Source organism: Ornithorhynchus anatinus, chromosome 14 (genome assembly GCF_004115215.2).
Source record: "Ornithorhynchus anatinus isolate Pmale09 chromosome 14, mOrnAna1.pri.v4, whole genome shotgun sequence".
NCBI lineage: Eukaryota > Metazoa > Chordata > Mammalia > Monotremata > Ornithorhynchidae > Ornithorhynchus > Ornithorhynchus anatinus.
The window spans coordinates 51,329,450-51,459,174 of NC_041741.1; the positions used below are offsets into that span (position 1 = coordinate 51,329,450).

Here is a 129,725-nt window from a genome sequence, read left to right on the forward strand (position 1 = left end):
CAGGGACTGCTGACGGAGGAGGCGCCTACCCCAGCCCGGAGGCCCAGGAGCCCCAAGACCCTCACTCACACCCCGTCCTGCGAAGGCACGTGGTTTCCGCTCTACGTCACGGCTACAGCCTGGGTTTCCGCTCCCCATTCCGTCTGGGGCCTGTGCTTCCGCTCCTCATCCCGGCTAGAGGGTAGGTTTCCGCTCCGCGTCACGGCTAGAGACCGTGCTTCCTCTCCGCGGCATGGCCAGAGCATGTTTCTCCTCCCCACGCCATAGCTAGATCACGTCTCACCACTCCGCATCGCGGCTCTAACCTCTACCGCGCTTTCCCAAGTGGTCCGTACAATGGTCCGAACGCAGTAGACCGGAAGCTCCTTGAGAGCGGGGGCCATGTCTAGTAACTCTACTGGACTCTCTCAAGTGCTCAGGACGGTGTGACTTTGGGCGAGTGACTTCATTTCTCTGTGCCTCAGTTTCCTCATCTGTAAAATGGGGATTACGTCGATGAACCCCGCGTGGGACAATCCGATTACCTTGTATCCACCCCAGTGCTTAGAACAGTGCCTGGCACAGAGTAAGAGCCCATCATTATTATTATTATTATTATTATTACTACTTTTGTTGCTACTGTTACTGCTATCAATAATAATGACAGTATTTGTTAAGCGCCTACCGTGTGCCACGGACCGATCTAAGCACCGGGGTAGATACGAGGCAGTCGGGTCGGACACAGTCTCTCCCCCACACGGAGCTCACCGTCTCTATCCCCGTTTTCCAGATGAGATCACTGGGGCCCAGAGTAGTGACTTGTCCGAGGTCACACCGCAGACAGGCGGCGGAGCCGGGATTAGAACCCGGGACCTTCCGACTCCCAGGCCCGGGCTCTACCGGCCACGCCGCTGCTACTTCTTTACGACTACTCTGAGTGGGCGACATCCATTCAGTCGGTCGTAGTGATTGAGCGTTTACTGTGTGCGGAGCACCTTGCTGAGCGCTTGGGAAAGTACGATACAACAGCGAACAGTGACATTCCCCGCCCGCAACGAGCTCACGGTCCGTCCAAGGCAGGTCGCATGTACTGAGAGGGAGACCAATCCGTGCTGTCCGTGGAATACAAAACGGACGGGCGCACAGGGAGTGGGGCGGTGTGAAGGAGCACCCCCCCCCCCGCCCCCCCCAGCCCCGCGCACCCCACCGCAGCCCCTGTCGTGGAAAGCTTCCGATGTCCGGCTGGTTGTGGGGGAGGAACGGGCCTCCTCTATTCAGTCCGCTGACGCTTTTACGCTTTCTTCCTGCGTGTGAAAAGCATAACAGTGAGCTACCAGAGCAGAAGTAAGAGGGATTTTGTTAGGTGTCTGTAGCCCTCGGGTCCGGAACTCAATCGGTCCCTGATATTATCCCTGGGAGAGCCAAATGGAATTCATTTGGTTTCCTGCAAACATTTAACATTAAAAAAAAAAATACCAGATAGAAAAACAGACTTTGCCGTCTGCATACCTTCTCGCAAAGCTGGCATTGTCCGAGTGTCAAAATCATTAGCGCACGGGCAGATGTTGTGCAAACTCAAGCTTCTTCTTTCATTCTCCCCGCGAGGGACCCGGGTCGGCCTTAACGACCGGAGGACGGGGATGGGCTTTCTGGGCCTGGCCGCGTCCGTGCTCCAAAGTGAGCCAAATTTCCTGTGGGGCGTTGGGGTCCTGCCTACGACGGGGCAGGAGACGGGATGGCCGGGGTTGGCTTCCCCCACCCCGGTGCCTCAGGATTTGGAAAATAGCCATCTCGGAATCCAGTGGGACATCCGGGCCCTAACCTTCTACCGACGGCAGCATCTTTAATGCCTTTTACTCACCGTCATCCCCACCGAAGCAGCGTGGTCTAGTGGATAAGGCCCGGGCCCGGGAGTCAGAAGGACCTGGGTTCTAGTCCCGGCTCTGCCACTTATCTGCTGTGTGACCTCGATCAAGTTAGTTCACTTCTCTGGGCCTCAGTTCCCTCATCTGTTAAATGGGGATTAAGACCGCGAGCCCCGCGCGGGGCGGGGACCTTGTCCGGTATCCACCCCGGCACTTAGTACAGTGCCCGGAACACCTTCTTCTTCAAGTGCCGTCGAGTCATCCCTGACCCGTAGTGACTCCGTGACCGCACCCTCTCCAGAACACCCCACCTTCTTCCATAAAGTCATTCTGGTATGTGTATCTATGGAGTTTTCTCACTGGAAATACGGATGTGGTTTACCACTGCCATCTTCTGCGCAGTAAAACCTCGAGTCTCTGCCGTTTTCCTTAAGCGGCATTTGGTTCACTCGATGATCCGCCTTTGACCCTTCCCCGTGCCGGTGCTGCCCAGCACGGGGGAATCGACTCTTTCCGACGCTTCGGCCTAGACCTTTCCGTCACCTAACCCTATACGGAAAAGCTCCGAGCTTCGTCAACGCCCGTAAACTCCCGCCACGATAAGGTGTTGATTCGTAGGAGAATGGTGCACAGTACTATTAAATGGCACCTAGTAAGCACTTAAATACTAAAATTATTAGTATCATGATTATCACCGTCCTCCCGCACTGACCTTGCCAACAGCTGGATCGACGGGAATGGAAACGAAGCCCAGCCGGGGGGCAGGAGTCCACTGGGGCGGTCTCGGCGGGGAGGTGGACCCCTCGGCCCACAGATGGGGAGGTCTTCCCGGCGCCGGCCTGGGGCCGATGCCCGGGACCGATGATGCCCGCTCTCGGCCGGAGCCGTTCCCGACCGAGTAGGTGCCTCTCGGCGACCGGAGACCTGAGGACCTGCCAATAATAATGATGATGATGATGATGATAATCATGATGACATTTGTTAAGTGCTGACTATGTGCCAGGCACTGTACTAAGTGATGGGGGGGGGGGTGCAAGCAAATTGAGTTGGACACAGTCCTTGTCCCATGTGGGGCTCAGAGTCTCAATCCCCATTTTACAGATGAGGTAACCGAGGCTCAGAGAAAGGAAGCGACTTGCCCAAGGTCACAGAGTGGACAAGGGTCGGAGCCAGGACCAGAACCCATGACTCTCTGACTCCCAGGCTAGGGCTCTATTTACTAGGCCGTGCTGCTTCTCACCCAGCTCCCCACCCACCGTTTCCATCAGTGCTTCTGAGAGGGGTCCGCTGGGTGGGTGGCCTCGGATCGCGTCTACTATCTCTATTCGTCTGCTCTCAAGTGCTCAGTACAGTGCTCACAGAAGACCGTAAGCACCTCGAAGGCGGGGATCGCATCTCCTGTACTGCACTCTCCCAAGGACTCCGTATAGTGCCTTGCACATAGTAGACGGGAAGCTACTCGAAGCGGGCAGGGCTGGGGAGAGGGAGGAAGAGGAGGAGGAGGAAGGGAAGGGGCAGAAGGGGAGGAGGAAGAGGAGACGAGGAAGCGGCGAACAGCTCCAGAGCGGCAGGGCGGAGCCCCTTCTGTTCCGCTGCTCCGCCTCGAAAACCCCCGTCTTTGTGCAGAGCTACCGGAAAGGTGTTCTCGTCAGGCCTGACCGGGCCCCGACCCTGAGCCCCGACCCTGAACCCGGACCCCAAGCCGTGACCCTGAACTCCGACCCCGAGCCCCGACCCTGAGCCTGGACCCCAAGCCCTGACCCTGGGCTCCAACCCCGAGCCCCAACCCCGAACCCCATCCCTGAACTCCGACCCCGACCTCTGACCCGGACCACCGACCCTGAATCCAGACGTTGAGCCCCGACCTTTAGCCCACACCTCGAGCCCTGACCCCGAGCCTCAATCTGAGCTCTAAACCTGAGCTCCGACCCTAAACCCCAACCCCGAACCCCGACCGTGAGCTCCGATCCGAGGCCCAGACCTGAACCCCGACCCCGAACCCCGAGCCCCGACCCTGAGCGAACGTGGGTCCCGGCCACAGATGCCTCCTCCTCGCCCTGCGTGACCCCGGGACAGCGATCACTCCCCTAGGCCGCCGCTCCGCTCGACTCTTTCTCTTGTTAAAAGCGTGCCAGGCGCCGTAATGAACGCTGGGGTAGATCCAAGCTAATCAGGTTGGACACAGTCCCGGTCCCACGTGGGGCTCACGGTCTTCATCCCCATTTTACAGATGGGGTCGCCGAGGCCCAGAGAAGTGAAGCGACTTACCCCAGGTCACACAGCGGACTCTGCCGAAGTCCACGGATTCGGGGCTCGAAGTCCATTGTCCTCTCTCTTCCGCTGTGGGGTCGGTGGCCCGGTAAGCTCGTTGTGGGCGGGGAGGGTGTCTGTTATTGTTCTAGCGTCCTCTCCCAAGGGCTCGGTACAGTGCTCTGCACACAGTAAGCACTCAATAAATAGGATTGAATGAACTGACCTGCTCCGTCCAGGCTGCAGCCTGGTGGACTCCGGTGGAGCTGCACGACGCCCTTTTCCAGGGGCTGCAGCCCCTCTGATCTGCCCCTCGACCTCACCCCAGTGATGTCATCCAGGGCACCCCTTTATTCATGCACCCCTTGTGCAGCCCCACAGCACTTATGTCCGTATATTTATTTCTATTAATCTCTATTTCTATTTATCTCTGTTTATTTATTTCAATTAATGCCTGCCTCCCCCTCTAGACTGTAAGCTCGTTGTAGACAGGGAAGGTATCTGTTTACAAGCGCTTGGGGCCCTGGACCGAGGACGCTCTCGAGACCCCACACTTCCTCCCCGGTGATAATCAGAACGGGTCCGGATCGCCCAGTTCTGTGCCGAGCGTCCGTGCGGAGACGGTGAGCTCGTTGCGGGCAGGGAATGTGTCTGTTTATTGTTCTATTGGACTCACCCAAGTGCTTAGTACAGTGCTCTACACACAGTGAGCGCTCAATCAATACAACTGACCGAACGAGACGGGCTGCACACCCCCTCTGGCCCACAGAGGCCTCCCAGTCTCCGGGGGAGGAGAGAGCAGAGAACTGATCCCCATTTCACAGGTGAGGAAGCTGAGGCCAGGAGAGGCTACCAACTTGGTCCAAGTCCCACGGCAGGCCAGGGGAGGAGTAAAATTAAAACCCGGGGCTCCACCCGGCCACGCTGCCCGCCCAACCTCTGCTCGCAGTTCCCGGCGAAGCGTCGTCTCACAAGGGCCGCCACCCGACCGAGCCGCACGGCCGGGCTCCAACGGGGCCGCCGCCCGGATGATCCGCTCGGCCGACCGTCAAGCGGGGCCGTTGTCCAGCAGATCCATTCGGCCAGTCGAGAAGGGGGACCGCCTCCCGGCCGATCCGCTCTATCGTTTGGCAAGCAGGTCCGCCATTCCGCCGGTCCACTGGGCCGCTCATCGGGCAGGGCCGCCATTCCGCTGACCCACTGGGCCAAGCATCAAGCAGGGCCACCGGCCGGCTGATTCACTCAGCCAGTCTCCTCGGAGGGCTCTGCCAGGCTGATCGACTCCTCCGGCCTTCAAGGAGGACCGCCATCTGGCCGATCCATTTGGCGAGTCGTCGAGCAGGACCACCGCCCGACCGGTCCACCGGGCCAGTGGTCAAGCAGGGGCACCGACCTACCCCTCGGACCTCCGCCGCGGCTCAGCTGAGGAGTCCGGGTCCCACCTTCCCCGGGCAAAAACTCCCAAGACCGTTTGTGGCTCCCCTTATTGACAACGATAATAATAATAATATTCAATCATGGTATTTGTTAAGCTCTTACTATCTGCCGGGCTGGGGTAGATACAAGTCCCCGTCCCATGGAGGGCTCACGGCCTTGATCCCCATTTTCCAGATGAGGGAACTGAGGCCCAGAGAAGTGAAGTGATTTGCCCAAGGTCACAGAGCAGACAAGGGCCAGGTGGCAGTCAGGCACGGCGACAGGACGCCGAGACCACCCCGGTCCGCCCAAGAGGCTCCGACCCCCGGAGACTCCCGCCCCGACAGCGCGTCGCGCAAGACGGGGAGACGCGGCTGCCCTCCGCCGGCCGAGGCAGCGATGCACCTTTTGTGCGGCCTTAATCCCGTAATAATTCTCTAATTCCTTTCATACTCCTGTCACTAGCACTTAAGTCAAAACTTGGCACGGCTCCCTTCCCGCATAAACCCAGCGTGGCCCAACCGGCCCAGGGGAGACCTGCCGCCACCACGGAACACGCTGGCTTATTTTTAGCGTTGAAAAAAACCGAACATTTATTTTAACTGTTAAAAGGCTCACCTGGGCGGGCTGGGGTGCTTAGAGGACACGACGGATTAGATGACCAGATAGTAATAATAATAATAATAATAATTACGGTACCTGTTAAGCACTTACTACGTGCCACGCGCCGTTCTAAGCACTGGGGTCGATCCAAGTTAATCAGTTCGAACAAAGTCCCTGTCCCACATGGGGCTCACGATCTTAATCCCCATTTTGCAGGTGAGATCACCGAGGTCCTGCCAAGTTAGGCTAAGGTCACACGGCAGACAAATGGCGGAGCCGGAATTAGAACCCAGATCTTTCTGACTCCCAGGCCGGGGCTGTACCCCCCAAAACCATACTGCTTCTCACATCTGATAGGTAGGGTGTCGGCGGGAGTGACCTGATGATAGCCAGGGCCCCCGTGACCGGAAAGAAGCTTTCCCGCCTTTGGTCCCGGTATCCTTACTCAGTGCCCTGGAACTGGGAAGGGTTAGGCTGGGAGTTCATCTTTTCTTGTTTCTCAGGTTGGATGGGACATCGATCTTTTTTGCTGTTGTTGTTTCTCAGGCTAAAGGGTAGGGTGCCAGTACATTTCTGGGTACTCGGGATGGGGGGGTGGAATGCTAATCATTTTCTTCGCTCAGGATAGGTGGGTTGCTAATTATTTTCACTTTCTCAGGAAGGATGAGGGCTTATCATTTAGTTTCTCAGGATGGGTGAGGTAAGGCACTAATCATTCAATCGTATTTATTCAATCGTATCTACTGAGCGCTTACTGTGTGCAGAGCACCGTACTAAGTGCTAGGGAGAGTACAAGACGACAGTGAATAGACGTTCTCTGACCATAAGGAACTTACTTTTTGGGTTCTCGGGAAAGGTGGGTGCTAATCATTTTCCGTTTCTCGGAATGAGTGGGGACGAGTGCCAACGGGTTTTGGTTTTGTGGGATTGGGTGTAGCGGGTTCCTAATTGGTTTTCATTCATTCATTCATTTAATCGTATTTATTGAGCACTTACTGTGTGCAGAGTACTGTACTGAGCGCTTGGGAGAGTACAAGACAATAATAAGAAGACACATTCCCCGGCCACAAAGAGTTTACAATCCAGACCAGTTTTTGATTTCTCGGTATGGACGGATTGTTAATCATTTCTGGTCTCTTGGGATGGGCTGGGTGCCAATCGTTTTTGGTTTCTCAGGATGGGTGGGGTGGAGATGTTAATCATTGCTGATTTCTTGGGACAGGTGGGGAGGGATGCTGATCTTTTTTGGTTCCCCGGGATGGGCGGGGTGGTGCGCATCATTTTTTTTTATTTCTCAGGATGGGAGGAGTACTAGCCGTTTTGGAGGGCGGGCATCGAGTCTACTGACTCGATTGTCCTCTCCCAAGCGTTCAGTACAACACTCTGCCACACGGATGACCCTAAGCTCCTCGAGGGCAGGTGTCATATCCCTAATTCTGCCGATTCTATTGAACTCTTCCAGATGTTCCATACAGTATTCTGCCCACAGGAGATGGGCAGTAAATACTGCTGGTGGACTGATCGGTTAGAACAAAAGGAGAGGGGAATAAGTGGTAAAGCAGGGGCACGAGTAGCAGATCGTGAAGAGGGGAGTGATGATGGGGGGGGGGGGGGGCTGATAAGGAGACTCAACTTTTCACTCGTCAGCCAAACCGCATAGAAAACAGCGTGGTGCAGTGGATAAAAATAAAAAAAAAGGTGGTATTTGTTAAGCGCTTACTATGTGCAAAGCGCTGTTCTAAGGGCTGGGGGAGCCCCACGTGGGGCTCACAGTTTTCATCCCCATTTTACAGATGAGGTAACTGAGGCACAGAGAAGTTAAGTGACTTGTCCGAAGTCACACAGCCGGCAAGCGGCGGAGCCGGGATTAGAACCCACGACCTCTGACTCCCTAGCCCGGGCTCTTTCCACTGAGCCTCACTGGATAGAGCCCAGGCCCGGGAGTCAGAAGGTCATGAGTTCTAAACTCGGCTCTGCCGCTTGTCTGCTGTGTGGTATTAACACATACCACAATTATTATTATTTTTATTATCATCATCATTATTATTACAGTATAACAACATAACAGACACATTCCCTGGCCACATCAAGCTTAGGGTCGATTGCTCCGTCACCCGCTTTGAAGAAATTCTCGGGCAGGCTGCATCTTAGTCTACACCCTGAAGCACAGCTGTGTGCAGTGTGAAGGGAGCAAGTCCCTTCACTTCTCTAAGTAAGTTACTAAGTAAGTAAGTAAGCGCTTAACAAACAAATACCAACATTATTATTCTCTGGGCCTCAGTTACCTCCTCTGTCAAATGGCGATTGAAACCGGGAGCCCCGCGGGGGACAGAGACCGTGTCCAACCCCCTCTGCCGGTGTCCACCCCAGAGCTCGGCAAAGGGCCCGGCACATAGTAAGCACTTAACAGATACCGCAGCGATCACTATGATGATTATTTTATCCTTCGAAGGCCAGGTGGAGAAGAGGCCACCGGGGAAGCGGCGTGGCTCAGTGGAAAGAGCCCGGGCTTGGGAGTCAGAGGTCATGGGTTCGGATCCCGGCTCCGCCACTTGTCGGCTGTGTGACTGCGGGCGAGTCGCTTCACTTCTCTGGGCCTCGGTGACCTCATCTGGAAAATGGGGATGAAGACTGTGAGCCTCACGTGGGACGACCCGTTGACCCTGGATCTGCCCCAGCGCTGAGAACGGCGCTCTGCACATAGTAAGCGCTTAACAAATACCAACATTATCATTATTATTATTATCATTAGTGAAACCGAGGAGCCAAGGGCCCACGTTCAACCTAGGCCAATGTAATATGGGAGGCCGTCATTAGATGGCGATGTGGTTTTTATAAGGATCTTGGGCAGTGGAGGAATCTCTAGGACCGAGGGGAAGAGAAAGTCCATTGATCGTGGATGGGCCGATCGATTGATCGGTGATTAATTGCCAGGGGATTGCAGCTGGCATCGACGCTTCAGGCCGAGCATCATGATGCAGCCTGCCCCAGAGTTTCTGCAAAGCGAGCGATGGACCGGAAGCTCGATGTGGCCAGGGAACGTGTCTGTCGCGTCGTTATACCGTAACGATGAATAACGATGATATAAACGATGATGACTGTGGTATCTGTCAAGCGCTCACTATGAGCGGAGGGGACGGGGGAGACCTCGTCTTCAAACGGCCGGTCTCTCTCCCCTCCGGCTGTTAACGGGTGATCGTTTCCGCGGTCAGGGCGGTCGTAACACAATGGGAAACGATCCGGTATCGAGGCCGAGTTAACTCGAGGCCGAGTTAATATCGTCGGTCCATCGGGTAGGAATAAACCCGCCGCCTCCCAAGGGACCTGAAGGTTGCGACCCCAAGAGCGAGGTCATTCCTGGGGCGGACCCACACTCCGGAGGCCGCTCTCTCCTGGTTCATTCATTCCCCCGATGTACTCAGCGAGCGCTTCCTGCTTGCAGAGCACCGTACTGACTGTTCTCCTGGACCCTGTCCTCAGGGCGAGGGGCGACCACTTAATCCCTCTGACTCCTCTTTGGCCTTGATTGTCCCCCAGTGAGCCAGCTCGGACCACCCCACGCCCCGACCTTCCCCTCTCCACCCCCCGGCTCGCCCCCGGTGACCCACCAGAGACCTCCCTTTCTGACCTCTCTGGGACCCGCTGATCTGTTCGACGGTAGTTTCCGGTGGAAACATTCCCCGCGATCATCTGTTTCTTAGGATGCTCCCGTATCTACTACCACCCGAAGGTCACCGCTTGGTACCCAGGAGGCACTTAACACCTATTAACTTGCATTTTAAGTGATCCCATTGTCTGTGGTTTGTTGTCTTTTAACTTTTTCCTCTTTTCTAAGAGCATGCCCCCCTCTCGACCTAGATTATGAGGGCCCTCTGTGGGACAAAAAACATATCTGAATTCGCTTCTTTGGCATTCACCCGAGTACCCGGCACAGTGCTCGGCACCGAACGAGCGCTCGGTTTCATACCTTTACTCCGAGTGCTTCATACGTCGTGCTCACCCGCCGCCGGGCGGACGCCCCGACCCCTCCCACGCGAGTCCCCCCCCCGAATCCCTCAGTTCCCGAGGCCGTCTCCTCTCCTCCCCCTGGGCTCGGCCCCCCATTCCCTCCGACCCTCTGCCCTCTGACCCCTCTAGACCGGAAGCTCGCCGTGGGCGGGGAACGTGACTATCAATTCTGCCGCGCCGGACTCTTCGGAGCGCTTAGGAAAGTGCCCCGCACTCAGGAACCGCTCGGCGAACACCACCGACTGATCGAACCCACCTTAGCAAACACTTTTCGCACTCAGCCCCTACTCTGGCAAGCCGGGCCGTAGCTGAGGCCCTGTTTCCATGGTAACCAGCCATCTTCACAAAGGGGGGCATGGAGAGAGACAGACACCACACACACACACGCCTGTAAACTCATCCTCTAGACGGTAAGTTCGTCTGGGCAGGGAATGTGTCTATTTATGGTTATATTATATTCTCCCAAGCGCTTAATACAGTGCTCTGCACACAGTAAGCACTCCATAAATACAATTGGCACACACGTACACACACACATCCTCCCCCCCCAAATTGAAGGTGCTTGCCCCCCCGCCTCAGTGGATATTTGGGGGAGGGGAGGGTTATCAGAAAGGGCAATCCACAAGCCAGCTGTCTGACCTTTCTTAGGCGTGTGGTTGAGTCCAGTCACTTCTCTGTGTCTCTAGAACATATCTAGTCTCCCGCTGGACTGTAAGCTCGTCGTTGAGTAGGCAAAGCGTCTACCGACTCTGTTATGCTGGACTCTCCCAAATACTTAGTTCAGTGCTCTGGACAGAGTAAACGCTCAATAGAATCGATTGATGGATTGATTATATCCATCCCATATTGACATTCAAATAGCCCCACTTTTTCCCATTATCTTTGCCACTCCAAAGACTGGGGTGGGGCTATTACGCCGGGAATGAAGTTTAGCGATAAGGGAAACGGAGAAAAAATAAGGAGGAATAAAGGAGGGTGAAAGTGTTGAGAAGCAGCGTGGCTCAGTGGAAAGAGCCTGGGCTCCGGAGTCAGAGGTCGTGGGTTCGAACCCCGGCTCTGCCACCTGTCAGCTGTGTGACTGTGGGCAAGTCACTTCACTTCTCTGGGCCTCAGTTACCTCATCTGTAAAATGGGGATTGACTGTGAGCCTCATATGAGACAACCTGATTACTCTGTATCTACCCCAGCACTTAGAACAGTGCTCTGCACGTAGTAAGCGCTTAACAAATATCAACAGTATTATTATTATTAAAAGAAGAGGGAGGTAAGAAGGAGTTTGGAACTGAATTTCTGACTTTTATCATCTTGTCAGTGAATTACTGTTATTCCTCGCTTCCTTCTCCTCTTCCTACCCAGGCTCGTGGTTATGCCTCCTTAGAAAAATAATCTTTTATTTCCACCTCAAAATTAGGGAAAGAAAATTATATGAGTAAATACAGAATTCCTTGAACAACTCAAGTTCTTCCCTCGGGGCTTCCATTTCTTCTCCTGAGGAATAATATTTCTCAGAAACCCAAATGGGTTATTTATGACCAGAGCAAGAACAGAAACGGGGAGGGAGAGCAGAAAGCCAAGCTGAGACAAGGAAGAGACTGGTGAAAAATGACTTCGAGAAGCTGGAGGTCTCTTAGAGGGAAGGCAGACTCACGAGCTGCTACAGAAGAAGCTCGGGCTTGGGAGTCAGAGGTCGTGGGTTCTAATCCTGGCTCTGCCACTTGTCAGCTCTGTGACTCTGGGCAAGTCGCTTCACTTCTCTGTGCCTCAGTTCCCTCATCTGTAAAATGGGGATTAAGATTGTGAGCCCCACGGGGGACAACCTGATTACCTTGTATCTACCCCAGCGCTTAGAACAGTGCTTGGCACATAGTAAGCGCTTAACAAATACCATCATCACTGTTATGAGAAGAAGAAACACACTGACTCGTGTTCATATTACCTCTTTTCCTTCTTCCTTCTGCCTGAAAATGATTTCAGCGCTTGTCTCCCCCACCAGATGGTAAAACTCCACGAGGGCAGGGATCAGTAGAGCTCGTAAACATGATCCCTGCTCTCCAGAAATGTACAATCTACGGTGTGCAGAGCACTGCGCTGGACACTTGGGTAGAGTACGGCTCGTACCCGCCGAATTGCTTAGTACACAGTAAGCAACCCGTGCCATCGGAATCGTTCGATCGGTCAATCAATCCATGAGCACGTACTAAGCGCAGAGCGCTATATTGAGTCGGTCAGTTCTATTTATTGACCGCTTACTATGTACAGAACACTGTACTAAGCACTTGGGAGAGTAGAGCCTAACAATATGACAGATACGTTCCCTGCCCAAAGCGAGCTTTCAGTTAGAGAGACGGACCTAAATATAAAAAATAAATGACAGATATAGATTAGACCGTGAGCCCGTCATCGGGCGGGGATCGTCTCTGTCTGTTGCCCAGTTGTACATTCCAAGCGCTTAGTACAGTGCTCTGCACATAGTAAGCGCTCAATAAATGCTGTTGAATGAACGAATGAATGTAATTGCCGTGGGGCTGGGAGGGGGATGAATAAGGGGAGCAGGTCAGGGCGATACAGAAGGGAGTGGGAGAAGGAAAGGAGGGCTTAGTCAGGGAAGGCCTCTTGGAGGAGATGGGCTTTCAAATAAGGCTTTGGAAGGTGGGGAGAGGAATCTTCTGTCAGATATGAGGACGGACGGCGTTCCAGGCCAGAGGGGGGATGCGGGCGAGAGGCCGATGGCGAGATAGACGAGAGGGAGGTGCGGCTGGAAGGTTAGGGACCGAGCGCTTGGGAGAGTCGATACACCAGTTAGACATGTTCCCTGCCCACAGTGAGCTCACAGTCTAGAGGAGACGGAGAAGGACAGACCAAGGCGCTCAAATTCTAAAAGGCCCAGGTGGGATCTCGGGCGGAGACGCTGAAAATGGGTGTCGGGCAGGGAGGTGGACGGGCAAGCGGGCGCGGGGTTCCGGGAGGTCTCCCGTTGCCCTCCGAGCGTCCCAGAGGCGGAAGTCGGCGGCGTGACCGGGGCTGATTCCTCCGCGGTCCTTCGAACCCCTCCTGGCCTTCCTGCAAACTGCTTACAATTTCCTGTTGGGTTGGAATCGGTTTGTATTTTTCCTGGCTCTGCGCTCATCTGAAAATATGAGGCTATTTCAGGAAGAAGCATTTTTTCATTTACCCGAGGCCACACCCTGGCAGTCCTCCTCCTCCTCCTCCTCCTTCTCCCTCGGCTTTGCTTTCAGGCTCTGCCAGGACCCCCCGTTCTGCCTGCCCCATCCGCGAGAAATCACCGTGTGCTTCTGGGATGGGGCCCACCTCCCCCCCCCCCCCCCCATCCTCCTGGCCGCCGGCCACCTGGAAATCAGACGGGCACTCTGAGAGGTCTTCCCCGCGTTGAGGAGCCCACGGTGACCGGCCGGCCGCGGGGCCTTCCGGATCGGGCGTGTCGGGGGGAATCCAACACGCTCTTGGAAGGCGCTTCCGGCCCTCTGCCCACCTGAAATGCCCTCCCCCCGCCCCTCCGGGGCGCGTCCGGCCGGCTCCGGACAGATACCGTCGGACAGGGTGACGGGATTGGCGGGAGCCTGTGATTTTGAAACCCCTACTGGGAAAGGGACTATGGCCCAGTGCCACCCTTGCTCTGCCACCCAAATTGAGAGCACTCTCTCTGTGTCTCTCTCTGTCTCTGTCTCTCTCTCTCTGCATTAGACGGAAAGGTCTCTGAGGGCAGGGACCCAATCTCTCGCGCTCACAGCCTGAGAGAAGCAGCGCGGCCTAGTGGATGGAGCCCAAGCCCGGGAGTCAGAAGGACCTGGGTTCTAATCTCGGCTCTGCCGCTTCTCTGCTGTGTGACCTTGGGCGAATCACTTCACTTCTCTGGGCCTCGGTTATCTCATCTGTAAAATGGGGATTAAGACCGGGAGTCCGATACGGGGCAGGAACCGTGTCCAACCGATTACCCCGTATCTCCCCCAGTGCTTAGTACGGTTCTCGACACAGAGTAAGCGCTTAACAAATACCGCGATTATTATTGATTATTATCGGATCATCTCATCTCCCCCCCCCAGTGCTTAGCCCAGTGCTTGGCCTACAGTAAGTGCTTGACAAATACCACGATCATTAGTATTCCTTGCCAGACCAGGGCTTGACCACATTCCCTAAGGCCAACCTACTCACGTACCTAGTGCTCGTCTATCTCACCGCCCACCCCTTGAGAAGCAGCGTGGCGCGAGAAGCAGCGTGGCGCAGTGGAAAGAGCACGGGCTTTGGAGTCAGGGCTCATGAGTTCGAATCCCAGCTCTGCTACTTGTCAGCTGTGTGACTGTGGGCAAGTCACTTAACTTCTCTGTGCCTCAGTTCCCTCATCTGTAAAATGGGGATTAAGACTGTGAGCCCCGCGTGGGACAACCTGATTCCCCTGTGTTTACCCCAGCGCTTAGAACGGTGCTCTGCACATAGTAAGCGCTTAACAAATACCAACAAAAAAAAAGTGCTCCGCACCCAGTAAAGACTCGAGAAATAGAATTGATCGATTTCCCCAGCACCTTTCTTGCCAGGGTTGGTTTTAAATAGATTTTTCCCCCTGTGCAATTTTCACTCAGTCAGGAGTATCTTGCCCAGGAGGGCCAGTGTGGCCAGTGAGGTGGAAGAAGTGGGGGGCAGAGGGCTGCGGGCCGAAGGCAGGGGGAGGGGGCCGAGAGGAAAGGGAAAACACTGAGAAGGTGTGTGGGGAGCCGTAATCAAACTCATCTTGGGTTACATCGGCAGTTTTCTCAGGCGCAACTAAGCATCGCCGTCCCAACCTCCGTCTGAACCGGAATAACCGGTTAGAGATATGAATTTGCAAAATACCAAGAGTTTCTCTTTCCTCTTTTCCTGAGCTGCCCAGGGCCCGTGTAAGCTTGGGGTTAAATATAGCCGACGGATGTAGACCCTTTCCCAAATTCCCCCTTCCTCGCATGAAGGAGAAGAAGTGTTTCTTCCCGAATCCTCAGAATCCTGAGATCTTCTCTTTCCACCCACCCACCTATCCATTCATCCTGCTACCCACCCAATCATCCATCCATCCATCCATCCATCCATCCATCCATCCATCCATCCATCCATCCATCCATCCAACCATTCAGCCTGACCTAGTGGATAGAGCAAGGGCCTGGGAGTCAGAAGGACATAGGTGCTAATCCCAGCTCCAGTACTTGTCTGCTGTGGGATCTTGGGCAAGTCACTTCACTTCTCTGTGCCCCAGTCCCTGTAAAATGGGGATTAAGACTGTGAGCCCCATGTGGGACAGGGACTGTCTCCAACCTGATTAGCCTGTTTCTACCCCAGTGCTTAGAACAGTACTTGACACGTGGTAAGCAGTGAAGAAATACCGTTATTATTATTATTAGTGTTATCCATCCATCCATCCATTCATCCATCCAACATTTCGCTGAGAGCCTACTGTGGGCAGGGCACTGAACTGGCCACCTTGTGCGTGAAGAGTGTTGCCCTGGGCCCCTACTTATGCAGAGTACCGTGATAAGCACTTGGGAGAGTCCCACAGAACAAAAACATGGTCCCTGCCCCCAAGGGGAATTACAATCTAATGGGGGAGGCAGAGATTGGGAGCGGGAGGAAGAGAAGGGATCCAACTGGCAGAGAAGCCCGGTCACGTCAGGATGAAATCTCCGGACGGATCACGGCGCTGAAGGCTGTGCCGCAGCATGGCTTAGCGGAAAGAGCACGGGCCCGGGAGTCAGAAGGACCCGGGTTCTAATTTCGGCTCCACCACGACGTCTGCCGTGTGACCTTAGGCAAGTCGCTTCCCTTCTTTGAGCCTCAGTTCCCTCATCTGCAAAATGGGAACGAGCGTGCGATCCCCCCCCCCACCCAAAAGGGGACGGGGACCGTGTCCAACCTGCTTATCTATCCCAGTGCTTAGAATGATGCTTGGCATATAGTAAGCGCTTAACAAGTCCCACTATTATTCCATGAGCCACAGCTCCTTGTGCCAGAGGCAGGAAGAAGCCGCCTTGAAATTGGGGGAGCTCTGGGGCTCTGCCCCTTTGGACCCCCCCGGCCCCCCTCCGGGTCCTCACCTCGTCTTCCGAGGCAGGTGGGCAGACCAGGCGGGCCGGGCGGACGGCCGCCCCCCGGGCCGGGCCGGGCCGGGCCCCTCCCAGCCCGCCTCTCCCTCGCCGCCGACTCCACACATGTCGCTGCTTGAAACGGCGTTGACTCAGCCCGGCCAGAGTTTCCCCCCAAACGGAGGGAATTTAGGTCGGCCCGCCGTGCCGGCCCCACCCGGCCCGCCCGCCCCACCCCGCCCGCCCGGTCCGGTCCGCCTGCCCGATCCCACCCGCCCCGCCGGCCCACCCCACCCACTCCCACCCACCGGTCCGGCCCCTGGCTCGGGGTAATAACGATATAATAAAAATCATCATCATAATAGTAATTGTGGCCTTTGTTAAGGGCTTACTATGTGCCAGACACCGTACTGAGGCCGGGGTGGATACAAGAAAATCGAGTTGGACACAGTCCACGTACCACATGGGGCTCACGGTCTCAATGCCCGTTTTCCAGATGAGGGAACTGAGGCCCAGAAAAGTGACGTGACTCGCTCAAGGTCGCACAGCAGACATGTGGCGAAGCCGGGATGAGAACCCACGTCCCCCGACTCCCGGGCCCGGGCTCTTCCCGCTGGGCCACGACCCGGTCCTCGCTTGCCGGCCCCGCGCCGGGATGCCTCCCCACCGGGTGTCCCCCGCCGGCGGCGCCGACGCGTGGCTTGCCCGCCCCCGTCCCCTCGGCCCCCGGCCCCGACGCGCTCACCCACCCGACGGTCCTCTCGGCCATTTCATCCGGACGCGGTTGGGCCCACCTTGTCAGGTGCCCGCGCTTCCTCCCGCTCCCGCATTCGTCACCCACTCGCCACTGCCAAGCGCCGCCGCTGAGACAAGAGGATCTGCTCTTCTTCACACACTTGGCTCCTGCAATGCCAACCTTCGCGCCGTGCCTCCGTCTCACCCGTCCGGCCGCCGACCCCTCGCCCACGTCCCGCCTCTGGCCCGGAACGCCCTCCCTCCTCACATCTGCCGAACTAGCTCTCTTCCCCCCTTCAAAGCCCTAGTGAGAGCTCACCTCCTCCAGGAGGCCTTCCCACACCGAGCCCCCTTTTCCTCCGCTCCTCCTCCCCTCCCCATCACCCCTACTCCCTCCCTCTGCTCTACCCCCTTCCCCGCCCCACGGCACTTGTGTATATTTGAACATAATTATTACTCTATTTATTTCATTAATGATGCGTACATATCCGTAATTCTTTTTATCTACTCCGATGCTACTGATGCCTGTCTATTTGTTTCGTTTCGCCGTCTGTCTCCCCCTTCTAGACTGCGGGTCCGTCGTTGGGTGGGGATCGTCCCTATCTCTTGCCGAGTCGTACTTTCCGAGCGCTTAGGACGGTGCTCTGCACACAGTAGGCACTCGTTAAATACGACTGAATGAACGAATGACACCGGTTGGCTGGCCGGTCGGGTTTCGGTCGATCGGTCGACCGGCCGACCGACCGGTTGGTTGGGTGGTTGGCCGGGTGACTGTCCGGCCGGTCGGCCGGTCGGCCGGTCGGCCGGTCGGTCGGTCGGCCGGTCGGTCGGTCGGCCGGTCGGCTGGCCCCTCTCAACTCCTCTGGCCCGATGGAGCGGGTCCGCACTGGGCCACGCTGGGGCGGGAGGGGACGGATTTGTTCCGGAGCCCCGGGAGCCCCCGGGAGACTCCTTCCACGGATCCGGGAGGGGCCGCCCGGTTGGGGGTGCGAGAGCCCGGCGGCCGTCCACCTGAGCAGGGCAGGGGTAGCTCGGGGGAGTTGGCCTGGGCTCAGCCTTGCCCACAGGTGCCCACCAGACCAGCTCAGCCAACTCTCTGACCCGTCTTAAGCTTTCTCCGTCAGGAGAGAAACAACCCAAAATGGCTCTCTGAAGCATCCCGTACGGTGCACTGTACCGAGGGGGGCTCAATAAATGCTACTACTGCTATCCCAGTAGCAGTCGGCCAGGTCAGTCGGCCGATCGTATTCACCGAGCACTTACTATGTGCGGAGCGCTGTACTAAGCGCTTGGAAGAGTACGATAGAACAATAAACAGACACGATCCTTGCCCACGACGAGCTTACAATTAAATAATAATAATAATAATCTTGGTATTTGTTAAGCGCTCACTATGTGCCGAGCACTGTTCTAAGCGCTGGGATAGATACAGGGTAATCAGGTTGTCCCACTTGAGGCTCACAGTCTTCATCCCCATTTTACAGACGAGTGAACTGAGGCATCGAGAAGTTAAGTGACTCGCCCAAGACGATAATAATAACAGTAATAATAACGCTGGTATCTGTTAAGCGCTTACTACGTGCAGATCGCCGTTCTAAGCGCTGGGGTAGAGACAGGGTAATCGGGCCGTCCCACGTGAGGCTCACAGTTAATCCCCATTTTCCAGATGAGGGGACTGAGAAGGTAAGTGACTTGCCCACGGTCCCCCGGCTGACGAGTGGCGGAGCCGGGATTCAAAACCGTGACCTCCGACTCCCAAGCCTGTGCTCTTTCCGCTGAGCCACGCTGGCGGAGCCGGGATTAGAACCCACGACCTCTGACTCCTAAGCCGACGCTCTTTCCGCTGAGCCACGCTGCCTCTCTAGTTCAGAGGGAGAGAACAGTTAAGACAGGGAGACCCGGTTGAAAAAACTTAAGCCTGGAAGTCAGGAGACCTAGGTTCTGATCCGGGCTCCGCCGCTTGCCTGCTGTGGGACCTTGGGCGAGTTACTTCACTTCTCCGGGCCTCGGTTTCCTCATCTGTAAAAAGGGGATTCGCTACCTGTTCTCCGTCCCGCCTAAGACCCTTAAGCCGTGCGGGACAGGGACCGTGTCTGACCTCAATATCTTGTATCTATTTCAGCACTCCGCACAGCGCTTGGCACCTAGTAGGCACTTGTAACAGATGCTCCGATTATCGTTATCATTATTACTAGCGTATTCCATACACTGTGCACGAGGTCATAAGAGTAACGACGAATAATTATTGCGCTGGGTAAGCGCTCACCGGGTGCCGGGCACCGTACTAAGCGCCGAGGCACTGTACCAATCGGGCAGGACACGGTCCCTGTCCCACATGGGGCTCCCAGTCTTAGGGGGAGGGAGAGAGTGCTCAGTACAGTGGTTGGTGAGTGTGCTGTGCACATGGTAATCGCTCAGTAGAGATCACCGATTGGCGAGTGGTGAATCCCCATTCTACAGAGGAGAAACTGAGGCACTTCCGTATATATCTGTCCTTAACATTAACGCCTAGACCGTAGACTGTAAGCTCGTCGCGGGCGGGGAACGTGTCTGCCTATCGTCGTACCGCACTCTCCCAGGCGCCGGGTACGGTGTTCCGTACACGGTAAGCTCTCGACAAGTACCACCGACTGCCGGGGAGGCCCAGAGGTTAGGTGACTCGCCCAAGGTGGCACGGAGGAGCGGAGAGCGGAAGACGGGTCCTCCGACTGCCAGCCCCGGGTCCCGGGTTCCCTCCGCTCGGCCACGCCGCCTCCCCCGGCCCCCCCCCCGACCCCGAGACGCTCCGAGGACTCGCCCCGGCCAGGCCGCGTCCCAGACCTCGCGTCAAAAGGAACGCGGAGTGTGACGGCCCCCCGGGGAAGGGGAGGGAGGGGTGTCGGCAGAGGTCTTTTCCGCGTTTTTTCCGGCCCAACGGCGAACCCGCCGCCCGTGCGGGTCACGGCCCCGAGGGCCATTGTGAGGGCCAGAGAGGGCCGGGGGTGGAGACAAAAGGGGAGCTTACCGGGGCCATTTTCCCGGCCGACCCGAGCCGGAGGCCAGAGGGGAAAGCCCGGAGCAGCTGTCTCCGCAAGACCCCGGATTAGCGCCCGGCACTGTGCTCGTGGGAAAGGCGCTCGGCTGGGGAGAGTGGGTCAGAGCCACCCCGCTCCCCCTCGGCCCCCACGGAGAGACGCCCGGTACCGACGGTCCGGTCCGTCACCCCGCCTCGACCCGCTCTCCGTCCTCTCCCGGTTCTGCCTTCCGCTCCCCTCGTCCAGGTCCGCCCGTCTCCTCCGTTCGGTTGGAATCGCCCCCCCGGGCGGGGACACGGGCTTTCCCGCTCTGCCCCCAGCAGCCGTCCGACGGAGGCCACCGCCGGCTTGGTTAGGCGGAGGGTCGGCCGGTTAGCGGCGGCCGGCGGGTTGGCCGATTGAGCGTCTGGTGGCTTCGCCGGTGGACCGGCCGGCCGGCCGGACGTCCGGCCGGCTGGGTGGCTCGGCGGAGAGGGCACGGGCTCGGGAGTCGGAGGTCACGGGTCCGAATCCCGGCTCCGCCACTCGTCAGCCGGGGGACCGTGGGCGGGGTCGCTTACCTTCTCTGGGCCTCGGTCCCCTCATCTGGAAAACGGGGATCGAGACTGTGAGCCTCACGGGGGACGACCCGATGACCCCGCATCTCCCCCAGCGCTCAGAACGGCGCTCTGCACATAGTAAGCGCTTAACGGATACCGACATTATCATTATTACTAGGTGACGGTGGTAGAGGACAAAGAGGACCCAGGACACCATTCCCCCCGGGGAGCCCCCAACAACCTTCTCCCCACCACCACCGGCCCCGGCACGGCCCTTCCGCCCCCCCCCCCCGCAACCCCGAGCCCCCCCGGGGCCAGAGGCCGGCCACGCTCCTCCCTCTCCCCCACCCTGTGACTTCGGAAGAGGATCGTCCTGCTTTTCCCACTTCCGACGACGACGACGACGTCCTCTCGCCCGGCTTACTTTGGCTCAGAGCGGGAGGGGACGCGTCAGGACGTCGGAGTGTTTCCGTGGGGCGGGATGGGCGGACGGGGCCCCGGAGGGAGCCGGGGCCCGAAGGGTAGGGGGCAGGCGGGGGGCGGAGGGGCGGAGGTTCAAAAGGCTCGGGGAGCCAGCGGTTTCCAAAGCATCAGCCCTCACGTCCCCGGACCCGAAACCCCAGGAAGCAAAAATACCTCCCTCTGTCCTCCCTTCTTCCTCCTCCCCCGTCCGTCGTCCCCCCATCCGTCCATCCCCACCCCTCTCTCCTTCCACCCGGCCATCCGTCCCCCACCCCCCCCCCCCGCCTGACCCCAAGGCCTCCCCGGATGGGCTCGGCGTCCGGGTCCCACCGTCGCCGAACGCGTCCGAGGACGCCGCGGCGACCGCGGGAGCGGAGCGGCCGGCGGGGCCTCCCTCCGGCCACGGGCCGGCCCCCTCCTCGTCCCTCCACCCGCCAGGGCCCCGGCTCCCCCCCCCGGGCCCCCGCCCCGGGGCCCCCCCGTCCCCACAGGACGGCCCGATGTTCCCCGGGACCCCGCGGGCCCGGGGGCCAAGCCGACGACTGGTCCCCACCCACTCGCCTCGGGGGCCGCGGGGGGCTCGGACGCTCTCCCGTCTCTCCCCTCAGAGGAGGGGACTCCGTCTGCGGAGAAGGCAGGCCGGCCTCGCGGGAAAGACCGCGGGTCCGGCCATCTGGAGCCCTGGCTCGTGGTCCCGGCCGGACGCCCGGCCTGCTGTGTCGCCGTTCGTTTTACGGTATTTGTTAAGCACTCACTACGCGCAAGGCACCGTACTGAGTGTCGGGGTGGATACGAGCGACTTGGTGTCCCACGTGGGGCTCACCATCTCAAACCCCCATTTTACAGACGAGGTCGCTGAGGCCCAGAGAGGTGAAGTGACTTGCCCAAGGTCACGCAGTCGACACGTGGTGGTGCTGGGATTAGAACCCGTGTCTGTAATATCTGTGATTTATTTATTTACATTCACGTCTGTCTCCCGAGACTGTAAGCTCTCTGTGGGCAGGGGATGTCTCTGTTTTCATTCCTCTATCGACGCTCCCAAGCGCTTAGCGCAGTGCCGCGCACACCGCAGACGCTCAGTAGATACAGCCGACCGACTGACCCCGTGCTGGAGCGGATAGTCCGTTCCGCTCCGCTCCTCTTGCCTCTGCTCCATTTGGTTCCGCTCGGCTCCGCTCAGCTCCGTTCGATCCCGCCCCGCTTGGCTCCGCCGACCGATCGATCCATCGATGGTATGTACTGAACGCCTACTATCTGCGGCGCGCTGGACTAAGCGGTTGGGAGCGTCCACCGTAAGAGGGTTGGCAGATAGATACATTCTCTCGCCCACAGTGAGCTTACAGCCTAGAGAGGGAGGCAGACATTACTACGAGTCAATAAACGACGGGTAAGGACATCAGAGAAGCAGCGTGGCTTAGCGGAAAGAGCCCGGGCTTGGGAGTCGGAGGGCTTGGGTTCCAATCTCGGCTCCGCCACTTGTCTGCTGTGTGGCCTCGGGCAGGTCACTTAACTTCTCTGCGCCTCAGCTCCCTCGTCCGTAGAACGGGGATTAAGACTGTGAGCCCCAACCTGATCACCTCGCATCGATCTCAGTGCTCCGAACAGTGCTTCGCTCATAGCAAGAGCGTAACAAATACCACCATCATCAAGGGCCATGGGGCCGAGGGAGGGGTGAGTCAAGGGGGCAGATTCAAGTGCAGAGGCTTGGCTCGGTTTGGTTCTGCTCCGCTCCGCTGGGCTCCACCGGGTTCCCTTCCGCTTTCCTTGCCTCCCCTCGGTTTCTCTTTGCTGCGTTCCGCGCGGCTTGACTCGGTTTGATCCTGCCCCGCTCTTAGGTTCGGTTCCGTTCGGCTCCGATCCCCTCTGCCGCCCTCTGCTCGGCTCCACTCAGTCTGGTCCCGCTTCGCCGGGCTCCGCTCGGATCGGTTCCACTGCGCTCATCCGGGTTCCGCTCCGCTCCAGCCGGATGCTCTCGGGGACCTTGCGAGGGTCCTTCCCCCCTCGGCGGTCCCGGCCGGCTGCTCTGGGATCTCCGAGAGGGAGCTGGTCGGCGAGGGCGGGTGCTCACGACCCCCCGCTCCTCCCAGGACGAATCCCTCCACCGGAGCGGAAGCGAATGGGGCCTTCCCAGCTGGAAGCGTGCAGGTTCTCGCTTTGGATCCGCCGGGACTCAAGTCTCCGGAAATACCGAGTCAGTCTATCCATCGAGCGCTGACTGCGTGGAGAGCGCTGTACTAAGCAGTTGGGAGAGTCCCATATAACAACATACAGATCCGTTCCCCGCCCGCAATGTGCCGACAGTCTAGAGGGGGGAGAGAGACGCAAACACAGATACGTCAACGAAGATGAGTACGCGAGCGTTGTGGGGCTGGGAGGGGGAATGAATAAAGGGAGCAAGTCAGGGCGATGCGGAACAAGGTGGAAGAGAAGGAAAAGAGGGCTTAGTGAGGGAAGGCCTCTCGGAGGAGATGCGCCTTCAGTAAAACTTCGAAGAGGGGGAAAGTCATTGTCAGATAGGAGAAGGACAGGGACATTCCAGGCCAGAGGCAGGATGTGGGCAAGAGGTCGGTGGTGAGATCGGTGAGGTGGAGGTACGGTGAGAAGGTTGGCACGGGAGCTGGTTGCGGGCAGGGATTGTCACTCTCTACTGTTGTATTTGCCCCAGAGCTTTGTACAGTGCTCCGCACACAGTAGATGCTTGATAAATACCATCGAACGAACGAAAGGAGCAAAGCGTACGGGCCGGTCAAAGGAGAGCAGCGCCGCGAGGTAGGGCGATTCGATTGCAAGTCGATTGCTTAAAGCTGACGGTGAAGAGTTTCGGTTCGATGCAGAAACCCCCTCCTCTCCTCCATCTCCCTCTCCTCTTATCCTTTCTTCCCGTTTCCCGCCCCATCTTGATCTTCCTCCTCCGTCTCCCTCCTACCCCACCTCCCTCTTCTGTTTCTCCCCCTCCTTCCTCGCTCCATCCTTCTCCCTCCACTCCCGCTTCCCTCCTCCTCCATCTCCCTTCCCGCCCCTCTGCCCATCTCCCCCCTCGGGCCTATCGTGCCACCGGGCCACCGCGAGGAAGCCGAATTCTCCCTTCTAGACCCCCGGAGGAGAGGAGCTTCCGGGACCCGCGGGAGCGGGAGGAGAAAGCGGCCGAGGTCTGAGGTCTGAGCTGAGGCCGCTCCTCGGCCGGCCGGCCCGGTGCCAGGGGAGGAGTTGAAATCCGAGTCTCTCTCCGGGAAGGACCGGGGTGGGCCATTAGGCCGACTAGCAATTTGTATCGGGAGGTTGATTTACGACCGGATGGAGATTATTTTGAGCAGAAGGGGATCGTTTTCAGCTCATCTCTGCACTGTCATTCTGCGGTTAGAATAATCCCGAGTTTGCCGTCCGCGCTCGGTAATTCTTTAAACCTTGGAACTGAAGCTCCCGAATGCGTGTTGCGTTTGGCTTTCGTTTTTGAAATCATCCGCCGGGGGAGGGGGCGGATGGCTATTTAAGCTGATAACCGATAACCCGTCAAGGGCCAAGGGCACGTCGGAGACGGGGCTCGATGTTTCCGCTCAGTCGGTCAATCGACGGCATTCTCCGAGCCCCCGTCGTGGACGTGGTACTCTCCCGGGAACCTACTGTATGCAGAGCACTGTTCCGGGGGGGGGGGCCTGCGGTTTGCAGAGCACTGTACTGGGCACTAACTGGGTGCCGAGCTCTATGCTGGACACCGCCATTGGGTGTAGACCACTGTACTGGAAGCCCACCGAGTGCAGAGCGCTGTATTGTGCACCTACTGCGTGCAGAGTACCGTTGTGGGCACCACCCGTGCGCATGCAGAACGTTGTACTGGGTCCCGACTGTGTGCAAAAATAAGTCAATATTTCCTTTTTTAATAATGTATTTGTATCCGCTAAGCGCTTGCCACGTGCAGAGCGCCGTTCTAAGCGCTGGGGGAGATACAGGGTAATCAGGTTGTCCCACGAGGGGCTCACAGAGAAGTGAAGTGACTCGCCCACAGTCACACAGCGGATGAGCGGCGGAGCCGGGATTCAGACCCACGACCTCTGACTCCCAAGCCCGGGCTCTTTCCACTGGGTGACCGTGGGCGAGTCGCTTCGCTTCTCTGTGCCTCGGTGACCTCCTCTGGAAAACGGGGATGAAGACCGGGAGCCTCACGCGGGACAACCTGATCGCCCCGTATCCACCCCGGCGCTCGGAACGCCGCTCGGCACACGGGAAGCGCTCAACGGCCGCCGCCGTCCTCATCGTTACCCGCCCCCCCGGGGGGGGGGGGGAAATTGGGAGCCGCGGGGCCCGGGTGGGGACGCAGGGGGCGAGGAGGTCCGGCGAGTGGCCAGGAGGACGAGAGGCGCGGCCGGGGCCGGGGAGGGCCCGGACGCCCAACGGTCCGTCTTCCGTTCTCTCTGGCCCCAGCGGGACCCCGACGCCTGGATCGCCAGGAGGGTCCTGGAGCAAGGAGATCCCTCCCTCCCACCCGACCCCCGACCCTTCCGAGTCGCCTTATGTGGGGCGTCCGCCCTCTGCCCCCCGCCCCCGCATCCGGCCAGACGGCCTTGCCTCTCCTCCTGCCCCGAGGGTCCGGCTCCGCTCCGCTCGGTCGCCTGTCCCGGAGACGCCCCCCGCCCCCAAAGCCCCCAGCCGGGGGCCCGGCTCCCAGAGCCTCGGGTTTCCGAACCCTGACGGGGGGCGGAGGGGACGCCGGGGAGGGGGCACCCGGGTAGTCGGGGGGGAGAGGGGAGGAGAGGCCCCCCGCAAAGGGGAAGGGGGCCGAGGGGGCTGCAGGAGAGGAGCGGGAGGGAGCGGGGAACGGGGGAGGTAAGGGAGCCCGGGTGCCCTCGCCCGAGGGATCCCATCCTAGGCCGGGAGCAGGGCGCGAGGCAGTGTGGGCGACCCCCATCGGGTGCCCCGGGACCTCTCCGGCCGGCTTCGGCCCCCCTCCCGCTCCCCCTCCCCTCGCCCGCCGGCTCGGTGGAAAGAGCACGGGCTTTGGAGTCCGAGGTCGCGCGTTCGAAGCCCGGCCCGGCCACCCGTCAGCCGCGTGACTTGGGGCGGGTCGCTTCGCTTCTCGGTGCCCCGGTGACCTCCTCTGTAAGACGGGGATCGAGAGAGCGTGAGCCCCGAGGGGGACGACCCGATTCCCCCCGTGTCCGCCCCGGCGCTCGGGACGGTGCTCGGCCCACGGCGGGCGCTGAACGGACGCCGACGTTACCGTCGTCGTTATTGTTCCCAGGGCGCTGACGAGCCACCGTTCAAGGAGCTCAGCCGAGGGTCGGCCGCCGGGCGTCCGTCGGGTGGCCGGCTTGAGCGGGGCGGAGGCGGAAGGCGGGGCCCCAGGATGAGCCTCCTCCGCACCCCAAGCCCACCCGTCGGGCCGCCGGGGCCCGCTCGGGACCCCCTGCTCCAGGACCGACGGTTGGGGACCACCTCCCCCGACTCTCGACGGGTGCCCCAAGTCCGTCCCGAGCCGGGAGCCGAGCCCGCCCCGGCCGGCCGTGGGCCGGGCTCACCCCTCCACACGCCACCCTCGTCCCCGGCTGAGCCCGAGCCCGGGGGGCCGGCGACGGACGTAGAGGCAGCGGCGCTCGGCGTCCGGGTCGGCGCTCCGCACGCGGTAGGCGCTCAGCGAGTACCGCCGACGGCCGGGTGGATCGGTCGATCGACGGAGCACGGTCCGACGCCTCGCGAGGGCGAAGGAAAAGCGGTCGCGGTCCATCATGATCGTCGTCGTCGTTTTTACCCGCTCGCGACGTGTCGGGGGCCACGCTAAGGTGCCGGGGGGCCAGGCCGGGCACGCGGCGCTCGCGGTCTTAACCCCCCCTTTTACAGAACGAGGTGACCGGGGCACAGAGAATTGAAGCGACTTGCCCAAGTTCACACAGCAGGCACCCGGAGGAGCCGGGATTAGGACCGAGGCCCTTCCGACTCCCGGGCTCGCGCTCGATCCGCTAGGCCGCGCCGCTTCTCGAGACGTGAGACGCAACCGGTAACCGGCGAGAGTCCGGAGAGACGGAGCGAACGAGTAATCGGAGGTCAGTCGGCCGGGGCCTCGCTCAGCCCCGCGCCCCGTACCCGGGCGGGGCCCGGCAGAGGCCTCGGCTCGGCGGGGTTGGGGCTGGGGGGGGGGGGGATGAGAGAGGAGGCCGGAGACCCCCCGGTTGCCCTCTTTCCATTCTGGAAAGGGCCGTGAGAACGTACAGCGCGAGGCGGCGGGGTTGGGGGTCCGACGACGACCCCGGGGCAACCCCTAGGGCGGGCCCGGCCCCGTCCCGTGCGGCCCACGGCTCGAGGCCCCGTCGACGTGACCCCGGGGAAGCGGGCGGGATGGCGTCGGAGTCGACCAAAGCCGGGCCCTCTCCTCACCCCTGGAAATCTCCCCCATCCCTTTCTCCCGTGCCGTTCCCAGTGGCTCCATCCCCCAGAGGGCGGTGCAGGACGGACGGCCCCTGCCCGGCCCTTTCCCCTTCTAGCCGGGGTCCCGACGGCTTGCCTCGGGAGAGAGTCATTCCTCAATTTTCCGGGACCGAGAGGGGATGGGAATCCCACTCCGGAGCAGTGCCTTCCGGGGGCCCGGACCAAACGGCTGGCCCTGCGCCCAGTCGCCCGGCCCTCCTCCTCCTCCCGTCGGCCTCGGTGTGCCTTCTCCCCCTCCCCTGAACGTCATTTACCCCGGTGAAGTCCGTGAGGCCACGGAGTCCTCGTCTTGCCACCCGAAGCCTCCGCTCCGTCCGCCTCTCCTCAGCGGAGCGGCAGCCCCGCCTGGATTATTTTGGGAGAGGGATCTTCCCCGTCAGGATAGGTGGAGAAGCCACGGTGAGGAGCAGGCGGCCCAGTGGAAGGAGCCTGAACCCGGGAGTCGGAGGACCTGGGTTCTCATCCCGGCTTTGTCGCTTGTCCGCTGCGGGACCTCGGCGAGTCGCTTCACTTCTCCGGGCTTAGTTACGTCACCTTTAGAATGAGGGACGAGGACCGCGAGCTCCGTGGGGGGGACGGGGACCGTATCCAACCTGATCGGCTTCTATCCACCCCAGCGCTTAGATCAGTGCCCGACACCAACTCAACGCTTAACGGATACCGCCATCGTCATCGTGAGACACTTTCCCCGCCCTCCAGAAGCCTCGACTCGAATGGGAGAAAACAGAGCTAAAATAACTCCCAAGCCCCCCCGGAGGCTCCAGCTTCTTCCAGACAGCGGTTTCTAGATGGCCAGGGCCCAAGGAGGGTCTTTAGAAAGAGAAACGCTTATTTCCCCGTCGGGTTCCGCTCCCACCCGGCATCCTGGACCCCGTCGGGAAGGCAGTGGTCCGGTGGCTCCGGTTCATGGGCCACTGGTCTCTGCTGGGTGGCGCTGGGCGAGTCGTCTATCTGTTGCCGACTTGTACATTCCGAGCGCTCAGTCGTGCAGTGCCCTGCACGTAGAAAGCGCTCAATAGGTACCGTTGAACGAACGGACGGAAGTAACATCTCTGGGCCTCATCCGTAAAACGGGCTAAGGACTCCTGCTCCGAATCCACGGTGTTTACGGAGCTCTTGCTGCGTGCAGAGCACCGCACCCGGGAGAGCGCTACTCGTTCCCTGTCTTCGGAGAGCTTATAACGATAGCGGCAACAACAGTAACCGTAATAATAGTATCCTGAAAGCGCTCACTCTGTGCCAAGCACTGGATTAAGCACCGGGGTAGATACACAGTAATCAGATTCCACGCGGGGCTCACGGTCTAAATAGGAGGGAGAACAGGCATCGGATCCCCATTCTGCAGATGAGGGAACTGAAGCCCGGAGAAGGGAAACGACTTGCCCGCGGTCACGCGGCGGACGAGTGGCGGAGCCGGGATTCGGACCCAGGTCTTCCGACTCCCAGGCCCTGGCTCTTTCCACTAAGCCACACCGCTTCTCACTCCACATCTACAGGGGAGCCTCTTCGGCTGGTAGTCCCGTCTGGGCCAGGACTGGCTCCGATCTGATTATTCACTGAATCGTATTTACTGAGCGCTCACTGTGTGCAGAGCACCGGACCACGCGATTATCCTGGACCGACCGCAGGGCCGGGCACAGAGTGAGTTCTCGATAGTTATTCATTCGTTCGATCCTATTTATCGAGCTCATACTGCGTGCAAAGCAAGCACTGTACTGAAAGTGCTCGGGACAGTACGGTGTAACAGTAAACAGACGCGTCAAGCGCCTAGTACAGTGCTTAGCACGTAGTAAGCGCTCAATAAATACTATCGAATTCCCTGCCCACAACAAGCTTCTAGCCTGGAGGGAGAGCCAGACGTTAACAGAAATAATAATAAATAGGGAAGCAGCATGGCTCAGCGGAAAGAGCACGGGCTTGGGAGTCAGAGGTCAGGGGTCCGAATCCCGGCTCGGCAGCTGTGTGACCGTGGGCGAGTCACTTCACTTCTCTGGGCCTCGGCGACCTGACCCGTAAAATGGGGATTAAGACCGTGAGCCTCACGTGGGGCAATCGGATTAGCCTGTAGGTGCCCCGGCGCTCAGAACGGCGCTCCGCATCTAGTAAGCGCTTAACAAATACCGCCGTTATTATAAACGAATGAATTACGGATACGGACCTCAGCGCCGTGGGGCTGGGAGAGGGGATGAATAAAGGGAGCAGGTCAGGGCGACGCAGAAGGGAGGGGGGAGGAGAGGAAAGGGGGGGGGGGGCCCAGTCAGGGAAGGCCTCTTGGAGGAGACGGGCCTTCCACGGAGCCGTGCCGTTGGGAGGAGGGTCACGGTGTGGCGGATGAGAGGGAGGGCGTCCCAGGCCAGAGGCCCGACTTGGGTGAGGGGCTGATGGCCAGACGGATGAGATGGAAGGCCGCTGAGAGAGAGAACGGGTGCGGGATGATTCCGAAGGCGTTATCGGTTCATCGCCGCCCGGCGGGGGCCGGGGGAGCGTGCGCGTGTGTGTGGTGGGGGCCGGGGCGGGGGCTGAGAGGCAGCTTCGGGCGCCTCCGCGGATTCTCCGCCTGCCCGTAACCACGGTGGAGGCAGACGATGAGGGAGGGAGCCCGGACACTCTCTCCTTCCCTCCAGCTCCCCACAGCGGGGTCCCCCTCCCCCCCCCCCCCCCCAAACAGACAAAAAGGGAACGGATCAAGTTCGCCGAAGCTATTCAAAGCCTCCTGCGAATTTACGAAAGGTCCGGTTCCACAGGTGCTTTGTGTGCGGTGGCAATTCTCTGCACGCCGCCTACCTCTGCCCCTTCCGGGTTACGAAGCGGACCGCGTCGCCGACGGGTCCGAGCTGGTAGGCCGGGATCTACCACAGCGCTCGGCGCGGGGCTTGGCGCGGATAAGAGCTTCGTAAGCACGGTCGCCGTGCATCGGATGACTTATTCTGTCCGTTTCTCCGGCGGCTGGAAACGAGACTACGGCCGTTAAATTCTTTTTCCTCGTTTGCGACGCACTCGCCGGGTGCCGGGCGTCGTCTTAAGCGCCGGGGTAAACACGAGCCAATGAGCAAACCCGACTCGCTTGCATCCACCCCAGCGCTCAGTACGGTGCCCGGCGCGTGGTAAGCGCTTAAAAACCACCACGATGATCACGACCGCTTTTACGAGCGAATCGGGTCGGACCGTCCCCGTCCCACGTGGGGCTCCCGGTCTTCGTCCCCATTTGACAGATGAGGGAACTGGGGCCCCGGGAAGCGAAGTGACTTGCCCGGGGTCACACAGTCGGATTTAGAACCCACGGCCTTCTGACTCCCGGGCCCGTGCACTATCCACTACACCGTGCTGCCATTTGCTGGGTGACCTCGGGTGAGCCGCCCAACTTCCCTGTGCCTCAGTTACTTCACGGGTAAAATGGGGATGAAGACCGCGGGCCCCGACCGGGACGGGGACTCTTTCCAACCCGGTTAACTGGTATCTACTCCAGTGTTCAGTACAACGCCTGGCCTGCAGTAAGTGCTAAACGAATACCATAAGCCAAAAAAACCCCCTAAAACGAACAAAAAACTCCTCGGAAACAGCGCGGCGAGATCGAAGCGGCACGTCGTACCTACGACGTCTCGTTCAGGGAGAAAACACCCCGACCAGATTCTCCCGTCGTTTCATCCCGAGAGGACCGCGGTTCAGAACTAAAATCGTTCGCGCTGCCGACCTGCGCCCGTCAACTCCGGAGTAACTGACTCATTCCTTCTGTCACCTGCTGGTTTGGAGTCTTTCGACGGGACGCTTTCTTCGTGACCTTCGCTAAGCCCGGTGTCCCTCTCCCCACAACCCCAGAAGACTAAGCTTTGTTAAAATGGTCTCGGGCAGCTTTTACGATTCCAAACAAATGAAAGGAAACCCTTCTCTGCCCAGAGGGTGGGAAGTGTATTGAACTGGTTACCGGGAGAAGTCGCGCAGGCAGAAAATATCAGCGGGATCCAGAAGGGGGTGGGGACGTTCACGGATGAGCGATTCACAATGGGTTAACAGAGGCAGGGTCAGGGAAGGAGGCGAGAGAGTCGGGGGTTTGCCGGACGGTCCGCGCCGGGTCGCCGCGGGGAGGGTCCGGGGTATTGGACGGTCTGAGCGGGGTCGCCTGCCTGGGGGAAGTCAGGGTGTTGGACGGTCCGTGCCGGCCCACTGGGAGTCGGGAACGGAGAAGAGAGAGTCGGGGGGGGGGGCGGCGGTTGGATGGTTCGCGCTGGGTCACCGGGGGAGAGGCGGGGGGTGTAGGATCGTCCGAGTCGGGTCCCCGAAGGAGTCGGAGATGGAAAGGGAAGAATCGGAGGCGTCGGACGGTCGCCGATGGGTTCCTGGGGAAGAGACGGGGTGTCGGATGTCCGTTCTGGGTCGCCCGGGGAGAGTCGGGGGTCTGGGATGGTCCCTGCCGGGTCACGGGCTGAGAGGGACGGAGAGGAAAGGGTCAGGGGTGTCGGATGGCCCGTTCTTAGGGAAGAGGATGGGGGTCCGGGGGCCCCGCTGCAGACCGAGTGCCGGGCCCGGTGGACCGCGGACCTGAGCGAGGAGTGGCGCCACTTATGTTCTCCTCTTGACCAGCTCACGGCAGATCCGAACGATCGCGTCGCTGACTCGCGATCCGCTGCGGGCGCACGGATATCGTCCAAGGGACGGCCCTCCCCGACGCCGGTGCCGCCGGCCTCGTCTCACTTTCTTCCTCGTGCCGAGGACGAACAAAGAGGTGGATCGTTTCCGGCCGACGGAGGTGCGGGTAGAGTGCCGGCCACCGGGTCCGACGGGGCTCGGCTCAAAATTCAATTTCCGCCTAGATCTCCAGCGAGACCAAGTCCAGAAACCCGTAAAGGTGACCGGTCCCCGATTCCGCGGTTGTTGCGCTAACGCCCCGATCGACATTTCGGAGTAACGTCTGGGCAACGGCCCACCCTGCGGGATCGCACCGACGCGATGGACGCGTCAGTCCGGGCGCCCGTCGAGGCCACCCGTCGAGTCGGTGGCGGGAGGATTTTCCCTTCGTCCCAGATCTTTCCAAATCCGCCTGCCTCCTCGGCATCATCGGTGGCATTTGTGGAGCGCTCACCCTGTGCGGAGCCCTGTACTAAGCGCTTGGGAGAGTCATTCTTCAATCGTATTTACCGAGCGCTTACTCCGCGCAGAGCACCTCACTACGCGCTTGGGAAAGTCCCACACGGCGGCTGGCGGAGCCACCCCCCCACCCACGACGCGGTGAGGTTAAGTGGAGAGAGGTCGGGCCCGGGGGTCGGAAGGCCCTGAGTTCTAATCCCGACCCCACCACACGCCTGCTGTGACCTCGGGCAAGTCATTTCCCTCTGGGCCTCGATCCCCTCAGCCGTAAAACGGGGATTAAGACCGGGAACCCCACGTGGGGACGCCACGCGTCCAACCCGACCGACGGGTATCCACTCCGGGGCTCGGACCGGTGCTCGGCACACGACGAGTGCTTTACGAGCACCGTTATCATCAACAGGCTCGCCGTCGAGAGATTCTCCTTGCCCCGGGAGGCCAAATCCAGAGGGCCGGCATGAACGGGGAAGGTGGGGGGCGGAGGCGGGGGGAGACTCCGGTCCTCCAAGCCCGAGGACGCGGACAGGAAGACACTCGAGGCTCCCGGTGCAAATAATACCACATCCCTTTGTGGTTTCCAAGAGAACGGTGCGGGCCGCACCGTCAGAACCCTGGACAGCAGTCGGAGGGCCAGGTGCCGATTAGGTTTTCTCCGGGAGGACCGAGCACGGGCCCCCGGTCTCCTCGCAATGGCCTCCCCCGACCCCGACGACCACTCACGACCCGAACAGGCTTTGGCGGGGGGAGGTGCGCGCCCGGGCCGCCGAACAAATAGTCATCTTAACGGGAGCTCTTCGAAGGCTGTCTCGATCAGCCTCGGGGACGCGCCGACGGGGCCGAGGCGTAGAGACGGGCGGCAGGGCCCGAGGACCGCGCCTCGAGAACCCCTTCTCCGAACACACCCACTCATCACGCTGAAGAACCACACGCCGCGCTCGCCGGTCGCTTTGAGGATGGGGCGGACAAAAACCCAATCCGAGGGCTTTGTCTGTGAATCCTTGAAAGCGATAAAATGGTCGCCGGACTTGAGGCAGCCTCTTTACAAATTCAATGATGCCGGCTCTTTTTTTCTTTCTCCCCCCCCCCCTCGCTGATTAGGGCGCTGTTTTAATCCGCTGGCACGTAAAGCAAGTTTCCCGGACGCTGGTGGGGGTGGGAGGGGTGCGGGGCGGGGGGGGGGAGAGACAGGGGAGCTGTTGCGTCTCCCAAGGATTAATCTATCAGGGAGAATCAAAGCCAGACACAATACGGTAATCGGCGTGTTTTCACGGTGGAGGTCCCGCGTGTCGTATTTAGAAAACACAGAACGATGACTCCCTTCTGATTTTCCACAAAACTCCCTTCTCTCGATCTGTGTTTGTTATTATACGGCCTTTGCTTCTGTGTGAGCGTCTGTATGCGTGCGAGTGTGTGTGCGTGTGTGTGTGTGTGTGTATTCCATTGGTGAGCTCGCAACCACCGAAGGGGAAAAAAGTGTCTATTTCAAACTCGTTAATAGGAAAAGAAGTCCTCCCCCACGCTGGGTTTTCTTCAACCCCACTCTGACCTGGGCTGGTTATGGGCGGGGGGTGGATTTTTAACTCTCTGTGTCCCAGGCGCGAGAGGCGATTCTTGGCCTTTTCATGTTTTTGCCAGAAGCGGAAGAATTCCCGGAAACGTTTTTTAAAAAAAATGTTAGCGCCGTGCACCCTCAGCAACAGGGGACCCCGGGGGGGGGGGGGGGGGGGGGGGGGCCTGGGCGGTTGCGGTTTACGCATCCGCCTTCACATTCCGAAGCCCTTCTCTCTTGCCCAAGGATATTCCTAAATGGAATCGAAGCGGGGCTCTGACTTCACGGCGGGAAGGGGTTCCTTCTCGTCCCTTAAAGCCTTCCTTCCAGATCCTTTTCAAATCAGGGCCCGCCTTTGGTGGGGCAAGTTATTCAGACAAGACACTTGGGGTTCAGACTACTTGGGCGCGCTTGGCTTTCTTCTCGACAGAATCGAATGGGCAAGAGTGAATATTGTAGGGTTCCGGTGTTCATAAAATCTCACCGCGTTCTTCCTCACTAAATTCCTCACCTCCTCCTTCATCCGTTAAGTCGGCTTCACGACCGCCGTCGTTCTGGACCCGGCTTATTTCGGGAAACCTTTGGGTTCCAGTGTCCCGATTCTCGCCTGCTGATTCCGTCGCTGTCAGCAGATAGATCAATGGCATTTACCGAGCGCCTACCGTTTGCGGAGGGCCGTACCGAGCGCTCGGGAGAGTACAACAGCTGGCGGACGGGTGCACCGCTCACTACGTGCTTATAACCCGCTGCCGTCCACTAATTCCGTCGGGTCGCGTTCTCCCAAGCCCTCCGGAGAGCGCTCCGCACGCTCATTCGTTGGATGGCATTTACTGAGCACTCACTGTGTGCAAAGCTCCGTATCGAGTGCTTGGGAGAGCAGTACAGTGCCTGGCACGCAGTAGGCACCTAACAGATGCCATCATCATTATTATTAATGAAAAAGTGCTCAATTGAGATGGATTTTCCTGAGGCCGAAATTCAGGTCAGGAGTTCAGGATTCGGGGGAATCCCGTGTGTCTTGTCCATTTGCCCACCCCTGCTCTGCGTGCCGAGTGTGGCTGAGGGCTGTTCGGTTCTGGAGTCTGGGAGTCCAGGGGACCCTCCTCCCAAGGACTGGCAGAAGCGCCCCAGACGGTCACAGAGAAACCCTCCGATCGAGGCGGAACCGGATTCCTCCTGGGGATACGTGTCAGTCGGCCAGTCGCATCTACCGAGCGCTTACAGTGGGCGGATGAGGGTACAAAGCGCCGGGGAGAGTACAAAAGGACGACAGACAGACACACTCCCCGCCCACAACGAGGGGGACGCCGACATCGATATAAATGAATACGATTACGGATACGGACAGAAGAGCCGTGGGGTCGAAAGGGGGACGAACAAAGGGAGCAAGTCAGGGCGGCGCAGAAGGGAGCGGGAGAAGAGGCAAGGAGGGCCTGGTCAGGGAAGGCCTCTCGGAGGAGATGGGTCTCCGATAAGGCTTTGAAGGGGGAAGAGTGATCGCCCGTCGGATACGAGGAGGGAGGGCGTTCCGGGCCAGAGGCGGGACGTGGGTCAGGGGTCGGCAGCGAGAACCCCCCCCCGGGGAGACCACGGGGCCTTCCCGGGGGTAGGCAAACCTGGGGATGAGTCCGATGAGGGGAGGCCACCTGCTGACTCCCCCGCCGAGAGGCTGGGGCCGGCTCCTACTCTATAAGCTGGCTCCGGAGGAGGAAGGGTTACTCGCATCCTCGCATCCGACAGACGACGACTCTCTCCACCTTCCGAGCCTCACTGGAAGTCCATCTCCCCCAAGAGACCTTCCCCGACTAAGCCCTCATCTCCTCTTCTCCCTCTTTCTTCTGCATCACCCTGACTGGCTCCCTTTATTCATCCCCCCTCCCAGACCCGCAGCACTCGTGTCCCTCATCGTACCTTATTTATTTTTATTCTTGTCCGTCTCCCCCTCTAGACCGTAAGCCCACTGCGGGCAGGGAAAGCGTCCGTCGACTGTTCTACTGTCCTCCCCCTAGCCGCTCGGTCCAGTGCTCCGCACACAGTAAGCGCTCAATGAACAGACTAACTGAAGACACCTGCCGACTCTCCCGCCCAGAGGCTCCGCAAGCCGGTCCGGGCCGGGGAAGGGTTTCCTCGGGCCGGACCGGGAGGAGACGGGCCGGTTTTCCCCGGGCCCCCGCCTCCCTCCCGGGGAGTGGGGCTCCGCGACCCTCGCGCCCGGCACCCCCCGGACGGAGAGGCGAGGCCACCTCCTCTTTCACCTCTCTCCGGTTCACTGACCGGACTCGAGTTCGGTCAATGCTTCGGAAAGGCAGAGAGGCCGAAGAGCAACGGCTTGAATTAACCACAGTGAGAAAGTGCTTCTCCAACCGCACGCCGGGCTTCTGAATCCCCCCGCCCCCGTTCCCCCAACCCCGGCCGAGGAAGAAAGGAAAGGGGGCCGAGGCGCGGTCCGGAGGGACCACGACGGAGACCCGGCCCTTCCACGGAAGACTTTACTCTCGCCGGCCGCGACGGCCGCGGCGCCCCGTCTCCGTTCACCGTCTGCCCGGAGAGGACGCTGCAGGACCCGGATTGGTAAGAGACTTTTAATCTGTGGAAGAAGGGACTCTCGAGCCCCTCCCGTCCCGCTCGTTCCATCTGGGTTTGGCTTTATCTCACCGGAGAACAAACGCCCGTGAATCTGAATTGGGGGGAGATCTCTGAATGCATCCCGCGGCCGCCGCTGCGCCTCTCCAAACCGGCGTCTCATTCCAGCTGTGTTCGGGGGTTTCCGTTCACTGAAATGACAACCGCCCCCCCCCACAACCGAAGAAAACCAGTTACCGCCATCGAGGCAGGTCTGCATCGATCCCGTCGATCGACGGCACTTACTGAGCACCGACTACGGGCAGAGCGCTGTACTAAAGCGCTTGGGCGAGACCGTCGCGACGGAATCGGCGGGCTCGTTCACTGCCCGTAACCAGCTTACGGTCTGGAGGGGGAGACAGGCGCTAACATAAATCAGAATACGCAATTTAATCTGAAATACCGTTAGCATTATGGCATCCGTTGATCGCTTACTATGTGCGGAGCGCTGCATTAAGTGCTCGGGAGACTATGACGACGACAGACGACAAGCTTACGGTTTAGAGGGGGAGAAAGACATCGATAAAAAACCAAATACTATAGACCATACAATTCGATTCGAAATATCACTCTTAGTATCACTGTGGCATTTGTTAGACTCTTACTTTGCGCTGAGCACCGTTCTAAGAGCCGGGGTAGGTACCGGTTAATCAAGTTGGACACAGTCCCTGTCCTGCATGGGGCTCACAGTCGAAGTAGGAGGGGGAAGGGATATTTAATCCCCATTTTACAGATGAGGGAACTGAGACGCAGAGAAGTGACGTGACTTGCCCTAGGTGACCCGGCGGATACGCGGCGGAGTCGGAATTAGAACGCAGTTCCCCGGGCTCTCGGGCCTGCGGCCTTTCCACGAGGCCACGCCGCTTCATCTCTGGCAACTAAGCTGAACGACACGTTGGCTTAGCGGACAGGGCACGGGCCTAGGGGGTCAGACGGACCTGGGTTTTGATCCCAGCTCTGCCGCTTGCCTGCTGGGCGAGTCACTTCCCTTCCCTGTACCTCGGTTCCCCCACCTGCATAATGGGAATTAAAACTGTGAGCCCCAAGGGGGACGGGTATCTACCCCAGAGCTTACTACAGTACCTGGCACAGAGTAAGTGCTTAACAAATACCTTAAAGAGAGGGGGGCAATCAAACCGAGGCCCGATGCAGAATCACTCCGGGGTGGGATCATTTTTTCCTTCCCAAAAGTAACTTCTCTTTCTTGGGATCCAGCTAACCCTGAAAAACTGTACATTCCATTAAGCATCTTGGATATTCCGCTTAATATTTTTATTTGCCCCCCCCTTGAAGAGTGTAAGTTCCTTGTGGGCAGGGGATACGCTGCTTCTCTGCTCTGAATTCTCAAGCAGTCAGTACGGTGCACTGCATCAGAAGGCTACTCAACAAACCCTATTATTCGTTCAGTCGCATTTATCGAGCGCTTACTATGTGCGGAGCACTGTACTAAGCGCTTGGAACGTACAGTCCGGCAACAGATGGAGACGCTCCCTGCCCAATGACTGCTACTTCTGTTACTCAGCCTCCTTGGCCTTTCTAACACCTCTGATTTTTCTCTCTCATCCAGGATTGTTAAAAAGCCACGCAATTTACAGTCAGTTTGTTCTCGACGTTATGGCTTCCACAGAGAAACCCTCAGGACGAACAGGGAGATGCCTAATCGTAATCGCGATAATCACGACATTTACTAAGCAAGTGCTACGTGCTAGAGACAAGGAGACTGGATAGCGTCCCACATGAGGTTCGTGACCTATCCTATCCCTGTTCCATGCATGAGGAAGGGGAGGCCCAGAGAGGTTAGGTGACTCGCTCGAGATCACACGGTAAGCCCGTGGTGGAGCTGGCACTCGAACCTGGGTCTCTTGACTCCCAGTCTTCTGCTCTTTTCACTAGGCAACACCGTGAAGGCCCACCTCCTCTCCGACCGAGCCCTCCTTTCTTCTTCTCTCACTCCCTTCTGCGTCACCCTGACTCGCTTCCCTTACTCGTCGCCCCTCCCGGCCCCTCAGCGTTTACGTCCAGCGTGGCTCGGTGGAAAGAGCCCGGGCGCGGGAGTCAGGCGGCGTGGGTTCTAATCCCGACTCTGCCACTTTGGGCAAGTCACTTCTCTGTGCCTCGGCGACCTCATCTGTGAAACGGGGATCAAGACTGCGAGCCCCAAGTGGGACGACCCGATAACCCTGTAGCTCGGCACACAGTAAGCACTTAAATACCACGGTTATTATCATGTCCAGATCTGTCATTTATTTACGTTGATATCTGTCCACCCCTCTGGACCGTAAGCTCGTCGTGGCCAGGGAATGTGTCCGTTTACCGTTACGCCGTACTTTCCCAAGCCCTCAGCACAGTGCTCGCAGGAAACGCTCAGTACGTTCAGTCGACTGACCGACCCCCCCACAGGCCTCCGTACAAGCCACTTCTTTTGGAAACGAGGGGAACGACCTCGACCGGCGCTACGTGTTCTGAGCGCTGCGTGTGGAGCACCGTCCCGACAGCACGGGACAGCCCACGGTGAGTAAGCGGACCCGCCCCCTGCCCCGGGGGAGCTGACGGTCAAGTGTCCCACCGCGGCCGCCGGCCCCCGGCTCCTCACCGGTTCGGGGGTCCCCGTCCCGTGCGGTGCTCCGCAGTGTCAGTCTGCCGTCTCGTTCCTCCACGCTCAGCCCCGCGCTCCTGAGCAGGGCCGGGTCGGCCAAGCCCCGCCGCTCCATTCTGGCTATGAACTCCTGGTTTCGACCGTTGCGCTCCGTCAGATTTCGGATGGCGAAGATGGCCCACTGGCTCAGGACTGGCAGGCAGAGTTAAGGGAGTTCCCGCAAAGGGATCGTTCCACGAGAGAAAGTCGAAAGACGGGAAATTTCGGGAAGGATGAGGGGTCGGGGGCACGCGGCGGGGATGCGTATACGTGGAGAACGTGTTCCGGGATCGGTGGGAAGGTCCGCTGACCGGGGCAGCGGGGAGGGTTGGGATGGGGCTGGCTCCGGCTTAGGGAATAACAATCACCGTGGTTTTCGTTAAGAGCTCACTACGTGCCAAACCCCCGAACTGAAGGCCGGGGTAGATACGCGTTCGTCGGGACCTACACGCGGCTCACACGCCATCACGGTCAAGTAGACGGAGGTCGGGTATTGAATACCCGCTCTGCAGATGAGGGAGCTGAGGTTCAGAAACCTTAAATGACTTGGCCCGAAGTCACGCGTCGGGCAGAGCCGGGCTCAGAACCCAGGTCCTCTGACTCCCAGGCCCGGCCTCCTTCCCCTAAGACACGCGGCCACCCCAGGCGGTGGGGAGAATTTGAACGGGGCTGCCTCTGGTTTACGGCAGGGAGGGCCGAGAGGAAGTGTAAGAGAAGGCCTAGTGGAAGGAGCACTGTCCTGCGAGTCAGAAGGACCTGGGCTCCAATCCCGGCTCTGCCACTTGTCTGTTGTGGGTCCTGGGCCAAGTCTCTTCACTTCTCTGGGTTCCCGTTACCTCATCTGTAAAATGAAGATTGAGACTGTGAGCCCCGTGTGGGACGGGGACTGTGTCCAACCTGATTAGCCTGCGCCTACTCCAGCGCTCAGTACAGCGCCCGCCACGCAGTGAGCGCTTCGCAAATACCGCGACAAGAAGTCACTGAACTGCTCTGTGCCCGTTTCTTCATTTGCAGAACGGGGATCGACTCCTCCTCCGCCCGTGAGCCCCAGGTGGGACGGGGTCCGTGTCCGCCCCGACGATCTCCTATCTACCCCCGAGCTTAGTATGGGGCTTGGCTCCGAGTAAGTACTTACGGCACAAAGAAACAAACGACCCGAGCGCATGTGAATAAGCAAGGGTTCGAGAGGGTTGAAAGAGGATAGGGATAAATTCCCGAGGGCTCGGGAGACCAGAACGGTGTCCAAATTGCTCATCTCTACCCGACCCGGTGCTTAGCCCAGGGTAGGTAAAAGCTTCTTCTGAGCAGCGGACGCGTCCACCGGCTCCGTTCTATCGAACTCTCCCAAACGCTCAGTTCAGTGCTCCGCACGCAGTAACGTTAAATAAATACCACTGACTGACCGATTGGATTCATCTACATTAACGTCCGTCTCCCCGCCTAGACCGTGAGCACCCTGTGGGCAGAGAACACGTCTGCCGACTGATATATCGGCCTCTCCCAAGCGCTCAGTACGGTGCTCCGCACGTAGCAGGCGCTCAGGAACTGTCCCGATCGATCGGTGAGTGGAGCCGAAGCGATTCGGCTCAAGGGTTGGGGGTGGGTGGGGGCGGGCCGGGGTCCCTATCGGTGTTGCCGAGAATCGATCCGGTCGGCGGAGAGGGCGTTTCCGCCTCCCCGCCGCCGCCGCCGTCGGGACCAACGGCTTTTTAACCGGAACACGATTCCCGACTCCGAGAAGACCCCGACGTCGACAGGATCCCTCCGAGCCCTCCGCCGGCACGGCGCGAAGAGACGGATTCCAAATTGCGTCTCCTGCCGGCCGGCGGCCCTCCGGGCGCCGCCTATTTGCCGCATGTCATTTCACGTCTGGAAGAACCTCCCCTAACCTCCCCCGGTTTTTAGGTGGGACCCGGGCAGGGCGGGACCCGGGATCCCGGGGGGCAGGGGCTGGGGAGGCGGGGGAGGGGAGGGAGAGTTGCTGCAAGCGCGAGAGGGCAAGGCCTCGTGGAAGCGGGCAGACCGGCCGGGGTCCCCGGCCTCACCATCCGCCGGCGTCGAGCTGGGGCTCCGACCGCCGGCGAGGGGGACGAGGGGGTCGTTCGGAGAGGTTTTATTCCGGCTGACGCCTCTGGCCCAGGGAAACATCCGGGGATTCGAACCGCGATCCCGATCCCCTCTTCCTGCGGAATCGGAGGCTCGTTCGTGCTGGATCGATCGATCCATCAACCAAGATTGAGTTTGGCCCCGTGAGACCCGTCGGGGCGGCGCGCCGGACGGAACGATAATAGTAAAGATAACGACTGAGGTGTCCGTTGAGCACCCGCTATGTGCCGGGCACCGTACCAAGTGCTGGGATAGACATAAGTAAATCGGGTCGGACGCAGTCCCCGTCCCACGTGAGGGGCTCACAGTCTTGATCTATCTTTAAATTACATACTATCAGCTACTTAGTCATATTAATGTCTGTCTCCCCCTCTAGACCGCGAGCTCGTTACGGGCAGGGGACGCGTCTTCTAATTCTGGTGAATCTGTACTCTCCCAAGCACCTGGTACGGAGCTCCGCCCACGGTAAGCGCTCGATAATTACGACCGATCCATCGATCCCCATTTTACAGATGAGGGGACCGAGGCACGGCGAAGCGAAGTGACCTCCCCGAGGTCACACAGCAGGCGAGCGGCAGAGCCGGGATCGGGATCCCGGTCCCTCTGGCTGCCAGGCCCGGGCTCTACCCGCTAGGCCACGCCGCCGCCCTAACGAATGCCGCGGTTCGGGCGGCTCGAGGCGGAGAGCGGAGAGACGCGACTCGGGCCGGCAGCGTGGAAGTGGGGGGGATTCTCCCCTTCCGGCCTCGCCCCCGCCCCGAAGACCATCGGCTCCTCGCAGGCGGGGGACGGGCCGACCGACTCTGTCCAACCGTCCTCTCCCCGGCACGTAATACGGCGCTCCGCGCACGTTCGGCCCTCCGCAAATGCCACCTATCGACGGACCGACTGATTCCGCATCTCGGTGGGCAGAGGCGGGCTTGAGCGTCACGGGAGATGAAAGTGAGAGCCGGCCGACATCCGCCTTGCCCTCCTGTCCTCTCTCTAAAGAGACAGAGAGAGGGAAAGGGGCTGAGCCAGAGAGAAAATTAAACATGTTCTAAAGTCTCTAATCCTCCCAACACTTGAAGTACCTTATTGTATCCCGGGCTTTAGAAAGCGAGCTTCTAAAGTTGCCATAGAGACCGCAGAGAGAGGCGAGAGCCTTCTGCGTTGAAAGGAGACGGCGGGCCTCGGCGGGGGGGGGGGGGGGGAGACAGATGGGATTTGGCCAGAGGACCTCCCCACCCAACGGCCCCGGTCGAACGAACCAGCGTTATGTGCTGAAATGCAAAGGGAGACCGGGTCGCTGTGCCCCTGTGCGTCCACGTCCCGGGGTGCGAAAGGGAATAAAGGTCGTGGCCTCCGTTGGGCGCTCACTATGTGTCAAGCACCGTGCCGGGCGCCGGGGTAGACAGAAACCGGTCGGGGGACGCTCGGTCCCCGCCGGGCCCCCCCGTCATCCCCGAGCATTTCCCGGAGCGAGTACGGGCGGCCGGAAGGCCGTTCCGAAGGGGTCGGCTCCGCCGGGCCCGAGACGCGGCCCTGTCGGCCGGCGCCGTTCCGGGGACCCGAGCGGAATTTTTATAAAGAACTTCGGGGCCGGGTCGACTTCACAAAGAGCGCTGTGGCAGCTCGTCGCGGGTAAGGAAACAATAACGGTATTCATCGGTGACGAGAAGCAGCGCGGCCTAGCGGGAAGGGCCCGGGCCTGGGGAGCCGGAGGACCCGGCTACTCATCCCAGCTCCGCCACCTGTCTGCTGTGGGACTCGGGACGGTCGGTCGGTCGGTCGATCGTGAGCCCGTCACCGGGCGGGGATGGTCTCCATCTGTTGCCGAACTGTACTTCCCGAGCGCTTGGTACAGTGCTCCGCACCTAGTAAGCGCTCGGTAAATACTACCGAACGGACACATCGGTGGTGTTCACCGAGCGCTTACTAGGTGCGGAGCACTGTACTCGGCGCTGGGCGAGGACAATCGAACAGTATGACAGACGACAATCCCTGCTGACAACGAGCTCGGAGTCTAGACTTCACTTCTCCGGGCCTCTGCTTCCTCCTCTGTAAAATGGGGATTCCACCATACTCTCTACCTGGACCGGGCGCCCCATGAGGAACGGGGACTATGATCCTGCTCCGGTGCGTAGAACAGTGCTTGGTACGTAGTGAAGTGCTTAACAGACGCCATTTAAAAAAAAAAAAAAAAAAGAGATCCCGAGCTCCCGCGTGACAGAGAGACCGAGGCTTAGAGACGCGAAGCGACTTGCCCGAGGCCAGGCGGCAGGCTCGGCGGCGGAGCCAGGATCGGAACCCAAGGCCTCTGACTCCCGGGGCCGGCATCCTTCCGTCAGGCCGCGCCGCTTCCCGTCAGCCTCCTCTCTCCCAACCGAGTCTCGCGGGCCACCGGCCGGGTCCGATTCCCAATCCATCGAGCAGGACGTCGGCCCGTGGGCCGAGAGAGTGTCCCCCCCCGGAGCCGTTCCGGATGGCGCCGGGGGCCGATGGGCTCCGAACTCCCGCGGGCGGCTTCTCTTCCGGCCCTCGCTCCTCCGAATCGCCAGTTTACCTGGATCTGATTTCCTTCTGCCTTCGGGAGGGTCTGGGGTTTGAAGGTCACCCCGGGCTCCTGCTGTTATTTTGCCGCTTCCTTCTGTCCGGAACGGAACGTTGGCGGAAACGAAAACCGACCGCCGGCCCCCTGGCTTCCCCCCGGTGATTGTGTCTCACCCGACCGCCTCCGCTCACGAGAGGATTTGGAAAGGAAAGGGAAGGTGGTGGTGAAGCAGAGAAGCAGCGTGTCCTAGTGGAAAGAGCCCGGGCCCGGCGCTCGGAGGACCTGGATTCTGCTCCCGGCTCCGCCGTCCGTCTGCGGTGTGACCTTGGATGAGTCACATTTCTCGATGTGACCTTGGGCACGTCACTTCATTTCTCAGTGCCCGATTCCTCTTTCCCCTTCTACTTGGACTGTGAGCCCCAGGCGGGCAGAGCCTTTTTTTTTTTAAAAAAGAATAACGTCGGCATTTGTTAAGCGCTTACTCTGTGCAGAGCACCGTTCTAAGCGCCGGGGTAGATACGGGGTCCTCGGGTCGCCCCACGCGAGGCTCACGGTTAACCCCCATTTTACAGATGAGGTCACTGAGGCACAGAGAAGTCAAGCGACTCGCCCACGGTCACGCAGCCGACAAGCGGCAGGGCCGGCAGTCGAACCCGTGACCCGTGACTCCCAAGCCCGGGCTCCTTCCACTGAGCCACGCTGCTTACTACGTCCCGGGCACCGCACTCGAGTGCCGGGGTGGATACAGGCTAATCAGGTTGGCCACAGTCCACGTCCCACATGGAGCTCACGGTCTTCATCCCCAATTCACGGATGAAGCAGATGAGGCAAAGGAGTGAGGTGACTTGTCCAAAGTCACAGAGCAGACGAGTGGTGGATCCGGGATTAGAACCCGGGTCCTTCCGACTCCCGGGCCCTTGCTCTCTCCACTAGGCCGCCAGGCCGCTTCTCTCTACCTTGTATCGACGGCAGCGTTGAATCCAGCGCCCGTGGCCGCTGGGCAGGCTTGGAAAGCGGAGGGCCAAGCTGCGCTCACAGAGAAGCCCTCGCGGGTCGCCCTTTCTCCACACGGAGCTCCTAGTCGAAAGGGGAGAGGGAACAGCGAATCCCCATTTTACAGAGGAGAAGACTGGGGAAGCGACTCGCCCGCGGCCCGCCGCGGGCAAGTTGGCAGAGCCGGGGGTTAGAATCCGGGCTCTGCTCGCTCCCAATCGATCGATCAATCAACGGTATTTACTGAACACTTAGTGCAGAGCACTGTACTAAGGGCTCGGGAGAGTACGTTACGGCCTCGAGCCCTTCCCACTAGGCCACGTTGCTTCGGTGGCCCTGTACTAAGCGCTTGGGAGATACCAACGGAAGCACGAAACCGGCTCCCGGCCCTTAAGGAGTTTCCGTTTTCTAAATGATCACTATTAGTCCTGTTACCGCGACTGTGGTATCTGTCGAGCACTTACTGCGCTCTAAGCGCTGGAGTAGAGGCAATTACGCCAGACACAGTTCCTCTCCCACGTGGGGTTCCCAGTCTAAGTAGGAGGGGGAGAAACACGAATTGAATCCTCATTTTGGACAGCTGAGGAAACCGAGGCGCCGAGAAGCGGAGCGACTCGGCCAAGATCACTCGGCAAGAAAATGGCGGAGCCGGGATCGGAACCCAGAATCCCGGGGTCTTTCCCCTTGGCCACGCCTGAGACGGGGATCGTGTCTAACCCGATCGTCCTGCATCAAACCCGATGCTCGGTACAGTGCTCGGCGCATCCCGAGTGCATGAGAAGTTACAGTTACTACTATCGTCGTTATTATCATCGGCTAAGATGGCGGCAGGAGCCAGAGCCAGACGGAGAGTCAGAGAGAAGCGATGTAAGGTGGCAGGTTTCCGAGTCCGAACCGGAGGAGAAGTTAAGGGGGGGAAACGAGTTTCTTGAAGGGCTCTCGGAAGGCCAGAGGAAGGTGGCGACCGCTTGCTCGCTCCACGCGCCGGAACGTTTGCGGAGCACTTCGGAGCTCCTTGGCGGGAAGGAAAGAAAGAAGGAACCACTGTGGTATCTGTTAAGCGCCTACTACGTGCCCAGCACCGTTCTAAGCGCCGGGGTGGCTACGAGGAAACCGGTCCGTCCCACTTGGGGCTCGCGGTCTTAATCCCCATTTTACAGATGAGGTCACTGAGGCCCAGAGAAGCTAGGCGACTCGCCCAAGGTCACGCAGCAGACAAGCGGCGGAGCGGGGATCGGATGGTCAAAAGCAAAGGAAGCCCTAAGGGGCAGGGCGGCATTTTTTTTTTTTTAAGCTGGTATGTGTAAAGCTTTTACTACGCGTCGGGTCCCGTACTAACCGCTGGGGTAGATAGGAGCTAAGAAGGTTAAAAACAGTCCCTGTCCCCCATGGGACTGGCCATTTCTTATCTCCACCGGTAGGTGTGGGGGCCGGATCCGGGCTCCGCCTCCCCAAATCCCCGAACCTCAACAGTGACGATAATCACAACAGCCGGGGGGCTTCCGAGCGGGTACGAAAAAGACCCCGGATCGATTCCGACCAGTCGGCAACGATTTCTAGGACGTCCGTGAAACGCTCGCTGTGTGCCAGGCACCGTACCAAGCGCCGGGGCGGACCCCAGCTAATCGGGGCAGACGGAGTCCCCGTCCCACACGGGGCTCACGGTCTCGATCCCCATCTGACCGGTAAGGGAACCGAAGCCCGGAGAACAGACCGAGGCTAAGAGGCGGTGCGGTCGCTTGGGGAGGTGACTTGCCCGAGGTCACCCGGCAGGCGAGCGGCGGAGCCCGGATGAGAACCCGGGTCCTTCTGACTCCCGGGCCTAGGCTCTATCCCCTAGACCGCACCACTTCTTAGCCTTGGCCCGTGGGTGGATTTAGAGAGTCTCTTTTCCCTCGCCCGCAGGCTGAATGCCAGCTTCTCCTTGGCACGAGTCACCCTTGGGGCTCTCGGGGTGCCGATTTCCCAATCACGACTCCCTCTTCGACGGAAACCCCTAAATTCGGGAGCGGCTCCGATCCCACTCTGTCGAAAATCGAAGCGGTCGCCCTCTCCGTCCACCGGAACCCTGATAGCTCTCGGCGGCCCGCTCCGCGGGTTTTCGAGCCCCGGGGCCCCCCGTTTGGAGGCCCCCCGCCAACCGAAACAAAATCGCTCGTCGCAGAGAACTAGGCCCACCCGCCCACCTGGCCATTCAACCGGACAAGCCCAGGAGCCAGCTCCCCGGAGAACAGTTCTCTCCGGCCGCTGCTCCTGCAAGAGGAGGAGTACTTTTGAAGTGCTTAATGTATGCGGAGCACTGGACTGGGCGCTTGAGAGGGTACGAGAGACCAATGAACGGACACATTCGCCGTCACCGACGACGGTATATTCTAGAGGGGGAGGCATATGTGAATAGAAAGAAACGAGTGTGCCGCGGGGCTGGGAAGGGGGATGAATAAAGGGAGTCCGTCAGGGCGACGGAGAGGGGAGTGGCCGGGGAGCGGGGAGGAGGAGGCGCCGCCCTCGGCCTTTGGGAGGTGCGAAATGGAGAAGCGGTGACTTCCCCGCCCGCGCCGTAGCCGGGGAGACGGGCGGAAGGATATTGGCCGAGGATTCGCAGGACGTAGGACCGAGTAAAGCGCCGGGGCCGGGAAGGGGTGCGTTCCCAGGGGCGGGGGGCGGCCGGTCCGTCTGGACGACTCGGGGTGCCGTCCGGGCTAGAACGGGAGCGGCCCGAGGACCCGCTGACCTCATCGCGCCGGGTCTTTTCCGAGTGGCCGGTCCCCACGCCACCCCCACGCCCGCCCCCGCTCACGGTGGGCGGCCCGGGGCCAGCGGGCCCGACCGACGGGGCCACGGAGCGGAGGACGGCCGGAACGCCGCGCCCGTCGGCCCGTGGACCCCGACGCGGTCCGGCCGAGGGGCCCTTCCGAGACTCGAGTCTCCGGCCGCGCAGTCGACCAGGTGGCCCGGGCCCAGGCCGCGCAAGGGTCGGGACGGCGCGTGTGCACAGATGACGCCCGGGCTTAGACCACTCGGGGGAACGGGCCGTACACGTGCCCGGACCGCGTACGCGCACAGACCGCCCGCGGGCACGGGCCGCACGGTGAAGAGACGCCCCAGTGACGGGCGTTCACGGGGCGCACGCCCGCAGGCTACTCGTGCGCACACAGAGACCGACGTGAGCAAAGACGATGCACGTCTGCAGACCGCATGGGCACAAGCCACCCACGTGCACGGGCACGTATGCTGTACTATACCGTACTCCCCCAAGTGCTCAGCACGGTACTCTGCACACAGTGAGCGCTACATACGACCGAGTGAACGCACGTGCCCAGACCACCCAGCGCGCACGCACCCATCGACCGTACACACGCGCGGGGCGCTCCCACGTGCAGGCCGGCCACGCACGTGCACAGACGGCCCTCGGTGGTGGTGAATTCAGCGTGACCTAGTGAAAAGAGCCGGGGCCCGGGAGTCGGAAGGACCCGGGTTCTGATCCCGGCTCCGCCGCCCGCCCGTTGCGTGACCTTGGCCGAGTGAGTTCACCTCTCTGCTCCTCCAGTTCCCTCAGCTGCAAAATGGGGATTAAAACCCTCTCCTTCTGACTCGGTCTGCGAGCCCCCCGTGGGACGGAGACCGTGTCCAACCTGATTACCTCGTATCCACTCCAGCGAAATACAGTGGCCGCTTGACAGACGCCACAGACGTTACAAAGGAGGAGGAAAGGTACCTCCCGGGCCCCGAGGCCCCCTCCCCAGATGGCCGCATCCGCCGTGGCGCGGATCGGGGCCCTCCCCGCTCTCGGGGTCGGAGGCGGACGGGGCTCCGGCCCATCCTCGGCCTGAAGGAAAGACTCACTCAGTTCCCCCGCGATGCCCAAGACGAGGCGGAACAAAAAAACCCACATCGAGGATGATGTCCAAAACAGTGATCCGGGGGAAAAAAAAAAAGAGAGAGAAAGAAAGGGGGAGAGGAAGAAAAACATGGAAAATAAAGTTCAGCTGTTTCTGTTTGGAAACGACGACGACGACGACGACAAAGGTCCCTCTTGCCACAGTCAACGGGACAGATAAGAAACTGACCCCGTGGATCGGGGATTCTCCTCTGGCGACTCCTCCCCTGCCCTCATCGTGACCGACGTCGCTTCTCGATCTCGAGGGGGACGGTAGCGTGAGGGGGCGGGGGGATCGGGAGGGTGTCCCCTTCCCGGTCTACACCCCCCAGGCGGCACGATGGGAAAAACTCCCCCCGGATGACGCCCCCCTCCGAGTCCCCCATCGCTGCCGCCGGCCGTGTGATGACGGACTCTGCCCTGGAGCCGACCCCCCCCGGTCGGGTGACCGGGCCACCCGCCGGGCAGGTGCCGGTGGCCCCCCCGAGGGGCAGGCCCGTCTCCGGCCGCCCCCCCCCCCCCCCCCCCCCGCCCCCCGGCCGGCCTCCAATTCCCGGTCCCCAGGGTCCGGGGCCGTGCGGCCTAGCGGAGAGAGCCTGTGCCGGGGAGCCAGGAGAGCGGGGTCCTCTCCCGGCTCCGCCCCGGGCCCGCCGTCGGGGCGGCCCCGGCCGCGTAGGGGCTGAGGTGGCTCGGAGGCGGAGGGGAGAGAGTCCGATCCGGGAAGGCCTCTCAGAGAGGGCGGGGCGTCACGGGGGACCGGAGGCCGGGAAGGGCCGCGGTCCGGCGGATTTGCGCGGAGGGAGTTCCGGGCGGGGGAGTCACGATCATAATGCCGGGGGCATTCATTATACGCCAGGCGCTGTACTACGCGCTGGGGGAGATACAGGATCACTGGGTCCCATGAGGGAGCTCAAAGAGTAGGAAGGAGAGAAACGGGGTTCGAATCCCCAAGGTCGCGCAGCAGACAAACGGAAGAGCCGGGTCGAGAACCCGGGTCCTCTGACTCTCGGGCCCGGCTCCTTTCGCGAGACGGAGTCGCTTCCCGCGTGGGGGTAAGGGGAGGGGGAGTGTGAGAGCGAGGCCGGTGGCCCGGGGCACCCGAGGCTCGTCCAGCTCGCCGCCACCGACCTCTCGCCCACGTCCCGTCTCCAGGCCCGGAACGCCCTCCCTCCTCTCAGCCGACAGACGCTTCCTCTCCCCACCTTTCGAAGCCTTACCGAAGGCCCATCTCCTCCAAGAAGCCTTCCCTGACTGAGCCTTCCTTCCCTCTTCTCCCACTCTTTTCTGCGTCCCCCAATCCGCTCCCTTCATTCCTCCCCGGTCCCAGCCTCACAGCACTCGTGTCCATATCCGTGGGGGTTTTTTTTTAATATCGATGTCTACCTCCCGCTCCAGACCGTGAGCTCACCGCGGGCGGGGAACGTGTCTGTCTACTGGTCTGCCGTCCCGCCCCGTACTAAGTGCTCAACAGACACGAGCGACTGAATGAGCGAGGAGGGCGTCGGGGGCAGCGGGTGAGAGGTCGATCCACCTTCCGGTGGGGAGGCGAAACGGGGAAACCGAAGTGGCCTTCCCGGAGGGGGGACGTTTCCCGGATGACCCGGGAAGGAACCGCACCTCACCCGGAGCGCCGCCTCGGGGAGGAGGGACGGGCCGCGTGACCGGGGCGGACGGGTCCGGGCCCCCGACCGGGTCACGGCCGCTGTCCCCCTCCGCCGGCCAGAGGGAGGCGTCGCCGGCCGGGACCCCGGGGCCGAAGGATACGGGGGTCGTGGTCATCCACGCGGCAGTGGTCCAGGATTAACGGGATCCCGTCCAGCCGGCGGACCTGAAACGACAGAAAGGGAGGTTGGAGCCTTAAAAAGAGGACTCGGACGTACGCGTCAGAGAGGCGGCGCGGCCCAGCGGCTAGATCCCGACCCGGGAGCCGGAGCGCCCGGGTTCTCGGCCCCGCTTTGCCGTGCGTCTGCTGGGTGACCCTTGGGCGGGCCCCTTAACGTCTCTAGCCCTCGGTTCCCTCATCTGCAAAATGGGGATTCGATCCTACTCCCCCCTACTCGGGCCGTGGGCCCCGTGGGGGACGAGGACCGTGTCCGACCTCGACGACTCGTGTCCGCCTCGGCGCCCGGCGCGCGCGCGCGCCTAACAAGTACCAGTACGACGACGGCAATGCCTTTAGATCATAGATTGGAGATCGCTACTCATATCAACGTCCGTCTCCCCCTCTAGACCGTACGCCCGCGGCGGGCCGGGAACCCGTCCGCCGACTCCCTCGTGCCGTGCTCTCCCGGGCGCTCGGTACGGTGCTCTGCACGTAGTAAGCACTCAGAAACTACCACCGATCGATGGATTTGAAAAGAATCCCCTCTCTGCAGTTCTCTGAAGAGTAACGATGACGATAACAACTGTGGCATCTGTTAAGCTCTTCCTACGTGCTAGATAATACGCGCCGTAACAGTGATATGTAATAGCGGCAATGATATTATAGTGAAACCTAACGGTAGACGCCAAACGGTAATAAATACCGTACTAAGCGCTGGGGCAGATATGAGCTCGTCGGGTCCCACCCGGGGCTCACAGTCTGAGCGGGAGGGGGGGACCGGGGATCGAATCGCAGGTGAGGGAACTGAGGTCCGGAGAAGTGAAGTGACTCGCCCGAGGTCACACGGCAGACATCCGGCGGAGTCGGGGTTAGAACCCACGACCTCCCGATTTTCAGGCCCCGGCTCTATCCACCACGCCCCACGGCTTTCTCCCGAGTACAGAGCTCCTCACGCGGGGAGCGTTCGATAAATACCACTGATCCGTCGATTCGCGCACCGGTAACTAAGGGCTTGCCTTCCCCGGGGCATCTACGTACCGAGTCACAAGTCGGAACCGCTCCGACGAACCTGCAGTCAGATCTTTGACCCGATCGGTCAACCCGGTGTACCGAGTGCTTCCTCTGTGCGGAGCACTGTACTGAGCTAGGGACGGCACAAGACAACACGCGGTCGGCCGACACGTCCCGCAGAAGTTTTTATCTGCCGAGGTTTTCCGCCGCTCTCTCGCGTCCATTCGCTCTTTTTCTCCCCTCCCCTCATTCCTGTGAGCCGGAGAGATGCTGGGATTATTACGCCCGATTTCTAGATGAGGAAACTGAGGCCCGGGGAGGCTCGGCAGCGCCGTGCGGAGGTCACAGAGCAGGCCCGGGGGACCCAGTCGGGGGGAAGGGGGTGGGTTCCACGTCCTACCTCTGGCCCGGAGCGCCCCCCCCCCCCCGCCCCTTCTATCCGACAGACCCTCATCCTCTCCCTCTTCCAAGCCTCGCTGAAGGCCCATCTCCTCCTCCGAGAGGCCCTCCCTGACTAAGCCCCCCTTTCCTCTTCTCCCGCTCCCTTCCGCGTCGCCCTCGCGTGCTCTCTTTACCCGCCGCCACCTCCCCGCCCGCCCCCAGCCCCAGAGCCGTTCCGTCAACACCAACCGACGGGATCGATCGAGCGCTTCCCGTGTGCCGAGCACTCTACCGAGAGCTCGGGGGAGTCCGACACCAAGCCCTCGCCTCTACCGACCCCGGCTCCGCTCTACCTCCCTCATCGTCGGAGAAGCGGCGTGGCCCAGTAGACGGAACATGGGCCCGGGAGTCAGAAGGACCCGCGTTCTGGTCTTGGCTCCGCCACCTGTCCGCTGCGTGACCTCGGGCCAGTCGCTTCGCCTCTCTGGGCCTCGGTTCCCTCGTCTGTAAAATGGGGATTAAGGCCGTGAGCCCCACGTGGGACAGGGACCGCGTCCGACCCAGTTGGCTGGCACCCCAGTGTTTAACACGGTACGTGGCCCATGGTAAGCGCTTAAAAGATACGGTTATTATCGTTATTATTACTCTGCCTGGCCCAGGATGATGAAAGCAGAACACGGGGTCCCTGCCCTGCGGGGGCTCACAGTCTTACGGGGTCCTCAGCCAGCCAGTCAGCCCCGGGTGGTTTGTAAAGAGCTGAACCGCAGGGAGGAGGAGGAGGAGGAGGAGGAGGAGGAGGAGAGAGAGCTGGGAACGTCCGCGTCCGGAAGCCGCGCCGGGCAGAGATTAGAGTCGTGGCGTACGGTGGCCATCTTTCCCGCTGACCCGCCGCGGCGGGCGGGATCTCCGTGGACGCCGGGGTGGACGGAGGAGGGACCCACAGGCTAAAGGGTCCGCGCAATCGTGTCTGCTTATTTCGAACGGCATTTGTTAAGTGCTTACTATGTGCCAGTCAGGAATGCAACCCACCACCTCTGACTCCCGGGCCCGTGCCCTATTCCCCTAAAAAATAAACTGTGGTATTTGTTAAGCGCTTACTATGTGCAAAGCACCGTCCTGAGCGCTGGGGGATACGAGGCGATCGGGTCGTCCCACGTGGGGCTCACGGTTTTCATCCCCATTTGACAGACGAGGTGACCGAGGCACAGACGGGTTAAGCGACCGGCCCAAGGTCGCGCAGCTTGACCGGCGGCGGAGCCGGCATTAGAACCCGTGACCTCTGACTCCCAGGCCCGGGCTCTTTCCGCTAAGCCACGCCGCTTCCCTTCCCCGGCACTCAATACGGTGCCCGGAACGTGGTAAATACTTAATAAACACCCCTCCGCCGAAAAAGGCACCGTACCGAGCGTCGGGGCAGATATTAGATCATCGGTCCCGACTCGGTCCCCGGCCCACTCGGGGCTCACGGTCTAAGTAGGAGGGAGAACCGGTACCGAATCCCCATTTTCCAGATGAGGAAACCGGGGCACGGAGAAGTGAAGCGACTCGGCCAGGGTCCCGCGGGAGGCAACCGGACCGTCCCACTCCCGGTCGCACCGCTGACCTCGGGCGAGGAGGGGAGCCGTGGAAATCTGCTATTCGTGGCAAGGGAAACCTCCGGCTCTTGGAAATCCCAGCCGCCTCGCGTGCGCGCCATCCGTCCGCCTCCCTCTTCGAGGAGACTGAGTCACGCTCTGAAAATGGCAATCCCCCGCGTGCCGTCAGTCGGGGAGAATCAAGGGGGACCCGGACACCCGAGGCTCCCCGCCGGATCCGCGGCCCCACCGAGGTTACGTTCTTCCGGAGAGACGCTCCCCGTCCCCGTCCCCCCGCCCCGAGCGGGGTTCCGGAAGCTCCCGCGGAGGCCGGGGTCGCCGGCCGGAACCAAGCAGGAGGGGCCCGGTCACCCGTCCGTTCAAGGGTATCCGTTGAGCGCTCACTACCTGCAGAGAGCGCTGCACCAAGTGCTCGGCACGTACAAATCGGTAACGGAGTCACGGGGGAGGGAGGGCACCGGCCTCGCCCACGTGACACCGGAGGCTCCTCGAGGGCAGGGAGAGGGTGGCTCGGTTCTCCCGCCTTCGCCCAAGCGCTCGGCACGACGCCGCGCGCCCAGCAGGCCGGCGGCTCCTCGGAGGCGGGGATCGCGCCTATCGGCTCTACGGTCTTCCCCCGAGTGCTCGGGGCAGCTCTCTCCACACAGCGGACTCTGGCTCTGCCCCAGGCGGGCCCACCGCGGCCTCACCCACATCCACCCTCTCCTCTCCACCCAGACGGCCCTCGCTCTGACCGAGGCGCTTCCCCTCTCCCGCCTCGATCGCTCCATCGGCCTCCTCGCTGACCTCCCCGCTCCGCTCTCTCCCGACTCCGGGCCGCAGCTCACTCCGCCGCCCGGACCGTTCTTCTACGAAGCCGTCCGGGCCGCGTTCCCCTGCCCCTCGGGGGGCCCCCGGCGGTTGCCCGTCCACCTCCGTATTCCTTCCCGGCCTTCCCGGCCCGAGCTCCCCCTTTCCCCTCCGCTCCCTCCGCTCCCCCTCCCCCTCCCCCTCTCACCTCCCCTGGGCCAAACCCTCTTCTCCCCCCTTTCCCTCTGCTCCTCCCCTTCTCCCTTCCCCTCCCCTCGGCGCCGTACCCGTCCGCTCGACCGTACGTATTCTCATCGCCCCATTCATTCTGATGACGAGACGCACATCGCCTCGAGTCTACTACTTTCTTAACGAGACGTACATCACCTCGATTCTATTCATCGTTATTGTCATCACCTGCCCGTCGTCCCCCGTCCCCCCCACCCCCGATCAGACCGTGAGCCCGTCAGAGGGCGGGGGACCGTCTCTATCCGTTGCCGATCTGTCCGTTCCAAGCGGTCGGTACGGTGCTCTGCGCACAGCGAGCGCTCGGTAAATGCACCACCGAATATTAAACGGAGACTCCTCGCCACCGGCTTTGAAGCATTCAGTCACCTTCCCCACTCCTACTTGGCCTCACCCTTCTCCCGCTGCGGCCCTCTAGACTGTAAACTCGTCACGGGCAAGGAACGTCTCAGTTTACCGTTACGATGATACCGACGACGGCATATCTGTCAAGTGCTTATTAGGCGCCGGGCACCGTCCTGAGGGTTGGGACAGACAGGAGATGACCCAGTCGGATCCGGTCTCCGTCCCGCAGCGGGCTCGCCGTCTCCGGCCCCGTTTTACAGACGAGGGGACCGAGGCCCAGAGGAGCAAAGCGACCCGGCCTGACACGCGACGGACGACGAGCGGCAGGGCCGGGATTAGAGTCCGGGTCCTTCGGACTCCCAAGCCCGCGCTCCGTCGACTAGGCCACGTTGCCCCCGGGTGCTCGGTGCGGCGCCCTGCACGCAGCAAGCGCTCCGGAAATACAATCGAATGAATGAACGAACGCAACCCGACCGCACACCCGGCTCCTCTAACGGCAACCTACTCACCGTACCGCCACCTCGTCTATCTCGCCGCCGACCCCTTGCCCGCTTTCTGCCTCTGGCCTCAAATTCCCTCCTCCTCCACAGCTGACGGGCCACCGCTCTCCTCGCCTTCAAAGACCTCCCGAAATCGCGTCGGCTCCGACAGACCTTCCCCGACTCCGCGCTCGTCCGTCCGCCCACCCGCCCCTCTGCGTCGACCCTGCCCTCGGCCGTGGGACCCCTTCGGGATTTTGACGCTCGCCCCGGCCCCACGGCGCCCACGTCCCCATCCTTAAGTTCTGTCGTGCGTTTTCATGTCCGTCTCCCCGTCCGGACTGTGAGCTCCTTTCCTTGTGGCATCTGAGTGCTCGCTCCGTGCCAGGCACTGAACTGAGCACTAGGGTAACGGCGGTATCCGTTAAGCGCTTACCACGTGCAGGGCGCCGTCCTAAGCGCCGGGGCAGATGCAGGGTAATCGGGTCGCCCCACGTGGAGGCTCGCAGTCTTCACCCCCACTTTACGGATGAGGTGACTGAGGCACAGAGAAGTGAAGTGACTCGCCCACGGTCACACGGCCGTCGAGTGGCCGGGCCGGCATTCGAACCCGTGCCCTCTGACTCCCAAGCCCGGGCTCTTTCCGCTGAGCCACGCCGCTTGTCAAGGGTAGATACAGAGAGGGCTCGCCGTCTCAATCCCCATCTTGCACGGGACCCGCCACCGTGCGGTAATGACGACGATGACGGTACTGGTCAGGCGCCCATCATGTGCCTAGCGCTGTTCTAAGCACTGGGGGTAGACACGAGCTAGTCGGGTTGGACCCAGTCCCCGCCCCCCACGGGGCTCGCTGTCTTCACCCCCGTCTTCCAGATGAAGTAACGGAGGCCCAGAGAAGTGCCCAGCGTCACTCGGCTGACAGGCGGAGGAGCCGGGAATTATATCCGTAATTTACTTATCTGCACTGACGTCTGTCTCCCTCCACTAGACTGTAAGCTCATTAAGGACAGGGAACGGGCCCGCTTACTGGCGTGCCGTGCTCTCCCAAGCGCTCAGTACAGTGCTCTTCGGACAGTAAGCACCCAATCGGGGATCCAACGAGCGAACGGACGCCCAACGCCTCGACTCCCGGGCTCTACCCGCCGGGCCACGCCGCCGCCCCTCGCGGGTGGCGATCGCGTCCACCGACTCTTGTGCCGTCCTCTCCCGGGCGCTTAGTCCAGCGCCCCGCGCCCAGTAAGCGCTCGACGGACGCCGGCGCCGGACGGATCGGCGGCCCGAGGCCGGCCGGGGACCCGGGGCCCGGCTGACCTTCCGTCTCGGGGATCGGGGACCGCTCCCCTCCTCGGGAAGGGGGCGACCCTCCCTCGGGCCCGACGGCGACCGCTATCTCCCCACTGTTCACCGCTCGTATTCTTCCCGGAACCCAGAGGCGTTCTCTGTACCGCACTGGACCCGCAGAAGAACACGTACCGACGGAAACAGCCGAGCCCGTACCCCGAACCGAGGGTGGAGGGACGTGCCCGATGCCATCGCCGCGGAGGAATGTCCCGTTCACAGAGGTTTGCGTTGCACACCCTCCCGACCCCGGCTATGGCAACGACGGCATAACAGAAACCAAACAGAGGGCTTTACGCCGACTGGATGATCTGGATAATTACAGGCTGCGTTACGGGGATCGGAGTTCGATCGCCTCGGATACCCGCGGGGCCGAGGGGCCGGTGGCGGACCCGGCCGCCAGGGAACACGTCACCCCCTTTCCTCCTTCCTCCTGCCTGGAATCCATTCTCCAGCCGGACCCCTCCCCCCCCGGGACCGTAAACCCGTCGGGGGCAGGGATCCTGTCCGCCAACTCCACCGTCCGCTCGCGCCGCAGCCCCGAAGGGCCTGGGTTCCGATCCCGGCTCTGTCGCTCGTCCGCCGCGGGCCTCGGGCTCTAGTCGCTTCACTTCTCCCCGGTCCCCTCCTCCGTAAACTGAGGGAACCGAGGCCCAGAGAAGCGGAGCGGCGCGTCCGAGGTCACGCAGCAGACGAGCGGCAGAGCCGGGACTAGAACCCAGGTCCTCCTGACCCCCGGGCCGTCGGCCGGGCCGCGCCGCCCGGCACACGGTCCACAGACTCGCTCGGCCGGCGGCCTGATCGTGAACTCGGCTTCCCGGGGGAAACGCTCTGCTGGTCCGGGGCCGCCTCCGTACCCGCGTACCCTCGGCTCTCTCCGGACAGGGATCGCCCCTACCGACCCCGCTGCACTGTCCTCTCCCAGGCGCTCGGTGCGGTGCTCTGCACGCGGTAAGCGTCCGATAAATACCGCCGCCGGATGCACCGCCGACGTCAGCGGAAGAGTCCGGGGCTCTCCCCATATTTAAACCACCATCCAGGAGCGTGCCCGAAGGGCACCGTGCGAGCAGGCCCCCCCCCTTACGGGAGATCCTCGCCTGTCGACTGACGTATTTACGGGCGCGTAAGCGGTGCTCGGAAACCCCCCGGGCCTACCGGTGCCCGTTAACCCGGCGTCCGAAGGGATAAAAGGCGGAATTGGCTTTTCGTCGGATGTGCGGTTAACGGCCGAATTCCGAGGCCGGTGTCTCGGTACCACGTGGGATTCGGAAAGGATCGCCGGGACTCGTTAAAACTGAAAAAAAAAAGGGAGCGAGAGAGGAAGCGCCGATCACCGACAAGCGTCTCCGGACTCGCCAAACCAGACGTGCCGTTGGGATCAGTTGACGGGCGGGCTTTACGCGCCCCGGGTTGGTACGAGCGCAGCGCTGCCCGGTGGTTGGGGCCCGGGAGTCGGAAGGATCCGGTCCTAACCCTGGCTCCGCCGCCCGTCTGCCGTGCGACCTCGGGAAGCCGCTTGGTTTCTCTGGGCCTCGGTTCACTCCTCTGTAAAACGGGGACGGAGACCGTGAGCCCCACGTGGGACCCGGGCCTGTGCTCAACCTCGTTTGCTTCTATCTACCCCAGTGCGCTCAGTACAGGTGCCCGGCATAGAATAATAATGAGGATAACAGTGTTGGTATCTGTTAAGCGCTGACTATGCGCGGAGCACCGTTGGAAGCGCTGGGGGAGATACCGGGTCATCGGGTCGTCCCACGTGAGGCTCACGGTCTCGATCCCCGTTTTACAGACGAGGTGACCGAGGCCCAGAGAAGTGAAGCGGCTTGCCCGCAGTCACACAGATGCCGCGTGGCAGAGCCGGCATTCAAACCCGTGACCTCGGACTCCGGTGAGGGCTAAACAGATACCACAATTATCAGTATTGTCGTCGCGCCACTATTACCGTCTTCACGTGAGTCGGCCCCGGCACGAGGTGTAACTGTAAGTATTGGGTCGAATGGGGCAGACGGTGGAGAGTTCCGACCCTGTGCTCCACCTCACCCGCCCGCCTCTCCCATCCCGGCCCCACCCTGGGCTAGATCCAAGCTAATCAGGTAGGACACGGTCCACGTCCCGCATGGGGGCTCGCCGTCTCCACCCCCATTTTACAGACGAGGTAACTGAGGCCCAGAGAAACGCGGCGACCCGCCCGAGGTCTCGCCGCAGACGGACGACGGAGCCAGACCGCGCTGCTCTGGTCTGCCCTCTGCCTCTGCGGAGGCCCGGGAGGGAGGGGGGTCACGGCGCCCGTGCGCTTCTCTCCTTCCTTCCGACGAGGACGACGACGAAGGGCGGACCCCGGACCCCAGCCCGGCGGGTCGGGCCGGAAGGGGCCGCGGGAGTCTCCCCGTCCTGCCGGCCGCCGCGGCCCATCCCCCCCCCCCCCCCCCCCCGGTCCTGAGGGCCTCGGGCTCCGGGCCGCTCCTCCGCGCGGGCGGCACGAGCCAGATTTCTGAGGCATTAACGGCCAACGAGCCGGAAAGCGACACCGGGGCCGGGATGGGGGCGGGGGGGGGGAGGCGGAGGAAAATTCTCCCCGGGGAGGTCCCTTTTCCACAAGGGAAACGGAGCTCAAAGCAGAAAACGGGGAAACGGCTCAGCCTCCGGGAAAATGGCCCCGGCTCGGCATCCGCACAATCAAAGCTGCGCACCAGATAGCAAAAAGATCAAGGAAAATGGATTTTTTTCCCCCAAAACGAAGGAGTCGGGACGGAAGAATTAATCTTCGCTCCTCGCCTCTGGCCCTGAAACCGACGGCTCCTCTTTAGGCCCAGCTGGAGGCAAGTTCTCACTTATTTATGTTTTCGGCCACCGAGGAAGTGCCGTCTCACGAAGCGGGGGGAAAGAAATTCACAACCGGAGAAAGGAAAGTCGGCGTTAATCGCCGGCGGGTAGAGAAAAAGAACGTGCAATTATGTGGAGTTTTCCCGCTGTTTTAAATTGCAACTGATGACGCACGGAGAAAAATCTCCGTTCCTGGCAAGCCTACTCCCTCGGAGGTAGAAGGTGTGACCTCGGGCAAGTCGCTTCACTTCTCTGGGCCTCCGTTCCTCATCTGGGAAACGGGGACCGAGACTGTAAGCCCCGTGGAGAACTTGGACTGCGTCTCACCCGATCAGCCCGCGTCTACTTCGGCGCTCAGTACGGCGCCTGGCACCTGGTAAGTTCATTCGACAGTATCTGTCGAGCGCTCACTCTGTGCGGAGCACCGTGCCAAGCGCTCGGGACGTACAGATCGGCAACGGACGGAGACGGTCCCCGCCCACTGACGGGCTCGCGGCCTAATCGGGGGAGGCGGACGGACGAGGACAGCGGCGATAAACAGAGGCAGGGGGATGTACGTCTCAACGAAACAGCGGCGATAAAATAGAATCGACGTGACGTACGTCTCATTAACGAAATAAACAGGGTAATAAAAGAGTGCTTAACGAGATACCCTTAAAGGAAAAAGCGGCGAACTGGACAGTGAAGAGCAGATCCCCCAGCGGAAGCCAATCGATCCACCAATCGCCGGCGCTTATCGAGCGCTTTCCGTTGTACAGAGAACTACGCGAACGCCGGGGAGCGGAAAACGGAGTTACCAGAAAGGATTCCCGTCCTCAAGCCTACGGGCTACAGTACTCCGCGAAGCACCGGACCGAGCCCTCGGGCGAGCCCGACACCGCGGGCGGTGCGCCACACGCCAGGGAGTCAGAAGGACCTGGGTTCAAATCCGGACTCCGCCACTCGTCCGCTACGGGACCCTGGAAAAGTCGCTTCGCTTCCCTAGGCCCCGGGCACCCCGTCTGCAGAACGGGGACTGAGGCCGTGAGCCCCACGGGGGACGGGGACCGTGTCCACCCTGATTAGCGTCCGCCTATCCCCGCGCTTGACACCTAAGCGCTTAACCAATTCGTTCCTTCGATGGTATTTACTGAGCGCTCACTGTGCGCGGAGCGCCGCACTGAGGGCTCGGAACGTACGATCCGGCAACGGAGCGAGACGATCCCTGCCCAACGTCGGGCTCACGGTCTGACACCACAGGCCGGGCAGACGTGGGCCCAATTAAAGCGGGCGAAAAACGAAAAGAGAGGGGCGACTCGGGTTAAAGCTAGAATCCAATCCGCTCCAACCTCCCTCCCCGCCTCCCCGCCGGGCCTTCTTGGGGAAGAGAAAAAACTCTTCCATTTTAACATCTGTCCAAGAACTATTCGTCAACCTCCAGCAAACCTCTTTTTTTTTCTCCTCTGCTCGCACCGGGGTGCTGTTAAGACCAGTCTCCACAGCTTCTCGCAGATTAAGAGAAGAGTTCCAGAGGGCTCCCGAGACACCACCTCTTGCACGCACGGTGCTCTCTCCGGGTCAGGCGAACGCATGTCAGTCGGTGGTACTTACTGAGCGCTTCCTGGGGGCAGAGCGTCGCGCTAAGCGCCTGGGAGAGTACAGCGCCACAGAGTCGGTAGACACGTCCCCTGCCCACCCTGAACCTACAGTCTAAAGGGACACACGCACGCCGACAGAAGTGATTTATAACAGTAATGATAACGGCGGTATCCGTTAAGCGCTCACTATATGCCGAGCACCGTTCTAAGCGCCGGGGGAGGTACAAGGGAATCGGGTGGTCCCCCGTGGGGGGGCTCACGGTCTTCATCCCCGTTTTCCAGATGAGGTCACTGAGGCCCAGAGAAGTGAAGTGACTCGCCCACAGTCGCACGGCTTGACGAGTGGCAGGGCCGGCATTCGAACCCATGACCTCTGACTCCCAAGCCCGGGCTCTTCCCACTGAGCCACGCCGCTTTCTCTGAATAAGAGAAGAAAACATTCCCCTAAAGAAATCTCTCACGGATTCGCACCTAAGCGCCGTGGGGCCGAGGGCGGGGCGACTATCAAATGCCCGAAGGGCACAGATCCGAGTGCATCTGCGAGCCGTCCCCTGCCCTGCAAACCGCCGAATGTCTCCTAAAGGGAAGGTCGGGGGGGGTTTTGAAACGGCGTTCATCAGGTACCTACAACGCGCCGGGCGCCGTACTGAGCGCCGGGGTAGACACGAGCCGATCGAGTTGGACGCGGTCCCCGCCCCGAACGGAGCTCACGGTCTCAATCCCCATTTTACAGACCGACCGACCGACCGACCGACCGAGGCACAGAGGAGTGAAGCGACTGGTCCGGGGTCACGGGGCAGACACGTGGCGGAGCCGGGATTGGAACCCAGCCCCTCCTGACCCCCCGGGTCCCGCGCTCTCCGCTTTCCCGCCTCCCGTCTCCCGGGTGCGGTAGCCTGAAGGGCCGGGGAAATACCGACGGGTCAGTCGACGCGTCAGTGGTATTTACTGCGCGCCTACTACGTGCGGAGCGCTACGGGGTTCAGTTCCCCTGACTCACAACTCGAGCGAGGCGTCATTAATGACAGCGATAGAACCCGAGCGTTTCTCACGTGCCGAGCACTGTACCGGGCGCTGGGGTGGACGAGGGACCACCGGGTCCCACACGGGGCTCACCGTCTAAACAGGAAGGAGAACGGGGAATCGAATCCCCACCGTGCAGGCGAGGGAACCGAGGCCCAGCGAAGCGAGTCGCCCGAGGTCCCGCGACGGGCGAGCGGCGGGGCCGGGGTCAGAACCCGGGGCCTCCGATTCCCGGGCCCGGGCTCCGCGCGCTAAGCCCCGTCGCTTCTCCGACTCTGTCCAACCCGCATCCGGATCAGCGCCGTGGTACGGGGCCCGGCACGGAGTAAGGGCTTAACCAACGCCACGGTCATCTGAGAATCCGTCGCACCCCCGCCGTCCGCCGCCTCGGTCCCCGCGTTGTACGGGGCCCTCCGGGGCCGCGCCTTCCCGGCGCAAATCCCCAGAGCGCTTCGGCCCTCGGCCGCCCTCGACTCGTCGGCCCCGACGGGGCAGCCGGCGGCGGGAGGCGCCTCGCCCCCGACCGACGGCCCCCGCCGCCGGACTCCGGTCGTCGGGGGGGGACACGCGGGACCGCCAAGGGAGAGGGGCACGGGGGAACCGCCCGCGGGGGGGGCGGGGGGGGGCGGGGCGCGGCGGACCGGGGCCCAACCCCGGTCGGCGGGGCCGGGCCCCAACGCCCCGGGATGAATCCCGGGTCTCCCGGGGTCGGCGGCCGGCGGAGGGCGGGCCGGGGCCCCCCCGGGCTTCTCCCGGCTGGATGCGGCACGAAGCCCGACCTACCACGTCAGCGCTCTCTCCCCCGCAGATAAAAACGCTCCGTGCTCCTCGAGCGATCTCACCGGGAATCGCAGCTACCGGCGCCTCGACGGGGCGGGGGGGGGGGGGGGGGGCGCGGGGCGCGCGCGCGCGCGTACGTGTCCGCGTGTACACGCGCTCGCACACCCTTCCCGACTTCCCGCTTTAAAAGCGATCGTGGGAGTCTCGGATCGGCATCTCGATCGAAACACTTCAAGGGCCCGATCACGGGGTCCCGCGAAGGGTACCTGCTGACGCTCACTGCGCGCCGGGCGCCCCGCCGAGCGCCGGGGCGGATGGACGCCGATCAGGTCGGACCCGGTCCCCGTCCCGAACGGGGCTCGCGGTCTTCGGCCCCGGTGGGGCCGTTAGGGGTCGGGGGGGGGGGATCCGGTAGGGGGTCGGGGCCATCGGCTACAGGCATCTGCCGGGGATCGGAGATTCGGGGGGGGGGGGGAATCTCCGAGCCCGTCCCACCCGGGGCCCGCGGTCCGAGTAGGAGGGCGAACGGTCGTCGGATCCCCGTTCTACAGGTGCGGAGGCTGAGGCCCAGAGAAGTGAAGCGACTCGTCCGGGGTCACGGAGCGGGCAGGCGGGAGCCGGGATCGGGACCCGGGTCCTCTGACCCCCGGGCCTGCTGCTTCTGAAAAATGACTCCTTTTTCCTCAACGTCACTTCTCCCGGTCGTAAACTTAGAAACAGAGAGTCAACCGCCTCCGTATACGTTAACAGTCCCAGTCGCTCCCGAAAAAAACGTCGATTTGATTCGCGAACGGTACGCGTGACCCCATTCGGCTAGAAGCGGCCGAGAACACCAAGGGTGTCTTTTCGGCAGCCGGGGGCCGCGCCGCCTTCCCCCGGATCTCCGGCGCCCTCATTCGCGTTCACGGACGTCCCTCTGGGAACGACTTCCACCTCAGAGACGCCGAACGGAAAACGTGTCCTGACTTCAAACGGAGAGACGGCAGATCCCAGCTAGATGATGATGATGATGACGACGATGTGACAATGTCGGTATCCGCTGAGCGCTCGGCGCGTGCGGGGCGCCGTCCCGAGCGCTGGGGGAGATGCAGGGTCATCGGGTCGTCCCGCGTGAGGCTCACGGCTCAGCCCCCTTTTACAGACGAGGTAACCGAGGCACCGGGAAGCGCGGCCACTCGCCCGAGGTCACACGGCCGACAGGCGGCAGAGCCGGGAGTCGGACCCGTGACCTCTGACTCCTCCGAAGCCCGGGCTCTTCCCCCCGAGCCACGCTGCTTCCACGAGATGACTCTCATCTCTGTCACAACCCCGGGTCGGAGCCAACCGCGCGGCCACCGGTCCCCAAAACCGCGCGGAGAAAGCGAGCCGGTAACCGTGTCTACCCTCGTCTCGAGCCAGTAGTTGCTCTCTTCTAGAACGGGCGACGGCGGCGAACCATCCCGGCGACGGACGGGCCCGACTCTCCCCGGGGACACCGCGCCCCCCCGCGCCGCGCCGCACGGCCCGTCCCCCGGCGGGCTCTCCCCTCGGCCCCGATCTCCCGGGAGCACGGCGCCGCGCGGCCCGGCCTCCCCCGGTAGAGCTCCCGCGGGCACCGCGCCGTTCTCCTGGACGCAGAAGCGGCGCGGCGCGCTGCCTGACCCCGACCCCGTGCCCTTTCGATAACGGCGACCTCGGTATTCGTTCAGCGCCTGCTGCGGGCAGAGCGCTGGGGGAGACGAGGCCCTCAGGTCGTCCCGCGAGGGGCTCCCGATCAGTCCCCGTTTTACAGACGAGGCGACTGAGGCCCAGAGAAGTTAAGCGACTCGCCCGAGGCCACGCAGCTGGCAAGCGGCGGAGCCGGCATTCGAGCCCGTGGCTTCGGACCCCCGAGCCCTTCCCACCGAGCCACGTTTCTTCTCCCCTCAGAGCAGCGGAGGAGGGACGCCGCACCGAGGCGGCGCGGCGGAGGGAGCGCGGCGCGCCCGTTCCCCCGGAGACAGCGCCCCGGAGGAGCCTCGCTGGCGACAGGTGTCGGAGGGGAGGCGGGAGAGAGCCAGGACGGGGGCGGTTGCGGGCGTCGGGGAGGGGGGCCGGGAGGGGGCAGGAAGCCGGGCGAGGGATCCCGGCCCCGCGAGGGAAGCGGCGCGGCTCGGTGGGAAGAACGCGGGCTCGGGGGTCAGAGGTCATGGGTTCGAATCCCGGCTCCGCCACGCGCCGCCGGTATCCGTCAAGCGCCCACTAAGCGCCGCCGGGGCAGCTGCGTGGCCATCGGGTCGGCCCACGTGGGGCTCACGGTCTTCAGCCCCATTTTACGGATGAGGTCACCGAGGCACCGAGAAGTGAAGCGACTCGCCCGAAGTGGCACGGTGGCCGAGTGGCGGAGCCGGGACCCGAACCCGCGACCTCTGACTCCTGAGCCCGGGTCCTCTCCGCCGGGCCACGCCGCGTCTGCGGGCACGGTTAACTTAGCTTCTCCGCGCCTCGGCCCCCTCGTCCGTCAAACGGGGATGACGACTGTGGGCCTCACGTGGGACGACCCGATCGGCCTGTATCTCCCCCAGCGCCTGGCACGGTGGTCCGCGCGGAGCGGGCGCCTAACGGATGCCAACGCTACCGTTACGCTACGATCCAGTAGGCCCGGTCGGCTCCCGCCAAAGACGTCCCACTTAGTTCTCCAACGGTACACGCGACGCCGGGGGTCGAGGCGAGAGCCCCTCCAGAGTCTCCCCGGCCCCCCCCGGCCCTCTCCTCATCCATCCCCGGCGGCAGGCTCGCCGCGTCGCTCCCACGCTCTTTCCTCCCCCTCTTTCCAAGCGCTCGGCCCATCCGGGGCAAGGGCTCGGTAAATGCCGCCGACGGACGGACGGATCCCCCGACGTCCGCCGGGAGGTGCCGGAGCCCAGTTGGGAGGCGCCGCCCGCCCCCCGACCCCGCCGCCGGGCGCCCCTCCCCTTCCACCCGCGGATCCCTCTGCCTTCCGGGTGACCCCACCCCAATCTTCCAGGCTGGGGACTCCACATTTCCACGGACTGGATCGTACAGACAGCCGCCCGGAAATGAATCCTGCGTTCAAACCCCCTCTTGAGGGGCAGAGGAGAAACGCGAGGTAAGGGCGGCCCAGGGAAAGATCAGTAACTGGAGCCCTTCGCCGAGACGAACGGTTCCGACCGCAGATGGCGGAGGTGGCGGCGGCGAGTGCCGCGGCCCGGCCGGCCCGGCGCCCGGGCCCGGCCGTCCGCCCGGATCGACGAGGTGGCGCCCGGGACGGCGCTCCGCGCAGAGCGAGCGCTTAACCGACGCCACGGTCATCGTCACCGTCGTCTCCTCTCGGGCCCGGCCGCGCCCCCCGGCCCGGGCCCGGCCTTCCCCGCCGAGGCCCGGCCATCTCGGTGCCCGGGCCCGGGGGCCCCCTCCCCGGCTCGGCCGACCCCGGTCGGGCCCGGGGGCCCTCGCCCCCGTCGCGGACGTCCCCGGTCGGGCCCGGGCGTCTTCTCTCGGGCCCGGTCATCTCGGCCCACGCTCGGCTCGGGCCCGGACGACCTCCCTCGGGCCCGGCCGACCGGTCTCACGCCCGGCCGGCCGGGTCCGGCCCGGCCGCGCCCCCCCGGGCCCGGCCGGGCTCCGGCCGGATGCGCGTAGCCCGAGGCGGGCCCGGGCGGAGGAGACGGGGGCGTTACGGGCGGCCTTCCGGAGCGGAGGGAGGGAGGCGGGCGCAGACCCGCAGGAAGAGGGCGCGAGCGCCGCTCCGCGGCCCCCGCCGGCCGCCCCGCGGAACGGGACGTCGCCCCGGGGGACGGTGGAAAGAGCCCGGGGGACGGGACTCGGAGGACCCGGGTCCCGATCCCGGCGCCGCCACCTGCAACCCGCTTCGCTTCCCGGGGCCTCCGTTTCCCAATCGGTAAAATGGGGGTTCGACCCCGGTCCCTTTTAGACCGCGGGCTCCGTACGGGACGGGGACCGGGCCCGACCTGAATATCCCGTCCCTCCCCCGGCGCTTCGAACGGCGCCCGGCCCGGAGTGGGCGCTCGGCAGACTCCGTCGCCGTCGCGATCCCGGCGCAGGGTGCGGGCCCCGGGGGGTCCCGCCGCCTGGGCGGCGGGGAGAGCCGGGGGGGGGGGTCCGTCTTGAGCCGAAGCGGGCCGGCGCTCTCCCGATCCACCGGGGGGGTATTTACCGAACACCCACCGGGGGCGAGGCGGTGCGCGCGGGGCTCGGGACGGAGCGGCGGCGGCAGTCGGACGGGCGGCCCCCGCCCCGCCCTCGAGGAGCCGGGGGTCTCATCGGGCGGGGAGGCGGGCAGCCCCGCAGCCAAGAGGGGCGGCGTGGCTCGGCGCCCGGGACCCGGGACCCGGGGGGACCCGGGTTCTGATCCCGGCTCCACAGCTTCAGCTGGGCTCATTCCGGCCCGGAGACGCGAATGCCCGGAAGGGAAGGTCATCCCGCCCTGCATCCAGGCCCGATCCGAGGCAAGCAGCGCGGCCTGGCGGACAGAGCCCGGGCCCGGGTCCTAATCCCGGCTCGCATCTGCCGTGTGAGACCCCGGGCGAGGCACTTCACTTCTCCGTGCCTCGGTTACCTCACCTGCAAAATGGGGATCGGGACGGCGAGCCCCGAGCGAAACGGGGAAGGCGTCCACCCCGATTAGCTCGCATCTACCCCGGCGTCTAGGACAGAGCTCGCCACACGGTAAGAGCTTAACGGATACCATCGTCATCGGCGGCGGGTAGTCGGGAAGCCACGGATCGGGCCCTCGACCTCCGGGAGCCGACAGTCGGGAGGTCCCGGAAAAATGCGACGCGCCCCTTTCCGCCTCTAGACCGGACGCTCGTCGTGGGCGGGGAACACGCCTACCCGCTCCGTTCCGCCGTCCCTCCCAGGCCATTAGTAGAGTCCTCCGCACACAGCGAGCGCTGGACCAACACCGCCGGTCGACTCTGGAAGGTGATCACGGGACGGGCCGTTTCAAATCATTCCCCCGCCTTCCCGTCCCCTAATAAGTGCTTTTTTTAAAAGATAAAAACAACGGCATTTGTTAAGCGCAGGCGGCGCGGCGACTACGGGGCAGGTACAGGTCGAGCCGGTCGGACACGGTCCCCGTCCCCCGCGGGGCGCGCACGGTCTCAATCCCCGTTTGAAAGACGAGGCGACGGAGGCGCAGGAGAGGCGACGTGGCTCGCCCGAGGTCACGCAGTAGGCAGGTGGTGGAGTCGGGATCGGAACCCAGGTCCGGGATCTGAGTCCCTGAAAGATCACGCTGGACCGCAGGCCCGACGCGGGCAGGGGATACGTTCGCCAACCAAGCTGCACTTTTCCAAGCGCTCGGTTCGGTGCCCCGCACCCAGTAAGCGCTCGATAAGTACTGCTGCTTGATACGGTGGAGCTGACGGTCACGTGGCCTGCCCACAACAAGCCTACGGTCTGGAGGGGAAAGAAGGCACTGTGAATTATTACGAACGGCAACGATGACAACCGCGGTTTCTGTTCCGGGCTCACCGTGTGCCAAGCACCGTACCGGGCGCTGAGGTGGAGGCAGATCGGGTCCGACAGTCCCCGTCCCAGGCGGGGCTCACGCTCTCAACGGGAGGGAGAAAAGGCACCTCACCCCCATTTTACAGATGAGGCAACCGAGACCCGGGGAAGCGAAGCGACCTAACGGAGGGAGAAGGGGCATCTCGCCCCCATTCCGCAGAGGGGGAAACCGAGACCCGGAGAAGCGAGGCGGCTTAACCGAGGTCACGCCCCGGAGGTAAACGGGCGGAGCTGAGAGTAGGGTCCCGGCCCTCCTTCCGGCTCCCGGTCTTTCTGTTCTCAGTCGGCATCCGCTGAACACTTCTTTTGTGCGGACGTGCGAGTCACCGTACCAGGCCCTGGGACGGACAGAGATAACGGGACCGGATGCGGTCCCTAGCCCACAGAGGGCTCACGCTCCTCGTCCCCCTTTTACGGGTGAAGTAACCGAGGGCCGGAGAAGGGAGGCGATCCGCCCAAGGTCACACAGCAGACAAGGGGCGGAGCCGGGAGCAGAATCCCGGTCCTTCCCAGGCCCAGACCTCTCCCGCTAGGACACGCCGCTCCTCGCTGCTGACGCGACGCGGGCTCGAGAAACCGGCAAGGAACACGCGGCTCCCCCTCCCCGTCCCGTCCTCCTCCGGCCAACCCATCTCCTCTCGGCCCGCCGAGAGGCCTCCCGGTGTCGGGAGGGCAGGCGGGACTGCCGGCGGCCTCCCTTCTCGGCCTCGGCCCGGACGGATCTTCCCGCTGGCCCCGACTGGCCGCCTCCCCTCCGGAGGCCGGGTCGGGAGTAAGAGGCCCCCGGAGCCGTCGTCGCGACGGAGGGAGGGAAGGGTCCGGGAAGGCGCTCCCGTCCGTCGGGGAATCCGCACCCGGCGGACAGAACCGATGGACGTCGGCCCCCCCCCCCCCGGTCTGCAGACGGAACCAGTCGACGTCCCTCCCCCAGTTCGGGTCAACAGTCGATCGAACGCTTCTAGTGTCGAAGCCCGAGGCCGGCCTCCCGTGTGGCCGACACTCGAGGAGGAAACCATTCCCCTGCCTTTCCTTCCTTAAAAACGGGGCAGAAACTCAAATACGCCGGGGCGGCGCAGACCCGGAACACCTCTCCGTCGGGCCCCGGGCGAAACGGCGGGGTCCCGAGCCGCCCATCGCCCCGGACTCCCCCTCGGGGGCGAGAGTCCGGGAGGGCGACGGCCTCGGCCGGCCGCCCAGCGCTGACGGGAGACATCTCTGCCCAGAGAGGAATTTCCATGGCGTTCACCGTAACAGGAACTGTAAGTTAAGGGAACTTACGGTGACAGCTTGACGTATGGATTTTGACACGCTTCTTGAACGGGGATCATCTGACAGAGAGAGGAGAATCCTCGGCAAGCTAGATCTCGCCCACACGGCCGATCCGCAAATCAGTAAGGCAGGATTTCACGCGACTCGTTCCCGAGCGAGGGAGGGGCCCGGCTCCGACGGAGGACCCCGGACGGCGGGTGCCGGTCGGCCACCCTCCCGCCCGCGGCCGGCCGGGGTCGCGCCGGGAGGGAACCGGACGAGAGGCGGTGCGGTCTGGGGGGCGCGGCCCGGGCCCGGGGGTCGGGAGGACCTGGCTCGAATCCCGGCTCTGCCACGGGGACGAGTCGCTTCACTTCTCTGGGCCTCAGTTTCCTCTTCGGGAAAGGGGTGGGGGGGGGGGGGGGAGGTCGAGCCAGCGAGCCCCGAGAGCGGGACAGGGACCGGGTCCAAGCCTTTCGATCTCTCTACCCCGGCTCTTAGTAAGGTGTCTGTTATCGTTACTATTAATAATCGATTACATTTTACTGAGCGCCCACTGGGCGTGAAGCGCTGAGAAGCAAGCGTGGCTCAGTGGCAAGAGCACGGGCTACGGAGTCAGGGGTCACGGGTCCTAATCCCGGCTCTGCCGCCTGTCAGCTCTGTGACTCTGGGCCAGTCGCTTCACTTCTCTGGGCCTCGGTTACCTCATCTGGAAAACGGGGATGAAGACCGTGAGCCCCGCGTGGGACCCGATTACCCCGCCCGCGGTAAGCGCTTAACAGATACCGACATTATTAGGGAAGCAACGTGGCTCGGTGGAGAGGGCGCGGGCTTGGGAGTCAGAGGTCACGGGTTCTTCTAACCCCAGCTCCGCCGCCAGTCGGCTGTGTGACCTCGGGCAAGTCACTTAACTTCTCTGGGCCTCAGTTACCGCGTCTGTCCAATGGGGATTAAAAAAAAACAAACCGTGGGCCCCACGAGGGCCGACCCGATCACCTCGTGCCCCCCAGCGCTTAGGACAGTGCCCGGCACATAGCAAGCGCTTAACAAATACCACAACTTTACCGAAAACCTAGGAGAATATACGGTCGGAAGGCACGATTCAATGGTATCTACTGAGCACTTACTATGCGCGGAGCACTTTACTGAGCACTGGGAATGTACAGTCCGGCAAAAGACAGAGACAATCCCCGCCCACCGACGGGCTCGCGGTCTAACCGGGGGAGAGGCGCGGACAAGAACGAGACGATTTAAAATCCCCGCCTTCCAGGATCTCACAGGCTACCGCGGGCAGGGCACCGTACCGAGCGCTCGGGGGAGTTCGGTAGAGTCGGCAGACGAGATCGCCGTCCTCGAGCTGCGTACCGTCGCTGAGCGCTCGGGAGAGTACAACAGAGCGGGCGTACACCGTCGTGGCCCTCAGGGAGCTGACGCTCTACTCTCCTTTAGAGCACTCAATCGAGCGCCCGGGCAAGTACAAGAGGGCGATCCCTACGCTCGAGGAACTGACAGTCAACTGTGTTCGAGCACCGTACTGAGCACCTAGGCGAGGCGATGACGACAGTGTGGATATTCGTTAAGCGCTTACTCCGTGCGGAGCACCGTCCTAAGCGCTGGGGTAGATACGGGCTCATCAGGTTGTCCCACATGGGGCGCTCAGTCTCCGTCCCTATTTTACGGATGAGGTCGCTGAGGCCCAGAGAAGTGAAGTGACTTGCCCAAAGCCGCACAGCTGCCGGGATTCCAACCCAGGACCCCCGACTCCCGAGCCCATAGCCTTCCCACCGAGCCACGCTGCGCACGGACCCGACCCCCACCCCCCAGAGAGCGGACGGCGTAGCAGGAGGCCGCCCGATCCCCGGGACGCGGCGCTCTCTTCCGGTGGAGAGGCGGCGCGGCCTAGCGGCTGGGGCCCGGGCCTGGGGGGCGGGGGGGACCCGGGTTCCGCCGCCGGCCCCGCCGCCCTGCCTGCCGCGGGGGACCTCGGGCCGGTCGCTCCGCCCCTCCGGGCCTCAGATGCCTCACCTGCAAAACGGGGACGGAGACCGTGAGGGACCCGGGGACTCCGCCCAGCCCGACACGCTGGGATCCGCTCCAGAGGTCAGTACGGCGCCTGGCCCGTAGTAAGCGACCGATACCGGAAAAAAAAGGGAGGGGTGGAGGGGGCGTCCGGGGGGACGGGAGACGGAGGACGGCGGGGGGGACGGGGGCGGGCGGCGGGGCGGGGCGGGCCGTCGCGAGCGCCGGCCCCCGGGGCCGGGCCTGGAGCGGGCAGGCGGCACGGCCTGGCGGAGAGGGGCCGGCCCGGGCCGTCAGGGGGTCACGGGGCCCGATCCCGGCCCCGCCACTCGTCCGCCGCGTGGCCTCGGGTGGGTCGCTTCGCTTCTCTGGGCCTCGGGGACCTCATCCGCGATACGGGGAGCGGGACCTTGAGCCCCACGCGCGACGGGGACCGTGTCCGGCACGATTTGCTCGCGGCCACCTTCTTCCCACGTGGAGCTCACAGTCTCGATCCTCGATTTACAGATGAGGGAACTGAGGCCCAGAGAAGTAGAGGCGACTCGCCCGGCGGACGGGCGGCGGAGCCGGGACGCAAGCCCCACGCCCTTCCGATCCCCCCCGGGCCCACCCTCTCTCCGCTAGGCCGCGCCGCTTCTCGGTCCGTTATGACTTCTCTTACGTACCCCAGCGTTCCGCACGGGGCCCGGCGCGCAGCGCGGCCGGCACCTAACGGACGCTCGGGACTCGGGGACTCGACGGCGCCTCTGGCCTCGCCGAGAGAGAGGGCGAGGGTGGGCCCCCACCCCCGGCCCGCTCACGGCAGGGCGTCCGGTAGCCGTCCCCCCCCGCCCCCGCCGCGCCCTCGCCGAGGAGGCCGAGAGGGGGGAGGCGGTCGTCCCATCCCGGCCCGGACGGGTCCCCGGCACGGGCCGAAACCCCGCCCGGCGCCGTGGGACCGGCGGGCGCGACGGGAAGGAACGCGCGACGACAGGGCGGGTGAGCGAGGGAGCGGGCGAGGAGCGGGGAAGCCAAGTCGCCAGTCACCCATCCCCGAGTCTCGCAAAGGGGCGGCCCGAGAACGCGCCCTTCACGGGCCCGGCCTCGCCCTCGCCTCCGCGTGCTCGCCTCCCTTCCTCCGTTCCTAGGGAATAATAACGACCGCGGTCTCTGTTAAGCGCTTACTACGCGGCAGGCACCGCTCTAAGCGCTGGGATAGATAGAAGCAAACTGGGTTAGAGCCAATCCCTGTCCCCGCCCGGGGCTCCCGGTCTTAACCCCCTTTTCGCAGATGAGGGAACTGAGGCACAGAGAAGCCAAGTGACCCGTCCGAGGTCACACGGCGGGCCAGCGGCAGAGCCGCGCTCAGGAGCCAGGTCCTCCCGATTCTCAGATCCACGCTCCGTCCACTGGGACGTGCCGCTCGACTGCCTTTCCTAGAACGAACGCCTGTCTGTCGTCCCATCCTCTAGACCGAAAGCTCCCCGTGGGCAGGGAACGGGCCTATTTATTGTTCTCTGGTACGCTCCCGGGCACTCGCTACAGTGCTCTGCACACAGGAGGCGTTCAGTAAATACGACCGACTGACCGACTACCTCCAGATGGAAACGCACGGAGAAGGGATGCCCCGATGGAATTTCGGGGCTTTCCCAACCGATCCAACAGATAAACCCATCACCTACCGCGGGCAGAGCATCGCGCCGGGCGCTTCGGGAGTTAGCGGACACGATCCCTGCCCTCGGGTGGACTGGGGTCTCCTGGGCGCGGGGCACCGTACCGGGCACCCGGGAGAGGGGTCCAGAGCCCGCAGCTACGATCCCTGCCCCGGAGGGGCTCGGGTTCTCCCGAGCGCCGCACTGAGCGCTCCGGAGAGGAAAACGGGGTCGGCGGCTCCGCCCCCCGCCCCCGAGGAGCTTCCGGTCTAGCGGGGCGGACCGGTGCTCGAGACGGAGCCGTTGACGCCCGTCGTCCCTTCCACCCCCGCGTGCACCTGAGACAGCTCAAATCCAGAGCGCCCGGCGAGGTGACGCCGCCCGCCGGGAGCTCGCCTTCCCCGACTCGCCGCGGCGGGGCCGCCGGACGATCGAGTCCGACGCCCCGACCCACCCAACGCCCGTTCCATATCCTCCGGGAGACGCGAGGGCACGCGGCGGGACGGGGCGAACGTCCCGCTACCGCGGGGCGGCGTCGGCCGCGCGGCCCCGAGGGACCTCCGTCCTTCCAGCCGGGCCCACCCCCCTTCCTTCCCCCTGGCCGGACCCACGTCCGGGGGCCGCTTCCCGCCCCCGGATGCCGCCGCGGGCCGGGATCCCCCTCACCTGGTCTTGGTTGTCTCTGTTCCCGTAGCACAGGTTTCCGATCAGGCGGAGGAGGCGCGACTTGAAGCCGGCGGCCGGGCTGGGGGAATCGGCGTCTCCGGTCAGGAGGGGAGAGGGCGTGGAGACGTTCCCCGTCTGCTTCCCGGCCAGGTGAGCCAGGCGCAGAACGGCTGCGGGGCAACGGGGCCGAGATGGACGCGGCTCTTGGCGACGGGCCGACGCGCTGACAACGGGTGCGGGGCGCTCGCCCCGGGCTCGGGGTCGGGAGGCCTGACCGTCACATCAGAGACCGTCCCTCGTCATCGTCGGGGTACGGATCGTCTCTGCTCGTTGCTGAACCGTACTTTCCGAGCGCTCGGTACAGTGCTCCGCACTCAGTAAGCGCTCAATAAATACGGCCGAAGGAACGAACGAATCGTCGTCCCCCCCTCACCTCTAGACTCATGGGCTCACCGTGGGCGGGGAATGCGGATGTGTCCGTCTAGCGACGTAGCGTTCTCTCCCAAGGGCTTGGAGCAGGGCTCCGCACACGCTCAATAAATACGACCCAACGATCGTCACAATGCCGGGATCGGTCAACCGCTCGCTGTGCGGCAAGCACCGTGCTGAGCAGACAGAAGATGATAAAATCGGACCCCATCCCCGCCCGACGTAGGGCTCGCGGTCTGCGTAGGAGGGAGACCGGGGAACGAATTCCCATTCTCTACAGACGAGGAAACTGAATGCCCAGGAAGGGAAGTGACACGCCCAAGGTCACCCAGCAGGCACGTGGCACAGCGGGGACTAGAACCCGGGTCCTCCGACTCCCGGGCCCGGGCCCTCTCCGTGCTGCTTCTCTACAGGGGACTCCCAGTCTGCGACTCGCCTGGAGGAGAACGAGAAGCGACGAGGCCCCGTGGAGAGAGCCGGGGCCCGGGGGCACGAGGCCCCGGGTTCGGATCCCAGCTCCGCCACCTGCCTGCCGGGTGACCCTGGCCACGTCGCTTCATTCCTCCGGGCCTCGGGTCCTCGGGTGCAGAACGGGGACCGACTCCCACCCCCTCCTACTCAGACTGAGAGTCCCACGCGGACGGGGACCGTGTCCGACCCGAGGGGACTCTCGTCCACCCCAGGGCTCGGCACGTGGCGAGCGCTTAGCGGAGGGCGTACTGACAGTGGGGAAACCAAACCGATCGGTGCTTGCGAGCGAGCGGCTCCCGAGGGCGGGGCACCGGGCCGAGCGTCCGGCAGGGGGCCGGCCCCCGCTCGGACGGCCGGGCCGCGACCGATCCTGTCGCTCCGGTCACTCCGATCAAATCCATCGATCACCGGGATTTACCGGGCGCTTCCCGTGTGCCCGGCACCCGACTAAGTAAAGAGTCCAGTACGGGTCCGGGGGCCCCGTCCCCCGCCCACGACCAGCTTCCGATCTAGAGAGGTTTCGGGCCTCAGGTCCGACCGGCGAGGCGCCCCGCGCGCCCCCGGCATCCGACTTGTCGGTCACGACCGGGATTGAGAGCCCGGGCGGACGGAGGGGTGGAGGGGAACCGGGAGGACGCGGCCGGCCGCGCCCGCCCGCCCGGGGGGCTCCGGGGGCCCAGCACTCACCCACGGCGGCTTCCAGCAGCCCCGGGCAGGCCTGCACCGAGCCCAGGAGGTGGTTGTCGGAGGACATCCGGCAGAGAGCGTCCAGGAGGTCCGCGGCCGCCGGGGCCTCCTGCGGAGGGAAACGAGGGGGACGGGCTCGGGACACGGGGCCCAGCCCCGGCTCGCGGGCCGCGGACGGGCGCCGCCGGCGGACATCCCACGGACAGCGGCCGGGGGAGGCCGACGGCGTGGGAGCTGTCGCTCGGAGGCCCCCGGCGATACACGCGAAGAACCTCTTATAGACATCCTCTGGCCCGTGAGGTCGCTGGGGGCAGGAATGGGTACTCTCCCAACCGCTTAGTACAGTGCTTCGCACGCAGTAACTGCTCAGTCGATATAAACGAGCGAATGAGTGAACCCGGAGAAGCAGCCCGGCCTAGTGGACAGAGCACGGGCCAGGGAACCGGAAGGTCACGAGTTCTAATCCCAGCTGGGCCACCTGTCTGCCGCGGGACCTTGGGGAAGTCGCTCGACTTCTCTGAACCTCGGTTACTTCATCTGCAGAATGGGGACTGAGACCGTGAGCCCCACGGGGGACGGGAACCGTGTCCAACATGATTATCTTGTAGCTACCCCGGCCCTCAGGGCGGTGCCCGGCATAATAATAACGTTGGCATCTGTTAAGCGCTTACTACGTGCGGAGCGCCGTTCTGAGCGCTGGGGTAGACGCAGGGGAGTCAGGTTGTCCCACGTGGGGCTCACGGTCTTAATCCCCATTTTACAGATGAGGGAGCTGAGGCACAGGGAAGGCACTGAGGCATACCTGTAAGCACTTCACAAAGACTACGGTTCCTATTCAGAAATATAGATCGACTGACTTCTCTGCGCCTCAGTCACCTCGTGTGCAAAATGGGGATGAAGATCGCGAGCCCCACGCGGGACAGGGGACCGCGTCCACCCTGATTAGCTCGCATCTACCCCCGTGCGCTTAGTTACAGGGCCTGGCACACAGTAAGCACAAAAATACCATTTTAAAAAACACAAAACCTAGTAGCGCTGCCATAACAGTAACGATGATGAACTTGTGCGCCAAGCGCCGTACTAAGCGCTGGGGCGGATCCGAAATCTTCAGGTCCCACGGAGGACTTGCAGCGCATGACGGAGGGAGAACGGGGATCGATCCCCATTTAGCAGGCGAGGGAACCGAGGCACAGAGAAGTTAAGTGACTTGCCCGAGGTCATACAGCAGACGGGTCCGGATCAGAACCCAGATCCTCTGACTCCCAGGCCGGGGCTCTCTCCAACCGGGCCACTCCGCTCCCGTGATAATGTCGGCAAATGCGCTCATCGACAGCTTAGGTGCCCGACGTCCTGAGGGAAGCGCGAGGCTACGGGCAACCCGGACGATTCTTTTCGAGCCACAGACTCCACAGCAAGCGCCAGAGCTGAGGGATGAACGTTAACCCTGTCCTCCCGGTAATCCGATAACTTTCTGAGGCACTTGGAATTCTTATCGAAAGCCGCTCCCTTGTTCCGTTCAAAGTCGGACAGAACCCGGTGGGGAGTTGGGGATGGACTCGGCGACATTTTAAAGAAGGAGAAAGGACAATCCCAAAGGGAGCCGAAAACGGATCCCTCCAAAATCCCCCTTCCGCTCCGAGCCGGAGACTCCGCGGAGAGAGAAACCCGACAGTCGAGGACGGTTCGGATCGTGGGGGGATTCGGGGAGGGACCGCGCCGGGAGGGAGCCGCCGGTCCCCGCCCCCGGTGACCGCCCGTGACTGGTGCCCGCCTCTCCCGCTCCGCCGTCGTTCGACCCATCACTCCGTCAACGGTACCTCCCGAGCGCTCACCGCGTGCCGGGCGCCGGACGGGGGGCTCGGGAGCCGGAGGCTTCGGGTTCTAATCCGGCTCCGCCTCTTGTCGACTGGGTGATCTTGGGCAAGTCGCAACCTCTCCGTGCCCCGGTTTCCACATCCGCAAAATGGGGGTACCGGGCCTCCTTCCCACTTAGACCGCGAGCCCCGAGTGGGACCCGATGACCTCGTAGCCACCCCGGTGCTTAGCGTAGCGCTGGGCGTATAGCGGGCGCTTAACAAATATCACGGTTGTTATTACATCACGGCAGAGTGGGTAGAAATGCTCCCTGCCCACAGCGAGCGGCGGGGCCTAGCGGGCGGAGCCCGGGTCTGGGAGTCGGAAGGACCTGGGTTCCGATCCCGGCTCTGCTACCTGTCTGCTGCGTGACCTCGGGCGAGTCGCTTCACTTCTCTGGGCCTCGGTTCCCTCCTCCGGAAAAGGGGGACGAAGACCGTGAGCCCCACGTGGGACGGGGACTGTGTCCGACCCCGTCGGCTGTGTGACTGCGGGCGAGTCGCTTGACTTCTCTGTGCCTCAGTTCCCTCATCTGTAAAATGGGGATTAAGACCGTGAGCCCCACGTGGGACGACCCGATTCCCCTATGTCTCCCCCAGTGCTCGGCACATAGTAAGCGCTTAACAAACACCAACGTTATTATTGTCATCATCATCTATCCCGGTGCTCGACCGCGAGCCCGTCACCGGGCAGGGATCGTCTCCATCTGTTGCCCAACCGTATATCCCAAGCGCTTGGTACGGCGTTCTGCACACAGTAAGCGCTCGATAAGTACTATCGAACGAACAGCGCTTGACACACAGTAAGCGCTTAACGAATGCCATCGTCGTCAACGAGCGAACAGTCCAGAGGGGGAGACGGGCGTGAATGTAAATGAACGAGTTACAGATACGTCCACAAGGGCTGGGACGCCGCGGGTGGGCGCCTATCAAGTGCCCAGAAGGGCAGAGATCCAGGTTTACGGACGACGCCGGAGGGAGAGGGAGTTGGGGAGAAGAGGGCTCGATCGGGGAAGGGGCCTCTTGGAGGAAGTGCCGAAAGCTCTGAAGGGGAGGAGAGAGGTGGCCTGGCGTACACGGGGCGGGGGGGGCTCTCCGACAGATCGAAAACTTTAGGACGGGAGGTCTCGCTTCTGTCTGAATCCCCCCCAGCTGCTAGACCGTAACTTGTTGTGAGCAGGGAATCTTGCTTAGTTCAGAGCTCCGCACCCGATAAGCGCTCAACAGTAAGCCCTCAATAAATACTACCGAACGAATAAACGGGACCGACCCGACGGTCAGTCCAGCGCCGTGCCCCGAGGAGGCGCTCGGGCAGACGCCAAACCCACCGACCGAGGGATCCACGGTCTGCTGGGTCCGCCCCGAGCGGGAGGGAGGGAGGCCGCCGGACGGCCAACTGGACGGAGGAGCGCTGCTCCGGGAGGTCCCGTGACCCTCTCTGCTCGGGGGTCCCGGCTGGGCGGTGGGCGGGCGGGCGGGGGCCCCGACTCCCACCGGCGGCTCAGCCGGGCGCCCCCCCTCCCGGGCTAACAGATGCCACCGGACGAACGACCCGACCCGACCCTACTCCGCTCTGCCGCCCGGACCGTTTTTTTTTTACAAAAATGCTCGGGACATGATGATAATGATAACGCTGGTATCTGTTAAGCGCTCACTACGTGCAGAGCGCCGTTCTAAGCGCTGGGGGGGGGGGGGGGGGGGGGTACGAGGCGATCAGGTGGACCCACGTGGGGCTCACGGTCTTCATCCCCGTTCTCCAGATGAGGGAACCGAGGCCCGGAGGAGGGAAGTGACTCGCCCCAAGTCACAGAGCTTGACGGGTGGCGGGGCCGGGATCCGAACCCACGACCTCTGACTCCCAAGCCCGGGCTCTTTCCACCGAGGGCTCCTCCACCTCGCGTTTCCCGCTTTCTGGGCAGCCTGCGATCCTGTGGCTAGAGAGGAAGCGCCCCGGGGAGCAGGCGGCCGTAACGGGCCCGGGCTTCCGGGCCTCTCCTGGGCCGGGTGAGCCGGCACCCGGCTCCGCCGGCCGCCCCGCTGCCCGCGCCTCGTCCCCCGGGGCGGCTCCGACCCCCCGCGTCCGGGGCTCACCGGGCCCGCTTCGCTCCTCGCCGGGGGCCGGCCCTTCGGCCCGAGCCTCTCCCCGTCTAAGGTCTCGGGGCCCCGCTCCGTCTCCCGCCCGCTCGCGCGGCCCCAGCTCCCCCTCCGCCCTCCGCTCCCTCCCCCTTCCCCCTTGAATAATAATAATAATGACGTTGGCATCTGTTAAGCGCTTACTACGTGCCGAGCGCCGTTCTAAGCGCTGGGGTAGACACGGGGGAATCGGGCCGTCCCACGTGGGGCTCACGGTCTTAATCCCCATTTTACAGATGAGGGAACCGAGGCCCCGAGAAGTGAAGCGACTCGCCCAAAGTCACACAGCAGACAAGTGGCCGAGCCGCGATTCGAACCCATGAACTCTGACTCCAAAGCCCGTGCTCTTTCCACTGAGCCACGCTGCTTCCCTCCGCTCCTCCCCTTCTCCCTTCCCCTCCCCTCCGCTCCTCTGTGTATATTTCTATTACCCTATTTATTTCGTTAATGAGGTGTACGTCTCCCGGATTCTATCTATCGCCATTAGGTTGTCTTGCTTTTTGTCTGCCTCCCCCAGTTAGACCGTAAGCCCGTCGGCGGGTAGGAATCGTCCATTCCGAGCACTTAGTCCAGTGCTGTGCACACAGCAGGCGCTCGATATACACTGCTGAATGAACAGCTCCGGGTGCAGTTCCTACTCTGACTCCGGGGAGCGGTCTTGCCTTCCTGAAGCCCTTATTCCGCCCTGGCTCCCCCAGGGTCCCCGTCAGGAGAAGCGGCGTGGCTCAGCGGGGAGAGGCCGGGCTTGGGAGTCAGAGGTCGTGGGTTCAGATCCCGGCTCAGCCCCTTGGCAGCTGTGTGACTTCGGGCAGGTCACTTCGGTTCTCTGTGCCTCGGTTCCCTCATCCGTGAGCCCCACGTGGAGCCACCCGATCGCCCTGTACCCTCTCCCGTGCTTAGAACGGTGCTTTGCACGTAGCAGGCGCTTAACAAATGCCATCACTATTATTTATCATCATCCTCTCCCGAGCACCCGGTACAGCGCTCTGCGCAGCGTAGGCCGCGAGCTTCGAGGGCGGGAATCGTGCCTGACGACCGCTTAGGGCAGGGCTCGGCACAGAGTGGGGCCCGGAAGAGTCAGGGACCGCTCTCCGGGTTGAAAGCTCGCCGGGGGCGGGGCGTGTCTCTCCCGACTGTTGCATAACGCTCTCCCTGGGGCTCAGCACAGTGCTCTACACGGGGCAAGCACTCGAAAAATACCACCGACTAAGTGTCTAGCACAGCGCTTTGCATACGGAGCGCCTGATCGACCCCATCGCTATCAGACCCTCGATAAACGGACGCCCCATTCTGTAACATCTCCGATTAGGCCGATCGAGACTCGGGCCGAAAACCGGGACGACGATAATAATGACGACGCTGGCGTTTGTTAAGCTCTTACTCCGCGCGGGGCACCGTTCTAAGCACTGGGGTAAACACAGGGTAATCGGATTGTCCCACGAGAGGCTCACGGTCTTAATCCCCGTTTTCCGGATGAGGTCACCGAGGCCCGGAGAAGCGAAGGGACCTGCCCACGGTCACACGGCCGACAAGTGGCAGATCCGGGATCCGAACCCACGGCCTCTGACTCCCAAGCCCGGGATCTTTCCGCTGAGCCACGCCGCTTCCCGTCCCAGGCTGACACCCCCTTCCCCTTCGGTCTCGCCATTGCACGAGCTGGGGAGAAGGAAGAGGAAGGAGCTAAAGATCCCCGACACCGTCGGGACAGATTACTAGGAAGACGGCGTCTCGGGCACCACGCCGTCCAGAAAAAGGTGAGCCTGATAATAGTTTTTAAAAATGATACCGACGGTGACTTCTGTTAAGCGCCCACTCCACGTCGAGCAGCGTACTGAGCGCCGGATGCGTCCCCGTCGCGCCATCGCTACTAAGCGGGAGGGAAGACGGGCACGGGATCCCTATTTTGCAGAGGAGGAAACGGAGGCCCGGAGCAGTGAAGTGAGCGGCCCCCGGGTCACACGGCAGTTGAGCGGCGGAGCCGGAATCGGGACCCGGGTCCTCTGACTCCCGGCCTCGGCCTTTCTCCGCTAGGCCCTGCCGCTTCTCCACTTCGAACCTAATTCCGATAGATAAAGATGGAGAAGTTTGCTTCCGGATGAGAGGCGGCACGGCCTGGCGGACAGAGCCCGGGCCCGGGAGTCACGAGGACCTGGGTTCTAATGCCGGCCCTGCCGCTTGTCTGCTGTGTGACCGTGGGCGAGTCGCTTCATTTCTCTGGGCCTCGGTTACCTCATCCGTAAAATGGGGATGAAGACCGTGAGCCCCATGCGGGACAGGGACTGCATCCAACTTGATCTGCTTGTACCTACCCCGGCGCTCAGCACAGCATCGGCACGTAGTGATATTTTCTTCACTTCTCTGTGCCTCAGTTCCCTCATCTGCAAAACGGGGAGGAAGACCGTGAGCCCCACGAGGGACGCGGCCCGTGCCCGACCTGATTCTCTTCTATCTACCCCGGGGCTTAGGACAGTGCCCGGCACGTAGTGAGCGCCTCACAAATATCAAAGCAGAGGAAGTGATGTTTTTTCTCTCGCAAGGCCCCACGGGGGAACCGAGCGAGGCCGGGCTTCCCGTCCCGACCCCGGATCTCACCTGGCGGTCGGCGTTCGGGGCCGAGGCCAACGTCGGCACGGATCGGCAGGTGCGGCGGAAGGCGTCGGCCAGCGGGCCCGCCAGGCTCCGGAGCGTGGCCGTGGTGTCCGGGTCGCTCGCGGCGTCTCCCCCCTCCAGCTTCTCCAACAGGACGTCCGGTAAGGTCACCCTGCCGGACGTCACAGACCAGGTCGGCCGGTCAGTCGGTTGTATTTTATCGAGCACTTGAACGGTGTGCAGGACACCGTACCGAGCGCTCTGCCGCGTGTCTGCTCCGTGACCTCGGGAGAGTCGCTTCGGCTCTCTGGGCCTCAGGTTCCTCATTTGTAAAATGGGGATTAAGAGCGTGAGCTGCATGCGGACAGGGCCTGAGACGTGTCCAACACGATCGTCTCGCATCTACCCCGGCGCTCAGTACCCTGCCCGGAACAAAGTGAGCGTGCAACATACCCCACTATCATCATCAGTGTATATTTTAGCAGAGTACTTGGCAAATAATAAGCACTTAACAGTCACCACGACTTCTCTGCCGTGAGACCCGGGGCAGGTCGCTTCACTTCTCTACGCCTCGGTTCCCTCACCCGTAAAATGAGGATCGAATCTGTGAGCCCCACGTGGCCCCACATCACCCGATGGGCTCGTATCCACCCCAGGGCTTAGTACGGTGCCCGGCACATAGTAAGCGGCGGAAGCGGCGTGGCTCAGGGTAAAGAGCCCGGGCTTGGGAGTCAGGGGTCACGGGTTCGTAACCCGGCTCTGCCGCTTGCCGGCTGTGTGACTTTGGGCAAGTCACTTAACTTCTCTGCGCCTCAGTTACTCACCTGAAAAAAGGGAATTGAGACTGTGAGCCCCATGTGGGACAACCGGATAACCTTGTATCCCCCCCCCCCCCAGCGCTTAGAACGGTGCTTTGCACATAGTAAGCGCTCAGCAATACCACCATTAAGCGCTTACCAAATACCCCAGTGATTATTATGACGTATCTGTTTGCCTCCTCTCCTATTTGAAACACTTCCATCTGTAAATTCTTTTACGTCCCTCGAGGGAAGGGATCATCCCCGTCCGGCGACCGATGGAATCTGCCGAGCATTTCGCTCTACGCAGAGACACCGGATCGAGCGCTCGGGAGAGCGCGGCCGATCCCCGCCCTCCGGGAGCTGACAGTTTAGCGGGAGGGACGGACGCTAAACGAAATTACCGAGAGGGGAGCGGCCGAGTATAGGGAGACGGGCCTGAATGTCGTCGGGGGTGGAGGTGGAACATCCGAGTGCCGAGGGGGTGGAACCCCTCTCAGGGCCGCACCCGGAGAGTTTCCGGTACCCTGCCGGTCTCGACCTCGGGAGAGCCGAGCAGAAGCCTACCTGTTCCATCCCCAGCTCGGTCGGTGGCTAGCGAGTGGAAGGCAATCTGCCGCTGTCGACCTCCGCACAAAACAGAAACTTGGCACTCTCGGTTTCGAGGCTGTCCGTCACCTCGCCCCCTCCTACCTCTCCTCCCTTCTCTCTTTCCGCCGCCCACCCGGCACGCTCCGCTCCTCCGCCGCCCGCCTCCTCGCCGTCCCCCGGTCTCGCCCGTCCCGCCGTCGACCCCCGGGCCGCGTCCCCCCGCGGTCCCGGGACGCCCTCCCTCCTCGCCTCCGCCAAACTCATTCTCTTCCCCTCTCCGAAACCCTACTTAAAGCTCACCTCCTCCGAGAGGCCTTCCCGGACTGAGCTCCCCTTCTCCCTCTGCTCCCTCTACCGCCCCCCTTCGCCTCTCCGCGGCTAAACCCTCTTCTCCCCCCCTCCCTCCGCTCCTCCCCCTCTCCCGTCCCATCCCCTCGGCGCCGTACCCGTCCGCTCGACCGTACAGATCTTCATCACCCTATTTGTTTAATGAGATGCACGTCACCCCGATTCTATTTATCTGCCGTTGCTCTAATGAGACGTTCTTCCCCTCGACTCTATTCATCGCCGTCGTTCTCGTCCGTCCGTCTCCCCCGATCAGACCGTGAGCCCGTCGGAGGGCGGGGACCGTCGCTATCTGTTACCGATCTGTCCGTTCCAAGCGCTCGGTACGGCGCTCTGCACATAGTAAGCGCTCAATAAATACTACTGAATGAACAAGTCAAAACTCCCCTGTGCTGGGCAGGGCGGAGACCGGAGTCTACTGCACGGAAGGAGGCGACGGTAAACCCCTTCTGTGTTTTTATGGCTACACCCCCAGAACGACCGCAGATGGACCCGGGGCATCCCGGGAGAGACGCGTCCGCGGGGTCGCCACGGGTCGGAGCCGACCCGACGGCATAAGGCGAGGGGGGTGTGAAGAAGCCGACGGTGAACCACTTCCGTATCTTTACCGAGAAAACTCTACGGATACACCTACCGGAACAGCTTTACGGCAGAAGACGGGATGTCCCGGAGAGGGTGCGTCCACGGGGTCGCGACGGATCGGAAGCGATTCGACGGCGTTAGAAGGAGAAGGGGGTGTGGATCGAAATCGCATCTTCCAAGCGCCTTACACGGTGCCTGACACCCGGGAGACGCTCAATAGATACCACCGGCCGTCGGGCCCGGGGCTCACAATTTAAAAAATAGAGCGACCAACCCATCGACGGTATTCACCGAGCGCTCACTACGTGCTTAGCGCTTGGGAGCGTACAAGAGGATCAGCATTAAGTATAACGGTGGGAGTCCCTCAAGGTTCTGTTCTGGGTCCCCTTCTATCCTCCATCTGCGTCCACCCCGTCGGAGAACTCATTCGCTCCCCCGGTTTCAACTACCACCTCTTCGCAGACGACAGCCAGGTCTCCATCTGCACCGCGATCTCTCTCCCTCTCTCCGGGCCCGCGTCTCCTCCTGCCTTCTCTACTGGGATGTCCTCCCGTCGCCCCCAACTTGACACGTCCAAAATAGAGCTCCTCGTCTTTCCACCCAAACCCCGTCCTCCTCCCGACTTTCCCCGTCCCTGCAGACGGCACCGCCATCCTTCCCGTCTCACGGGCCCGGACCTCCGACTCCTTCTCGGATCCCCACCCCCGTTGGCGCCTCCGACTCCCTGCCTGGCGAGTCCCGCCTAGACACGCTCCGGCAAGTTCCCCGGCTCCCTGGGAAGGGAGGGGGCCGACAGGCGCTCACCATCCAGATCGACGGCCTCGTGCTCGATGGCCCTCTGCTCCCCGGAAACCCCAGCTCGCGCTCTCGGTCCCGTCCCCTGCCCTCCAGGGAGCCTCGTCTCCGGGCCAGATGGTCACCGGGCCTCACTCTGGACTCTCCCGTCTCCTGCCGGGGACGTCCACCTCCCTCGGGTCCGTCAACTCCACGCCCCCCCTCGAGATCCCGTCCGCTTGGGGGGGTGGTCTTCCCCAAAGGGACGTCCCACCTACCGGCGTCACGACTCGCCCCGCCGGCCTTCCTCAGCAGCTGGGTTTGACCCCCCCCCCCGCTCCCCAGCACCCCCCCCGAACGCGTTCTCAACCGCTTCACGGCCGGACGCCGATCCGTCCGTCCTCCAACACTTGGGCTCGCGACGGCCGTCGCGACCGGGAACGGTCCCTGTCTCGCCGCGTCTCCCGTCGGGACCTTCTTAGCTCCTAGATCCCAAGCTCGACAGATGCTCTTATTTCTTAATCTAAGAACAATAGGGACAGTACGTGTTAAGTGCTTACCGTGGGCCAGGCACAGCACGAATCGCTGGGTCAGATACAAGATAATCGATTCAACACAGTCCCCGTTCCACATGGGGCTCACGGTCTGGTTTGGAGGGAGAACGGTTACTGAATCTCCATCTAACAGATGAGGGAACTGAGGCCCAGAGAAGTGGAGTGACTTGCCCGACCACACACAGCAGGGGAGTGCGGGGCTGGGATTAGAAGCCAGGGCCTCTGGCTCCCAGGGCCAGGCTCTTTCCACCAGGTCACGACGGGCAAACGGAAGAAAGGCGGGGCGACTGATTCCCGGCTACGTCGATGACCCGGCCGCCCCCGTCCCCCGTGCCAGGGGTCAGCTGAAAACCCGGAGCTCGACTGGGGGCAGCAGGACACTGCCCAATCCCGGCACTGCCATTCCCCGAACAACACGGGGCAGAATATTCTGGGACGCGGCCCGGGGTGGGCTTTCGGGCCCTCGCCGCGGCCACTCGGTACCCCCACGTAGCCAGAAGCCCGACGCTTTCGGGATGGCAGGAAATGAGGCTTAGCGGAAGGATGTCGGGACTGGGAATCGGGGACCCGGGTTCTAATCCCTCCTCTGCAGTCATTCAGTCACTCGATCGTATCTTCCTTGCGCAGAGTGCTGTACTCGGCGCTCGGGAGAGACGACGGAACAATAAACCGACGCGTTCCCCGCTGACGGTGAGCTTACGGCCTAGAGGGGGAGACGACGCTGCTGACGGCGAGATCCTAGCCGTGGGTGCCAGCGACGCTGACGGGACGGACAGCGAGCCGACCCAGAGAGTCCCCCCCGGCCTTGCAGCCCCCCGAGACAGATCTCACACCGCCGAAGGGTCCATCTTTCCGTCCCCCCACCACCCGGGGGCGGGGCCTGCCCGTTTCCAAGCCGACCTCTAGATATAACCAATCTTGGTCAGGCCGCCCCTTGGGGACGGTATCCATTCAGCCCTTCAGCTGTATTTACTGAGCACTTACTGTGTGCTAAGCAGCGCCTCTCCCAGTCGGGGATCCCCCAGACCCATTTCCCAGGAGTTGGCTTCGTCCTACCTTCCACTACACGCGATTTGGGGAGCTGCCCCTTCAAGAAATGAGAAGGGCGATCCCGTGCGCAACGCTGCCCGCGCGATCTCTAGCCACCGGTCCATCGGGGAACCCTCTTCCAGGAGACCTGCCCTTCGGGGGTGGAGAGTGTGAGACAGCCCCCTCGGCCCCCCACCGGGGAGACGGTTGTGAAAATGAGCCAACGGGGAGGAGGAAGAGGAGGAGGAGGAGGAGGAGGAGGAGGAGGAGGAGGAAGAGAGAGGAGGAGGAAGAGAATAAGATTCTTTTTATTCCCTATTCTTTATTTATTGCCTTGATTCTATTTATTCCCTTGCTTCTATTTATTGCTATGTTGCTTCTATTTATTGCTATCTCTTTCGTCTGCCTGTCTCCCCCGATTAGACCGTAAGCCCAGCAAGGGGCGGGGACTGTTTCTATCTGTTATCCATTTGTACATTCCAAGCGCTTAGTACAGTGCTCTTCACATAGTAAGCGCTCAATAAATACTATCGAATGAATGAATAAGAGGGAGGAGATGGAGGACGAGAAAGAGGAGGGAAGGGGGGGGAGGGAAGGAGGAAGGAGAAAAGGAGACGGAGAAGGAGGAGGGAAAGGAGGTGGAGGGGAAGGAGGAGGAAGAGGAAGGAGATGAGAAGGAGGAAGGAGAGGAGGAAGAGGAAAGGGAGGAGGAGGAAGGGGAAGAGGAGGAGGAGGCAGTGGCGGGCTGGCCGGGCTCACCCCGACCCCCCCAGTGGGCTGTGGGAGAGGGCAGGAGGAGGCCAGCACCAAGGCCCACGGCTTCCGCTGCTGGGAGATCCCCGCCGACGGTCAGCGAGGGGCCGGTGAGGAACCGCCCGCTCCGCAGCCGCCGGGCACCCGGGGGAGAAGAAATTGGGGCGCCGGCATCCCCTCCTGCCTTCCTCCTCCTCCTCCTCCTGCTGCTGCTTCTCTTTCTTTTCTTGGCTAATACTTCTGGCCCGAGTTAAGGGCGTTGCCGGCCTGGATTCCCTAAGGCCCGCGTGAATCCCTGCCGGTTGCGGCTGGGCCGCAGTGTTCACCGACCAATTTCAAAGCATCGCCGACAGAGAAACACGTAGTTAGGGAGCCCGTGCCAGCGACGAAACCGCACCGTTTTTCAATCACGTGAACGGGACACCCTATACGGGGCGGCAGATGACCGCCCGCCCCGGGCTGGTGTCTGGGGTTACCTCGCCCGATCGCTCAGCTTGGCGTACACGGCTCCGACGGATTCTGGCCTCCTCACCAGGCGCTCCGTGACGATCAGCGTCCTAGGAGAGAAGCGGAAACGCTCGCCGTCGGGGAGAGGATCCAAACGGGGACGTGGGGCCCGACGCCTCTACGGTCGCTGGGTCACGTGGGTGCCCACGGATTCCCAGGACTGGCACTCACCGAGAGCCCCCGGGCGCAGTGCGCTGAGCTCGGGAGAGGATGCCGCAGAGAAGCAGCACGGCACAGTGGATAGAGCGCGGCTCTGGGAGCCAGAGGCCCTGGGTTCTAATGCTGGCTCCGCCACTTACCCGCAGTGGGACTTTGAGCAAGTCACTTGGCTTCTCTGCGCCTCCCATACCTCAGCGGGAAAAAGGAGATGAAATCCCACCCCCTAGTCTCTGTCCAACGTGATAATCTCGTATCCATCCCACAGTTTAAGAGAGTGCTTGGCACACAAACACGTGCTTCGCCCACATCACGGGTAGTCGTCTGTTTCTTAATCGGGTCGGTCCGACTGTTGGAACGAGGGTCTTCTCTCAGAGCGTCCCTCTCGCACCCGCAGGACGGAAGCCTCCAAGCCTCAAACTGCTCTCGTTCTTAACTCCGCGTCCGAAACCAAAATCCGCCGGATTTTCTCCGAATGGGGAAACGTTGGACGGCTCGGGCCCGTTGGGAGAATTTTTCAATCACGCTAGGGTCCGGGGAAGGAAGGCGGATCGAGTCCTCGCGGCCTCGCGAGGACGAAGGTCCGAGACTCGAAGAGAGAGTCCGCGGAGAGTTGGCTACGGAAGCCGCTTTCCCACTTCAAAAATTCGAACGATGCGGGGCCGGACGGAGGCACGACTGTCCCACCGAGGGAGGCTCCCGAATCACCGGAAAGATTCCTCGATGGGTCGGCCCGCCTCAACCTCGAACCTGGGGCCGCCTCCGGAGACGGGTCGCGGGTACGGGCCCGAGGCCGAGAGCGGTCTGACCGGGGCCGAAGACGACGCCGAACCTGGTGGTGACGGTGATCGTGATGACGGTAATCATGATCGTAATTATTATTACTAACGATAACGGTACTCGTTGAGCACTTACCGTGTGCCAGGCACTGTTCTAAGCACTAGGGGTAGCTGAAGGTTAATCGGGTTGGACCCGGTCCCCGTCCCAGAGGGGGTTCACGGTCTTCGCCCCCACTGTAAAGATGAGGGAACTGAGGCCCAGAGAAGTGAAGTGACTTGCGCGAGGTCATCCGGCAGACGAGTGGCGGCGCCGGGATCAGAACCCAGGCCCCTCCGACTCCCGGGCTCTACGCACTAAGCCACGCTGCTTCCCGTCCACTGCCACGATCGGGGGCGGGGGGCGGTCGGGGATGGGGCGGAGGGACGGGGGCGCACGTCCAGCCCACTCGCCCTCCGCGGCCCCCCCGCGGCCCCCCCCCGCAGGCCTTTGCCAGGGAGGCGGCCCTCCCCCCGCCTCCCCCCCGCCCCGGGGGCGGGCTCCTCCCGGCGGGCCCGAGGACCACGTCACGCTCCCCTCCTCCGCCCCCGGACCCGAGCCAGATCCCCGCTTTCTGCTGAGGCGGCACTTCAAACCGCACGGCCCCGACCAGGAGCGACAGGAAATCACGTCGGCCCGGCCGGGGCCGGCCCGGGGGCCGAGGGCCGCGGGAGGCCCCTTCGCCGGCCGCCCGGAGGGATCGATTTCCGCCCGGGTCGGAACCTCCCGACCCTCCGGCCCCTGCTCCGCGACAGAAGGCCCTCGGCGGCTGCGATCCTTTCTCCGGGGGGAGGGCGGGGGGAGAGCGAGCGGTCCCGGGGCGGGACGTTCCGAAACCTAGGCCGCGCGCGCGCGCGTGTCCGTGCGTGGGCACCCGCGCCCGGACCACCCGCAGACCCGGAGGCCGCCGGGTTTGGCCTACGCGGCTGCAAGTCTCCCCACCGGTCCTTAAGCCACGAGAAGCAGCGTGGCTCAGTGGAAAGAGCACGGGCTTTGGAGTCAGGGCTCATGAGTTCGAATCCCAGCTCTGCCACTTGTCGGCTGTGTGACTGTGGGCGAGTCACTTAACTTCTCTGTGCCTCAGTTCCCTCATCTGTAAAATGGGGATTAAGACTGTGAGCCCCACGTGGGACGACCTGATTCCCCTATGTCTACCCCAGCGCTTAGAACAGTGCTCGGCACATAGTAAGCGCTTAACAAATACCAACATTATTATTATTATTAAGCTCCTACGGGGCAGGGACGGCGCCCACCTACTCTCCGCCTCTGGACCGCGAGCCCGCTGTGGGCGGGTGATGCGTCTGTTCTGTTAGGCCGTATCCTCCCAAGAGCTCGGTACGGTGCCCTGCACCCGGGAAGCGCTCGATAAACGCCACGGACCGATCGTGGTAACCGTGGTATCCGTTAAGCGCTCACCACGTGCCGAGCCCCGTCCTAAGCGCGGGGTAGATACGAGGGAGTCGGGTTGGGCACAGTCCCCGGCCCTCATGGGGTCCACGGTCTCGAGCCCCGTTTTACGGATGAGGTGACTGAGGCCCAGAGAGGCGAAGTGACCCGTCCGGGGTCGCGGGGCGGACGCGGGGCGGAGCCAGGATCGGAACCCAGGACCTCTGACTCCCGGGCCCGGGCTCTTTCCGCAGGGCCATTCCGCTTCGGGCCACCCGAACCCGGGGGGTTTCCTCTTCGAGGACTACCGGTCCCCTCCCTCCCCCTCGACCCGTTACGCCCTTTCCCGGGTCCCCGAGAGCACGGGTTCGAATCCCGGCTCTGCCACCCGTCGGCTGGGTGACTGCGGACGGGTCGCTTAACTTCTCCGTGCCTCGGTTCCCTCATCTGTAAAACGGGGATGAAGACCGTGAGCCTCACGTGGGACGACCTGACGACCCTGCATCCACCCCAGCGCTTAGGACAGTGCTCGGCACACAGTAAGCGCTTAACAAATACCAACATCATTATCATCGTTACTGAGTCACGGCCCCCGGCGGCGGGGACGGAGGGGCCGGCACCAAGTGAGAGGCAGCGTGGTCCGGCGGAAAGAGCCCGGGCCTGGGAGTCGGAAGGTCCTGGGTTCTAATCCCGCCCCCGCCCCCCGCCTCCGGCGTGAGGTCGGTCAAGTCACTTCACGTCTCTGGGCCTCACTTCCCTCGCCTGTAAAACGGGGACGAAGGCCGTGAGCTCCACGTGGGACAGGGACCGTGATCGAGCCCATCAGCTCGCATCTACCCCAGCGCGTCGAACGGCACCCGGCACATAGTAAGCGCTCAATGATTATCACAAAAAATAAAACAGAACGAAACGCAAGATCCCCGGCAGGAAGGGCAGAGCGGGGGACCGGGGGCCCGAGGAGCGGCCAAAAGATGCCCAGGCATCCACTCGGTAGCCGCCCGGAGTGCCACGCTGGAATGCGGCAAACGCGCCTCAACACCAGGGGGCGCTTTACCACCTGTTCACGTGGCTACTGGCTGCGGGGCACTGTACTGAGCGCCTGGGAGAGGTCAGCAGAGTTAGTAGTCACGATCTCGGCCTGCGAGGGGCTCAAACTCTACCGCCTGCCCGGCACAGTACTAGGTGGTTGGGAGAGTGCACTAGGTAGTAGACGCTTCCGTCGGCTGTGGGACCGTGGGCAAGTCACTTCACTTCTCGGTGCCTCGGTTCCCTCATCTGGAAAATGGGGATTAACCGTGAGCCTCACGGGGGACGACCCGATCGCCCTGTATCTCCCCCAGCGCTTAGAACGGTGCTCCGCGCATAGTAAGCGCTTAACCAATACCAACATTATCATGTCCCGCAGGGAGCTTACAGTCTACGGTGGGCAGAGTACTCCCAAGCGCTCAGTCCAGTGCTCTGCACATAGCGAGCGCTCGACGAATACCACTGTTGTTGACGATGACGATACCGTAGTGTTGGTTGACCGACTGGTTTCTTAGAAAAGCTTTACCCAGTCACCAGCATTTGGGGCCTTGTTCTGTTTCTCGTCGATGGTATTTACGGAAACAGCGTGGCTCGGTGGAAAGAGCGCGGGCTTGGAGGACGTGGGTTCTAATCCCGGCTCCACTTGCCTGCTGTGTGACCTTGGGCGGGTCACTTAACTCCCCTGGGCCTCTGTCACCTCATCTGTAAAATGGGGATTAAAAGTATGAGCCCCACGGGGGGCAACCTGATTACCCTGGACATACTCCAGGGCTTAGAACAGTGCCTGGCACATAGCAAGTGCTTAACAAATACCATTATCATTACTGTTATTATTATTATTATTGAGTGCCTACTGGGTGCAGAGCATTGTACTAAGGGTTTCTCAGAGTGAGCCCTCTTCCATTAGGCTTCTACTGTACTCTCAGGTGTTTAGTACAAAGCTCTGTAATAATAATAATATTGGAATTTGCTAAGCGCTTCTTATGTGCCGAGCACTGTTCTAAGCGCCGGGGTAGATCCGGGGTAATCAGGTTGTCCCCCGTGAGGCTCAGTCTTCATCCCCGTCTGGCAGACGAGGTAACCGAGGCACCGAGAAGTTGAGCGACTTGCCCAGAGTCGCGGAGCCGACGGGCGGCGGAGCCGGGATTCGAACCCATGTCCTCCGACTCCTAAGCCCGGGCTCTCTCCACTGAGCCGCGCCGCTTCTCTACCCAGTAAGCACTCGACAAATACCAATAGTATCGTCATCGGAAAAAAATATCCAGGCAACAGAAAGCAGCAAAAGCCAGGGGAGCACTAAGAGGCCATATAATAATAATATTGGTATTTGTTAAGCGCTTACTACGCGCAGAGCGCCGTTCTAAGCGCTGGGGGAGATACGGGGTCATCGGGTTGTCCCACGTGAGGCTCACGGTTAATCCCCATTTTACAGATGAGGGAACTGAGGCACAGAGAAGTTAAGCGACTTGCCCGTATCAAGCAATGGTAGAAATAAATGGTATTTAATACCGATGGTATCCGTTAAGCCCTTACTGCGTGCCAGGCACCGTACTAGGCGCCGGGGTAGACCCGAGTCAACGAGGTCGGTGGCCGTCCCCGTCCCCCACGGGGCTCGCGACCTAAGAAGCCGGGAGAACCGGAACCGCGTCCCCATTTTCCAGAAAAGGAAACCGGGGCCCAGAGAGGTGCCGTGACTCGCCCACGGGCACGCGGCAGGCCGGAGGTGGGGCCGGGATTAAAACCCAGGTCCTCCGCCCTCCGGGCCCGGGCTCTTGCGGCCGGGCCCCGCTGCTTCTCGGCGCGGTAGCGGGACTAACGGTAAGTCGGTCACTCGGCGGCATTTACCGAGCGCTTACTCCCCGCTCGCTTCCTTCCGGGATCGGGGGCCGGGGGGGGGGGGGGGGGCCTGGGGAGGCGGCGTGGCCACGGCCGCACGGCCTCCCGCCGGCGGCCCCCGCTCCCCGCCCTCCCTCCCCTCCGCGACGGGATCCAATAACCCCGGGCAGAGTGGGGAGGACCAGCTCCCTCCCGCCTTAATCTCCCGCCGCATCACGGAAACGCGGTCTGCGAGAAGCTGAAGCGCCAGCGGAGCCCACCGCACCGTGACATCATTTTTCCATCTGGGCCGAGGGGCGGACGCTGGGCCCCTGCTCCCATCTCCCTTCCTTCCTCCCGTCCCCGGGGATTCAGAGAGAGACGCGGAGAGACAGAGAGGGAGAAAGAGAGAGAACGTCTCTCTCTTCCCCGTCTCCCTCTGCCGTGTTCGTCTCCTTCCTCGCCCTATCTCGTCTCGCTGCGTGTCTTCCATCTTCTCGCGCCTCTCCCGCCTCCTCTGCGCCCCGACCCTCTCCCTCTTTCTTTCCCTCCCCCCACCCTCTCCTCTCTTTCCTCCTCTCCCTCTCTCCCTGTTCCTCTCCCTCCTCCGTCTATTAGTTTCCAAAGACTTAAATAGTAACAGATGATCAAAGGTCGCGCTACGTAGTCTGGAAGGAACAAAAGCAGAGCCCCCCTCCCCCCCATCAAACCGAGCGAGAAAGTAAACGACAATTTGGGCTTCTGAAATAGTGCCTTGCCTCACCGGGCCCGAAAACGACCGCGATGTGACTACTCCCCCTTCACGGCTGACAATCCACCACGCTCGCCACCTTTAAAACCCCCCTAAAATCCAATCCGATGAGCCTTCTCTAACCGACCCTTCAATTCCTCCACCTGCGCACTTGGCCGGGAACCCCACGAGAACCCCGAGAAGCGGCGGGGCCCGGTGGAAAGAGCCCGGGCCTGGGAGTCGGAGGTCACGGGATCGAATCCCGGCTCTGCCACCTGGCAGCTGTGCGACTGCGGGCGAGTCGCTTCACTCCTCTGGGCCTCAGTGACCTCATCTGGAAAACGGGGATGAAGACGGCGAGCCTCACGAGGGACGACCTGATCACCCTGTATCTCCCCCAGCGCTCAGAACGGTGCCCTGCACAAAGTAAGCGCTTAACGGATACCAACATTACCATTACAACTCTGGTACTCTCCCCGGCCCCCCGGCCCATATCTCGTCGTCATCATCGTTCCTCCCCACGGCTGCCTCCCTGGCGCCCGGGCCCCTCCTCTCCCTCCCGGCCTTCGACCCTCCGCTCCGCCCTCCTTCTCCCGGGCCTCCTCCCCGCTCCCCTCGCCGGACCCTCCCCCGTCGGTCGGCCGACGGCATTCACCGAGCGCTTACTCTGCGCAGACCGCCGCGGCGAGCGCCGGGGGGAGTACGGCGGAAGGAGAGAACCGACACGTCCCTCCTCTCCAACGCGCCGGAAGAGTCCCTCCCCGGCCCTCCCCGGCCCGCCGAAGCGGGAGCGAACCCCGGCCCGGGACACCTACGGCCATCCGGCCTCCGGGTGGTTCCGGCAGGCTTCTATCACCGGCACGGCGACCGCCAGGTGCTTCTCCTGCAGCAGATCTTCCGTCCTCGCGGGGTCCAGGCAGGTGAAGAGGACCATGGACGAGTAGGCGGCGACCTTGGCGTCCGGGTGGCTCAGGCAGCGCCTGTGAGACCGTCGACGAAGCGGCGGGTTAGGCCGGGCTCCCTCCGTTCTTCCCTTTGTTCTTCCCCGCTCCCGGCCCCACGGCGCTTTTGTACAAATCTGCCATTTATTTATTTCTACTGATGTCTGTTTCCCTCCCTCTAGGGATAACGATGGTATTTTTAAGCGCTTACTATGCGCCAGGCACCGTTCTAAGCGCCGGGAGACTTTTAGCTCGTCGTGGGCAGGGAATGTGACTGTTTATTGTTGTACTGTCCTCTACCGAGCCCTCGGTCCGGTGCTCTGCACACAGTAGGCGCTCAATAAATACGACCGAATGAATGAACGAAATCAGCCCCCGTCAGGTGCGCAGATGGACTCGGAGAGGATTTTGGAGGGTTTCCAGACATTTCCAAGGACGCGGGAAGCCGAGCGCTTCATCTTCCGCCGCCCGATTTACAGAAACGTCCTTCCAATAGATCATCGGTATCTACCGAGAGCTTGCTGTGTGCACGGCACTGTTCTAAGCACTTGGGAGAGAACGATACAACAGAGTCAGCTGAGCCGTTCCCCGCCCGCAACAAGCTTTCCGGTGGGAGAGTCTACGTAGCCGAGCCGGGCCGCGGGGCCGGAAGCCAGGCCTCGGCTCCGGGCGTCCGAGGACCCGGGCTCGGATTCCGCCGCCGGTCCGATGGGACGGAACCCGGCTCTGCCTCTAGCTACCGAAAGTGGGTGAAGAGCGTGCGCGTACTTGTATACTCCGTCCCGACTCCTTCCCCTCCCCACCCTGCCGCACTCGGGGACCCAACTGGAACACGGCGGGCAGGGCCGAGAGCGTGAGGGCCGCCGGACCAGTCACCGGCACAGGTATCGACTCCTCCGCGCCCGGTCCGGTCCTCCGCCTCGGCCCCGAGTCGCTCCGGTGCTTCCGCCGCCCGGAGAGCTGCCTTTCGTACTCACCGACGGCCCTCGGCGGGACAGGAGGGGACGGTGCCCGACCCAATCTACGTCTATCTACCCCGGGGCTTAGTACGGGGCTGAGCGAGCAGTCGTCCCTTAAGAAATTCCATTAAAAATTAATAATAATTCTACCGTCTAGGCTGTGAGCCCGTTGGGGGCAGGGACCGCCTCTCTTTATTGCTGTATCGTACCTGCCAAGCGCTTACTACGGCGTTCGGCACACGGTAAACGCTCAATAAATACGACCGAACGAACGCGCGAATGAACGCTCGCTATGCTTTGGGTGTCGTACTAAGCGCTGGGGTACATGCAGAGCTTAATGAGGTTGGACACGGTCCTTGTCCCACGTGGGGCTCCCGGCCTTTATCCCCTTTTAACAGATGAGGGAACTGAGGCCCGGGGTAGAGAAGTGACTTCCCCAAGGTCACACAGCATGTACGCGGCAGAGCCGGCGTTCGAACCCAAGTCCTCTGACCGCCAGGCCTGGGCTCTTTCCACTAGGCCGTGCTGCTTCTCCATTATTACTATTAGTGGTAGTAGTATTAATGCTCATGACTAGGTTTCATTATTATTACGTCTCCCTTTCGGCTCAATCCGTGGTATTTACTGAGCGCTGACTACGCGCAGATGGCCGTACCGAACGCCTAGCCCCGTGCTAAGCAAATCGTCTCCCCTTGGAACTCCCCGCCCGGCCCCTCGAGGTGAGTGGCCGTCCAGGGGCCCTCCCGTGGTGGGCCCGCGGAGGGTGGAGGAGGCTGGCGGTCCCCGGACCCGCGGGGGTCACCCACCGCCCGTCAGCGTACTTACGCAAACATTTCCGGGAATCCTCGCTTCCAAATATCGTCCTGGGCATCGCTGTTTCCGGTGGCAATGTTGCCTAGAAACTGGAGGCCACAGCGAACAGCTGAGAAAGGAGCAGAGAAAAACCCGTCGGGGAAGCGCCAGCGCATATTCTTCAGAAAGAACGCCGATCGTAGAACACACACTAGGCCAACTGGCCTTTTTTTTTTTTTATCTTTATGGCATTTGTTAAGCGCTTACTACCTGCCGGGTAATGTACTAAGCGCTGGGGGAGGTAGAGGCCTTCCCAGACTGAGCTTCTCCTCTTCCCTCGGCTCCCTCTCTGCTCCCCCTTCACCTCCCCTCAGCCAAGCTCCCTTTCCCCGTTTCCCTCTGCTCCTCCCCCTCTCCTTTCCCCTCCTCTCAGCACTGTGCATATTTACATATATTTTTATTACCCTATTTATTTCGTTAATGAGGTGTACAACCCCTCGATTCTACTTATCGTGATATGCCGTCTCGTTTTCGTCCCTCTCCCCCCATTAGACTGTGAGTCCGCCACTGGGCAGGGATCGTCTCTATCTGTTGCCGAATTGTCCATTCCAGGCGCTCAGTACAGTGCTCTGCACATAGTAAGCGCTCAGTGAATACTACTGAATGAATGAATACAGGCTCTTCGGGTCGGACGCAGTCCTCGTCCCACACGGGGCTCACGGTCTTCAAGCCCATTTTACCGACGAAGTAACCGAGGGCCCAGAGAAGTGAAGCGACCCGGCGGACAAGCGGCGAAGGCGGGACTAGAACCCGGGTCCTTCTGACTCCCAGGCCCGTGCCAGGTCCGCCAGGCTGGGCTGCTTCCCAATTTATTTTAGCGTCTACCTCCCCTCTAGACCGTAGGTTCCTTGTGGGCGGGCACTGCATCCACCCACTCCATCGCACTGCACTTTCCCGAGTGCTTGGTTGTACGGTACTCGTTAAGTCCTGCGTGCCAGTGATCGGTACGGTGTGCTGCACGCAGTGAGCGCTCAATAAATACCATCGACCGACTGCCGGATAACCTAGCAGGGGAATGATTCCACCCTCTCCCGTGTCCGGCACGCCTTGCTCGCCTTCGCTCCTTGACCCGGGACATCGATCGACGGATCGAGGGTATTTATGGAGTGCTCATCGCGTGCTGAGCACTACGCTAAGCGTTCGGGAGAGGACAATACAATATCGGCATCATCGCAATGGTGTCTGCTGGGTGTTTACTAAGTGCCGGTCACTGTACTAAGCGCTGGAAACCACGGAAATCATGGAAACCCTCCCCTCCCCTGAGAGTAGAAGTTTTTATTAAGTGCTCACGGTGTGCGGAACGCTGGACTACGGGCTGGGAATCGATCGATCGAGTGCTTAGGGTGTGCAGGGCCCTGTACTAAGCAGCTGGGAGGGGACGAGACAACGCTATAGCAGACGCGTTCCCTGACCGCAGTGAACTTACAGTCTAGAGGAAGAACTCTCGGGTGCGAATTAGACCCACTTGGGGGCTGGGGAGGGTGGGACGTGCATAATTAGACTGCGAGCCCGTCACTGGGCAGGGACTGTCTCTCTCTGTTGCCGCACTGTCCATTCCAAGCGCTCAGTACAGTGCTCTGCACATCGCAAGCGCTCAATAAACACTACTGAATGAACAATCTACGAGTTTTAATGAGATGTCCTTCCCCTCGACTCTATTTACCGCCATCGTCCTCGTCCGTCCGTCTCCCCCGATCAGACCGTGAGCCCGTCGGAGGGCGGGGACCGTCTCTATCCGTTACCGATCTGTCCGTTCCAAGCGCTCGGTACGGTGCTCTGCACGTAGTAAGCGCTCAATAAATACTATTGGATGAATGAATGAGTTTAAGCGGAGAGAAGGAACTGGAGTCAGGCGCAGCGGGGGTGATGAGGCATTCGAACACGGCATGAACCGACATCCAAAGTAAACGCAAAATCTCGGCGGGGACGGAGGGGCCCGAGAGGGCGCGGGAGCGGCTCTGCTCCGCGGTTTGCTGGGGACGAGGACCCTAGGTGGGTGGAGGGAAGGCGGCGGTTATTCGGTGCTCGTCTCGGAAGGGACGGAGGGTGAGGGAGCAGCTCTTCTCTCCAGCCCGGCGGGCCCGGAGCCCGCCGGGGGCGGGTCCCTCGGGGTTGGGAGGGAAGGAAGCGGCTACCGTGGAGCTTATCTCAGTGGGGACGGGGCGGTCCGAGGAAGAGCGGCCTTCTCCTCGGCCCGGCAGGCCCGGAGCGTGCCGGGAGGGGCGGGGCCCCTTGGTGACGGGAGGGAAGGTGGCGGTTACGCGTGCCCGTCTCGGCGGGGACGGAGGAGTCCGAAGGCCCGCGGGAGCAGCTTCTCTCCCGACCCGGTGGGCCCGGAGCCCGCCGGGAGCGGGGCCCCTCGGCGGGGGCGGTTACCGTGAGGCGTTTCTCTCGGCGGCCCGGAAAAACCCAGAGCAGACTCAAAACGGCCGACTGACACGACAGTAACAGGACACAGGGCAGGGAGGGGCACGCAGGGCGGGACAGGGCCCCCTCGATGGAGGGCCGCAGGAGAAGAACCAGTGAGCTCCCCGCCGCGGATGGTAAACCACGCCTGGAGAAATCCTCTGACCGCCCAGCGCGCCCGCCCCACGGCCCCGGCGCTACCCGGGGTCACCCGGCCACTTCCCACCTCCCGAGTGGGTGGGGCGGGGGGCGGGGGTTGAGACGAAGCAGCGAGGACCACCGTGAACGCCACCTCGCCGTCTGGATTCTCGGTGGCCCGCGCGAGCGTTCATTTCGTCATCCGAAGCTGATATCGGAGAACGTCCACGGTGGATTGCTTTCTCCCCCCTTGAAGAATCTCCTTGTCTCCCCCCCCGTGCCCGACTCCTTCCGGACCCGGCCCTCGGTCACTTCCGTGTCTTTCAAACGGAAAAACAAACAGATCTCTCTCCGAGTATTTCTGGACGCCCCCGCGCTGCCACTGGCTCGGTTCGCGCTCCGAAGGGACGGCGCGCGTCTCGAGCGGAGCCACCCAGAACGCCGGATTCAGCACAAATCCCTCCGATTTAAAAAAAAGAAAAACCGAAGAGGCGGAAATTCGGCCGCTCGCTGGGAGGCCCCGGGATCACCGGGGAGAACCACCTCCTCTTCCTCCTCCCTTGAGCAGCACCCTTGCCGGACCCAGGGACCACCCTCCCAGACCCCGGCCCCCCGGCCGGGACGCACCCCGTCTCCCGAACAGAAAAAAGGCTCCAAGAGCACCGAAAGGCAGCGCGGCCTCGTAGGAAGGGCTGGGGCCCGGGAGCCAGAGGACCCGGGTTCAGATCCCTCAGATCCGCCGCTCGTCTGCCGTGTGACCCGGGGCGAGTCGCTTCTTTTGGAGAGGGAGCGTGGCCTGGTGGAAGGAGCCCCGACCCGGGAGCCGAGGGACGCGGGTTCTAATCCCGGCACCGCCCCTTCTCTGCTGTGAGACCTCGGACAAGTCACTTCACTTCTCTAGGCGAAGCAGCAAGGCCTAACGGAAAGAGGACGGGCCCGGGAGTCAGAGGATCAGGGTTCAAATCCCAGCTCCACCAAATGCTTGCTGAGTGACCCCCGGCAGGTCGCTTGGCTTATCTGGGCCTCAGTTCTCCCGTTCTCCCTTCGACTCAGGCGGTGAGCACCACGAGGAACAGGGAACCGTGTCCAACCTGATATACCTGGACCCACCCCAGTGCTCAGAACAGCATCTGACACACGGTGAACCTTTAACGAAGACCTTGAAAAAAAGAAAAAAGAGCCCCGGAGCACAGTCCGACACTGAGTAGCGAGCTGAATTCCAGACACGCGCCCCTTTTAAAAGCCTTATTTCAAGGCCCATCTCCTCCAAGAGACCTTCCCCGACTAAGCCCTCCTTTCCTTCACTTCCTCTCCCTTCCGCATCGCCCTGACTTGCTCTTTTTATTCACCCCCCCCCCCCCGTTCCCGGCCCCGCGGCACTTAGGTCCTGTGATCTATTCATTTATATTAATGTCTATCTCCCCCTCTAGACTGTAAGCTCGTTGTGGGCAGGGAATGTGTCTGTACTACTGTTATACTGTACTCTCCCAAGCGCTTGGTACAGAGGCCTGCACCCAGTAAGCGCTCAATAAATACAACCGACTGACACGCAGACCGCAAGCTCCTCGTGGACAGGTTTCGCATCTCCCCTTCCCGTCGCACCGCAGTCTCCCAAGCGCTCAGTACAGCGCCAGGCTCCGGAAGGCACTCGGTAAATACCACTGACCGCCTACCGTTCCCAGCCGCGAACGGGGAATTCTTCCAGGATCGGAATCATCATTTACGGGTTGGGATCGGCCGTGACGGAAAACTCCTTTCCTCCTCCCGAGCCCTCGGCGAGGTGGGGGAGGCGGGTATTTAAGTTCCCCTTATACGGAGGAGGAGACTGAGGCTCAGAAAGGAGCGGGGTCTTGCCCGAGGTCACCGGGCAGAGCGGGGCTCCGGCTGGTCCTCGACCCCGCCTCGTTTACGTTTTGTCGACAGCCAGATTCCCGGCGCTGGGGGTGGTTCCCTGCCGGCCCCAGCCTTGCTGTAGCAGATCCGGGGTTTGGTGTAACTTATTTCTATTAATATCTGCCTCCCCTTCTGGACTGTAAGTTCGTTTTGAGCAGGGAATGCGTCAGTTTATTGTCCTCCTGTACTCCCCCAAGCACTCGGTACAGCGCCTTGCATAAAGTCAGTGCTCAATAAATGCTACCGGACAATGATCGATGCGCCAGAACCCCCCAGGTCCCCGCTGTAGTGGAGGCCCAAGCCACGGACCCGGGGGGAACGGGTGTCGACAGCGCTGGCCGGGCTGAAGACGGCAAAATTCCCGAGGGAGACTGACACCGGGTTCCCACTGACAACCTAAGCCAGGGTGAAATCATAATAATAATGTTGGTATTTGTTAAGCGCTTACTATGTGCTGAGCGCTGTTCTGAGCGCTGGCGCAGATACAGGGTCATCGGGTTGTCCCACGTGAGGCTCACGGTCTTCATCCCCATTTTACAGATGAGGGAACTGAGGCCCAGAGAGGTGAAGTGACTCGCCCCAAGTCACACAGCCGACAAGTGGCGGAGCCGGGATTAGAACCCGTGACCCCTGACTCCTAAGCCCGGGCTCTTTCCACTGAGCCACGCCGCTTCTCTTCTATCACTCTTGCCCAACGGTGCGGACCCGCAGGTGCTCTGAGGTCCCGAGAAGAGACGGGCAGGTCTCGAAAGGTGTGGCCTAGTGGAAAGAGCCCGGGCCTGGAAGTCAGGGGACACGGGTTCCAATCCCGACTTCCCCACGCGTCTGCTGTGTGACCGTGGGCAAGTCAACTCACTTCTCTGGGCCTCAGTTCCCTCATCTGTAAAATGGGGATGAAGGGATGAATGAATGAATCTCTCCCAGAATGCCCCATTTGGGTGAGTTCGTCATAACGGTAAACAGACACCTTCCCCGCCCACAGTGAGCTTACGGTCTAGAGGGGGGAGACAGACGGAAATAGAAATAAATAGCGAAGGTGTTCAAAAAGTAATTACGGTATCTGTTAAGCTCTTACTACTATGTGCCTGGCACTGTTCTAAGCACTGGGGTGGATTCGAGGTAATCAGGTTGGACACAGTCCCCGTCCCACATGGGGCTCACAGTCTTTATCCTCATTTTACAGATGAGGGAACTGAGCCCTCGATTCCCTCATCTGTAAAACGGGGCGCTCCATCAGTCCAAGCTGATGAGCTTGTATCTACCCCAGCGCTTAGCACAATCCCTGGCACGTAGTAAACGCTTAACAGATACCATTAAAAAAAAAAACCAACGACAAAAAAAAACCCAGGCTCGCTCCTTACTCTCGAGTGGCTCACTTTTCAGAGGTGAGTCGGCGCCCCACCGGAGGCGGGGGGATGGCCCCCGGTCCTCCCGAGCCGGACGCCACGGACGTCCAGACCGGCGATGACGGGATCTGCCTTTCCACTGGCTGCGCCTCGGGCTGCCCGTAATAATAATAATAATAATGGTGGCATTTGTTAAGCGCTTCCTATGTGCAAAGCACTGTTCTAAGCGCTGGGGGGATACAAGGTAATCAGGTTGTCCCACGCGGGGCTCACGGTTTTCATCCCCATTTTACAGATGAGGGAACTGAGGCACAGAGCAGTTAAGTGACTTGCCCAAAGTCACCCAGCTGGCGAGCGGCGGAGCCGGGATCAGAACCCATGACCTCGGACTCCCAAGCCCGGGCTCTTTCCACTGAGCCACCATCAGGCACCTTCCGCGCACGCTGACGAGTCCCGCCGAATTTGATTTAACACGAAGACGGCAAACAACGGAAACGGTCGTTCCGAGAACACACTGGCCCCGCGTTCCACCGGGCGATTCAAAACGTAGGCTCGGAATCACCGAACGGCAATCGGGGAAGGACGGGTTTCCCGGGCGTGCGCTTCGACCCGGACCCGGAGCGATGGAAACGCGAAAGAGACATTCCAGCCTAGATGACTTTCACCGGGGACTCTATCAACCGATCTCCGAGTTCACATGGCGAAGGGCACAAAGACCAAGAAAATGCCAATATTGTTTTTACAGATTGGAAAGGCGCGGAGGCCAAAAGCAACACCAATAACTCAAATAATAAACTCATGCGCGTGTTTACATAAAATGTTGACGAGCATAATGTATTCGTCACACTCCCGCAATTATTCCCTGAAAATAATACTATAAATGTTATTTTGACAATGTAATTATAGCTTTCACTTCAACGGCGGTAGCCAAGTGCTGGCACGGATCCACTCGGCCCGGGAGAGAGAGAAAAAAAAAGAAAAATCCAGAGAGACGCCGACTGAAGAACGGGCACGGAAAGAGTCGAACTGTGAGATGGCGGCGATCGCGCTGTTCATTCATTCATTCGATCGTATTTATTGAGCGCTCAGTGTGTGCACAGCACTGTGCTAAGGGCTTGGGAGAGTACAAATAAAATAATAAACCGACGCATTCCCTGCCCACCACAAGTTTACAGTCTAGAGAGGGCACCTACACTCAAATGACCCAATTGAACAGGCGGGGGGAGATTTAGATGGAAAATAATGATTTTCCATATTTTAGATGGAAAATAATGGCACTAACCATGTGCCAGAAACTGTACAAAGCCCAGGGGTGATACGAGCAAATCAAGTTGGGCACGGTCCCTGTGCCATCTGGTGCTTACTGTCTCAATCTCCATTTTACAGATGAGGTAACTGAGGCACAGAGAAGTGAAATGACTTGCCCGAGGTCACAGAGCTGACGAGCAGCAGCCTGGCTTAATGGAAAGAGCCCGGGCTTGGGAGTCAGAGGTCACGGGTTCTAATCTGTGGGCAAGTCACTTAACTTCTCTGTGCCTCAGTTACCTCATCTGTAAAATGGGGACTAAGACTGTGAGCCTCACGTGGACAACCCGATTACCCTGCATCTACCCAAGCGCTCGGAACAGTGCTCTGCACATAGTAAGCGCTTAACAAATACCAACGTTATTATTATTACTATTATTAATCCCAGCTCCACTTAGAACAGTGCTCGGGCACATAGTAAGCGCTTTAACAAATACCATCATCCTTATTATTATTGTTGTTATTCTAAGCGCTGGGGTAGATACAAGGCAATCAGGTTGTCCCACTCACAGTCTTAATCCCCATTATACAGACGAGGGAACCGAGGCACAGAGAAGATAAGTGACTTTGCCCCAAGTCACACGGTGTCTGTCTCGCCCGATTAGACCGAAAGCCCGTCAAAGGGCAGGGACTGTCTCTATCGGTTACCGATTTGTACATTCCCAGCGCTTAGTACAGTGCTCTGCACATAGTAAGCGCTCAATAAATACTATCGAACGAACAAGTGGCGGAGCCTACTACTGAATGAACAAGTGGCGGAGCCGGGATTAGAACCCACGACTAGATGAGGTAACCAGGGCACAGAGGAGCGAAGCGACTCGCTCAAGGTCGTCGGCAGACAGGTGGCAGAACCGGGATGGGAACCCAGGTCCTGCTGGCTCCCAGGCCCGGCCTCTATCCACTAGGCCACATTGCTTCTCACGTTCCCCGCCCACAATGAGTTCACAGTCTAGTGGGGAGAGAAGGGTTAACGTAAATACTCTGGTGCTTGGCTCACGTCTGGTCCACAGTAAGAAGACACCAAAAGTGATGATTCTAATCAAGTCAAACAAATTGGCTCAAACGATTAAAACGGGAAAAAATAAGCAATCGGCCTGTCCAGACCAGAAGCTCCCTCTAGTCTATAACATCAGTGCGGGCAGGAAATGCGTCTACCAACTTGGTTACACTCCATCTCCAAAATGTTTCGTACGATGCTCTGCACACAGTAAGCGCTCAATAAACACCACTGACCGATGAACCGACTCCTAACAAACTCAGAGAAACACAATAACAGACTATGTCCTCCCCAGAACTGGAGTGCAAGAACTCTCTCACTCACAGTGAGGCGAGTTCTTTTCCGCGAAACAAGCTCGTAGATGCAGGTAGCCCAAAATGATCTAAGGGAAACTCCGCTCTTAGAACAGAATATCAATCAGTCAACCAATCAATCGTAATTACTGAGGACTTTACTGTGGGCAGAGCGCTGTACTAAACACTTTGGAAAGTTCAGTATAAGAGAGTCGCTAGACGTGTTCCCTGACCACGGTGAGCAGTCTAGAAGGGGGGAGACAGACATTAATAGAGATAAATAAATGGCGCATTTCTTGGGAAGAGGGAGAACCCAGGTCCCCCTACTACACATTCCACCGTTGAGTTTCCCGCATTTGGGGAAATCGTGGGGGTCGAAACAACCGGAGCGCAATGGATGAGCCCCTCCCTGGGAAGCACCGTGGCTCAGGGGATGGAGCCCGGATCTGGGAGCCCGAAGGACCCGGGTTCTAAATCCGACTCCACCGCTTGTCTGCTGGATGGCCCGGGGAGAGTCACGTCACTTCTCCGGGCCTCGGGTCCCTCATCCGTAAAATGGGGATAAAGGCTGTGAGCCCCACGTCGGGTGGGGACCGAGTCCAATCTGATTGGCTTGTATCTATCCCACTACCTCGTACGGTGCCCGGCACACGGTAAGCACTTAACGAATACCAGAGTAAGGAAAAAAACCCTGGGAAAACCACATCCGTGACGACGGCATCTCCCCTATCAGGTAAGCAACTTCACACTTGTGTTCTGATAACCATCAGTGGCACTTCTGTCCAGGGACACTTCCTTACGTTACTGTTTGAGCACCGATTCATGTACGCGGCCCCTTTCTCCTACTTCCTCCTCCCTGTAAAATGATTTCCCTATCTCCCCTGCTAGACCGTTCACTTCCCGAGGGCAGAGATCAGGTCTACGAACTCTACTGCGCTCTCCCAAGCTCTCGGATCGGAGCACGTATATGAGGCCGCTCCTCGCTGACCTCCCGGCCTCCGGTCTCTCCCCACTCCGGTCCCCCGCTCTGCTGCCCGGATCATTTATCTACAAAACCGTTCAGTCCACATTTCCCCACTCCTCAAGGACCTCCAGTGGTTGCCATTCCACCTCCCCATCAAACGGAAACTCCTCACCGTCGGCTTTTAAGCAGTCAAACACGTTGCCCCCTCCTTCCTCACCTCACTACTCTCCTACTCCAATCCGGATCGCACACTTCGCTCCTCTAATGCCAACCTTCTCACGCTACCTCAGTCTCGTCTATGCTGCCGCCAACTTCTGGCCTACATCCTGCCTGGCCTGGAATGCCCTCCTTCTTCGTATCCGACAAACAATCACTCTCCCCACCCTCAAAACCTCATTAAAAGCCCATCTCCTCCAGGAGGCCTTCCCTAAGCCCTCATTTCCTATTCTCCCGCTCCCTTCTGCGTCGCCCTAGCACTTGGATTTGCACTCTTTATTCACCCTACCCTCAGCCCCAAAGCACTTACGTCCATATCCGTCACTTATTTATTTATATTAATGTCCGTCTCCCCGCCTTCTAGGCCGTGAGCTCACTGTGAGCAGGGAAGTTGCCTACCGACACTGTTATAAAACAGCCTCCCAAGCGATCAGTACAGTGCTCTCCACAGAGTAATCGCTCAATAAATACGACCGGTTCATCGACTGATCGATGCTGGTTAAGAATGCTAATCAAATTGAGAAACGCCGCACTTAAATCAGTGAATCTGCTCCAGCAGCTGGCATTCCTACGATCCGTTTAACTGACCGAACGATTGCCTGACTGATCTAAGCAATCTAATCTTCTAACGGCCACCGGCGCTTTCAATCCATCTATTCTCAAAAATGTCAGGCAGCAGGGAAGACAGTGTTTCCAATTTGGGGGCTGCAGCTCCCGTTTGGTTTAGAAGCTCTTTACTTCGGATTTGGGGTGGAGAGAGCAGCGGGGCCCTCTCTTAAAAAAAAAATTTAAAAAGGATATGAATTTTACAGGCTTCAGGAAGTACAATTTCAAATTCCATCCGCCTCTCAACGACAACTGTACCTCCTCCACTGCAATCAAATACATAAATACCTCAAGCGTGCAGACGCTTGCTCGTCGCAGAGACAGCAAAAGCCAATCTCAGCCTTAGTCGATGGCATTTATTGAGCACTTACCACGCGCAGGGCCCTTGGGAGAGTACAACGCAACCCAACTGGCAGACACGCTCCCTGCGTATAACAATCGTACAGTCTAAGGTGACAAAAATGAAGGCAAGCTGGCCGAGGGGTCCGCCCGAAGACTGGAATTGGTATCTTTCTGATCGGTAAAAGAGTTTCGGACTACTTTTCCCGGGCACCTTATCGGACCGCTGTGAGGCGAGGACCAGGCTGGATCAATCCATCGATCAGTCACATTTATCGAGCTCTTGCTTTGTGCAGAGCACTGAACTACGCGCTTAGGAAAGTACATCACAGCAGCGTCGGTAGACACGTTCCCTGCCCAAAGAGAGCTCACAGTCTAGAGGGGGAGACAGACAATAATATTAATAAATGAACTGCGAACAGAAGCGCTCTGGGGCTGAGGGAGGGGTGAATAAAGGGAGTGGGAAAAGAGGAAAGGAGGGCTTAGTCAGGGAAGGCCTCTTGGAGGAGATGGGCCTTCGATACGGCTTTGAAGGCAGGAAGAGCAGCGGTCGTCGGATAGGAGGAGGGAGGGGGTTCCAGGCCAGGGGCGGGACGTAGGTGAGAGGTCGGCAGTGAGATAGATGAGATCGAGGTACAGTGTGAGTAGGCAGGCGTTAGAGGAGTCAAGTGCACAGGCTGGGTTAATGATAATAATAATAATGATAATTATGGTACTTATTAAGCACTTACTATGTACCAAGCACTGTTCTGACTGCTGGGGAAGATACCAGTTAATCAGGTGGGGCAGTCCCTGTCCCACATGGGGTTCACTGACTTAATCCCCAATTTACAGGTGAGGTAACTGAGGCCCCCGAGAAGAGAAGTGACTTGCCCAAGGTCACCCAGCGGACGTATGGCAGGGCCAGGATTTGAACCCATGACCCCTGACTTCCAGTCTCGTATTCTTTCCGTTAGGCCATGCTGCTTCTGCTGCAGGATTCCCCTGAAGCCACCGCGAACGGTAGAAAATGCTGAGCTTTTCGATAATTTCGTCACACAAACAGGCTCTTAAATAAAGCACCCGCAGGAGGACGCTGTTATTTAGAATCGACATGGATCGGCATGCTGATTTATTTTTTAATTTTCTAATTTTGAGCACCGTAGTGTATTTCTCTTCTTCTAATTTTGGGCATTTGGGAAGAGAAATTGGGTATTTCTCTTCTGGCTACAAAAACGAAATTTTGAAACTGAGGTGAAATAAACAGCCGCTGTCCAAACAAATCCTCCCTCGACCGAGAGCTGCAGCTCCGCGGGAAGACTCTCCTGTCTGAAAGAAGGGTGGAGAATCGGTCTGTTGCCAAACCAAAAAGGACAACGGTCTGGGGATGGGATGATGGAGGGGTCCAGAATATTCGAAATGCAAACAAGTATTGTAAGAGAGGGAACGCTTCTAGTGGGCAGGGATCGTCTCTACGAACTCTTGGTCCCCTCCCCAGCGCTCAGTATAGTGCTCTCTGCCCACAGAAGAATGTAAGCTCCTTGACGGTAGGGATTATGACTAGTAACTGCACTAGACGCCCCCACCTGCAAAATGAGGATTCAAAACTAGTTCTCCTTCCTCTTGGAAAGTGAGCCCTGTGAGACTGTGTCCAACCTGATTAAGTAGTATCTACCCCAGCGCTTAGAACAGTGTTTGACACATAGTTAGTGCTCAATTATTACTATTACATAATTTGTTCCATCCAGCCACGAGCCCGGTTCTGACGGCCACGGTGAGGTGACAAGTAATTGTCCCTGTTGACTAAGCCCTTCTTTCCACTGAACTTGGCTCAGTGGAAAGAGCCCGGGCTTGGGAGTCAGAGGTCATGGGTTCGAATCCCGGCTCTGCCGCTTGTCAGCTGTGTGACCGTGGGCAAGTCGCTTAACTTCTCTGTGCCTCAGTTACCTCATCTGTCAAATGGGGATTAACTGTGAGCCTCACGTGGGGCAACCTGATTACCCTGTATCTACCCCAGCGCTTAGAACAGTGCTCTGCACATGGTAAGTGCTTAACAAATACCAACATCATTATTATCGTGATTATTTCTCTTCTCCCACTCTCTTCTGCGTCATCCTGACCTGTTCTCTTTATTCATCCCCCTCCCGGCCCCACAGCACTTATGTCCCTACCTGCCGTTTATTTATTTCTATTCGCGTCTGTCTCCCCCTCGAGAGTGGAGCTCGCTGTGGGCAGGGAATGGGTCTGTTAGGTTGTTCTATTGCACTCTCCCAAGCGTACAACGCTTTGCACCCTGTACGTGCTCAATAAATACGATCGAATGCATGAATGAACGAATGCTGAAAAGCCTGCACCTCCAAGACTGTGACGCCCTTTGCGGGACGGGGTCCGTGTTCAACTCCATCTGCTTGTCCACCCATGCTTAGTACAGCGTCTAGCAAATACCTAACAAATACCACAGTTATTAATTATTAACTAAAGGGGCCCACTGGCTCCGCTGAGCAAACCAGGCTGTGCTGAACAGACTCTAAAACCGTCTCCTAAGGAGGAAGGGGCCGCGCGGGGTACCTGACGACGGCGATTCTCCTTCGGCTCTGGACCGGAGAAGCAAGCAGATGAAATCCACGGCCACGCCGATCAAGTTCAGGTTCCTGGAACGCAACGAAAAGCCGGATGAAATGCCTTCTTTCCTTAAATCCTGGACGGAGCAGAATGACCCTGCCCCCTCTGCCCCGCCCCGCCAGCTGCCCCCGGAGTGCCGGCGGATGGGAGCCGTGCAGCCCCGATGGACGGGAGTCCCGGGGGACGGGAGTCCTGGATCCCCAGCACCCGGGAGCCATTGTATCGAGGTCTGTCTATTTGTATTGATGTCTGTCTCCCCCCATCTACAATGTGAGCTCGTTGTGGGCAGGGATTATCACTCTTGTACTTTCTCAAGCGCTTAGTACAGTGCTCTGCACACAGAAAGCACTTAATAAATAGAAATGAATGAAACGGGAACCCCAGTGGACGGGAGTTTCGGTGGACGGGAGCCCCGGCGGGCAAGATTCCCGGGACTCCGGTGAACGGGAGTCCCAGCGGACGGGAGCCCAGGAGCCTAGTCTCGGGGGATGGGAGTTATTTATTTTTTATTGCTGCACTGTACTTTCCCAAGTGCTTAGCACAGCAGTCTGCACACGGTAAGCGCTCAATAAATAAGACTGAATTTAATGAATGAATGAATGAATCCCGGAGCCCCGGCGAGTGGGAGTGTTGGCGCCCCAGCCAACACGAGCCCTGGCGGATCGGGGTCTATGTGGATGCTGAACAATGTGCAGAGCACTGTAGTAAGCGCCTGGGAGAGGACAATGCAACAGAAATAGCAGACACGTTCCCTGCCCGGAGGAGCTTCGGGTCGAGATGGGGAGACAGGCATTAATAGAAATCAATTAAATATCATTATCATTTAGTTCTTCATAACTGAATATGTACATAAGTGTTGTGGGTTGTGCGAATATCAAATGTTCGAAAGTCACAGATCAAAGTGCACAGTGACGGAGAAGGGAGAGGGAGCCGGGGAAACGGGGGTTTAACTGGGGAAGGGCTCTTGGAGGAGGCGTGGCCGCAAGCCAAGGGACATCGGATGGGAAGTCTCGGGCCGGAAAATAAAATCTCTGCCGCTCGCACGAAGACCTTGGCCCAAGGTGTTGAAGAAGACCGGGAATCCGATGAGAGAGGAAGAAAAGAAGAAAAAGAAAAGCCCGAAGTGAACCCCTTTCCTAAAAACACTTGGAATCGACCTTAGGGAAAGGAGAGAGCGGACACGTCCACAGAAGACGAGAGCCAATCTGCGGAGGGACAGATCCTCTCCCTCCCTCCGCCGCCCTCCACTAATAATTATGAAATTCCTAAAATTCCTGGCCCAGGAACGGCCCCTTCAGCCCGATGGGCACCGTCGTCGCGGCCAAAAACCGGAATCATTCCCACGTCTGCTCCCCCCCAGGCCCGGCTGGGGAACCCCAGGTGGTGGCTGCATTTACCGGGGGGAGACGCGGAGCCCCAAAATAGCTCGGTTCCCTCCGCCGTCCGGAAGCAAGTGACAGCGAGGGGGTGTGGGAAGGCACGGCGGGCAGTATCCGTGGCTGAGCGAAAGAGCTTTCCCCACTGCCCCCATAGCGAACGTGGCACGGGGCAGCCTTGGGGATGGGGCCAGGCGTCTCCACAGGTGCCCCTGGGGGGGGCCCTGGAGCCGGCGGGCCTCGTCCCGGGGTCGGGGGGCGGCAGTCATCCCTCCCCGGGGCGGAGCCGATCCGGAATGCAGACCCCGGCGACTCAAGGGCTGACCCCAAGGAGGCCTGGACCCCGGACCCGGGGCGGGACCGACTGCCAGCGGGGACAAGGTGAATGAGGCTCGTGCGACCCCACAGGGGCAGCGGTGGAGGGTGAGGAGACCGAGGCTGCAGGCAATGGACTGCTGAGGGGGAGCGGGGGAGGAGAAGAAAGACCGTGACTGCCAGCAGTGGACGGTGAGGAGACCGAGACTGAAGCAGTGGATGGTCGGGGGAGACACCGAAGCTGCTAGTGGTAGACAGCGGAGAGACTGAGGCAGATCCCAGAATGACAACAGTGAACAGTGGGGAGACCGAGGCCCCGATCGGGCCTTCTTTTCCTCTTCTCCTCCTCCTTTCTGCGTCACCCTTACACTCGGATTTCCTCCCTCGATTCCTCCCTCCCTCAGCCCCGCAGCACTTACGTCCGTATCCGTCATTTATTTATTTCGATTCATAATAATAATAATGTTGGAATTTAAGCGCTTACTATGTGCCGAGCACTGTTCTAAGCTGGGTGATGGGGTTGTCCCACGTGAGGCTCACGGTTAATCCCCATTTGACAGATGAGGTAACTGAGGCACGGAGAAGTGAAGTGAGTTGCCCACGGTCCCACAGCTGACAAGTGGCAGAGTCGGGATTCACGTGTGTCTCCCACCTAGACGGTGCGCTCACTGTGGGCGGGGAACGTGTCTACCAACAATCTTACATTGTACTCTCCCAAGTGTTTAGTACGGAGTTCTGTGCACAGAAAGTGTTCGCTAGATACGACTGACTGACTGATCTAGAAAAAGAGGTTCACTGTGCGTATCTGGAGAGGACGATTTTCCCCGAAAATCCGACCCTGACCGATCTATTGTCCGTCGGTGCCTGGACAGAGATGAACGGGACAGTGGATTCCAACCGGAGATCCTGAGGGAGAAGCTGCTCTGCACACGACTCAGTCCAATTCTATATGGGCGGGCCTCCTAATGACAATAATGATAATAGCGGTACATAGTAACTGCTTACGATGTGCCAAGCACTGTACAGAGCGCTGGGGTAGATACGAGATCATCAGATCCCACATGGGCTCACTGTCTAAGTAGGAGGGAGAAGAGGAATTGAATCCCCACTGTGCACAGGAGGGAACTGAGGCACAGAGAGGTTAGGTGACTTGCCCAAGGTCATACGGCAGACTAGTGGCGGGGGCGGGACTAGAACCCAGGGCCTCTGACTCCCAGGCCGTTTCCATTGGGCCACACCTCATCAGCCCTTGTTGATGCTAATGGAACTCAACAGGGCTTTGACCTGTAAAAATCCGCAAGTTCATAATGATGAACATGATGATTATTATTGTTATTGTGGGATTTGCTACATGCTTTCTACAGGCTAAACACTGTAGTCAGTCAATCAGAGGTATTTATTGAGGGCTTACTGGGAGCAGAGCACTGTACTAAGCACTGGGGAGAGAACAACAGAGTTAGAAAGACACTATTCCTGTCTTCGAGGAGCTTCCAAATCTGTTGCGTGCAGAGCAGCGCGCTGAGCAGTGCCGCCTGTCTGCTGTGTGGCCTTGGGCACGTCACTTCACTTCTCTGGGCCTCAGTTCCCTCCTAACAATAATAATAATAACTTCGGTATTTGTTAAGCGACCACTATGTGCCGAGCACTGTTCTAAACGCTGGGGTAGAAACTGAGGAATTAGGTTGTCCCAGGTAAGGCTCACGGTCTTAATCCCCATTTTACAGATGAGGTAACTGAGGCACCGAGAATAATAAAAATAACAATGTCGGTATTTGCTGAGCGCTTACTATGAGCAGAGCTGGGGTAGATACGGGGTAATCAGGATGTCCCGCGTGAGGCTCACAGTTAATCTCCATTTTAGAGATGAGGTGACCGAGGCACAGAGAAGTGAAGTGACTTGCCCAGTCACACAGCTGCCAGGTGGCAGAGCCGGGATTAGAACCCATGATCTCTGACTCCCAAGCCCGGGCTCTTTCCACTGAGCCACATCGCTTCTCATCTGTCGAACGGATATCGAGACGGTGAGCCCCACGTGGGACGGGGCTGTGACCGATCCCATGTGCTTGGATCCACCCCAGCGCTTAGCCCAGTGCCCGGCACACGGTAAGCTCTTAACAAATACCATCGTTATTATTCCTCTAGACTCTAAGCTGTCTGTGGGCAGGGAATGTGTCTGTTTATTGTTGTATTGTACTCTCCCAAGTGCTTAGTACAGGAATCTGCATACGGTAATAACAATAATAACGCTGGTATTCGTTAAACGCTTACTATGTGCCGAGCACTGTTCTAAGCACTGAGGGGATACGAGGTGATCAGGTTGTCCCCCGTGGGGCTCACAGTTTTAACCCCCATTTTACAGATGAGGTAACTGGGGCCCAGAGAAGTGAAGTGACCTGCCCAAAGTCACACAGCTGGCAAGCGGCGGAGCCGAGGTCAGAACCCATGACCCGTGAATCCCAAGCCCGGGCTCTTTCCACCGAGCCACGCTGAGTAGGCGCTCCAGAAATACGATCGAAAGATCGAACGAACGGATGAACGAATGAATGAGAGAATGGAGGCAGCGGGCCCCGACCCGGTCACCTGATGACCCCCTGGTTAGCGGGGCAGCGCACGCAGGCGTTCCGGAGGCATCGGAAGCTCTCGGCGGCCAGTTGCAAGCAGGGCTCCGGGTGTTCCCGCCGGGCCCAGTCGGCGCTGGCCACTTCCGCCTCCCGTCGGGCCTCCGTGAGCCGCTGCAGGACCTCCTGAAACACGCTCTCGGACGCCGTGTCGCTGAAACGAACGAGAGAGCGTCCGTGGGATCACAACTGATTTTTTTTTTAATGATATTCATTAAGCTCTTACTATAAGCCGGGCACTGTAATAATAATAATGTTGGTATTCGTTAAGCGCTTACTATGTGCCGGGCACTGTTCTAAGCACTGGGGTAGATACGGGGGGATCAGGCTGTCCCCCGTGAGGCTCACCGTCTTAATCCCCATTTTACAGATGAGGTCGCCGAGGCACCGAGGAGTTCGGTGACTTGCCCGAGGTCACACGACAGACAAGGGACAGAGCCAGGATCAGAACCCACGTCCTCCGACTTCCAGGCCCGTGCCGCAACGTGGCTCACTGGAAAGAGTATGGGCTTGGGAGTCAGAGGTCACGGGTTCTAATTCCGGCTCCGCCACTTGTCAGCCGTGTGTGACTTTGGGCAAGTCACTTCACTGGGCCTCAGTCACCTCATCTGCAAAATGGGGATGAAGACTGTGAGCCCCCCATGGGACAACCTGATCACCTGGTATTCCCCCCAGCGCTTAGAACAGTGCGTCGCACATAGTAAGCGATTAACAAATACCGACATTACTACTAAGCACTGGGTTAGGTCCAGGTTAATCAGGCGAGGCACAGTCCCCGTCCCACATGGAGCTCACAGTCTTAAACCCCATTTTCCCGATGAGGCAACTGAGGCGCAGAGAAGTGAAGTCACTTCCCCAGCAGACAAGTGGCAGAGCGGGGATCAGAACCCAGGTCCCCCTGGCTCCCAGGCCCGTACCCTATCCACTCCGCCACGCTGCCTTTCCTATCTCAACCCTACCTAGAGACAATTGTTTTCCACAGAGGCAGAAATGTTTTGCTATTTCTCCCTCGGAGGCGGCCGGTAGCTGCAGAGACACTCAGGAACCGACCACCGGTCGTTCCCCTCGGTCAGGAATGTACACCCTGCAGACAATATAGAAATGAAATGCGGCGCTGACAGGACACTTCAGAATTATACAGAAGGTCGGATTTCATTTCCTTCAAGTTTAGACAGATCTGCAGGTTTAATCTTGGCCAGCCCTGCTCGGGGAAAATTAAAAAAAGAAAAATGCGGCGATGATCTGTAACTTTCTAGATAGAGAGGTGGTTCTCCTGAGCGGTCACCTCTCAACCGAGTAATCGATGGTATTTATTGAGCGTTTACCGTGAGCGGAGCGCTGTATTAAGCGGTTGGGACCGAGTTGGTAGGCGCGATCGCCGCCCACAAGGAGCTTACAGGCTAGAGGCGAGATTTCCGAAAAAGCAACGAGACGCCGGCGGTGGGGATGCCGAGGGAGACAGCTTGACTGTTGTTAAAATATACGTCTTAATGCTTTCTCTTTCATTTACCATCAGGGAGACTGTAGGGAAGTAGGGAAGCAGCGTGGCCTAGTAGAAAGAACCCGGTCCTAGAAGCCCGAGGAACTGGATTCTAATCCCTGGTCTGCCACTTACCTGCTGCATGACCTTGGGCAAGTCACCTCACTTCTTTAAGCCTCAGGTTCCTCCTCTGTAAAATGGGGATTCAAATACCCGTTCTCCCTCCTGCTTAGGCTGGGAGCCCCGTGCGAACAGAGGGACTGCGTCCTAACTGATTAACTCGTATCCACCCCGGGGCTTAGAACGGCCCTTGACAGCAGACTAACTGCTTAACAGATACCACGGTTATTATTATAATACTACCGTGCTAAACGCTGGGGTGGATTCAATGCAATCGTCTCAGACGGGCCCCTACCCTTCATGGAGTTCCCAGTCTGAGAGGGGAGGGAGGACAGGGATTGAATCTGTATTTTACATTTGAGGAAACTGAGGCCCAGAGAGGTAGCATCGGCCTGGGAGTCAGAGGACCCGGCTTCTAATCCCGGCTCTGCCGGGTAATAATAATAATGACGACGGTACTGGTTAAGCGCTTACTATGTGCCAAGCACTGTTCCAAGCACCAGGGTGAATACAAGGCTATCGGGTTGTCCCACGCGGGACTCACTGTCTTAATCCTCATTTTACAGATGAGGTAGCTGAGGCACAAGAGAAGTTGCCCAAAGTTGCGACTTGCCCAGAGTCACACAGCTGACAAGTGGCGGAGCCGGGATTAGGACCCACGGCCTCTGACGCCCAAGCCCGCGCTCTCTCCGCTAAGCCGTGCTTGCTGTGTGGCCTGGGGCAAATCACTTCACGTCCTCTGTGCCTCAGTTCTCCTGTTTACCCTCCTACTTAGACTGTGAGCCCCACGCAGGACCGGGACCGTGTCCGACCTAAGTAACTCGTGCCTACCCCAGTGCTTAGAACAGTGTCTGACACATAGTAAGTACGTAACAAATACCATAACAAAAATGATTGGCCCAAGGTCACACAGCAGATAGGTGGCGGAGCCAGGACTGGAACTCAAGTCCTCTGACTTTCAGTCCCGTGCTCTTTCCACTAAGCCACGCTGCTTCTCCAAACGCTAGAGAAGCAGCGTGGCTCAGTGGAAAGAGCGCGGGCTTAGGAGTCAGAAGTCATGGGTTCGAATCTGGCTCGGCCACCTGTCAGCTGTGTGACTTTGGGCAAGTCACTTAACTTCTCGGTGCCTCAGTTACCCCATCTGTAAAACGGGGATTAAGACTGTGAGCCCCACGTGGGACGACCTGATTCCCCTGCGTCTACCCCGGCGCTTAGAACAGTGCTCGGCACATAGTAAGCGCTTAACAAATACCGACATTATTACAGACTGTAAACTCATCTTAGGCAGGGAATGTGTCTATTGTCCTCTCCCGAGCGCTTAGTACGGTGTTCCGCACACAGTACGCGCTCAATAAATAAGACTGACTGAATGACAAACATCTGCATCAGGCTGTCGGTGTTCACCGGACACTCCCTCGGGGCAGGAGAGACGCCCGTGCCGGTCACGCCCGGATCGCTAAACGGTCGACCGATGGTCTCGATTGAGCGCTTACTCTGTACCAAGCGCTTGGGAGAGCACCATTCGCCAGAGTCGGCGGAGGCGATCCCCGCCCTCGGGGATTCGTTCCGGGAAAAATCGGCGAGACGCCATCCCGACCGATTCTCCAGCGGTTCCCCTCGGCCTACGGTCTCCCCGGAATGTTTGCAGACGAGGAGCGTAAACAGAAGGTCGGAGGTCCAACTCTATTTTCGAGGGCAGAGACGAAAAAGGAGGGCCCGAGCAGGAGAGGGACGGAGAGGCGGGATTATACACCGGGGAGGAAACTGACTCACCCTCGCTTACTCCTCGCATCAATATTTGTCCGTCTCCCCTAAAGGTGAGTCGCACGGGGCCGATGGCGGGCGAGGGTACCACGGGACCCCAAAATAACCCCGCCCACCCTCCCCACGTCGGCACGCGGTGCTTCCCGGACGGGCCGCGCCCCGGGGTCGTCTGTCGCTCTGCCGAGGCCTTCCGGTGGCATTTCGGCCGGACCGTGACTCAGCTGGCCTCCCCGGCGCGTGGGAGGCCGATCCCCGCCGGCCCGAGGAAACCAGAGCCCCGTGGTGGGGGCGGGCGGGGGGCCGGGCCGGGGGCTTCGGCCCGGGGTCCTGACTCGGCTCCCCAGCGGAGGCACCGGTGGTCGCTGGGGTGGTCGCCGGGGTGGTCGCCGAGGTGGTCGCCGGGGGCCGCGGCCTCCTCTGGCTCACCGTGGGGGGTCAGCCATTTTAAAGAAAGCCAAAAGGGTCAGATGAAAATCCCAACGAGGGCAGGGGGCGCGGGCCGGACCGCCGTCGGGTGGAGCCTACGGAGTCGCCCCTCGGCCGGATGGACTTCATTTTGAAGAAACGGAAAGCGTGCGTCAGTGCGTACGGCTCGACCCTCCCTTCTGGGCCGTGGTCGGACGTCTCGCCGGCCCCGAGCGGACCGCGCTCGGGGGAGGTTCGGCCCCTGACCTCAGAGAACCGGCGGGGGGGGGGGGGGGGGTGGTGGTTTTGGGGACAACAGAGACGGTGTTTACGACGGGCTGGAGCCTTGCCTTGTCCTCAAATCCGCCAGACAATGACTCTCCCCCACTTCAGTGCCTTATTGAAGGCCCATCTCCTCCAGGAGGCCTTCCCCGACTAAACCCCCCTTTCCTCTTCTCCCACTCTCTTCTGCGTCACCCTGACTTGCTCCCTTTCTTCATCCCCTCTCCCCAACCCCACACCACTTACATCCACAGCTGTCATTTGTTTATTTCTATTAATATCTGTCTCTCCCTCTAGACCTTAAGCTCATTTCGGGCAAGGAATGTGTCTGTTTATTGTTATACTGTACTCTCCCAAGCGCTCAGTACAGGGCTCTGCACAGACTGAGTGCTCAAGAAATACAAATGAATGAATGAAGGAATTACCACTGTCTCGGTGAGACTGGAAGCTCGATACGGGCACGTCTGCTAATCCTGTGGTATTGGACTCTTCCAAAGGTTTAGTGCGGTGTTCTGCACCTAGTAAGCACTCAACAGATATCACCGACTGACTGAGGTTTAGAAAGCAGACGGCCTGGGCCAGCCCCAGTTCAAACCACATGGACCCACGGGGCCTCCTTCTCATCCCTCCCGCTGCCACCCCGCTTGTTGCTAATGGTATTTGTTAAGCGCTTACTATGTATCAGGCACTGTACTAAGCGCTGGGGAGGACCCAAGTTACTCAAGTTGAATATAGTCTATATCTCAGGTGGGGCTCACAGTCTTAATCCCATTACAAGATGAGATAACTGAGGCCCAGAGAGGTGAATAATAATAATGGTATTTGTTAATATAACAATAATAATAATGTTGGTATTTGTTAAGCGCTTACTGAGGCCCAGAGAGGTGAATAATAATAATGGTATTTGTTACTATGACAATAATAATAACGTTGGTATTTGTTAAGCGCTTACTATGTGCCGAGCACCGTTCTAAGCGCTGGGGTAGACAGAGGGGAATCAGGTTGTCCCACGTGGGGCTCACAGTCTTAATCCCCATTTTACAGATGAGGTAACTGAGGCACCGAGAAGTGAAGTGACTTGCACACAGTCACGGCTGACAAATGGCAGAGCCGGGATTCGAACCCATGACCTCTGACTCCAAAGCCCGTGGTCTTGCCACCGAATGGTATTTGTTAAGCGCCTACTATGTGCCGAGCACTGTTCTAAGCGCTGGGGTAGATACAAGGTAATCAGGTTGTCCCACTTGGAGCTCACGGTCTCAATCCCATCGAGGTCACCGAGGCACAAAGAAATTAAGCGAAGCGCATAGCTGACAAGTGGCAGAACCGGGATCGGAACCCATGACACGGTCCTCAAGGACAGTACAGGGACAGGGATCGTGTCTACTAGCTCACCTCCCTTCTCTCCTTCTCCAGCCCAGCCCGCACACTCTGCTCCTCTGGTGCCGCTAACCTTCTCCCCGGGCCTCCATCTCACCTGTCCCACCGTCGACCCCTGGCCCACGTCCTCCCCCTGGCCTGGAACGCCCTCCCTCCACAAATCCCACCGACAATCACACTTCCTCCCTTCAAAGGCCTACTGAGGGCTCGCCTCCTCCAAGAGGCCTTCCCAGACTGAGCCCCTCTTTTCCTCACCTCCTCCTCCCCCCACCTCACCCCGACTGACTCCCTTTGCTCTCCCCCCCACCCCACAGCACTTGGGTTTTATGTATACATCTGTAATTCTATTGATTTATATTGATAACAATAATGATGGTATTTGTTAAGCTCTTACTACGTGCCCAGAACTGTTCTAAGCGCCGGGGTAGATACAAGGTAATAATAATGTTGGTATTTGTTAAGCGCTTACTACGTGGAGAGCGCTGTTCTAAGCGCTGGGGTAGACACAGGGGAATCAGGTTGTCCCAGGTGAGGCTCACAGTTAATCCCCATTTTACAGATGAGGTAACTGAGGCACAGAGACGTGAAGTGACTTGCCACAGTCACCCAGCTGACAAGTGGCAGAGCCGGGATTAGAACCCAGGACCTCTGACTCCCAAGCCGACGCTCTTTCCACTGAGCCACGCTGCTTCTCGAGTTATCGATGTCTGTTGACTTGTTTTGATGTGTATATATCTATAACTCTATTTACTTAAATTGATGCCTGTTTACTTGCTTTAATGTGTATATATCTATAATTCTATTTATTTAAATTGGTGCCTGTTGACTTGTTTTGACATTTATATAGCTACAATTTTATTTATTCATATTGATACTTGTTTCCTTATTTTGATGTGGATATCTATAATTCTATTTATTCATATTGATGCCTGTTTACTTGTTTTGATGGGCATTGATCTATAATTCTACTTAGATTGAGACCTCTCGTTTTGATATGTATAAATCTATAATTCTATTTATGCATACTGATGACTGTTGACTTGTTTTGATGTCTGTCTCTCCCCCCGCCCCTGACGATAAACCTGGTGTGGGCAAGGATTGTCTCTCTTTATTGCTGAATTGGGCTTTGTACGCACTTAGTACGGTGCTCTGCGCACAGTAGGAGCGCGGTAAAAACAATTGGATGGATGGATGCATGGATGCATGGATGAATGGATGGATGAATGGACGGATGGATGGATGGATGGATGGATGGATGATGGGTGAATGAATGAATGGAAGGATGATGGATGGATGAATGAATAAATGAATGGATGGATGAAGGATGGATGAATGGATGGATGGATAGATGGATGGATAGATGAATGAATGGATGGATGGATGGATGGATGATGGATGGATGAATGGATGGAGGGTGGATGAATGGATGGATGGGTGAACTGATGGATAGATGAATGGATGAATAGATGGATGGATGAGTGGATGAATGAGTGGATGAATGAATGGATGGATGAATTGATGGATGGACAGATAGATGGATCAATGAATGGATGGATGAGTGGACGAATGAATGGATGGATGGATTCATTCATTCAATGGTATTTATTGAGCGCTTACTATGTGCAGAGCACTGTACTAAGCGCTTGGAATGGCCAATTCGGCAACAGATGGAGACCATCCCTGCCCAATGACAGATGAATGAATGGATGGATGGATGGATGAATGAATGAATGGATGATGGACGGATGGATGGAGAAAAGGAAGGACGGGAGCTCCCCTTTCCCCCCTCCCCTCCCCTCCCCGTCCCCGGCCGCCCGTCGTTACCGGTGGCGCTGCTGGGTGAGAAGGGCGGTGAGGTGTCGGAGGGCCTGCAGCTGGGCGAGGGCGGAGGGGGCGGCGGGGGCGGCGGGGGCGGCGGGGCTCCCGGCCGGGCCCCGTGAGGCCTCCCTGGGCGCCGCCATCTTGTCCAGGCTCCGCCCCCGACGCCGCCGCCGCCGCCGCCGCAGGGCGCGTGCGCACCCAACGGGGGGCCGCGGGCGCGAGGGCGGGGGCGCGAGGACGGGGCGCGTGCGCAGGGCGGGGAGGCGCCAGGGAGGGAGGGGCGCGTGCGCAGGGCGGGGAGGCGCGAGGGAGGGAGGGGCGCGTGCGCAGAGCGGGGAGGCGCCAGGGAGGGAGAGAGGGAGGGGCGCGTGCGCAGAGAGGGCTGGAAGGTCGGGGGCGGGAAAGCGCGCGCGGCCCCTCCCTCCCTCCCTCCCTCCCTCCCTCCCTCCCCGACGCCCTGGGTGTGCATTCATTCAATCGTCTTTATTGAGCGATGCGAATGATAACAATAAAGACGGCGTCTGTTAAGCGCTTACTATTCATTCGATAGTATTTATTGAGCGCTTACCATAATAATAATAATGTTGGTATTTGTTAAGCGCTCACTATGTGCGGAGCACTGTTCTAAGCGCTGGGGGAGATACAGGGTCATCAGGTGGTCCCCCGTGAGGCGCCCAGGCTTCACCCCCATTTTACAGATGAGGGAACTGAGGCCCAGAGAGGTGAAGCGACTTGCCCCACAGTCACACAGCTGACAAGTGGCAGAGTCCGCATTCGAACCCATGACCTCTGACTCCAAAGCCCGTGCTCTTTCCACTGCCCCACGCTGCTTCTCAGTGTGCTCTACTACGCGCAGAGCACTGGGCTAAGCGCTTGGAATGGACAGATCGGCATCAGATAGAGACGGTCCCTGCCCGTTGACGGGCGCACAGTCTTACTCTGTGCCAAGCACTGTTCTAAGCGCTGGGGGGATACAAAGAGCCGGGATTAGGCGTGCAAAGCACTCTACTAAGCGGGTAATAATAATTGCGTTTGTTCTTAAAAAGATGGTGGTATTTGTTAAGGGCTTGCCCTGTGCAAAGCACTGTTCTAAGGTGGCTCAGTGGAAAGAGCCCGGGCTCAGGAGTCAGAGGTCGTGGGTTCGAATCCCGGCTCCGCCACCCGTCAGCTGGGTGACTTTGGGCAAGTCACTTCGTGGCTCAGTGGAAAGAGCCCGGGCTTTGGAGTCAGAGGTCATGGGTTCGAATCCCGGCTCGGCCACCTGTCAGCTGGGTGGCTTTGGGCAAGTCGCTTCACTTCTCGGTGCCTCAGTGACCTCCTCTGTAAAAGGGGGATGAAGACTGTGAGGCCCAAGTGGGACAACCTGATGACCCTGTATCCACCCCAGCGCTTAGAACAGTGCTCTGCACATAGTAAGCGCTTAACAAATACCAACATCATTATTATACGAGGTCATCAGGTTGTCCCACGAGGAACTCACAGCCTTCATCCCCATTTTACAGAGGAGGTCACTGAGGTCCAGAGAAGTGAAGTGACTTGCCCCAAGTCACACAGCTGATAGGCAGAGGAGCCGGGATTAGAACCCATGACCTCTGACTCCCAAGCCCGGGCTCTTTCCGCTGAGCCACACTGCTTACTATGTGCCACGTGCTGTACTAAGCGCTGGGGTGACTTCTTGCTTTGTTTTGTTCTGTTTTGCTTTGCTGTCTGTCTCCCCCGTTTAGGCTGTGAGCCCGTCATTGGGCAGGGATGGTCTCTTATCTGTTGCCGAATTGTCCATTCCAAGCGCTTAGTCCAGTGCTCTGCACAGAGTAAGCGCTCAATAAATACGATCGAATGGATACTTGGGTTTTTTTTGTTTTGTTGTCTGTCTCCCCCTTCTAGACTGCGAGCCCGTCTTTGGGCAGGGATGGTTGCTGAACTGTCCATTCCAAGCGCTTAGTCCAGTGCTCTGCACGCAGTAAGCGCTCAATAAATACGATTGAATGAATGGGGTGGATACAGGCAAATCGGGTTGGACACAGTCCCCGTCCCACGTGGGGCTCGCTGGGTTAATCCCCATTTTACAGATGAGGTAACTGAAGCACAGAGAAGTGAAGCGCTTGCCCAAGATCTCGCAGCAGACAAGTGGCGGTGACAGGATTAGAACCCATGACCTGTGACTCCCAAGAACAGGCTCTTTCCACTAAGCCACGTTACTTCTCTGTGGGGATTCCGACTGTGAGCTATACGACGTACGGACTGTTTCCAATCTGATTACCTTGGGCCTGGCACACAGTGAGCGCTTCCAAAGACCATAAAACAAGTCACTTCACTTCTCAGTTCCTTCATCTGCATTCCTTCATTCGTTCAACGCTCTTTACTGAGCACTTACGGTGTGCAGAGCACTGTTCTAAGCGCTTGGAAAGTACAGTTTGGCAACAGAGAGAGAAGCAGCGTGGCTCAGTGGAAAGAGCACGGGCTTTGGAGTCAGGGCTCATGAGTTCAAATCCCAGCTCTGCCACTTGTCGGCTGTGGGACTGTGGGCGAGTCGCTTCACTTCTCTGTGCCTCAGTTCCCTCATCTGTAAAATGGGGATTAAGACCGTGAGCCCCACGTGGGACGACCTGATTCCCCTATGTCTACCCCAGCGCTTAGAACAGTGCTCGGCACATAGTAAGCGCTTAACAAATACCAACATTATTTATTATTATTATTATTAATCCCTGCCCCACAACGGGCTCACAGTCTAGAAGGGGGGAGACAGACGACAAAACAAAACAAGCAGACAGGCATCGACACCATCAAAATAGAGAAACGGAACCATAGATAAATGCACATCATTAATAAAATAAAGAGAGCAATAAATATGTACAAATAGCAGCGTGGCTCAGTGGAAAGAGCCCGGGCTTGGGAGTCAGAGGTTGTGGGTTCGAATCCTGCCCCCGCCACTTGTCTGCTGGGTGATCTCGGGCAAGTCTCTTCACTTCTCTGTGCCTCGGTTCCCTCATCTGTAAAATGGGGATGAAGACTAGGAGCTCCACGTAGGACAACCTGATCACCTTGTATCCCCCCAGTGCTCAGAACGGTGCTTTGCACATAGTAAGCGCTTAACAAATACCAACGTTATTATTATTATTATTATTATTATTAAATGTATATAGGTGCTGTGGGGAGGGAAAGAGGGTAGAGCAGAGGAGGTTATTGGGCAGGGATGGTCTCTATCCGTTGCCGAATTGTCCATTCCAAGCGCTTAGTACAGTGTTCCGCACGTAGGAAGCGCTCAATAAATACCATTGAATGAAGGAGTAGGGGGAATGGGGAGGAGGGCTGAAGCTGGGAAGGCCTCTGAGCTCTGCAAAATGGGGATGAAGCCCCACAGCCCCACGTGGGGCATGGACTGGGTCCAGCCCGAGCATCCCAAGCAGCGTGGCTCGGTGGCAAGAGCCCGGGCTTGGGAGTCAGAGGTCTTGGGTTTGAATCCCGGCTCTGCCACTCGTCAGCGGTGTGACCTTGGGCGAGTCACTTACCTGCTCCGTGCCTCGGCGACCTCATCTGGAAAATGGGGATTAACCTTGTGAGCCTCCCGTGGGACCACCCGATGACCCTGTATCTCCCCCAGCGCTTAGAACGGTGCTCTGCATCTAGTAAGCGCTTAACAGATACCAACGTTATTATCCCAACTCTGCCACTCGTCCAGTGTGTGACTGTGGGCAAGTCACTTCACTTCTCTGGGCCTCAGTGACCTCATCTGGAAAATGGGGATTAACTGTGAGCCTCTACGGGGGACCACCCGATGACCCTGTATCTCCCCCAGCGCTTAGAACAGCGCTGTGCACGTAGTAAGCGCTTAACTGACACCAACGTGCTGATTATTATCCCGAGTTAAGGCCCCGAGCGGTGGACGTCTGCTCTGGCCTCTGAGCGCCATCTGGTGGACACACGGAAACCCACCGCTTCACAAATTCAAACAGTCCCTTGTTCTCAACTTCCCAAGCAAGGCCGTTTTCCGTTCCCCGGGACGAGAAATCCAGGGGAAAATTCACTTATTCATTCATTCGATAGTATTTATTGAGCGCCTACTCTGTGCAGAGCACTGGACTAAGCGCGTGGAAGGTACAATTCGGCAACAGGTAGAGACCATCCCTGCCCAATTCATTCCAAAGTATTTATTGGGCGCCTACTCTGTGCAGAGCACTGGCCTAAGCGCTTGGAAGGTACAGTTCGGCAACTGATAGAGACCATCCCTGCCCCATTCATTCAATAGTATTTATTGGGCGCCTACTCTGTGCAGAGCACTGGACTAAGCGCTTGGAAGGTACCGTTCGGCAACAGATAGAGACCGTCCCTGCCCCATTCATTCATTCGATAGTACTTATTGAGTGTTTACTATGTGCAGAACACCGGACTAAGCATTTGGAATGTACAATTGGGCAACAGACAGAGACCATCCCTGACCAATGACAGGCTCACGGGCTAATCGGGAGAGACGGACCAAAACAAGAGGACATAATCACAATAAATGTTGGTATTTGTTAAGCGCTTACTATGTGCAGAGAAGCAGCGTGGCGCAGTGGAAAGAGCACGGGCTTTGGAGTCAGGGCTCATGAGTTCGAATCCCAGCTCTGCTACTTGTCAGCTGTGTGACTGTGGGCAAGTCACTTAACTTCTCTGTGCCGCAGTTCCCTCATCTGTAAAATGGGGATTAAGACTGTGAGGCCCGCGTGGGACAACCTGATTCCCCTGTGTTTACCCCAGCGCTCCGAACAGTGCTCTGCACATAGTAAGCGATTAAGAAATACCAACATTATTATTATTATTCACTATTCTAAGCGCTGGGGTATATACAGGTAAGCGCTGGGGTATATACAGGGTAATGGGGTTGTTCCACGTGAAACGCAGTCTTCATCCCCATTTTACAGATGAGGGAACTGAGGCACTGAGAATAAGAATAATAATGTTGGTATTTGTTAAGCGCTTACTATGTGCAGGGCACTGTTCAAAGCGCTGGGGTAGATACAGGGTAATGGGGTTGTTCCACGTGAAACTCACAGTCTTCATCCCCATTTTACAGATGAGGGAACTGAGGCACCGAGAAGCGAAGTGACTTGCCCACAGTCACCCAGCTGACAAGGGGCAGAGCCGGGATTCGAACCCATGACCTCTGACTCCCAAGCCCGGGCTCTTTCCACTGAGCCACGCTGATAAATAGAATCAAGGGGATGTACAACTCATTAACAAAATAAATAGGGTAAAAAAATCTATCCAAATGAGCACAGTGCTGAGGGGAAGGGAAGGGAGAGGTGGAGGAGCAGAGGGAAAGGGGGCTTAGGGAAAGGGGGAAGGGGGAGGGAGCAGAGGGAGGAGGGGGAGCAGAGGTGAAAAGAGGTAGTTCAGTCTGGGAAGGCCTCTTGGAGGAGGTGAGCTCTCAGTAGGGCTTAAAAGTATGGAACGCTTCACGAATTTGCGTGTCATACGATCCATCCATCCATTCATTCATTCAATAGTATTTATTGAGCGCTTACTATGTGCAGAGCACCGTACTAAGCGCTTGGAATGTACAAATGGGCAACAGATAGAGACGGTCCCTGCCCTTTGACGGGCTCACGGTCTAATCTGGGGGGAGACGGACAGACGAGGACGATAGCGATAAATAGAGTCGAGGGGAAGAACGTCTCATAAAAACAATGGCGAATAAATAGAATCAGGGTGATATACATCTCATTAAACAAAATAAATAGGGTGATGAAGATATATACAGTTGAGCGATCGAGTACAATGCTGAGGGGATGGGACGGGAGAGGGGGAGGAGGAGAGGGAAAGGGGGGAGAAGAGGGTTTAGCTGCGGAGAGGTGAAGAGGGGCGTAGAGGGAGCAGAGGGAAAAAGGTGGGTTTGGGTGGCCTCTACAAGCGGAAAACTCAGTCCTACTGCAAGAGACCTTGGGTAAAATTCAAGTTTGACTGGGGGTTCGGGAACCTCTCTTTCACTAGAGAAGCAGAGTGGCTCAGTGGAAAGAGCCCGGGCCCGGGAATCAGAGCTCGTGGGTTCTCATCCTGACCCTGCTACTTGTCCAAATGGGGATTGAGACCGTGAGCCCCACGTGGGACAACCTGATCGCCTTGTATCTACCCCAGTGCTTAAAACGGTGCTTGGCACATAGTAAGCGCTTAACAAATGCCATCGTTATTAGTGTCATTATTCATTCATTCAGTCGCATTTATTGAGCACTGTACTAAACGCTTGGAAGTGTACAGTAGTACGAGACACATTCCCTAACCACAGTGAGCTTACTGTCTAGAGGGGGAGACGAAGATTAATATAAATGAATAAATAAATAAGTAAATAACAATCAACCGATCAATCACTGATATTTTCCGAGAGTTCATATGTGCAGAGCTCCGTACTGAGCCCTTGGGAGAGCAGAGAACAACAGAGTTGGCAGATACGTTCCCTGCTCACAACGTGTATGCCGTCTAGAGGGAGAGACGGTCAGTGGGTCGGTCAGTCGTATCTATTGAACACTTATTGTGCGCAGAGCACAGTACTAGGCAGCGGAGAGAGCGATATACAATAAACAGACACATTCCCCGCCCACAGCGAGCTTAGAGTCGAGAGACAGACATTAATGTAATGAACAATTTATGATATAGAATTTGACGATATGTACGTAAGTGCTGTGGGGTTGAAGGTCAGGTGAATATCAAATGCCCAAGAGCCACAGATCCAAATGCAGATCTAATTTCCAGGCCTAAGCTCTATCCACTAGGCAAAAAAGAATTGAGGGAAGGGACCCGATAGAGAAGCAGTGGGGAGTAGCGGAGAGAGCACGGGCCTGGCGGGTAAGAGGACCTGGGTTCTAATCCCTGATCTGTCATTTGTCTGCTCTGTGACCTTGGGCAAGTCACTTCACTTCTCTGTGCCTCAATTAGCTCATCTGTGAAATGGGAATTAAGATCCGTGTGAGTTCCAATTAAGGCCCATGGGAACGGAGCCCCGTGTGGGTCAGGGATTGTGGCCAACCTGCTTTGCTTATATCCGCCCCAGCACTTGGTACGGTTCCTGGCACATAGTAAGCACTTACCAATCACAATAATTATTACTTATTATTATTATTATTATTTCCATCAGTAGGATTTGTTGGGCTTCCACTTGGTGCTGAGCTCTGTACTAAGCTCTTAGCCAAGTGTCAGAGTGGTAAAAGGCAGTATTCCTGCTCTCAAGAAGCTTGTGCTGTCTTTGATCGGATTGTCTTGTAAATAAAAATCATTGTGATATTTGTTAAGTGCTTACTGTGTACCAAGTACTGTACTGAGCACTGGGGTAGATACAAGATGAACAGGTCGTACGTGGGGCTCACAGTCTAAGTAGGAGGGACCCACAATGAGCTTCCAGTCTACGGGGGGAGAGTGACTTACAGGATCGGCTTTGAGCGTTCACGGGAGCCATAGAAGAGCAGATTTTAACATCAGAATGGGACGTTCCACGGAAGGCTTGGATGTAGGGTGGACGGGATTTCTTTCTCGGAGCAAGGAGTGGCCGGGAAGTAGGAACCCGTCATAAATCACATTTTTGGGGAGGGCGACAGAGCTCGGTAACCCTTGCCTTAGGTACCTGTCCAATTTGTCAGCTAAAATTCAGTCTTCGGATACGGAACGAGCCCGTTCATGTTGCGTGAGGGCTAATTACCCTCTGAAAGAATCTGTTCGGGGAGAGATGTCAACGGTGACATACAGTGGGAAGACGCAGAGCGTCTGCAGGGCCAGAGAGCGCAGGAAGCTCCCTGGGTGAGTCGGGCCAGACTGAAATCCTAAACCGGTTCAAACGGTAGTATTAATTGATTGCCTGCTGGGAGCCTCCTGGGTGCAGAGTGCTGGGCTGGGCACCAATCGTGTTGCATGGGACTCTCCCAAGCGCTTAGTACAGTGCTCTGCACACGGAAGTCACTCAATAAATATGATTGAATGAATGAATGAAAGTACTGGGCGACTCCCATGTGGAGAGCGACACTGTGCTGGTCGCCTACTGTGTGCAGAGTGCTGTGCCGGGCACCTACCTAGGGCTGAGCATGGTCCTAGACAACTAGGAACATACATCAGAAGAAAAAGACAATGTCTTTTCTCTTCGGGAACTTCACGTTCAAATAGAAGAGGCAGGCAGACACTCCAAGCGCACAAGAGGTGAAAAAGTAAGAGCAAAGAAACTTAGATTGGCCATCCCGTGTGGAACCCGACAATCTTGTATCAAACCCAGAGTTTAGTTGGCATGTGGGTAGTG

The 129,725-nt window shown here is 60.0% G+C and overlaps 1 protein-coding gene and 1 pseudogene across 3 annotated transcripts; both read right to left on the minus strand.

Moving 5' to 3' along the window:
• Nucleotides 1-36,549: 36,549 nt before the first annotated feature.
• Nucleotides 36,550-121,627, minus strand: ATXN10 (ataxin 10). 3 transcript variants are annotated; one of them, XM_029078894.2, is made up of 12 exons: nucleotides 121,475-121,627; nucleotides 114,182-114,373; nucleotides 109,857-109,939; nucleotides 96,780-96,876; nucleotides 94,870-95,034; nucleotides 88,095-88,175; nucleotides 82,197-82,365; nucleotides 75,619-75,727; nucleotides 74,032-74,201; nucleotides 50,512-50,575; nucleotides 39,197-39,391; nucleotides 36,550-36,755 (listed from the first exon to the last, which is right to left on the minus strand). In XM_029078894.2, exons 1-12 carry the CDS (start codon nucleotides 121,609-121,611, stop codon nucleotides 36,724-36,726), a joined length of 1,494 nt encoding a protein of 497 aa, XP_028934727.1. In that variant the 5' UTR covers nucleotides 121,612-121,627; the 3' UTR covers nucleotides 36,550-36,723. The 3 variants fall into 3 exon arrangements, with proteins under 3 accessions (XP_028934727.1, XP_028934729.1, XP_028934728.1); XM_029078896.2 differs by lacking the exon at nucleotides 114,182-114,373; XM_029078895.2 differs by lacking the exon at nucleotides 88,095-88,175.
• On the minus strand, nucleotides 105,481-105,619 carry LOC114816843 (annotated as a pseudogene).
• Nucleotides 121,628-129,725: the final 8,098 nt, after the last annotated feature.

Coding starts and splice junctions, on each gene's coding strand:
- ATXN10 (XM_029078894.2), bottom strand. CDS start 121,611: ATGGCGGCGCCCAGGGAGGCCTCACGGGGCCCGGCCGGGAGCCCCGCC. Junction 109,940..114,181: donor GCTAACCAGGGGGTCATCAG/GTGACCGGGTCG, acceptor GTTGCGTTCCAG/GAACCTGAACTTGATCGGCG. Junction 74,202..75,618: donor GCTGCTGGAAGCCGCCGTGG/GTGAGTGCTGGG, acceptor GTTGCCCCGCAG/CCGTTCTGCGCCTGGCTCAC.